The sequence below is a fragment of the Pygocentrus nattereri genome, chromosome 6 (assembly GCF_015220715.1).
Source record: "Pygocentrus nattereri isolate fPygNat1 chromosome 6, fPygNat1.pri, whole genome shotgun sequence".
Taxonomy (NCBI): Eukaryota; Metazoa; Chordata; class Actinopteri; order Characiformes; family Serrasalmidae; genus Pygocentrus; species Pygocentrus nattereri.
In genome coordinates, this window is record NC_051216.1 from 35,161,217 (window position 1) to 35,305,395 (window position 144,179).

At 39.8% G+C, this 144,179-nt stretch overlaps 3 protein-coding genes across 3 annotated transcripts; 1 reads left to right on the top strand and 2 right to left on the bottom strand.

Moving 5' to 3' along the window:
• Positions 1-2,281: 2,281 nt before the first annotated feature.
• vangl1 (VANGL planar cell polarity protein 1) lies at positions 2,282-78,851 on the top strand. The gene is made up of 9 exons (XM_017706556.2): positions 2,282-2,437; positions 35,388-35,574; positions 43,453-43,585; positions 63,259-63,693; positions 66,764-66,939; positions 68,310-68,443; positions 74,756-74,891; positions 75,441-75,675; positions 76,692-78,851. The coding sequence occupies exons 2-9, from the start codon at positions 35,513-35,515 to the stop codon at positions 76,950-76,952; spliced, it is 1,572 nt and encodes a 523-aa protein (XP_017562045.1). The 5' UTR covers positions 2,282-2,437; positions 35,388-35,512; the 3' UTR covers positions 76,953-78,851.
• Positions 78,852-88,637: 9,786 nt separating this feature from the next.
• Positions 88,638-96,487, bottom strand: casq2 (calsequestrin 2). The gene is made up of 11 exons (XM_017706506.2): positions 95,930-96,487; positions 94,321-94,405; positions 93,962-94,062; positions 93,732-93,843; positions 92,015-92,088; positions 91,472-91,602; positions 91,290-91,335; positions 90,489-90,543; positions 90,306-90,406; positions 90,142-90,216; positions 88,638-89,142 (listed from the first exon to the last, which is right to left on the bottom strand). The coding sequence occupies exons 1-11, from the start codon at positions 96,164-96,166 to the stop codon at positions 88,903-88,905; spliced, it is 1,257 nt and encodes a 418-aa protein (XP_017561995.1). The 5' UTR covers positions 96,167-96,487; the 3' UTR covers positions 88,638-88,902.
• A 26,002-nt stretch (positions 96,488-122,489) lies between these two features.
• On the bottom strand, positions 122,490-122,864 carry LOC108432580 (potassium voltage-gated channel subfamily E member 2-like). Its single transcript, XM_017706513.1, has one exon. It carries the CDS (start codon positions 122,862-122,864, stop codon positions 122,490-122,492), a length of 375 nt encoding a protein of 124 aa, XP_017562002.1.
• Between the last annotated feature and the right edge of the window lie 21,315 nt (positions 122,865-144,179).

The following is a 144,179-nucleotide window of genomic DNA, read 5'->3' on the forward strand; positions in this document are numbered from 1 at the left end:
TTAACTCGGAAATATGAGAATTACTACAATATTTGCAGAGGTTACAATGTTTTTTTAAAGAAATCATTCAGCTTCCTCTGAAAACCTGCAAGGTCACCAGAGTTCCTCACTGGGTCATATAAAACTGAATGTATATGCATTTTGATATTTATCTACTTAGTACATCCATGCAAAACTGTACAACTGATATGTATGACTGGTTTATTAATGGTTGAATGGGAGAGTTCACTGCATGTTCAGGAAGCCTTTCCTGTATACAGCAGTACTTAGTGCTCCCCAACATAGTACTGTGCTAACAGTTCATTTCATTCAGGCAATTCAGCCAAGCCACAGAATTATCTCACCCTGCCATTAACCTTTTCTGCAACCTCATAAAATAGATAGATAGATAGAGACAGAGAGAGAGAGAGAGAGAGAGAGAGAGAGAGGAATTACAGATGTTACAGACTATGAAGAGAATGAGTAGAGCTACAATAACAACTGCATTTGCAAAATATGAACAGTTAGTCAAAAAATGTATACAATTTCTACTTGTTTGTTTCACATATTGTAAAAATAAAATACAAAATGTAGCATAACGTGTTTTTCTCTTATGTTAAAAGCAGTAAAACACAAAGTAAATTAAAATGCAAAGAAGGGTGTTCTCTATAGAAGATGTGTAACTTATTTTCAGTCAGAAAATCAAGAAAACATGATCAGCTGACTAGGGATGGCAAAAATTTGCATAGGACTGTAGTAACTAGTGGTGTAATTGTGCCACTGTGACATTGTGATACAAAAGTGACAAAGTGCACTACTGACTACTGTTTCAATAGGTACAGTGATGCAAGTGACATCTGCTTTAAACGTATAAAAGACTTTAGTATATAAGGTTAGAAACTGGTCAAAGTGCACATTCACTGACAGTAATGCTTGTGCATTAGTACAATATATAAGGAAGAACAGAAGAGAACATGTTTTTCTGGTGACTGAGAATGTCAGAGCAGGGCGTGATCAGACTATCAGCAAAGAGTGGTCAATCAACAGATATATAAAAAGGAACATTATAGTATGGTTGCACATTTGAGAGTTCCGTGGTGTAAAAACTTTAGCCAGTGGTCTACAGAGATGTGGAAAAGATCTGGTAAGATGAGTCATCCTTCACCATATTCTCCACAAATGCGTGTGTGGTGTACACCAAGAGAACAGTATAAGCCTTACTGCTTGGCCCCTACAGAGAGAATGCAGTGTTTCTGTTAGGCTGGGGCTGAGGGGCATTTTGGGCATGGTTTAGGTCCACTTGATACACTGATGTTACTCTTACTGTTCACTTACATTCTGTGATGAAACATTTCTATCATGAAGTGCGTGATCTCCTCGAGAATGACTGTGCTTCATTCAGAGGGCATAAGGGGTCACTGAATAGTTCAATGAGTACAAAAAAGACGTATATGTTATGGCCTTCGCAGTCACCAGTTTGATAATAAAGCGTAAAACATCTTTATTAGACTTTGGATCATGTTAGACAGCACTCTCCACAACACCAGTCTTTGGGAAGAACTGTGGTCCACTTGTCCAGTACCAACACCATATTTTTGTTCTTTGAATTTGTCACCCATTTGTTTATACAACTCCATATCCAGACACTGCATAAAAATAAGTATGTGTATGTTTTCACTTTTTTAACACACCAAATATATCCTATCAGATAAGCATTACAACGTTTAATGAGTTTGATGTGGTGATAAACCTCAAAAATGTGCAGGACCCACATGGAAATCTGTTATACGGCGATATATAGATTTCAAATAAATGACGTATAATAGTATAGATATATTTTCTTATATTATTGTCATTTATGGATATGTATGTGAGGTATTTGCCAACTTATTTGAAATGAGGCGTTTTAAAATATATATATATATACACATACAGATTTATGACATATGGCCATGTTTCAGTTTTCACATTTCCGTATGGGTTCTCTTCTCTAGAACTCCAGATTTAGCCGACCAGCATTACACCCTTTAATGAGTCTTATCTGGCCTTTCAGGGGAGACAACCCTCAAAGATGTGCAGTAGTGGAGAATCACTGGTCTGCTCGATGCTTGTGGCAGTATTTCAGTGTTTGGCAAAAAGAGAAAACTGCAAAACGAGACAAAGGATTATACCTGATCCGGTCTATCGACCCTCCAATGCTGGCAGCTAAATGAGAATATCCATTTCAGCTGTCATTAGCTGCGGTTATTAGTTATTAGCTCCCCCTGGCGGAGGATACGGTAATTACACCGCCCATTGATCAGGCATGAGTCCAGCAGCCACTGCTGCCTGGAAAAGGTGAAAGGATAAGGGTGTTATCTCTGAAGCTGGCTGACTGTGTGTGTGTGTTAGCGCAGGATTTCAGACCGCCAAACACATTTTAGACACATTCTCATGGAGATGTTCTCGAGGTGATCAGGTACGTTTGTCTTGCTATAACGTTTCTGTCCTATTGTGCGTTGTAGCTTCGGGGTTGGTGAGGAGAAAAGGCTGTAATCACTGTAATCACCTCTGGCATAGGGAGGCAGTGGGGCGCTTAGTGTTCCTGCTGTTCATGGGCACTTTTACTGGCTAATGCTGCTAATAAAGTTCGTAGGCGTGTTGCTGATAGCTGTCTGTAATATGAAGCACCGGCATCCCTCAACGTGTTCTAGCTTTAGCTTTTCAGTGGCTTGTAGAGCACCTGTGTCGGTCTGAATAGCAATTTGAAGCCACGAAGCTGCAAATTACAGTTCGCTTTTGGTGTCTTTCAGCTAGTAGCAGCGTTTTTCTAAAGCTAATCTTGTTGTTTCTTCGTTTCTCTGGTTTCTCACAACCGGAGCAGAAAGCGGGGTGCAGCAGGAGCTCGCCGCCTCCCCGCGCTGTATCCTGAGCTTCATGGATTTAGACGTGAGAAATGGATATGCATGAGGGTTGTAGTAGCAATATGCCTCCAGAGAGCCACATGCTTAGCATTCCTGTATTGGGCTGTCTCTGCCGTCTCTCAGTGAAGCTATGCGGATCCATAGCTGCTCCTGCTGTTCCTTTGAACCTCTTCTGCAGGGCGCATGCCTCTCAGCAGATGTTCATTTCATGTCCAGCCAGAAAGGAAGTTTTTCACGCCTAACTTAACACCGGGTTCATCTCGCTGTGATTCAGAAGGCAGCGGTGTGCAGGTGAGATGAATGAGGGCACCAGTACAGAGTGTGAACGTTATTATAATGTTGTAAGAAAGAAAATTAGGCAAAGAACTAAGCTAAAAAATGACCAGACCTTAGTAGTATTATCACGGTCACTATCTACTAATATACACTCAGAGCAGATGGGGAGCCGTCTTTACACTGTGTGAAGCTTTCATGATGAATGGACCAAATGCTCCAGAATTACTTGGAATAAAATTTCTTTACTTTAACTTATGTTAGAAGTTAAGACAGTTTGTAATATGAGCACAAATAAATATTTTCCGCTGTTTTGATAGCAATATCATATGACAGTATCCAAAAATATTAAATAATGATAATACTACTAATAATAATAATACCTTGCTAGCAAAACAACATAGTTGGTCACCAGCAAAAACTGATTATATGCTTTTTTGGGGTTGTTTTTCATTTTTTCAACATTATTTGAAAATACTAGCTACACTTTACAAAGTCTGAAAATTTCATGGTGACTGGACCAACAAAAATGGTCAAAACCTTCTTAGATTAAAAATTGTTCACATTAATTTACCCTGACATTCCGAAATATTTTTCCTTCTCTTGTAAAGTTACCATTTTACAGATAGGATATTTGGTTCCAACAGCGACAGTATGCTGTGTTTTGGATGTTGGTGTGCTGGTCAGTGGCAGTGAAAGCTAAAATGCTGGTCACCACAGCATATGTTGTGTTTTATGTGCTGATATGCTGATCATGCAGGGTGAACAGCTAAACCAGCACAAGATCACCATAATCAAGCATAAACCAGCTTAGACCAGCATGGAATTCCTGCTGGTATGAGCTGTTTTTTTTTGAGCAGGACACTAAGAATGCTAATAATTATTATTACCATTATTGTCTTCCTTATTCATAGTTTTATTATTATGTACATTTTATAAGCAATATTCATTGAATAAATGATACAAGGTTCCTAAACACAGTGAAACTATTTGAAACCAAAAAGCATTTCTTTATTGTTTAGATGCAGCACACAAGCCACAAGCCTCCTCAGCCTTTATGGAACCAATTACTAGTATAGGCATTCTCTTCTGCAGTTTCTTTTTTGTTTTTACCTCTTGCTCTGTACTACTGATGGGTGATGGCTGAGTGACGGTTTGTCAGAAAGTAATATTAACAAGTGATACTTGTTTTGTCTAATAAAGTGCAACCAAAGTGCATAATAACGAATTGTGGCAGAGTGAAAAGATCCATCAGTGTGGTGTGTGTTGCCAGTATAAAAGGCCTCACTGGTGATGGAAAGAGAGCACTGAAAGTGGCACTCTTTGGTGCACTCTGTGGTGCAGTTACCTCTTCTTGTCTAAAATAGCTCTCTCCCCGGCATCCTCGCCGAGGTTCGTCATCGCTGAGTGTTCAGGGCCTGGGGGTCGGGTGCATGCCACATACCCCAACACACAACTCAGGCCGGGAGCCCAGCCTGAGCTGCCGCACCCCACAGGGGAAAGCCCCAGCACCGGGTGGGAGGGCAGGAGACCCAAGCCGTCCCATGGGTAGGGACTCCCTCAGTGGCCGGTGGCGAGTCTGAGAGGCTGGCATGTCAGAAAAGACTGCTGCGGCCAGGGTCCCACTGACGTCTTCAGCGGCAGACGGGGCCTCGACGATGTCTTCGGCGGCAGGCGGGGCCTCGGCGATGTCTTCGGCGGCAGGCGGGGCCTCGGCGATGTCTTTGGTGGCAGGCGGGGCCTCGACCACATCTTCGGTGGTAGGCTGGGTGAGGGGAGGGGGAAAGAAATGAACTCCAAGCCTTCTCGGAGTGGGGATGGGAGGAGTGGCGCGCCGAACCTCCTCGGAGCGGGGATTGTAGGGGAGAGAAGGGGCGCTCCAAACCTCCTCGGAGCAGGGACAGGAAGGGAAGGGTGGCGTGCTTTGAGTGTCCTTGGAGCAGGGATGGGAAGGGAAGGGTGCCGTGCTCCGAGCGTCCTCGGAGCAGGAAGAGGAGGGGACATAAGAAGGGATCCAGTCCTCCTGGGAACTGGGACTGGATGCTTGAGGAGTGGTGAGAAGGGTGTTCCTGCCTCCACGCACACCGAGGGTTGCTGCTCTGCCAGCAGGCTCCTGACCTGACCATCTGATGGGTTGCCACCTGCTGCTCCTCAAGCTGCTTCCAGTGCTTTTCAGCATCCTGGAAGACAGCCTGCAGCTCCCGCCAGCTGGCCAGGTACGGGTGAACCAAGGTGTTGATGGCCTCTCTTTCTGTGGTGGAGAATCCCTCGATGTACTGGTGTGCTCCTCCCGGGTTTCGGCACCACTGTAGCATGGCATGTGCTATTCCGGGCTCAAGGAGGACGCTGGAGGCAGGGTTCAGGGTTGCAGCAGCCATTACTTTACTTTCATACAAATAATGACTCAAAACTCAACCAACACTAAGCTGGCCACTTTTCAGTGGCTCAAGACTTTTCAGTCTCTTCCTTGAGCTTTTCAGCTCTTCACTCTCTTTTTTGCTGTTGCTCATTCCTGTCTCTCTCTGTTCCCTCTCAGTTCTTTTTAAAGGCGTACCGGAGCAGAGAGGGAACGAGAGCTCACCGTTCCGCCTCCTTGTTCTCGTCCCCAGCTGGCAGCTCGGCTGCCTGGGTTGAACGTATAGGCCTCGCTGCATAACAGAGCGTGGCCCGGCGATGGAGCTCGGGACTCGCTCCTTCCTCTGGCGCCTCTCATAGCCAGCACCAGTGTAGTCCTCCTCCTCCCGCTCATCGGGAGTGCTCGGGCTTGGTGCTCCACCCCCTCCACAATCATGGCTCTCTCCTCTGCGTCGTTGCCAAGGTTTGCCGCCGCTGAGTGTTCGGGCCCCACCTTCCTGCCGGCTCTCTCAGCCGTCATCATCGGGACCCAGGGGGTGGGCGCATGCCACATAGTCTTTTTTTTCCTGAGTGTAAAAGAATTATTTGGGCTGTTGAAACTTATATTTATGTTGCCTCAGGGGTGGGGGTGTTTGTGGTTCGCTGTTTGTGGGCTTATCAATAAATCCAAGGTGTGGCAAAATCTATATTGTGAGATGTCATAACGGTGTTCTTTTTATCAGCTCAGTGTTGAGAAAAGACTTTCCATATGGTTTGGAACAAAAGGCAAATTTGATCAGTGTCACTGTGCAGCTGTAACAATGGAACATACAAGCCTGCAGAATGATTTTTAAATCTGTCTGAACTAAATGAGCCTTGAACTTGAAAGATTGCCAAGCCATCATTTGCTATTAATGCAGTTTTGTTAATAATTTAGCCTTAAGCAGAGAGAGAGAGAGGGAGAGAGGGAGAGATTAAGTTGCTGCCAGTTGTTGATTGTCGTGTTGAGGGTCGTAGCAGTTCCAGCAGCTCTGCAGTCACGTCTAGCTTCAGCGCAAGTTCACCTTCAAATAAAGTGGCATGTAATCTGATTGCTTCCACTCTCAGCTTACCAATGAAAAATGTCTGGTGGCTCTAGTCTCCCATCTCAAGTCACACCTGAGGAGTTATATGGTTTGTTGGAAGCAAATAACCCTTCCATTTGAAATGGTTTCTCACTGGTGGTGCACTTAAGTTAAGACAGTATTGTCTCGCTGGAGTTGAGTCTGTGGAGGGTATTTGGAGGACAGCTGACCTTATGTCACCACAGCACTAGACTAATCACTTTCTTCTAAACACACACACAGCTGTGCATATCCGTATGCCTGCTAGTTGAATGAACGGTGATGATGAGTTTAACCCTTAATCTTTTCTGTCATTACCTGATGTGCTGATGTTTTTTGACAGGATTTAAGATGTAGAGTATCTATAGGGGCCCTTCCAAATATACTGGCACCTTAATTTGTATTTGAGAGTTCACTCCACGCCTTCAACATGGTGGTAGCATGGCGGAAGGCTGATCGAGAGGGGGGGACTCTGAGAACAGAATAGCTGTAGGATGATTGAGGAAGAGGGAGGAGATTTGGGTGTTGATGGGGTTAGTGAATCTTTCATCACAGGAACAAAAAGAGAGAATGTGAATTTGTAGGGCATTAGATTGGAAAAAGGAGGGGTTTCAGGCAAACTTCAGTTATAACATACCTACATAATGAAAGACATTGAATTTCATCATTTATTTTCCACTTGAAAACAAATATTATGGCAACACACTTATCACCAAAAGTGAACATACTGAAAGACAAAATATATGTGAGTCATGTATTCTTGTGTGGGGTGGTCTTGGGATAACCATGAAGTTTTGGGCTAAGTGTGAGTGGGAGTGTAGATTTGCTGGGAGCAAAATTCCTGAACTAATTCAGCAGCTTGTGAAACTGGAGCTGAGCTCAAGCAGAGGACGATGGTGATTCAGACAACAAGTCAGTTGTTAGCCCATGGATGTAACATAAGTTAGCATGTGTGGAGGACATATTGCATGTAGTAAAAAAAATGTTGTATATAAAAAAAATTCCATACATATTTTATAAATAAATTACTTCCACACTAGGAAAAAACACAGTTACATTTGCTAATCGTTACAAGATCTACCCTGTAGGATTAATGGAAATGACATACACATTTGAATCAAGTAAAATCAGTAGATTCCTTTTTCAATGCATTTTTTTTCTATCCAAGTGCAGGTCAGTCTTTAATCTTGTGCATCAAGACTTCAGAAGTGGGTTCTTATTTTATTAGAAGACATATCACAACTGCAATATGCAAACTAAAAAGAAAAACTGCATTTACATTAATGGTATCTGCATAGTTCTTACAACAGAGGTAAAATGAAAGAAAGCAACTTCAGTGATGTTCCAATGTGCAACCAGTTTTATGTGTTTGAATAATGTAATCCTGTAAAAATTTGTCCACATCCTGTAGGTTTAATATTGACTTCACATTAATGCTGGGCAATATGATAGTATTTATCATTATCATGATAATTACAGGTCAATTACATCAAAATATGTCACAGTATCCTTTTTTTAGCACACCGTGGATATCGTCAATACATAGAAGACAATGAACTGCATGTTTCATTACAAAGAGAACATAATTAATCTTAAGTTTAATTTGATTAAATTTGGCACCAATGGTACTTTTTTGTCTGGTCCAACTCATTAGAGGTCAGAAAAAGTCAATATTGTGAACATTTCTTGAAATATTGTGTTATTATATTTTTTCCTTATCACCCACCACTATTTCACATATTTCCTGAGTTGTTGCTGCCGACTTTCTCCTTCACTGACCTGTACACTGTATGGAGATGATGAGCCTTCATGTAGCACGGCCTTCACGGTGAATGGTCTCTGTCCTGAGCATGATGGTGAAATAAACTAATTGGCAGTAATGCGTCATGCACTCTCAGGGAGAATAGCACAGAATGTCACACAGTGACCCAAATAATCATCCCCAGGGAGTGGGCATTTTCTGCAGCATCTCTGGAGCTCTGAATGAGGCTGCTGGACTCTCCCCTCCGACTGGGGACTGACCATGCTGTAATGTGGGCCGTTGAGCACAGGATTCCCTCAGCCGTCTGAGAGTCACCATTGGGGCTTCTGAGGAAGTCAGAATTGTTGATGTGAAGGAGAACAAGAGAGGAGGAAGCACAGAACAAAGTACTGGTGATCTTTATACAGACATACGTGCCTTATTCTTAGCTCCTAGTCCTAACTGTGCAGATTGTGCAGAATCAGACTCGCCTCAAACTATTGCTGCAATCTTACAAAGATGTCAAATAGGAGAGATTTCATAAAAGAATCACTTGTAATTTTCCTGAATATCCTTTCGATTAATGGTACTTTAGAGAACTAAATAAGATGTGAATCTTTAGAAAGTTTAAATGTCCATGTAATGTAAAAGTCCCAGAACCAAGGCTTTGCAAGCTATTTAGAGGTTGAGTTATCATTTTTCACTGATATTGATATTTTTATTTATTGCATGGACATTTTTAAAAACTATATTATTGAGAACTGTGTTGGTTGCTTATATTTGAAAAGAATATAAACCGCAAGGACAGTTATTTAGATGAAAAAAAATATACAAGGCATCTTTTACTTTTACTTATTCAGCACATATTTACTATATTACTATGCAAGGCTGTTGCAACCACAGGGAAAGCTGGCATTTGGAGGGATTTCCCCAGCAGTTCAGACTGGCTTTAATTCTTCACTCTTCCTCACCACATGGACCACTGACAACCCAGTGGGTGCAACCCATTGGCAGAAGCTTAAAAGGGGATTATCATGTTTTTTCTAAATTTCGACTTAATTAAATGGCTACATTAAACAGAGTTGTTCAGAATAATTTCATATGAGATGCTCCGTTCTAGAGAAGCTTACCAGGGAGCGAGAGAGAGAGATATGTGCATATATATATATATATATATATATATATATATATATATATATATATCCATAATCATCTGTCTTATGCTGAAGTGCCAATGTCATCTTTAGTTCATCTACATTCTCTACTTTTTGCTTTGTAGGACTGCTAATCACATGCTAATATATTTGTTCAGTTTGCCTCAACAGGATATGATCTTATCTGTAACGTTTAAGTTTGTTTGTTGAGCATCTGAATGACAGTAAAAGGTGGGTTGCTTGCTTATATGAGGGAAAGAGTGCATTTCAGACCTGTCAAATAACGGGGGTATGTGTTTGACTACTGGACTAACAATGCGATTTGCTTTGTTCTACAATAATAAGCAGAGCAGAGTAGAGCACACCCACAACTGAGCATGAAGCTGTCATACACACACTCTGTAGCTCCTCACTGTCAGAAAGCATGAATAATTTATTGGTGTTTTCTTCCTGTACTGACATAACACTTATCATTACTTCAAAAACCCAGAGAACTGTTATCTAATGACATGAAACATTCCTCACTGCTTTTCTCTGCTCCACACACACACTCTGCAAAAGTCAGAAACCATCCCCTGTTCGTTTTATATGCAGTCAAACTGGCCATTAATTTCTTTCTTGAAAATTGCACATCTATGATGTAATGTCATTTTTTTTTACTAACTTGGCTTTATTACAACTTCCATTCTTTTCAGAAGACTTGCTGCCAGTTTTTCAAAGAAATCAGCATTTTCCTCTTTTTCATCTTTTTTACACACCTCCAGTCTTAGAAGTTGGCTGCATTTTATGTTTCCCATGATCCATGCAATTCCAGTCACATTCAGTGGTGTTGAGGTCTGGATTCTGGGGTGGTCAGCAGCTTCTTTGTTTTGATTTGCATTTTTCTTCTTTTTTTGATCAATTCTCTTTGACCCATAGTGCTGAGGTGTCTTCTCACAGTGGAAGGATGGAAGGATGGACCTGTGCATTCTTCCAGACCTGAAGCAAGAGAGGAGCTTGATTTTCTCTCAAATGATGAAAGTACTGTTCATCTAATGGTGACCGTTTTGATGGTCTACGAGGTCTTGCATGGCTGTTAGGATTTTGTGAACTTAAGTTTTTGAAAGTCTGTTTTTTTAACCTATTTTCATGTGACTTTCCCTGTTCCTTATTCAGGTGGATTATCTTGTATTTATTAAATTAATGATGTGTGGGCTTTGACCTTTACAGTTTATACAGCTAGTGTGACCTGTTCTGCCTTGAATATTTGTATAAATGTTTATAGCTACCACAGCTGTCCTTTGTGTGTGTTACATAACACTGACAGACGCCAACCACATGAAAGCCAAGCGCTGTACTTCACTCAGCCACGCCCTCACTCAAAACGGTGTTCACATCTGTTTTGTTGGTCTTAAATTTTGTGAACAGATGAGAATCCTGAGCAAATTGTATGTGTGCTGGCTCTGTTTAATGTAATAGCAACTTTACTAGGTACTTACAGCATTTTAAGTGTTATGTTATTACCATATAGCTGAACAGGTAAATGCCAGTTTCAGCATTTGTGTCCTCAGTTATTAGAAATGCTTGCAAGACTTCTTGCTGCAAGCCAGCATATTCTTTTAGTTCATAATGATGGAAAGCAACAGTTGTAGAAGTAGTCATCATCTGTGACCTTCAGTCTTGCTCCATTAGAGCTATGGAGTGGCCAGAAATCAAAATTACAGTTTTCCCCTTTTCCCAAACAGAATCGATCAGTCAATGATTCAAAAGGTCTTTTTGATAAGATAAGACTGAGGTGTTTATATGCTCACTCTACTTAACAATCTGATGAAAACCTCCATTTACATGGGCACTAAAGTAATGTGATCCAAAATTAAGCCTGTGTATGGAGTACTACTTAGTATAGATGTTACCATGACAACGAGCAGTATTTGAGTCCAGTCTGCGTGAGGAGAGCAGCAGTGAGCAGTGATTTTAATTACTTTAAAATGATGTCAGACCCAGGAAAACGTACTTCACATGTACTTATTAAAGAAGGCGAGAGGAAGACGTCATGTTTTGAGACACATAAGCCGGACACCTGTCCCATCGCCTTCTTTTACAGTTCAAAGCATAAACTTCGTCTCCTCTGCAGACCTGTTTCTACTCCCGCTATGTTGAATGTAATAAACCTTTGCTATGATGTGAACATACATGCCGGGATGTACTTAAACTTTCCGACTGGGAATGTAATCTGATACAGGTGTTTACACGAATATTATTCTTCTATTTAACTGATTATTTACAGGATTACTCACCTCATTCAATCAGATAGAAATTACATTCAGAATGGCCTCTGTCAGACTAGTATCCGGTTGAGGTGAATACATTGATGTATTCTATTCTGATTGAGCTGTTAGTCAGATTATCAACGGATTATTAGGCTGCTTGTAAACATGGCTAATGCCTCGTAGTTCCAGCACTAAATTAAACAGAAATCAAACGTGTCTTGGGCAAATTTAGAGTAACGTAGATAGCCGTTAACTTTGATTTTTGACTGCCCACCACTTTAATATCCAAAACGTTTCTTAGTTACACAGTATGTAACCTGCAGTAGAACCAACCCAGTTCCGATCCTAATCTCTCTAAGATTTAGAGAAGAAACTGCAAAGAACAGTCTGTACAAACACAAAATGGCAGTGGTTTGAGGTTTTGCTCCAAACTCTGGGATGCCTGATGGAAACTTTTATGAGATCAAGCACATGGAATTGTCATGGATTTGCACCGCAGAATTGAGCACAGCAAAAGACCAAAAACAAATAAAATTTACTAGCAAGACTTCAAAGATGTTATTTTCACAATAAAAACAAACAAAAAAGAGCATTTATAGATAAATCCGTAACGTGCCAGGTCCTAAAGTGGTCATGTCATGGAAAACTGCATTTTCTTTGCTTTTTTAAAACAAAGTTACTTTAGTTTTTCAGTCTCAAAGGCGAATTTACGAAACAGCCTGCTGATTTAAAGATATAGATTTCGAGCATGGCCCCTTTGAAGCTGTATACCAACAGAAAAGCCCCTAGACCTAAGGAGAGAAATTGTGATTGTCTCTGTTATAGAGACAATCATGTGAGACTGGCATGGAATTCTAATACCTCCTCATAGTTCAGTTCAGTGTCTGCCGCAGATTCTGAGAGTATAAAGAGTGAAAATCGTTAAAGACCGTTATGTTGAAGTATTTGGGGCCTTGAGAACGGAGTATCAGCCCCCTAATGTGAAGTGCTTTGATCTTTGTGGAAGGTGTGCTTCTCACCTTCACTGATACTTATATTAGTTGAGGTGTGCTAGTTAATGCTGTGTGTCATGTGGCTGAGAAAGACTGTCATTAGAAAGCTCTAAATCTCAAAGGCAGGAGAAGAAAACAATAAAGGTACCATGCAGGTACATGATTCGTTCATCAAGGTACAAACAATGTAAGTGTACTTTCAAAGGTGCAAGAGCTAATTTAAGGTCCAACTGTGTACCTTAAATATATTTTTCCTAGTGGAAAAGTAGATATTTGTATCATTTTATAAACTAATGTTTTAAAACGGAACCATTTAATAAAAAGCCTAGAGATGAGACAGGATGTGTGGAGTCAGTACAACTTAAAATATCATTTCAGTGGATTATGGTACAGTTATGTTCCCTGACTAAAGGTAGAGAGATGTACCCCTGAGGGTACCACCACAGTAACAAAAAGGGTACTGCCCCAGTGACAGTGTTGTACCTATTTTTCTGAGAGTGTGTAAGGTGGAAATGATGTCCACATTTGAGTCAAGTAGATTGAGTGCATCACTCTTTTACAGATCCTGATGACAATGAATATTGATTTTAATGGAAGATCTGAGTATTTTGGTCTGGTCTGAGTCTGGGAATGCAGGTCTTTTCAGCGTCCGTTCCTGCTGGTGAGACAAGTTTATATAAAGCATGAGTGAAAGTGTTTATAGGCTGAAGTGCAGCATTTGGCCATGATATGTGTGGGTATAAATAGTTCTGCTACTGTTTCACTCATAATCGTTTAATTTCCTACAGACTCAAACAGTTTCCTCACTCCCTCTTTTCATAGATCTCTCTCTCTCTCTCTCTCTCTCTCTCTCTCTCTCACACACAGAGTTTCTCTGTCCATCTCTCTCTTTCTCCATTCTCTGTTTCTATTTCTATCTCTCTTTCTTTCTCTGTCGCTCCCCTTCTCTCTCTCTTTCTCACTGTGTCTCTCTCTGTATTTCTCTTTTTGTCTTCCTATTAACTGTCAATATGAACCTCATTTGACTGTATCCATGATTTAGTTTCAAAATAAAGATTTGGTTGAAAAGCTTTGAACTATTGGCAAGCCAGCATGGTCTACAATCCAGTCACTGACCTGGACCAACCTTGCTTAGCTTCGTAGATCCATCCAGCCCAATGGTTCTCAGGCCCATAGAGCCACTGGCTGAAGCTGGCTTCCAATGATGGCCATTTAAAGTATCCTATCACAGTGTTAGGACTTAATATAGGCTGACTTTGTATTTCTCTCTCTTTTTGTCTTGCTTTTTCTGTCCTCCACTTACTCTCTGTCTCTCTCTCTGTCTCTCTCTCTCTCTCTCTCTCTCTCTCTCTCTCTGTCTCTTTCTGTTTCAAATCAAATCAAATATGCTTGACAGTACATGAGACATATGTTGCCAAAGCTGTAAAATATATGTTGAATTAATATTAAATATAAATGAATACAAACAAAGAATTAATTAATAATTAAAAATAGTGCATATGTATAAATGATTACACCAAAGCTAATTAATTAATTAATTAATTTGAAATATAAATATGTTAATACATATAATCATACAACCCCAAATCCAGTGAAGTTGGGATGTTGTGTAAAACATAAATAAAAACAGAATACGATGATTTGCAAATCCTTTTTCGACCTATTTTCAATTGAATACACTACAAAGACAAGATATTTAATGTTCAAATGGATAAACTTTATTGTTTTTTGCAAATATTCACTCATTTTGAAATTGATGCCTGCAACACATTCCAAAGAAGTTGGGACAGGGGCATGTTTACCACTGTGTTACATCACCTTTCCTTTTAACAACACTCAATAAGCTTTTGGGAACTGAGGACACTAATTGTTGAAGCTTTGTAGGTGGAATTCTTTCCCATTCTTGCTTAATGTACAACTTCACTTGCTCAACAGTCCGGGGTCTCCGTTGTCGTATTTTGTGCTTCATAATGCACCACACATTTTCAATGGGAGACAGGTCTGGACTGCAGGCAGGCCAGTCTAGTACCTGCACTCTTTTACTACGAAGCCATGCTGTTGTAACACGTGCAGAATGTGGTTTGGCATTGTCTTGCTGAAATAAGCAGGGACATCCCTGAAAAAGACGTTGCTTGGATGGCAGCATATATTGCTCCAAAACCTGTATGTACCTTTCAGCATTAATGGTGCCTTCACAGATGTGCAAGTTACCCATGCCATGGGCACTAACACACCCCCACACCATCAGAGATGCTGGCTTTTGAACTTAGCGCTGATAACAAACTGGGCAGTCCTTTTCCTCTTTGGCCCGATGGACACAACGTCCATGATTTCCAAAAACAATTTGAAATGTGGACTCGTCAGACCACAGGACACTTTTCCGCTTTGCGTCAGTCCATCTCAGATGAGCTCGGGCCCAGAGAAGCCGGCGGCGTTTCTGGGTGTTGTTGATATGTGGCTTTCGCTTTTTCGAGTTTTAACTTGCACTTGTAGATGGAGCGACGAACTGTGTTCACTGACAGTGGTTTTCTGAAGTGTTCCTGAGCCCATGTGGTAATATCCTTTACAGAATGATGTCGGTTTTTAATGCAGTGCCGTCTGAGGGATCGAAGATCACGGGCATTCAGTGTTGGTTTTCTGCCTTGCCATTTACTTGCAGAGATTTCTCCAAATTCTCAGAATCTTTTGATGATATTATGGACTGTAGATGATGAAATCCCTAAATTCCTTGCAATTGTACGTTGAGAAACTTTGTTCTTAAACTGTTGGACTATTTGCTCACGCAGTTGTTCACAAAGTGGTGAACCTCACCCCATCCTTGCTTGTGAACGACTGGGCCCTTTATACCCAATCAACCTGTTTCCAATTAACCTGTTCACCTGTGGAATGTTCCAAACAGGTGTTTTTGAGCATTCCTCAACTTTCCCAGTCTTTTGTTGCCCCGTCCCAACTTCTTTGGAACGTGTTGCAGGCATCAAATTCAAAATGAGTGAATATTTGCAAAAACCAATAAGGTTTATCTGTTTGAACATTAAATATCTTGTCTTTGTAGTGTATTCAATTGAATATAGGTTGAACAGGATTTGCAAATCATCGTGTTCTGTTTTTATTTATGTTTTACACAACGTCCCAACTTCATTGGAAGTGGGGTTGTAAAATTAATAAGGACATGCCAAAGGTAAAAATACTACTATCAGCAATAATAATTATATGAAAATTAAATAAAACTAACAATAAGGTACATATGGAAAATGAAGTAATACATCTGAACATCGGTCTCACTTTTTCTCTCCTCCGCTCGCTAACTTCTGCTTCCTCATTCTTTTTTTGTCTTTCTGTCTTTGTCTCTGTCTCTCTCTTTCAATTCAATTCAGTGTTGCTTTATTGGCATGACAAATATTAACACTTGTATTGCCAAAGCTTTTGTAGGGAGGTTAAGAACAAAGTTTATTATAATAATAATAAGCAGAATGTATGTGTTTATAGGTGTGCATCTCTAAAATGGTGTGGTCACTCACTGTCCCTCAGAGTGTGGCAGGTGTGAACGTACTGCGCTGCCAGTGTGCAGCACTCTTTACGTTCTTCTAGAACGTACAGCAGCTTCTCTGTGGGAAGATTCTCAAACACAGGACATGTTTTGGTGATTTTGGTAAAGAATTCTGTTCTGTGAGTAAATTTGGTGCATTCAGCCAGAAAGTGCAGCTCTGTCTCTGGCTTATTCTGCTGGCACAGTCTTTGATCCTTGGGTAGCCAAGGTTTCCTGTGTCTGCCTATCTTTTGGGGTCAGTCAGTGTGCTCAGGTAATTTGCTATGCTGTACTGACGTTTTAGGGCCAAATAACACTGCATTTTGCTCTGTATTTGACTCAGTTTCCCAATAGCTGAGATAATTCAGTTTGAGCTGTTTTGTAATTTGGTTCACTCTAATTAGGTTTCCTGGTGTGTTCTGGTCCTGAGCCTATGGAGTGTTAGTGTGTGTTGGTGTGTGTTAGTGAGGTGCTAGTGTGTGTTAGTGGGGTGTTAGTATGTGTGTCTTAGTGTGTGTTTGTGTTGAACTGTGCTTCAGGACCAGCTGAGTGAGGGGACTGTTGTCCTTTGCTCAACTCTTGGTACTGCAGGGCTTTATAATGATATGAGTGGGGGTTTGATTGCCCTTTTTTGTATTTTTATAAAAGTTTGTGGCATTTCTGTGCACCTTTTAACATAATTTTACACAGCTCTGCATGCGGGATGTTTCGGATGTTTGTCCCATTTGTGAAATTCCTGATGAGTAAGTGGGCCCCACACGTCCATAAAGGGCAATTGGTTCGATTACTGATTCAAATATTTTAAGGCCAAATTCTGATGGGAATTTATGCAGGAATTTGTGAGAGCTTTGCCGCTCAGTTCATTCACTGCCAAGTTAAAATTTCCAGAAGAACTAATGTTTACACCTAAATAATTGTAACTTTTTGAATATTCAATATTATTAATACCTAACCTTTTTCAGGTTTACTGCCAGGGCCCAGGTCTGGTGCTGCAGGTCCAGGTTCTGCTGTAGGCCCTACTCTGTGGGGGACAGCAGAACCAGGTCATCTACATAGAGCAGGAATTTAATCTCTGTGATTAAATTCTGTGGACTCCTCTAATATCTTCGCCAATTCATTAATGTAAATATTAAATAGTGCTGGGCTTGAACAGCAGCAATGTCTCACTCCACGCTCCTAGGATATGGAATTTGTTTGTTTATTGCCAATTTCTATGATGCTATTTCCTGTATATATTGATTTAATTAGATCATATGTTTTATCCCCTACACCACTTTCTATAAGTTTGTAGAAAAAGCCTTTTTGAAATCAATAAAACATGCAAAAATGTTGGTTTTATTTTGGACAATGTTTTTATCAGCTAGGGTGTGCAGGGTATAAATGTGATCAGTGGAGCAGTAATTTGGGAAAAATCCAATTTGACTTGAGGAAGTTTAGAAATCAATTTAAAATGCTGCACAGTAACTTCCCAGGATTACTGTTCACACAGATACCTCTGTAATTATTAGGGGCCAATTTATCTCAGTTTTTAAAGATTGGGGTTATTAGTCCATGATTCCAGATTTCAGAGAAGCAACCTACACTCAGAACCAGATTAAATCATTTTTGAATAGCCAGTTAAAATTTAGTTGTTGAGTGTTTTTTATAGAAGTGGAATATACAGTATTCCATCAGGCCCACAAGCTTTCTTTGGTCTTAGTTTGTTCATTTTCTCCTTCGGTTCCTGCTCAGTAATTGAGGAGTCTAAAGGGTTCTGATTATCCTTTATAGACAATTCTAGTTCTTCAGGCTTTTTCTTTTTTTGGTAAACTCTCTCTTCCTCGATCTCTGTTTCTCTTTTTCTCTCTGTATTTCTCTCTTTCTCTTTATCCCTCTCTCTCTCTGTCTGTCTCTCTCTCTTTCTCTGTCTGTTTCTCTTTGTCTCTTTGTATTTCTCTCTTCCTCTCTCTCTCTCTTTGTCGGTCTCTCTCTCTCTCTCTTTCCTTCTGTCTTTTTTCTCTCTCTCTGAGTTAACCCCTGGAGGCAAGCCACACATACACAGGTGGGTGTGTGTGTGTGTGTGTGTGTGTGTGTGTGTGTGTGTGTGTGTGTGTGTGTGTGTGTGATGTGATGCGATGAGATCCTTTTATCTAAGTTTTGATCAGCGTGCTGCACCAAATGGAACATAATCTCTCACCACTACAACTGCTGTACCACACACACACACACACACACATTGTATTTATCTCTCTTTAGTGCTTTAATGGTTATAGTTAAACTCTCATGAAAACTTAGCGAACTAGTGTCATTGTATGTCTCCACATACATTCTTAAAAACTTAATAAAAAGCGTTCTTTGGAGTGACACCATAGAGGAACCACTTGTGTTTCTGTAAAGAACCTTTCAGTGGATGTTTTTTTTTAAAGAGGCTTTTCTGTAAATTAGATGTGTCAGTGTGAAGACCCTTTTTAAAGTTTAGCCCTTTAAAATTACAACTCGCCACGCCACATGGAGAACATTGTTCCAGTTAAGGCGTTTTGATATGCATCCAAAAAAAGCTTTGTTGCAGCTACTGGTTTGTTGTGGCTGTTTTTGTGAGTGGAGTTTCATGCGAGCAGGAAACATGAACGCTCGTAATTAAAAACTGATGGCAGTTGATGTGAGTTTTAATCTAACCAGTCGAAGCTCTGCTACACATTTAGCGCCAGATTGTACAGCTCTGCTTGTGAGCTGACAGCAGTGGTCAGTTTCTCCATTTCATCAGAAAACTGACCCACCCCTTGCTGAGAGTGTGCTGTATCAACAGTCTGGAGAACCAGGCTTTGTTCTTCAGACTAGCTTTCACGATATCAATTTTTAATTGATTAACTTTTTTCAATTAACTTTTTTTGGAACAAAATATATTTTTTCTTGTTTTTTATTGTATTTTATAAGCAAAAAACACACGCATTGCTCAGATAAATGGCTTCAAATAATGTACTTACCTAAAACATTTGAACATTATATTATATTTGGTGGCCTGTTAGTCATGTCTGCTCGTACTCACCACGCTATAGTGTCTTTGTCTCTGCATTTCTCTCTGCTTCTGTCATTCTGTCTTGTGTCCTTCTGTCTTGCGTTTCGCCAGTGGGTGATGAGATATCATTGTTTTTTGTCTTTGATCATTCTCCTTCGCCTTGGGTAAGCATGCCAACCTCAAGAGAATGTAGGTGCATGTGCAGAGGAGATTTAATACACCATTCATTTTTTTGAACATGCGTCCAAATTTTTTTTGAATATGCGTCCAAATTTCTCATGCTCAGGAGCACATTTCAGCCCAGTAGGCTGTTTGTGTGTGTGTGTGTGTGTGAGAGAGAGAGAGAGAGAGAGAGACTCTGTAGGTGTAATGGCTATATAAAGCTGAGTTTTGAAAGCTAAATGTAAATGCCTGCAGGCTCTCTTCTCCTGCTCCAGTTCCCACTATACTACTCTATTGTAATGTAGTCATTATTCCAATACCATAAACTGCTTGCCGTGACCTCCTTAGCTTATCGTCGTATTGGCTTTACCCAGTGATCCAAGATTTACTTTACTATAATTTATTGCTGGGCATGTTGTGTATGTTAAAAACACATTGATGGACCAGATAAAAGTGAATGTTGATCAGCTTTCTTGGAGCAGACATGTGAACATAAGAAAAAGTGAAAACTGAAAAAGCCAATCATGCATTTTTCTGGGTTAAAGTGTCTTTTAAAGAGAGATTTTAAAAAAAAATTCCTCCAGAATTATTGGCACTCTTGGTAATGCTGAAGAAGAATAAAGGACTTTACTTCACTGAAAGTCTATATTTCTCTGAACATTTTAATACACAAGTTAGTGCTTAAAAATAAGTGTAGCAAAATGGTTCTTTTGAATGATAGAAGAACCAATTTTATTTCTGTGAAGAACCTTTTATTGAATGACTGTTCTAGGAAGAGTGGGTTTTCAACCTAATCACATATGTAGCCTAGAGTTATGGCATTTCTTTGTGTTATGGTTATTCACATAATACATAATATGGACAGAAGTATGTGGACACCAGACCATTACATCTACATAAGCTTGTTGGACACCCCATTCCAAAACCACTGCAGCTGTAACAGTGTTCACTCTTCTGGGAAGGCTTTCTCCAAACTGTTGCCGCAAAGTTGGAAGCATATAATTGTGGTTAATGTATGCTGTAGCATTAACATTACTCTTCACTCTAACTGAGAGACTAAAAAATAATAGCCCCAGACCATTATCCCTCCTCCACTGAACTTTGATGTATAAGCTTTCTGGTAGGTAGTTTTCTCCTGGCATCTGCAAACCCTGATTCATCCATCAGATTGCCTGATAGTGAAGCGTGATACATCACTCCAAAAAGCATTTTTCCACTGTGTAACGCTGGACCAGAGGGAGACGAACGTGGAAGAAGCTACCTAGATACAGGGATAAACCGAATTCGAAAGTCACAAAACCAGTTCCAAGTTCAAACACGAGAAAACCAAAACTGCCAGTGAAAGTACAAAAGGGTAAATCCAAAAGACTAAGTCGGTAACAACGATAGAACAGGGTCATAACAGGAGATCATAGAAGATGAAGAAATCGCTCAGTACGTTCTTGAGAAATAGAAGCAATACCTCGCACCGAAGCCTACTTTGAACTAGTCTTAAATAGTGTCTCAGTAGGTTAACCTGTACAGGTGCGTATGATCAGTAATCAGGAGACTGCGAGCGTTGGTAGTGACGCGGGCGCTCGTCCCCAGTCATGTGATCTCCTGATGCTGTCTGAGAGATGGAGTTTGAGATGAAATCTGAGTCCGCCTGAGGCGTGACACACTGCTTCCGAGTCCAGTGATGGCTCTGTGAGTTTGTTTCTTTTGGTTGAGCTGGTATTGCTGCTTTTAGACATTTCCATTTCCTAGTATTATCACTTACAGTGGACTGGGGCAGATCAAGCAGAGAAGAAATTTCATGTTTCACAAACTGACTTGTGGCAATGATGGCATCCTATGAGAGCGCCACAGTGAAGTCATTGACTACTTCAGTATGACCCATTCTACTGCCCATGTATTTCTTTGGAGATTGGAACAATAGGTGAAATACCTGAACTATTATATATTACCTGAATTATTAGGAGTGATGTCCACACACTTTTGGTCTTTGGTTCGTTAGGGGACTAAAGGTAGTTCGTCTGTGGTACCACTTCAGAGAAACCTCGGCAATATCAAGCTGGAGAGTAAAGATCTTTCATAGCCATTTTGCTCATATTTACCAAGTCTGCCAGTAATACTGGAGGGCACTGTATTTTTCCACAAAGACTGTTAATAAAAAGCTTTGTAACTATATCGGCAGTGCAAGCTGGGCTTCTCCTCAGAGTTTAGAGCTTAGATCTAGGGGAAATTTAACCATTCACTACCCAGACCATATGACCATGTATGGAAACTAAGCTGCAAAAACAGATAATTTTGTATGTGATGTCACAAAAATCAATTCTTTTTTTTATTTTTTATAAATCCACCTATTCTGCCTTCAGCAGTTTAGCCCCACTCACTTATATTGAAGTTCTAGAGTGTTTCTGCACTGAATGCTTTTTGAATGAGGTGCAATACAGGGCAGCTAATCAGAACAGAGCCCATTTATCTTATATCAGTCTTAAAACTACAGAAACAAAAAGCTTTAATTCTAAAGGATAAAGAGAGGTTGAAAATTGACATTTTAAAATGAAGTATGACAATTTTTGGTAAATAAAACCACACATATTATAAGTTATGAAATATATGATATATAAAATATGAACATTGGACACTGTAAAATATCTGTAGAATAAATAATTGAATTAATTAGAAATTCAACAGTTTAATTAGCTCAACTAGTTGTTCTGATGTACAATATTTTACCATAATCATAACAGTAATAACCAAAAAAAAGCAAATGCCTCTGAAATAAAAGAAATCATTTGTATTTTAAAAATGGACTTTGACCCTTGAATTTTACAGTACTTCGACACTTTTTTTACAGTGTACTACTATATGTGCCATCTAAGCCAAAAACAAAGATTATCCAACAGAAATCTCACAGGGCTCTTCTTGTATTTGGCAGCTTTGACCTTAACTTATCTGACTAAATGACAGATTTTGCTGTGATATACCCTCCTGCTTATTTCTAAGACCATCAGTGGGCGGCCCCATCCTACCCCTAATGCTACTGCAGTGCTCTCGTGTTTGTCTTATCTGTTGTTCCTCTAGCTTTTCATAATTTCTACTTTGTGGTCAGGTAACGGTTCTTTGCCTCACCCATCTGAAGTCCACACAGTCTTGCATGGCCTTTGGCATAGAACAAGAGATTTATAGGGTCATTTCAACCCTACAAGCACTTACCAACAGCTAAGCTTTCTCATAAAGAGCAATGAAAAGACATATTACTGAAAAACAGCTAGGAAAGATAGAAGAGGAGAAATTGGAAGGGTACTTGTGACATGCTGTGTATAGCTCCACTGTGTTTGTGAAGTAATCCCACAGGAATTCTTTGTGTATATAAATGTGTGTGTTTTACTGTAGCGTGAGGTAAGCCCAGAGGAATGCTGTGTGTGTGTGTGTGTGTGTGTGTGTGTGTGTGTGTGTGTGTGTGTGTGTGTGTGTGTGTGTGTGTGTGTGTGTGTGTGTGTGCTCAGCTCAGATTTCTCATATTGATGACTGACTGTAGGCGCTATCAGTAGAGAATGAGCAGTGCATGGAGAACAGACAGATACACAGACAAGCAAACAGACATGTTTTTGTATGAGGGAGGGGACCTAATCAGGATTGAAGGTTTCAGGGTTAGATATTACTAGAAATAACTTTAGGTTAGTGATCTTACTCTGAAACGGTGAGATTGTCTGCAGTATTAAGCCACGCATCATTACTTTTTGGAACAAAACCTGGTTCATCTCCAAAAAAGTAACTTTACAGTACAGGACAGGGAAAAAACCTTTTTTAACCCATTAATATCCCAGGCTTATTACATATTAAGGCTTATTATTCAGGAACTACAGCAACTTCAATGCAAACCGTCTGAGCTGTTCTTTGGATATAGAAGTGTATAATAAAATTTGGGCAGGCTCTGGCCATTTGAGTAGTTCATGCAAGTTAATGAAGAAATTATTTATTCCAAGTAATTTTGGATAACTTCTATTGGTACATTACCAATACATCATTACATTTACACACAGTATAAAGGGTAGCTGGCAATTATGTCAGAATATGCAACATGACAAAATGGAGACTGGTTAAGTCACCCTTATTGCTGGTGGTAACAAAGGCACTAAAAATGATGTAACTACTCTTCCTTGATTGCTTATTGAAGCAAATGGAGAAATTCTGTCAAAGAGACTTTATTATAATTAGATTATATTTAATGAAAAATCCACATGCTTCTTATTTGTTTATATTGAAACCAAATACTTTTTTGAGTGCAGTTTGCTTCTGTTTTCTTTTCCAAATGATTGTTAAAGCACACATTGGAATTTTACTGAAGCTGCCCCTTGCTTCTTTACTCCTGTGCACTGTGGCTTTTGTGCACTTTGGTTTATGCATATGCGTGGCTGAAATTGCCATAGTTTCATATTCTGCACATAGCCAAATGGTTATGCTTATCATCATATAAGTCAATCATACAGTTTTCAAATAACCTGTGAAACTAGACAGGGATTTTACAATATCACACATTATCCAAATGCAGTTGGTACAGTTCACCAGCTGAAAATGAGCAATATAGAAAAAGCATATGAGCTGAACATGTGGTTATATTGTACTGGTTATATGTTAACTACAAAGTTGCATCTGTGTTCTTCTGTGTGGAAGTTCTAGGTAGATCATCTGCTATAAACTGGCAGTAGTTAGTGCCTCTCTTAGTAAATCTGTCCATCAGTATGCTAGCCATTGAAGAAGGTAACCACAGCACAGTACGCTGTGTTTGCAGTGATGACACAAAGACATGTTTTGAGACATGATTAGACTCATGAATGCTGCATAGGCCGACTGTATGCTAGAATTGTCCCGTGTTCTGGTCTGTAGGAGTTAGGCAGGATATATTGCTGCATTTTCCTCAAAGCCCCACAAAATTTAAAATGAGGGGGTAGTGGATGCTTTTGCACCTCCATAGAACTGTGCCTGAATTGTTCCTTTAGGCTTGACCCAGCACTCACGCTGCGTATTGTTTGTAGAAATGTCACCGTAGAAACGTGTACAATCCTCTTAATTGTGCAGGACTCAGAGTAGCTGCTTAGAGTAGGTGTTTTGGAATGGGCCTGGGGAAATCTGTGTGTGTGTGTGTGTGTGTGTGTGTGTGTGTGTGTGTGTGTGTGTGTGTGTGTGTGTGTGTGTGTGTGTGTGTGTGGTCAGATAGCTGCATTGATCTGGCGAAGTCCAGATTAAGAGCTGTTTTTAAACACACTTGATGAGGACGCAGAACATCTTGATTTTTTGGGAAGCTGTCTTGGATGACAGCCCTGAAAACTGGACCTTAGGCCTGAAAATGTGTGTAATTAGAATGCGTTTGATAAATCCCTACCGGATTACTATGGGTCAGTGTACAGTTAAGCCTTGGCCAAACTAAACAGGAATCAGAGTTGCCATTCTGTGACTGGAGAGAACAGGAGATACATTTCTTCCAGTGAATAAAAAGCCATAGAGCTGCTGGAGCTGATATCCAGATTTTTTGTGACCTTCAGTGAACCAAACCAATTCTCAGCTTTCAGCTCTTCTGTGAAATGCAGACATCCTTTAGAAGTCAAGGCGGCTGAAATCAAGCGTATATAATGTGAAACGTGGGCATGCAGTGGGAGAGAGACAGAAAAAGAAAGAGAGAGAGAGAGAGAGAGAGAGTTTAACCCAGAAATGTATTGCAAGATTTTCAAAGTCCTTAATTAGTAGGATTTTTGAAAGGGTGCTGGAGCCTGTCCCAATGGTCATCAGGTGGAAGGCAGGATACAGCCTGGACAGGTCACCAGTCCATCGCAGGGCTGTAATATTTATATCTGTAATATATACACATGGGATAAGAGGTCATATTTTAATTTACAGAGATGGGAGCGGCTACTCAGAGTACACATTGCTTTCATGCCAAAATGTTCAAACATGTCCAAACATTTAATTTATTCAAGCTCTTGTTTAATTTTTCCCATCTATCTACATTCGTGTAAAAATAGGACACCCATCTAAACCTTTGTCTTTTTTAACACATTTAAACTTTTGGCCATTTGACCTTCATTTTACCAATATTGAGAGATGGAGATTATATAGCTTAACAAAACTAATGGGAAAATAATGGGCAGACTTTATTTTGAGTGGTCCTTTGTACATGAGTAATACATTTTTAACTTAGTATCTCTGTCAGTGAAGTAGCATTAGCACAGCATCTAAATATATTGAGCTAAAATCTTGAAGATGTACTGTTGATGCATTATTTATATTAAGTATTTGATATGTTATATGAAGTAGACTTTATATGGTACTTCCATACTCAACCTTACACAAAACCTAACCCTCTCCCTGGCCCTAATACCAATCCTAACTTTAACCTTAACCTCAACCCAAAAGCTGATCCTAGCCCTAACTTTAACCTCAACACAAAACCTAATCCTAAACCTCACTCTGACCCTAGTTCTAACCCTGATCTTAACCATCCAGTTAAACTGTAGTTACAGAATGATGTCAGCAGCATGTCAGTAACCACTTGTTGAGAATGTTGAGATGGTCAGTTTTATGCCTGTTATGTGTTCGGTGACCTCTCAGGTTACCTTCTCCAGATATGAACTTGGACACTCAAAGTGGAAAACAACTGAATTCAGCAAACTATTCATCAACAACTTTTATTTATGCAGTTACTTAAAAGTCTCTTGTTAATCTACTGAATGTATTCACTGCTGCTATATCATTGATATGTTGTTGATATGTTATGTTGAGTATCTGTTGAGTGTTTATTTCATCTAAAAAGGACCACTCAGATTGAAGTGTCATCAAAATAATTTGTGCAATGTAATTAATAGAAATGCAAATTTTTTCTTGAGGACAACTTAAAATGTCCAAAATTAGAATGAGGTGCATCACATCAGCTGCAAATGATAGAACATGTTTAGAGAGGATACTGTTTTATTTAAATGTTTAGTTTAAATAAAACAGTTTGCTGTTTTAAATGTTTGCACTTGATTGTTGTTGAGTGTATCACCATGGCAAAATCCAAAGAGCTCTCTGAGACCTTCAGAAAGAAGGTTGTAGATGCATATGAGTCTAGGAAGTGATTTCAAAACAATTAGAAATCAGCCATTCCACCATCCAGAAAATAATTTACAAGTGAAGAACATTTACAATAAATGCCAGCATGACCAGATCAGGCTGTTAAGTCACTAACAATCCTAAAGATTGCTCTTTGCCAAGTTGATATCAAAGTGCATGCAGCTGCCATCAGAAAGAGACTGACCAAGTTTGATTTTCATAGGACATGTGCAAGGTGGAAACACTTCAGGGCAAGACTAAAGTTTGCCAGAGAACATTTAGACAAAAAGCAGGATTTCTGGAACAATGTGCTTTCGACAGACATGTTTGGTGCTAAACAAATGCATTATTTGAGCACAAAAAACCTCATATTAAGTGACCCTTATTAAGATACGATAAGATAAGATAAGATGAGAAAAGATAATCCTTTTTTAGTCCCACAGCGGGGAAATTCACAGTATTACAGAAGCAGTAGAGTAATAGAAGTAAGGCACTCAGTAATAGAAACAGGAAACAGTATACACATTATAAATAATAAAAATGAAAGTTAAATCTCTAGACTATTTACAACAAAATAATAATAATAATAAAATAAGAATTGCATAAGATCTGTATTGCACTTATGAACATATTGCACAGTTAAAAATATTTGCATTCTGAATGTGTGTATATTGTGTGTGTGTGTGTGTGTGTGTGTGTGTGTATATTGTATGTTTGTATGGTCTACTGGGAGCAGTGCTGGTTGAACAGTCTCACAGCAGCAGGAAGGAAGGACCGGCGATACCGCTCCTTCACACACTTGGGGTGAAGGAGCTGGTCACTAAAGGAACTGCCAAGTGCTGCCAGAGTATCACGCATGGGGTGGGAGTCGTTCTAACTTGTTTAGCATCCCCCTTTCTCCCACCGCCTGCACTGGGTCTAGAGGAGTTCCCAGGACCGAGCCGGCCCTCCTGATCAGTTTGTCCAGTTTCTTCCTGTCTGCAGTGGAGATGCTGCCGCCCGAGCAGACCACTCCATAGAACATGGCTGATGCCAACACTGTGTCAAAAAAGGTCCTCAGGAGTGGCCCCTGCACTCCAAACGACCTCAATCTCCTGAGCAGGTAGAGTCTGCTCTGGCCTTTCCTGTAAAGTGCAGCAGTGTTGTCTGACCAGTACAGTTTATAGTTAAGGTGCACACCCAGGTACCTATAAGAGTCCACTCTTTCAATGTCGGTTCCCTGGATGTTCACTGTCGGAGGGGGATGTGTGCGCCTGCGGAAATCCACCAGTTCTTTGGTGTTCCCCACATTGATCTGTAGGTGATTCCACAGACACCAGTCCACAAAGTCCTGTATCAGTTCTCTGTGCTCTAAGTTGTCCTCATTTGTGATGCGGCCGACGATGAGTTGTACATGAAGTCTGCAGTGTACAGGGTGAAGAGGAACGGTGCTAACACCATTCCCTGTGTTACAGACCACCATGTCGGGGACACAGTCCCTTGTCCTCACATACTGTGGACAGTGGGTTGTGTGTGGTTAGTCCCACAACGGGGAAATTTCACCTCCACATTTAACCCATCTGGACAGTGAAACACCACATACACACTAGGGGGCAGTGAGCACACTTGCCCAGAGCAGTGGGCAGCCCTATCCACAGCGCCCAGGGAGCAATTGGGGTTTAGGTGTCTTGCTCAAGGACACCTCAGTCATGTACCGTTGGCGCTGGGGATCGAACCGGCAACCTTCCGGTCACAGGGCCGGTTCCATAACCACCAGCTCACAACTGCCCCAAACAATGAAGCATGGAGGTGGAAATGACATGGCTTTGGGGCTACCTTTCTGCACCAGGGCCTGACAAGCTCTCCGTCACAGAATCCACCATGAATCAACCTCTTTGTTTTAGAGGGTGCTTGACGAAAAGGTGAGACCATCTGTCCAAAAACTGAAGCCAAAGCGGAGATGGACCATGCAACATGACAATGACCCAAAACATTCCAGTTAATCCACCAAGGAATGGCTCAAAAGAAAGAAATGGAGAGGAATGTCAAATCCTAGATCTTACTCCTATTGAGATGCTGTGGAGTGATTTGAAACCAGCTGTGCATGCAACACAACTCCTGAAACATCAGACAGCTGAAAGAATTCTGCATGAAGGACTGGGAAAAAGTTCTTCCCAGTCGATATCAGAGACTTGTAGACGGTTATAAGAAACGTCCATTTGAGGTTATTTCAGCCAAAGGGAGAAATATCAGCCATTAGGGCATAGAGTATTAGAACTTTTTCCAAATGACAAAGTCAAATTTCCATTGTTTTTGCAAAGGTGATGCAAATTTATCTATAGATACACTATACTGCCAAAAGCATTCGCTCGTCTGCCTTGACGCACATATAAACTTGAGTGACATCTCATTCTTTAGGGTTTCAGGGTTTTAAATCAGGGTTTAATATGATGTTGGCCCACCCTCTGCAGCTATAACAGCTACAACTCCTCTGGGAAGGCTTTCAACAAGGGTTAGGAGTGTGTTTATGGGAATTTTTGACTATTCTTCTGGAAGCACATTTGTGAGGTCAGACACTGATGTTGGATGAGAAGGCCTGGCTTGTAGTCTCCCCTCTAATTCATCCCAGAGGTGTTTAATCGGGTTGAGGTCAGGACTCTGTGAAGGCCAGTCAAGTTCTTCTACACCAAACTCACTTATCCATGTCTTTATGGACCTTACTTTGTGCACTGGTACACAATTATGTTGATACAGGAAAGGACCATTCCCAAACTGTTCCCACAAAGTTGGGAGCAAGATATTGTCCAAAATCTCTTGGTCTGCTGAAGAGTTCCTTTCAATGGAACTAAGGGGCCAAGCCCCTCCTGAAGAACAACCCCACACAATAAACCCCCCATCACCAAATTTTACACTTGGCAGAATGCAGTCAGACAAGTACCTTTCTCCTGGCAACCACCAAACCCAGACTCGTCCATCGGATTGCCAGATAGAGAAGCGTGATTCGTCACTCCAGAGAACACATCTCCACTGCTCTAGAGTCCAGTGGCGGCGCTTTACAACACTGCGTTCGATGCTTTGCATTGTGCTTGGTGATGTAAGGCTTAGATGCTTTGCTCGGCCGTAGAAACCCATTCTATGAAGCTCTCTATGCAGTGTTCTTGAGCTAATCTGAAGGCCAGGGGAGGTCTGTAGTGATTGACACTGCAGAAAGTTGGCGACCTCTGCGCACTATGCACCTCAGCATCCACTGACCCCGCTCTGTCATTTTACGTGGCCTACCATTTCGTGGCTGAGTTGCTGTTGTTCCCAATCACTTCCACATTGTTATAATACCACTGACAGGTGATTGTAGAATATTTAGAAGGGAGGAAATTTCTCGACTGGACTTGTTGCACAGGTGGTGTCCTATCATGGTACCACGCTGGAATTCACTGAGCTCCTGAGAGCCCCATTCTTTCACAAATGTTTGTAGAAGCAGTCTGCATGCCTAGGTGCTTGGTTTTATACACCTGTGGCCATGGAAGTGATTGGAACACCTAAATTCAATGATTTGGATGAGTGACTTAGTACTTTTGGCAATATAGTGTATTCTTTGAAAAATGCCAAATATCAAATATTGATTTGTCCATATTTCTTAATAAAAAAGTGTTTAAAAAAAGTTTAGTGGGGTGTCGTAATTTTTTCACATGACTGTAACTTTCTTAAGTTAATGCAGTGTGTCATTTGGAAATTTGGAAACAGTCGACATTCATAAATTCGAACTTTCTGTTATTTGTTGTATGCTTGAGGTAGAACTGTACATATTAGCTTTATCTGCCATAGAGATAGATGGATACAACATACAGTCATATGCAAAAGTTTCAACATTCCTGGCCAAGTGATTTAATTATTATTTCAAAAATATTAATTATTATTTAATTATTTTTGACATGTTTTGTTGATTTTTTTTTTTTTTTTTGTAAAAACAACATCCTTTACAGAGCATAAAATTAAATTTGCTGAATGTTTCCTATTGGGAAAAACAAAACATTAAATATTAAATGTGGCAAATTTTGTACAGGTCACATTTTATGTTTATTATTATTTATTTCAATATATTAAATGCAACGAATAAACATTAACTGAGCATTAAAATATGCAAAAGTGTGTTTTTTAGAGGATGTTTATTTAATTTCACTTGCATTCAACTACAGTTTCCATCCAGTTCTATTGGTACAGTGTATTACACAAGCATAATGATTTATACAGGCTGTTTGTATTTGGCCTCTCCATGGATCACCACCTTATCGTGGTGGAGGGGTTTGCGTGCTTGAATGATCCTAGGAGCTATGTTGTCTGGAGCAAAATCTCCTGGTAGGGTCTCCCACGGCAAACTGGTCCTAGGTGACAGGTCAGACAATGTGATCCATAATAACCCCTATGAAAACACAAAAACAGGACTTGTGTACCCTGCCCGGAACAGGGTTACCGGGGCCCCACCCTGGAGCCAGGCCTGGGGGAGGGGCTCGCCAGCGAGCGTCTGGTGGCAAACTCTGCCCGGCCGGGCCCAGCCCGAAGGAGTTACATGAGTCCCCCCTCCCATCGACCCACCACCAATGGGAGGGGCAGTAGTAGGGGTTCGGTGCGGGTTCCGCCCTGGTCGTGGAACACTGGACCAACTCTTTACCCTCTCCAGGATTCTGGAGGGTTCATGGGAGTTTGCCCAACCAGTCCACATGTGCTTTGTGGATCTGGAGAAGGCATTCGACTGTGTTCCCTGGGGTATTCTGTGGGAGGTGCTTTGGGAGTACGGGGTACATGGCTCTTTGCTACGAGCCATTCAGGCCCTGTACAAACAAAGCTGGAGTTTGGTTCACATAGCCGGCAGTAAGTCAGACTCGTGAGAGTTGGACTCCGTCAGGGCTGCCCTTTGTCACCGATTCTATTCATAATTTTTATTTAGGATAGAATTTCTAGGCGCAGTCAGGGGATGGAGGGTGTCCGGTTTGGTGACCTCAGGGTCACATCGCTGCTGTTTGCAGATGATGTGGTCCTATTGGGGACATCAGGCCGCGAACTTCAGCTTTCGCTGGATCGGTTTGCAGCCGAGTGTGAAGCGGCCGGGATGAGAATCAGTACCTCTAAATCCGAGACCATGGTTCTCAGGCGGAAAAGGGTGGGTCGGGGATAGGCTGTTGCCTCAAGTGGAGGAGTTCAAGTATCTCTGGGTCTTGTTCACGAGTGATCGTACAAGGGAGTGGGAGATTGACAGGCGGATTGGTGCTGGGTCAGCAGTGATGCGGGCTCTTTACCGGTCTGTTGTGGTAAAGAAAGAACTGAGCCACAAGGCAAGGCTCTCGATTTACCGGTCGATCTACGTTCCCACCCTCACCTATGGTCATGAGCTTTGGGTAATGACCGAAAGAATAAGATCGCGAATACAAGCGGCCGAAATGAGTTTCCTCCGCAGGGTGTCTGGACTCTCCCTTAGAGATAGGGTGAGAAGTTCAGCCATCCGGGAGGGACTCGGAGTAGAGCCGCTGCTTCTTCACGTCGAGAGGAGCCAGCTGAGGTGGTTCGGGCATCTGGTTAGGATGCCTCCTGGACGCATCCCTCGGGAGTTGTCACAGGCAAGTCCACCCGGGAGGAGACCCCGGGGAAGACGCAGGACACGCTGACGTGACTATATCACCCAGCTGGCCTGGGAGCGCCTCGGAATCCCCCTTGGAGAGCTGGTGGAAGTGGCTGGGGAAAGGGAGGTCTGGGCTTCATTGCTTAGGATGCTGCCCCCGCGACCCGAACCCCGGAGAAGCGGAAGATAATGGATGGATGAATGGATGGATGTTTGTATTTGGTGTATTGTTAGTAAGTGTTCAGTACTTACTAATTACATTAGCTTTGTAGTAAAATTCACCAAACAATCTGATCAGGGAAATCTGTAGATTTTCCACCAAACTTTCAGTAATATTTTTTGTCTTGTGCTTATGTTTTGAGGTTTTGTACTTAATTATTAACAATTAAATGACTTAACCATTAAAGCATCTTTTGAACATAAGCTATGATGTGGCAGAGGTCAGTCATGTTTGCATTGCTTTGGTCTGGGTTATGACCCCTAGTTTCAGTCCTGGTTTAATGCACCCTGGTTTAATACATTTAATAATATAGTAACAGGTATTGAATGTAAGCTGTATTGAAGCTGTATTAAAGGCAGTGGAAGAAATTGTGCAGGCTGTGTGTGTGTGCGCGCTTATTAACATACTTGTTATCTTTAGCTAGTGGTTTCATGTGAGCTTTGTCTGGCTTTGTGGAATGACGAACTCTCCTGTGGTGTGGTCTTGTTTTTAGGCCTTTTGTGCACATTCGTGAATGTATATTTGTTTCCTGTGTGATGTCAGGCGGGAGTAGAGCATCTTCATAAATCACTGTGGCCTAAATTCTCTTTCCTCTTCCACTCAGCTGTCATATGATCTTTCATCAACTTTATTTATCCCGGAATATGTCAACATATGTTTTTTTCTCTTTTATGCCATTAATGCTGTCTTTTCAAGACCCACTTTCCTTTCCTAAGGGACACAGTCTAAAAAACTGTGACCAGCACACACCTTCCTGCTTTAAACATGGAGAGATGTTTGCTCGCCTAATATAGCTTATTAAGAATTACAATGTGTCCAAAAGTTTGTGGACACCGGCTCATCCAAATTTTGCTCAGAAGTCAGGGGTAGTAATGTGGAATTTGTTCCTCTTTGCTGCAGTAACATCGTGTTCTGTTCTGAGAATGCTTCACACTAGACATTGGAGCATTGCTGTGAGGATTTAATTCCATTCAGTCTCAAGAGCAATAGTGAGCTACTGCGATTGGATGATTAAATCTGCATCAATAACTCATCCTTAAGGTATTGGATGGAAAGCAGTTCCATTGCTCCACAGCCTAATACTGGGGGGCTTTATACCCCTCTAGACAATGCTTGGCATTGGGCATGGTGATCTTAAGCCCATGTATGGCTACTTCAGAGCATCTCATTTTATTGGCAGTGCTTTTCTACGGAGAGTGGTTTGTGTGCAACTGATCATCTGTGTCAGCAATAGGTACATCATAAAATAGCTGAATTTGGACAGTGACACTAAATTGACCTATCCAGGCTCTGTCCACCAATTTGTTTTTTGTAGCTGTATTTGTGAGGATGGAAAAGCTTTGCAGAATGTTGTCACAAATCACATTCAACCTAATGAACATTTATAGCACAAAGCTCAGTTGGTGTGAAAATACGGCAATACATATAGAATTGAACAGTACTTACGTATTTGTTTTTATTTTAAGTCGCATTGTTAGTGTGTGTGTGTGTGTGTGTGTGTGTGTGATAGTGTTTTTTTTGTTTAATACAGGTTTTTAGGAATAAATATCTAATATATAGGCTAAACAAAATGTTTACAGCTGATATACAGCTGATTTAAAGTGGTGGGTGGGGGTAGGGGAAGGGAAAACATGATATTATTCACATTGGTTGAAGATGATGTTATCAAATATCAGAAGATGCTTTAGAAGTTTGAAGATCGAAGATCACAGGAAATCTGGAAGTTCTTTTAAATGATGATATGATGTATTGTGGTTACAGATTTTAACTGCTGTTAAAAAGCACTGTCAGTACTGAGTTCTCTTTATTAAAACTCTGCACACAGTTAGCACATCAACCCTCTGTTTGGACCAAACCATGACCAATGCTTTACTGTTTGAGTGCAGTTTGCATTCAGTTTAATTTACTTCTACCTCAGTCTCAGCCTTCAACAAAACTGCATATTTCTGTAGCTTAATTTGCAAAAGCTTGAATCCACTGTTATATTGAGCTCCAGAACATGAAAATAAACTGCACATCCATTTACTCAATCAGAAATATTATATTTCTGGGATGGCTCTCCACAAGATTTGTGTGTCTATGGGAGTTTGAGACAATTGTTTGTCAGGTCAGGCACTAATATTTGGACAAACCATGTTTAAAATGTCTGTAGCATTTACATTACCATTCTTTGGAACTAAGAGGCTGAGCCCAAACCCTGAAAAATAGCCTCAGACGATTATCCCTCCTCCACCAAACTTTACTTTTGACACTATGCATCCATAAATTAATGGCCTCGGTTTTGACTTCATTTGGACTTGTCTTGTCTTGCACGGAAATTATTCTCGCGACCAGCCAAGTGTGATGCATCCATCTGAGGTAATTAGAAAGAAAACTTTTTTTCTGTCATTACTGAATATCAAAAAAGCCTTTAACATCTTCAGTGCAAACAAGTTGAGCTATTCTTAGGTGACAGAAGTGTGTAATAAACCTTTGGCCCATCCAGTGGGCCCTGGCCATTTAAGGGGTTAAACAGATTTAAACAGTCCTTTCTCTACACCAGGGGTCTCAAAGTACCTGATGCATTCATGGCACACCACTAGATACATACACACACACACACACACACACACACGTTTTCTAAGCCGCTTCTCCCTCAGCGTCACGGGGGGTGCTGGAGCCAATCCCAGCGGTCATCAGGCGGAAGTCCTGCTAGATACACTGTGTCAGAATTAAGAAATGAACAGAATTATCAAACGAATCCACTGAGAATGCAGATACTGCTGTCCATTCCCAAGACTTCACTTGCAAAATGACAATGCTGTCATAAAAAGAGTCCTATTCAGTTTTGTTATAGCTGTACTGTTGAAACTGTTAAATGTAAGTTTATTTAATTCCAAGAGAAGGGTAATGTTATTGCTACAGACATATGAAACGTGACATAATAATAAATAATAATTCGATATTCTAATGTTTTGTTTTTTTTTTTACAAATCAAATATTTGTTCATGAACTCTTTCGAATACCTGAATATCAAAATTAGTCTGAGTGCACTTCCATAATACTAGGTTTATTTAAATCTCTCTCTTTCTCTCTCCCTCTTTCATTCTCAGGTTCATATTTGATAGCTGATTGACGTCACTCTTTGTAGCCTGATCGACAGCCTGTGGCCTAAACTGTTCTCTGGCCACCCCCCACCAAATCTCTTCACCAATCATAGGGCAGACCTGCTATCGCCATGGACACAGACTCCGTCCACTCAAGCCACTCCCACCACTCACGAGGATCAAACAGACACAGGTAAAATATGTTGAAGGATCTTTAAACACACAGATTTGACTTTCTTTTTACAGAAACTGCAGTGAGTTAAATCCATTTAACATTTATGCTGGAATCTCCCATTCACTCTTCATAATGTACTCACCCGAGGGGAAAATGAGCTTATTTCATTTATAATGATTTTTTAATTTCAATTATTTATTGCAGTTAAATCTAATTAGGAGTCTTAGCATTTAATGAGGAATTAATTTTATCAGTGGACTTAATGAGCTAAACCATGAATGTAGATATATTAAGGGGGAGAGGGATTTTAGGGAGTTTACTCTATTAAATGTTATTCTGAATACTGAGGGTCATGTCATGACCTGAAAATTGCAAGAAGCTGGTCATATGACATTGATATTGATCTCATTTGATGATTAAAAAAAAAGCTGAAATGAGAGCTCAAAAGATTTTCCACAGTTAGTGTGAGCTCTGTCGTAAGGAGTAGATGTAACCTTGCACTGTTACTCAAATGATCTGCTTCTGATTGCCCCCTCTCTGAGTTATGTATGTGTGTTTATACAGTATGTGTCTGTGGATGTGAGTTCATACGATGTTAGGTCAAAAATCTCCTGACCAGAGAAATATCAAGACCAGCAAAATGGTCTCAATGGTCCATGTCCCACTTTTTAAAACTGAAAGAGAAAAATCATTTCTCTTTGGCTAATGCTCTGTAAAAAAAGATTCAGCATTTTAACTTACAATGTAAACGGTTTTTAAGCTAATTGTCTTAAAATGTTTTATTTATTGGACTTCAAATAGGAAGGAAGCACTGAACAATAATCTGTGATTTATATATACTAAACAGAAAAATTTAAGACACCCAGGGAGACACACTGATTTTTTTATAGGTTAATATATTCTTATTATTTGTAGGTACTTACATATCGCTCCTCTTCAAAGAAAAATCTATATTTTTGTTTTTGAGCTAGCTTTTACTCTGTGTGACCTTTTTTGTGATAAACAGACTAATAGAATAGGTCCAGAATGATTGGAATTGAAACTGAGTTACATTAACTTCCACTGAAATTTAAGAATATTTTTCCCTTCTCTTGTAAAGTTAAGTTTTTAGAGACTGGGGTTTTGTTCAAACCATATTATTTCATTACTAATCAAAATGGCCACTAAATAGAGGTTGTTCATTTTCAGATGTTTGTGAGGACATTAGATATAAAATATTCCACTTGCATAAGGAAGGATAACATCAAAGCAGAAAAACTGGAGTTTACAAAACTGGAGATTGGATTTAAATGATTGAAGGATACAGAGAAAATAGGGCTCCTAGCAACCATGCAAAACCTGCTAGACTAGCGAAAATCTCACTATCAGATAAACAGCACTCAAAGCTTTTGTAACGTGTGGGAGTGATAATGAGGCGAACGTATATGCAAAGAGAAGCGAGATTTATTAGGGGCAAATCCATAATCAGGCTCAAGACAGTCCAGGGTCAAAGAGCCAACACGGAGAGATCGAGGGACAGATATGCAGAAGGAACACAGGATAAACACACAACAGAGTACCAGAAGAATGACGCTAAACAATACAATACCAACAATACAATACAATGACCAAACACTACACGAGAATACAAAGACCAGCCACAAACCAGGATAAACACAGGGCTTAAATACAACAGGGATAACAAGGATTAACAAGACACAGGTGGTAAACACAGGTGGTTACAGGGTCTGAAAACAAGGGGGCAGGACCGGGAGGAAACAAAACAAAAGCACATGGACAGGACTAAAAGGTAAACACAAGCACATGGACAGGACTGGGAGGAGCCAAACGTGACACCTTTCATCTTTGAGAGAAAGCTCAACTCTTGCTTCAGATCTGAAGAAATCCACATTGTTTCTATCCATCCTTCCACTGTAAGATGACAACTCAATGCTAATAGCCTGAATGGAGGCTGTCAAGAAATCAATACTGAGAAAAGTAGACAAAACAAGTGCAAATCAATTAAAGAACCTCATGCTTTTTTTTGCAGTGAACTGCCCATCCCAGAGACCTCAACATCACTGAATGTATTTTCTTTTATTGTGAGAAGCAGTAAATGCAACCGACTTCTAAGATTAAACTTTGGATCTGTAGAAAAATATGATTTCAGATTTTCTGATTTCTTTGAAATATTGAAAACATGGGAGCTGTAATAAAGGCAAACACTGGACACTAAAATAAAAAAATAAAATTAGATTCATTTGTTGAAACTTCTGTGTAATTTTCTAATGCAAAAAAACATACACCTTGGACTTTGGCTGTTTAAAAAGTAAAGGGTGGTCTCCATCGTTTGCATGTAGTTACATATTTATAACATGTGGGATGTGTGTATGGCCCCTGATATTGTATGTAAACGTGTGTGTGTTTATATGTGTGTACTGTGATATGAGTCTTTTCTCTTGTATGACTCTCTATATTGCTTGCTTATCAGTAACTCAGGGTGAGACTGGTAACCATAGTGATGTGAAACCTTCACACACATTCTCTCTCTCTCTCTCTCTCTCTCTCTCTCTCTCTCTCTACACTGCTGGTGTTGACCCACTCTGCCTGAGCACTGTTGGCACTACCTGACCCACTGCAGGCAGACAGCTATTTTTTGTCCTCTATTGTTGCTGGCCTTCCTGTCACCACTCCACCAAAAATGTCCCAGTAGAGGTCTGGAATTTAGGCACAGCAGCAGTTTAACCCTTCTAGTCCTTAAAACAATTCTGTTTACACTGTATCCCTCACTGGGAGCTCTTTGAAACAAACAGAGAAATTCTGTTGAAAATGTAGATGTGTAGTGTAGCAGAGTTTCTTTATGATTTGAATTTGATGAAAGGTTATTGCCGCATGTCTTGTTTTGTAAAAAAAAAAAAAGGGAAGGAAACCCATCCTTTACATTTTATAAACATTGATGTAAATCAAATGTAAGGCAAACAGCATTAATAACTGTAGGCTTCTGTGGGTTAAACACTATAAGAATTATGCCATTAACACCCTTCCTCTCTTTCTGTTTTTCTGTCCTCTTCTTCCTCTGGAAACATTGTGTGTGTCTTGCTTTTGCTGTTTTTACTACTGTGCTGTTGATTTGTTTCTGTTTGTTCCCGTGTGAATGTGAGCAAGAAAGTTATCTATGTAGTATGCAGTCATGCATGTGAAAGTAGTTTGCATGTTCTCTCTGTGTCTACATGGGTTTCATCCAGGTACTCCAGTTTCCAGTCCTAAGACTGGTAAATTGGGCATGCTAAATTGCCCCTGTGCGTGTTTGTGTGACCGTGTGGGTGTGTGTCTATCCTGCTATGGACTGGCAACCTGGCCAGGGTGTTTTCTGCCTTCTGCCCAGTGACTGTTGGGATAGGCTCCAGCTCCCCATGTAACCCAGAAGGATAAGTGGCTTAGGGTGTGTGTGTGTGTGTGTGTGTGTGTGTGTGTGTGTGTGTGTGTGTGTGTGTGTGTTTGTGTGCTTTCTGTTTCAAACAGCAGAATCCAGGCTTTGCCGATGCGTCTTCACAGTCAGTATTGCAGTAACCCGCTTAGGCCCACGGCGAATATCTAGTAGAGGCAGTGCTTGAAAAGAGATGGATGAATTGCAATTGACATAGTGATTAAAAAGAAATTGAAGATCTTTCAGCAGATGTGGATGTTTAATGACTTGCCAACTTTTGCAAATTAACCAAAATGAAGATGGCTTGGACCCCTAAGACGAAAACTGCAAGCAGCCTGTGGAGGAAAAATGAACTGTGCTTAAATTTTCTCAGACGTTCATTTTGTCTGCCATTCTTGATATTGAAACAAACAATAGAAATGGAGTGCAAATATAGTTCTGCAGGAAACTAACTGTGTAATTATTCTTGCAGTTGTGTAATTATATTTAAATATTATAAGTACAATAACTGCAGACTTCTAAGGTAAATATAGTGCTGGGCAATGTATTGTCTGTACTGATTTACCATGAACCACAATGGGCCATGAATGACTGGTGTTCTGGTTGCCATGCAATGTTTATTTTATTTTTTTAATGAAATTTAAACTGTGGTTCATCTGGGAGCACCTGAAGACCACTGATGAATTAATTTGGACTTTACACTTTGCTGTGAGTGACCCTATACCTTAGTTACATGTGTTTTATTAAAACAATATATTGGACATTCCATTTTATCACTAACAAAACAGTCGTGACACTCCTGAAACTACCAAGTGCTTCAGCATAACTCAAAAACACTAGCCAGTACATGACTAGCAACCACAGCTTTGAACAATTGTACACACATAAAATCATAATATGTTACATCAAAACAGCATTTTTTCTTAATGGGAGAAAATATGTTTTTCAGTAGTGACTTCTTAATGTTACAGACATTGGGACTGTAATGAGGCAGAATGTGAGAACAGTGAGGCTTTAATGTTAGAATCGCGATCCAAAAACATGGTGAGTGTACAGGCAAAGGACAAATCCAGAAATGACAAAAGGCACAAAATATAAACATAACCAGGCAACCAGAGTCTAAAGGGCAAAGGCAAAAATGGCAAAAGTCAAAATACCAAAAAAACAGTCAGAAAACAGATGAAGAATGTTTAGTAGCTCTTGGGACAAGAAGCAATACCTCACAACTAACTAACTAACCTAGAACATTTATACTAACACGAATCATAAAATAACAGGTGTGACAAGTCAATACTTCAGAGACAGAGAGCGCTGATTGGAGTGAAAGACTGTGAAAGTGAGAGACTGAAGGTCAGGTGATCCCCCTAGGGATTCTGGGAATTAGAGTCCCTACAGACCTCTGAGCCCACGGGATGCATGACAGGGACACATTTACTTCAAAACAATGGGATGTAACTGCTCACCATGTGGCTATGAGGGACAGGGATGCAGTCTCACTTCCTGCTCTAAAATGCTGGGGTGTGGCTAAAATAAGACTCCGCCTGTGTACTAAAGCAATGTGTGGTTTGGTAGTGACATGAAAATGTGGGACAGCATTTTTCAAATTTTTTAATCTAAATATTTTAGCTTCACTTTAAAAGAATTAAAAAGGTCTTTTAATAACAACAAAATTGTAATATAGAGGTCAAAGTTTGATACAGCCGCTTACACAAAAGAAAGTACCTTGTAAATGATGATTTTGTATGTAGCTTATAGCTGTCACGATTAATGCCTAGAGTTAAATGGATCATAAAACAATCCTTGTAAATATCTAAGATCTGAATACTTAACTACTTTATTAAATAGTTTTTTTTACTGTGCACTGCGGTTTGAGCTAATTTGATATAAAGTGATATTAAGTGAAATTATTAGAAATTTACTGATCCAACCTTTTTTAGATCAACATCTTCCATTCCTGATACCTGCTATTGATCCAATACCAGTGCTGTTCACTCATGTTTCTGTTTTGAAAGAACAATTTAAAACCTATAAAATCCAAATAAATTTCCCTTTTTGAAACGTCTGTATGAAGAAAACAGAACCAAGCAGTTTGATCAAAACCAGCTTGCTGAGGTCTGTTAGACGTTTTCTAGGGTAGCAGAGCAGTTCTCAGGAAGCATGGCTTCATTAACTTTATTAACACAAAAATAAGAATGCGTTTAGAAAACTTTGATGTTGAATTTTTCCAGTCCCACCCAGCACTAGTTAAATGTATTCCCGCTTTGAGTCTGCATGTGTGTCTGAAGACTCAATAAACCACACAGAGCTGTTTAAACCACAGAAGAAAAGTTTGTGCCAGCGTTCTTGTTCTAACAGCTTCACCAAAGACAGTGCCACAGGACACATGCTGCTCCATTTACTGAGATCGTAGCGGGCAGAAGTGGGTTACAGAACTTCTGCTGCATTTTCCTTCATTTCAGTGACTGTGGTAGATTTCAAACACATCTAACATGACAAACTGTCTTGTTTTCTGCTTTTTTTGCTGCATCTTGTGCATCCGTGGATTATATTTTTGGAAACCACAGCTGAAAGCTTTGCGTGCAGTCCTGCATTCCTGATGGATTACTGTGCTTTGAAAAATGGCTGCTGTTAAACTAGTTTAATCTGTATGTTATACAGAGAAGAGGCAGTGACCCAGAGAATTACCCTCAGCCAGATATCAGGGGACATGCTCTCAGTCTGCTGCCCACTGATACTGCATACACACGTGTGTGTATGTGTGTGTGTGTGTGTGTGTGTGTGTGTGTGTGTGTGTGTGTGTGTTTATTTGTTTATGTCTGTCCAATGTTTTGTTTTGTTTGTTGTGTTTTGTGTTGAAATGCAGATAAATGGGAACTGTTGGGAAAATAAAGCAACAACACAGGACAGCAGCAGATAGAGAGAGATACAAAGAGAGGGAGAGACCGAGAGACAGAGACAAAGTGCGAGAGCGAGGACATCAAAAAAACATCACAGAAATAATGAAAGAAGGAGAAAAGAGAGAGATGCAAAGAAAGAGAAAAAACATGCAGAAATAAAGACCGAGAGAAAGAGAAAGGAAAAGAGAGATAAAGAGTAGAGCCATAGAGAGGACAGATGAGAGAGCAAGAGAGCAAGATGGCGAAAGAGTTAGACAAAGAGAAAGAAATGGAGAGTGAAGAAAGCAGAGAGAGAAAGAGAAAGGGAGGAAGGAGGGAAGAATAAGAAAGGAAGACAGAGAGAATGAGATGTAAGAGAAGGTGAGAAAAGAGAATGAGAGTGAAAGAGAAACAAATAGAGAAAAATAGAGACAGAGAAAGAAATACGGATTTTTCATTATTGCCATTTTTAACATTTAGCACTTGTTTCATTGCTTTGGCAGTAGTTGTTAATTGCAGTTAATGCCACCAAAGCACCTTGAACTGAATTGAGAGAAAGAGAGAGAGAGAGAGAGAGAGAGAAGTAGACCTCATTTACACCTGGTCATTTCATATGACTGGTATCTGGATTGTATCTTGATAAGATTTTAGCTACATGCATTTGCGCTTGGTAGTCGGACTGAAATCCAATTGCTGTGGGCGGGATGGAATATGCAAATCCACTCGTTACCTGGCAAACAATTACCAGTTGTTTATCCGTTTAGAGTCTTCCTGTACTATGTTGTAGATGGCTCCTGTTTCATGAGAAACACTGTATTATTGTTTCTTCTGTTCATCAGATTGCTGTTAAGTATTTCAATTTGTCTGGTCTTCAACCTTGTGTGTCCTCCATGATTATCTTCCTCACAGACCCAGATCAGGTGCCCATGGAGAAGAGTTCAATTGTTGAATGTCTTTGAGAGACAGATGTGTTTACACTGCTGTAACATCACTCAGACCACCTCCTGACATAGTTTGAGTGATCTTATTTGTGTCTGTGTCTTGGGTGCATTTACACTGCCATTTTTATGTGGCTCATCCAGATATAGTCTTGATAACTAAGACACATGAAGTGACCGGGTCTAAATGGGGTCAAAGAAAGCCAAAGACAAAGAGTAAGAGAAAGGAAGAGGGAAAAAAGGAAGTTAGAAAGAAAGAAAGATGAGTGAGAGGTAAAGAAAAAAGGAGAGAGACAGAGCAATAGAGAGAGAGTGAGAAAGAGAGAAAGTGAGTAATAGAGTGAGTGAGAGAGAGAGAGAGCATGTGGGGGTAAATAAGCCCTGTAAGGATTAGGGCCGTCACAGCTGACTGCATCTAACCCAGTTTACACCAGCTGCTTCATTGCAGAGAGAGAGGCAGAGAGAAAGAGAGAGAGTAAAGATCAAGTGTGCGTCCAAGAGGCCGAGGCAAAGGAGGAGGAGGAGTAAAAGGAGGGGATAAAGGTGGAAGAAGGAGGAATGGCAGCTCTGACTGTGTGTTAACACTGTGTGTGTGTGTGTGTGTGTGTGTGTGTGTGTGTGTGATGGCGGCGGCATTTCCCTCTCCTCCGTCTCTGTGTGTGTCTCTGTCCTGCAGTGAGCGCAGTAGGGAACGCCACAAACCACGCAGCCGTGACGGCAGCAATCGCTCCGACAAAAACGTCACCATCAGCACCACGTCCGCACACTCAGCAGGAGCAGAGCAGACCCCCCCCACCACAGAGCCACAGGTCAGTACACACTGCACACACTACTGTAGCACACACACACACACTGTCATTACTGAGGTATAGGCACACTTTGAGGTGTGTATTGTGTTTGTGAGAAGGAGAGCGATTGGGAGGAAAGCACGGCTGTTTAAAAGTTGTCTTATTATTAAGGGACCTGTATCCTAAATGTTTATTGAATTTTATTTCTTCCCAAATGTACCAAAACATAAATTTTTTCATAAATTTCATAAATTGTTTCTTTATCCCTTAGAATTCAACAGGCTGTTTTTTACTATATCTTTAAGACTGATATATTTAAATAACCTGTGTTCTGAATGACTGTCCTGTATTGTGCCTCATTCAAAAAATAGGTCAGGTTTAAACACTCCTTATAACCTCCTTGGGAATGGGCAGGGCTAGATTGACGAGATAGATATCTGTCAATGTGTTGGTTTACGTGACATTATGGAAATGTTCAATTCAAAACCACAAGGTTTTTTTAGGTACTTTATTACATACCTTAAAAGGGGGATGGGACAACTTTACCTCACATATTCCATAAATGTATCATTATTATGATAAGTTGTGTAGCAGATTGCTTTTTACCCGCTCAGACCATGGCTTCTACAAATCATTACTGTCAGAATGAGCTGCCGTTTACATTGTGCAAAAATATAAATCTCTTTGCATTAAAAATACAATCTCTTTACATTATCATACATTACATTTATTTTTTATTCTTCTGTAACGTTACGGAATGTTTCATGATACAGTATGCTTTTTACCTGTTTGGACCATGTCTTCAACATACCTAAAATAAGTGTGGGTAATTCATCCCATATATATCCCATGTATTTATCATAATGTCAGCAATAAGGGGTGTTAATAGTTTGTTACGTTTTCATTATTGCAAAACAGGGATTTATATGAGACTCTGGGAAGCTCTACAATAGAGCTGTGACTCACTATGTATACTATATAGCATATATACAATATAGCTGTATACTATATAACGATTAAATAGTAGTGAGTAATGCCACTGCTCTGTATACTGGCAACTGGTGTTCAAATCCCGATATAGATACTAACGTCAGTGCTTTTGAGTGCCTTTACAAAGACTCTTAACACTAAGTTTGTTTTTTTATATGAAGTGTGAATACACTGTCTTTCTTAATAAGCATAATTGCAATATATAGTAAATTAAATGAAGTTTAAATAAAGTTCATTTTATGCTTTTTTTACCCCAGTATGTCAGTGCATGGGTCTATCTGCATGTGTATGTTGGAATTGAGTATTGTGAATTTTGCATGTGCTGTAAAATTGAGTGAAATCCACTTAGCTGTAGAGTCTGGTCAGATTGAGGCTGAGGCCTGCTCTGTCCATGCCGAGACCGAGCGAGAAGGAAGACTGAGAGAGAGGAAGAGAATACAGATAGATAGATTCACAGAAAGGTGAAAAAATACTATACAGTACACTAAATGTGTAGAAAAATAATAGACATGAATATTTTTTCAAAATTTGTATTATAGTATTTTATAATATATAAAAGTTTGAACAATAAATTAATAAAACAATAAGCCACAAGAAGCAGTGGGTTACTGTGATTGTATCATGGACAGGATGTTGTCACAACACGAAGCAGAAGCTAAAACTCCCTTCCTGTGATAAAATCACATAAAATATGCAGCCTTAAGTGGCCTATTGCCTTTATAAAAAATAATCAACATAAACAAGTATTCCACCAATAAATGTAGTTCCTTTAAAGAATGGTATTATTGCCAAACTGCTGAATGATCAATCACCCACCTCTATATACTGCAGTCAATTGAACTTTTTAAGATTTTGTCATATAAGAATGAACATATGATAACTCAGCACAGTTTAATGCAAAAACTTTTAGCTTTGTAAGTACTTTTTGTTCACCAAATTACCTCCATGAGTCTTATTAAGTGGTAATCCAGCAGTGCCCCTCTTCTTGTACTGGGGCTGAATCTCAAATGACCACCCCCCCCGCTCCCTACAAAGTGCACTTCGTAGGAATTTAAATACTGGATCCTGCAGCTCAATGGTGAAAAATATAGCTAAGAAATATGTATTTGGGACTAAGATATTTTAGCATGTAATATTTGCTAAGAATTTTGAGAGCAGGGAAAGTGTGCAGGGCACTGTGCCTCCAGGTCTAGAATTGGGGAAACACTGTATTAGATTAACCATTTCTAATGCTCTCCTGGAAGTAGTCCAGTATTTACGGTTAGCATCCAGTCCTTAATTTACCTAATCAGTCCTTCTTTAAAATAAATGACATGTTCTCCTGATAACATTGAACAAATCCATGAAGTGGCTGGAGTGGAGTGAGAAATCAGGAACCAAACCTGTGGTCTTCTAACTGTATTCCTCTAACAAAGATACGCATAATATATAAAAATAAATCTTTTTACTTTTAACTATGTATGTTAATTTGTTTTCTTGTTATTTAGTTTTTCCAAGCAGAAAAACAATTACATGCAAAAATAAACCATTTTAAACAGGTTTCTTGGTTGCCTAATACTGTATATTGTCACTGTCAGAACAAAACTTCAAAGGGTTAACTTAAGAAAAAAAAGGAAAGATCTTAAGTTTTAGTGAAAGTTAATGGAGAAATAATTTATTACAAAGAGTTTTAGTACATTCATCACAAAATTTTGACAGTGTAAAGGGCAGCTACTTTATGAAATTATGTGAAAAAATGAAAAATGGAGTAGCGGGTTTTGTCCCGACAGTGACAGAATGAACTTGTAGCCTTTTATGTTTAATACTGTCATTTGACAACAGACATGAAAAATTAAGAGCAGTGAAAAAGTGTCAAGTTCAGAAACCAGTCCACTATAGTGGGGTCTGACGACATCGTTCAAGGGAGAATATTGTTATGATTTTATGAAAATTCTGGTGCACTAAAATATTAGGGTAATTGCTGTGGAATCAACTATGTGGATTTGCAACTATGCAAATACAGATTATATCCAAAAACTATTCTGTCACCAGTCAGGAAATGTGACTTTTCACTAAGTAACTTTATTATGATTTAAATGTGATTAATGTTATTGTTGTATGTACAGTCTTATTTTATAAAAGGAAGTTCCGCTTTGTGGAAACTTCTTCATGAGCACTGAAGCATCTCTGTGTATTATTTGCTTATAGTGTGTCACTGTCGCTCCGCTTACCTTCTGTATTAGTTGTGAAGAATGTTAAAGATCAGTGTTTTCTGCCTTCACTTGTTGAAGTTTGAACCTTTTAAAAGACATTGAGCATTTTAACAAGCTCTCAAATCTTTTCTATCAGTGTTTTAATTACCTTAGTTCTTACTGACCAAAAAATTAAATATTGTATCTGTAGGTTGGCTGAGTAATGACTCTGAGCTGCTGCTGTGTTGCGTTTGATGGGAGGAGCAGATTTTCTCTCGCAGACTCTCACCTTTGAAACGCCTCCTACAACCCCCATCCATCAAATGTCCATGATGCGTGTTAATGGCAGAGCTATCATTAAAAACTGTGAATTACACTGAAAGGTAACGAGTTTGCATGTACAGAAAAACACTGCAGTTATAAACAAAATCATAGTTGTGCCTTTATTAAACAGTAATGGAGATATTACAGCAAAAGAGAGCAGGCAAGGAGAGGAATACATTACAGTGGCAGTAAAAATGGGAATGACACTTCATGGTGAGAGAGAGAAAGAGAAAAAGTGTGAGAGAGAGAGAGAGAGAGAGAGAGAGAGAGAGAGAAGGGGGGGGGGGGGTGCTGCCCTAGGCCTCATACCAGACCTCAGTCGTTCTGACCTACTTGGCTTTTTCTCAGTGGGAGATGACATACAGTTTTTACAGTTCCTCATGTCTCTCACAATTCATTAGTGCAAGTGCACAGTGTGTGTTACATTCCACTGGTCAGTGCAGAAGTACAGCTATAATACATAATGTAGTAAAGCCCTTATTTTGTGATGTATAGGCTACATTGCAGCATAGTCAAATGTGTGCATTGAAGGAAGTTGCTTCTTTTATCCAGTCATAAGCTGCAGAAGCAGCAGAACAGAATAAGACTGACAAATGGAAAATATGTTTTTTCTCTTGGTAGTGATAGTTTGATGTCAGGTTTCACATTTATAATCACCTCTGTTTTAAAGCCAGAGATAAATCATTTACTTTTTAGTATTTTCTTTTTTTTTGTTCTCATGCATAGTGTTGAAGTCCAAACCAAGAGAGATGATACCTAACATACTCTAAAGATAGATCAGTCCTGAATAAAACTAATAGCCAAGATTAAGATCAGTTACGATAAACAGCACTTTACTCGCTTTGGATAATCGTTGTTTTCCGAACTATTATTCGTCTACTCATTCTTAATACTACCCTTGAAAACAATAGCATTTATATTTTATAATTTACCATATTTAATTAGCTCATTCAAAAATGCTATATATTTTAATCAATTTAGTTTCACCAGTTCAGTTTTTCAGATTGTAGTAAACAATTTTATACATGCATACATCCCTTTTTACAATGGATGTCAAAGAGATGTCAAGTGACTGATGTGCTATAGTGTTGCAATGTTGTTTGCTATTTTTTTTAGTGCACAGTTTTAATTTTTTTTTTTTACCCACTATGTTACATTTAGCAAATAAAGCATCAGATGAGAGAGATGAGTCTGTCTGCATATCTGGATAGGAGTAGTGACAGAAATACATTCAAGGCACAAATCTTTTGGAATATTTGTTGCAATGTGTTTTCATAGCCATTTGTAACTGATTTATTGAATTCATATTGCACTGCCAGCTTAAGGGTGCATAAGTTCCATTCCATCGCAAATGAAATAACTTTGAATTTGTACATCTTGTTTAGCATTGATGCTTCAGAATGCCATTTCAATGTCTTATACTAAATTCATTAAGATTCAGCCAAATTGATTGGCCATCTTGCTGTCTCTATTTATCTCCATATCTTAGCTCCACGGCAGATAAATGAGTGACTGAGGATGCTCAGTTTCCCCCCTGAATGTCATTCAATTGTTAAAACTACAGCCAAACAAATGAATGGGCACTTGGCTGTTTCTTATTGTTTAAATGTTGTTTACCATTTTTATAACCAAATGTCAGTGCCATGTTCTCCTGGTTGTATGATTAAATGTTTTGTTGAATATGGTGAGATTGTCAGGAATCTACAAGGGTGTTGTATAATTCTGGAGTCTGCTAAATAAACAAAAGACAAATAAGGAACTAAGGGAACAAATACCAGCATAACAAACAAATACTTGAGTATTGGAATAATTCAGGCCAGCCCGAGTGTAAGAGCTTCAGTGGATGAGCCTGTGTGCACACATACACTCACGTGCTCTTAAAGCGGCTCAGTTTGGGTGTCTCGTTTATGTGTTAGACACATGAACAAAGGAAAGCCCCTGGCAGTGCTAGCAGGCTAATGCTAATCCCTGACTGGTTGTCATGTTTGCTTGGAGACCTATTCTTCAGCATGTAATGCAGCTATGTTGGCTGAGGTGCCCTGTATTATGGCTGCCATACAGTGTGACTGTGTGTGAAATGTGATCTACTGTGAGGAAACTGTAGACTTAGATTGGAATGCTTTTAAACAGCTTGTACATTGTTCAGCAGCTAGCATACTTAACATTCTGAAATGAATGTAGATGTATGTGGTGAAAGACATAACGGTGTGCACACTTAGGAGCTAAATAAGTAATACATGTAATGACTGTGAAATATTGCAATTACAGAAAATATCTATTTAATTTTAATTTCATTATTATTTTATTATTTCATTTTATTATTATTATTAAGGTTTATTATTTTAAAACACTAGTGCAGTTGCATGTTAGACTGGGCTTTTGTTAACAACAATTCTATAAGAATTGTGAAACATAAATTCCTGAAGCCTGTGTTGAATACAGCCAATGCTTAAAAATGATTAGATATCATAATTAGCTGTACTGCTGTCTCTGTTTATCTCCATCTCATAGAACATGTTGGACTGTAATGATTTTTTATGTTAATTAGTCTTGACAGTTTTGACTGACTGAATTTTAAATAAAGTGGAGTGATTTAGACTGGCTGAGACGTGCATTAAGAAAATGACTGATCTTTATCTGAAGTACATTTCCTCTAAATGGCAGTGCAGGTGTTGTGGTTTCTTGGATATGCAGGCTACAAACTGTGTAATTCCTTAGATCATGTTAAGTCCTATTTGAGCTGTATTAGCTTTACCTGGGGAGGTCTGATAATGTAATCTGTGCATGAGTTGACTGGTCAATTAATACAGGATGAAGGAACTGTATAACTTTGCCCATTTACCCCAAATAGCCCTGGTCGTAATGTTATTTTGCAGGCATTCACATCGGCGTTATATGTGACATGCAGTGTTCTTATAAACAATAATGTTCTGTGGCTAAATTGCAAAGATGCCACAAAAAAAAACAGAACACAACACTGGATGACAGAGGAAATGTTACATGTAAATTTAGTGTGGGGTGACACCTGTTATCATGAACTAGAGAATTAAAGAATGAAAGTTCAATTTTTTCAATTACCCTTGTCTTCAGTTTGCATTTACTATTGCCTATATTTTTTATTATGTAAATGTGATGTTGATTCAAACTTATTATTTACCAGACTTGTAAACACAGCAGACATTGAAAATATACCAGCTTTACTGAGTGCAGTTTTATCAGGTAATTAGCTGCCATTAACAGAATATGTTACCTTCTCATATTGTTTGAAACAAAAGGCTCAATGTACTAAGCCTTTTGAATTAGTTTGAGTTGCAAATCATGCATTCTGCACACTTGTTATGTAGGAAAGTGACACACAGGAATCAATAGGTATTTTATGGGCTGTGTGCATTGTAAAACATAAAATGGACTTTTCTTCTTTATGCATATTGCATATCACTGTTGTTGGAAGAAAAGTTGTATCTCCAAAATGATAACTTTACTGAAGATGGAAAAAATAAAAACATGAAGGTTTTCTTCCAACAGCAACGATATAGAGTTGAGGAAGGATCATAAAAAGCGGGTGCAACTGATACTTCTTGCTGGGAGCCTAAAGGAGCACAATGGGTCTCACACTCTCTTAGTGGGTAGGATGATCCCTTGGCTCCCCTATCACTCAGCTCGATGCTAGCCAATGCAGGCATCTGTTTGCTGACCTAATGGAACAGGCAATTAGCATTTTCCTCCAAGCATGTTGAACTGTCTAATGATGTTGGTTGGGAGTTGTGAGTTGGCAGGGGTTGGGAGGAAGCATGTACCAGCCTTCACTCCCCCAGCTTGGTAGCATCATGTGGTAGAGGGAGACCTAGCTAGTGGGTGGAACCAATTAGGGAGAAAATTGGGTTAAAAAGAAATGCTGTTGAAAGACTTCCTATAACAATGACAGCAGACAGAGTGGATCGATGGAGGCAGTTGTACATAAATACATTTGGGAAAGAGATATATTACCACATTTTGACATTGTTTGACCACAAACCATGCAAAACACTGAGACTGATGTATAGGATGAGGATGTGAATTGGCTGATGGTTCCTGAGGACAAGATTTTAAACCTGTTGGAAGTCACATCTTTGCTTCTATTTAAAACACTGCTGTCACTGTACTCTTACATACACAGTGAACTGTGTGTGTTTCCAAAGCTTACCCTCTCCACACGGATCACTCTTCAGAGTTGAGTGTGTAGGATGACTCTAAGCTGGAAGATGATCTGTCTAATTCTTCAGTGCAACCACACACTCCTGCTGCCGAAGAGGGGCGAGAGCACGTCAAAGTCTAATTCCATGTGTATTATTGCAGTAGAACAGCAGAAAAAGAACCAAAGTGAAAGAGCAAATTTGCCGTCATATATTTTCTGTTCTGTAGCATCACTCAGCATGGTCAAAAACCAGCTAAATTGACAGGAAGGGACCGTTTAACTGATGCAGAACAAACAACTACAGATGGTGCTACAATAGAAACAGATCTGTGTAAAGCAAGTTGGTTCACAGTGGCTCTAGCTGCTGGAAAACGTTGCATCAGTTTCATACAAAACTTTTCATAGAATGCCATGAACTTTGTAAACTTTTGTTTTCAGGCTAGCTGTATTCTGCTGGTGACTAGCATTTAACCTCCTATTCTCCATCGTATATTAGTTTTTTCCATCTGAATTTACATGACCAAATCGTAATGCAAATTATTTAGTAACAGTATGAAATAAATGTAATTTTTTAATGAATTCATTTATTTATTTATTGTAAAAGCTCCCCTCAACAGAAAATGTGTTTTATGATCACACATATTGCTATACGCTTACAGTTTACTGCAGAAAGCCAAAAATCTTAGACGCTCTTTGTATTTTTTTATAAAAATCATTTTTACAGAGCAGATCACTGCAGAGACACCATCTGATTATAGTTAATAGCCCAGATTTGTGGAAAAATGGGTCGACTTTCAATAGAAAAAAAAATGTCAGTTCAGCTTCTTCTATTATAAGGGTTTAAAATTACATTACCCATCTCTTTGGCTGGAAAGAAGACCTTTACAGCTCTCATATGACACCCACCTTTTGAATGAGACTTATGAAATATGAAAGTTATGAAGAATATGACATTTTGGAACCACTGTTGGTCTCAAGGAATTGAAGCGGTTAACTTGATAAATTGCAGGTATTATTATTTAAGCTACTTGTCTGTTTTTTATGCAGCCTCCAAATTAGCCCTATTACAAAGAAAAGGATGTTCAGCTTTTTATCTGAAATATAATTGTTACCAAAATTGCAATATAAATCACAATATAAATATTTTGTGTCAGAGTGTACATTTAAATTTTCCAATAATTAGTTTTTTTTTTACTTAATCATAAAGTTACTCAAATGTCATTTCCTAGAATTCAGTGTGGAATGTGCTGTTTTGGTTTGTCTCTTTGCTGTTTTTGCATGTGTGTACACATCAGAGAGACACATTTAGACAAATCTTTTGGAATAAAGTTTTCTGATTGTATGGAACTAATTAAAACCCTTTGGCAGTAATTTAGTTTGTCATGTTTGGAGAAAGAAGGATTGTGCATATGATCCTAAGAACACCATACCCACAGTGAAGTAAGGTGAGAGCATCATTATATGGGGCTGCTTCATTACAAACAGGCAAGAAACAACATCTAAAGAGAAGACAGTGACCCAAAACATACAGCCAAAATAACTGGTTTCAAAAAAAAGAAGGTGAAAGTCCTTCTAGCTGGTCTTCTGGCTTGAATCCCATTGGAAATTCATGTAGGATTTTGGAATTGCGACTCCATCAGATGGCCAAAAGACACAATATGTGTAAATATGACGTGGACGTAAACTTTAATAAATGAACTTTAATAAATAACAGAAACAAAAGTGTCTGAATACTTGTTCCCACTCAATGTAAATCCATGGAGGGCGGCATCAATTCTGTCCTCTATATTCTTTGTTCATGCCCAGTATAAGTAGATTATGGGTCTGTGGGTGCAGCTAAGCCTGTTCTCCATGTTTGCTTTGTACTTTGTGCCAGTGTAATGATTCAGACTGAAAGTAATCTTTTTGTGGCATTGCCAAACCCTGATGCCTTTTTACAGACCATGCTCTAATATGGGTGACTTTCATTTAGTCTTATTACACAGTTGACCTTGAATTATGTCATTATGTTCCTCGAAGTTGTAAGTCTGTAAGGCCAGCATTCTGTGAAAAGGCAATAGAAGCAAGTCACATGCCAGTTTGAATTCTTCTTATGGTATTTCTTTCAGCAGTATACCACAATTAAACCAGGTAACAACATAAACACAGTGTAAGACACGCTAACAGGGGCCCCTTACTTGAATTATTGATCCTCTTCTTTCAGTAATCTTTCATTTTCCTCAGTTACAGTATGCAGTTATAGTCTAAGTTAATGCTAGTTCAGGTTGATATTGAGGGACCCAGCATGGAAGGGGCATATGGGAGGAATTAACCAACCATTTCAGGTTGTTTCACCTCTTTAAGCACCACGTTTACTATGTTTAGCCAGAGACATAATGAAATAGAAGACTGATCACTGGTTGAAAAATTGAATGGGAAAGCTCATAATGCCCAACCTGCCATCTCTTTACAGGGAAAGTCCCACCTTTCGGTAAAAAGAGCCGCCTGGCTTGCTGTTTAAGCCACAAGGCAGAAAAGTGCCCCCTCATTGTGGAAATATGTGCATGTGCAATAGCCAGAACAAGCTGAAAAAACACTTATGCTATGTTGAAAATTAATTTGGCTTATAGTTTGTGGTTTATAGGTCTCTCCCTATTCATGTATGTCAGCAAATAACTGCACAGGGGCAGTGAAAGCTCTGGACAGTGGACAGACTTTCCTATAAGGGCTTTATTGCAAAATGATTAGCCTTTTTTTAATGACCTACATCAAACAGAAGGATACATAACTTGCTATCATGAAGCGAGAGACAACTGTATACCAATGACACACACCCTCTCTCTGCTCCCGTGTTCTGGATGAACTAGCAAAATAGGTAAGTGGCAGACAATCAGATGTTGTGTCCACAGTCATTTTCTGAGATTTAAACCTGGAATGCAAATAGAGTGGGAGATGATGATTCATAAACATATTGAAGTTTAAAAAGTAATGTTAGGCTTCTGAGCTGAGAACTGACCTATAGCTCAATTTCCCTCTTTGCTTCTTCTCTGCTTGTGTTCTAGCGCTATGCCCAAAGCAGATGATTCAGTTCTGTGTAATAAAAATACAGCATTAACAGTGCAGCACCCTTTTTGCAGATTTTGACAATATAAAAATAAAATCTAAAAATTTTAACTCCCAACTTTTTACCAAATTTCAAATTATTAGAAAGTTAAAAACATTTTATTATTATTGTTATTATTATTATTATTATTATTCATAATAATCAGCTACTTCCCACATCCCTGAGCTACTGTATTTTCTATCTCTGTGTGCTGGAAGTGCACAGGTACATTTTGAGTGGTATTTGGATCAGTAGGTGCTTATTATTTTTATTAGTTTAATCAGAGTAATAAAAAATTCTTTCCAAAGTGTCTTTCTGCTCAAGAAGTAGTTTGTAAGTAGTTCTTAGATGAAAAATAAATATGATCACAACATTGATACGTCATGTTATTAATGGAGAAGAGCACATTTAGCATCAGAAATGGTCACTTTTTGCTTTGACCATAAAGGGTTAAAGGCGTAATGCAGAGATTTGGATAAAGTGAGTTAGATGGATTGTTTAGCTGCTGTAGCGTAAGCTCCTGTGTAAATATTTACACTGCTATCTCATGAATCATGAATTATATTCAATTATTCAAGACTCAGGCCATGCGCTTGTGCTGTCACACTGAGCCGTGTGTGTGTGTGTGTGTGTGTGTGTGTGTGTGTGTGTGTGTGTGTGTGTGTGTGTGTGTGTGCGCTTGAGGTAGGAAAATGATATTATAAACATAGTCTCTCTAGAGAGTGAGTGAGAACATGCTGTTGCTCTCAAGTCTAGAACTACACATCCCATAAGACTTTGCAGCACATCTGCTCAGTGCTCCCAGCAGGACTCTTTTCTTTTATACTTAGTGTTTGAGAGAGAGAGAGAGAGAGAGAGAGAGAGAGAGAGAGAGAGATTCATTCTCCGTTATATAGTTCTACTAGGCAGAAGTCCTATTAGACCTATGCAGAGGAGCTGGAAGGTGTTTTACACATAAAAACACAAACTCACACACATTCTCTCTCTTTCACACACAAACACACGCGGAGTGATAAACTATATGGACAAAAGTATTCGGACACCTACATATTTTGACTACAGGAGCTTTTATGAAATCCCATTCTAAATCCATAGCATTAGTATGGAGCTTGTCCCCATTTGCAGCTATAACATTTTCCACTCTTCTGGGAAGCTTTGTACCCAGATTTTGAAGTGTGTCTGTTGAATTGTTTTGCCAGTTCATCCAGAAGAGAATTTGTGAGGTCAGACATTGATGTTGGATGAGAGGGCCTGGCTCACAATTTCTGTTTTAGTTAATACCAGAGGTGTTCGATGGGGTTGTAGTCAGTGCTCTGTGCAGGTCAGACAAGTTCTTCCACACCAAACTCCCCTAGCCATGCTTTTATGGACCTTGCTTTGTGCACTGGGGCTCAGTCATGCTGGAACAGAAAAGAGCCTTCACCAAACTGCTGCCACATAGTTTGATGCATTCAATTTTCCAAAGTCTCTTGGTCTGCTGAAGCATTAAGATTTACCCTCACTGAATTGGCCTTCAAGCCCTAAAAAAACAAAACAAAACAAAAAAAAAAAACCCCATAGCATTATCCCTCCTCTGCTAAACTTTACAGTAGGCACAAAGAAGTCAGACAGGTAATGTTCTCCTGGCATTTGCCAAACCCAGACTCATCCATCAGACTGGCAGATAGAGAATCGTGCTTTGTCACTCCACAGAATGCCTTTCCACTACTCCAAAGTCCAGTTTCATTATGCTGTACACCATACCCCCACTTCGCTTGGCATTGTGTGTTTTGATCTTAGGCTTGTGTGTAGCTGCTTGGTCATGGAAACCCATCTTAGGCTTGAGTGTAAATGCTTGGTCATGGAAACCCATTTCGTGAAGCTCCTAACGCACAGGTCTTTTGCTGATGTTGCTTCCAGAGGCAGTGCTCAAAGCATTCTGTTAACTCTGCTCCAGGTTTTCCATTTCCCACTCCTCGCTCACATATCAGATAAAACCTGCTTCTTGTCTGTTCTGTGATTAATTTTTGTGCTATATATTGTATGTCTGTATGCATAGACATGACACTGGACACTTTGTTTCATTTCCATTATTAAACTAAAAGCTAGTTAAACATTCTGAGCTACACAGGCTTTTTCAGTAGGTGTAGGTTTGAAATGATGGCACAGTCACAAGCAAGAAAACTGCCAAGGTTAAACAAAAGCATCAGCTTTTAACATGATCTTTGCACAGGAGAATAATACTTGTAAACTTCGTTCAGTGATAATTTCCAGTGAAAGGCTGCTGAAAGCCTCTGCAGAACGGTGTATGAATGGCTGTCATGGGCGAGCTGTAGCAGTTACACTGCAGCATCACTCAGTCTCTCACAGGTAGTCATTGTGGAAACAAAAAGACTGGATTATGAGATGGAGTGTTATTGGAGTTTGTAGAACACCAGCACTACCATATTTCAACATCATCAAATTTTGTTCATCTGATTAAAGGCTGAATGTTTAGGTTTATGAGCTCCTGCTCTACTAGAGATGTAATATTATACATTTAAAATAAAAAATACTGTATTTCATTTCCTCAGTATAGCAACAAAATGGGGAAGTGATCCATATTTACCTTTTTATTTTGTAAAAAAATGCGTTTTTATGTATTTTTCTCATCATCCCTGCGCACACGGGCGGCACGGTGGCGTGGTGGGTAGCGCTGTCGCCTCACAGCGAGGAGGGCCTGGGTTCGATTCCCTGGCCGGGCGACCGGGGTCCTCTCTGTGTGGAGTTTGCATGTTCTCCCCGTGTCTGCGTGGGTTTCCTCCGGGTTCTCCGGTTTCCTCCCACAGTCCAAAGACATGCAGTCAGGCCAATTGGATGTGCTAAATTGCCCCTAGGTGTGAGTGTGTGAGTGACTGTCTGTGTCTGTCTGTCTGCCCTGCGATGGACTGGCGACCCATCCAGGGTGTATCCTGCCTTCCGCCCGAAGACTGCTGGGATAGGCTCCAGCACCCCCCCGCGACCCTGACGGAGAAGCGGCTTAGAAAATGGATGGATGGATGGATCCCTGCGCACACACACACACACACACACAAACACACACACACATACATACACTCACATACACAGAAGAGATTAGTGTTCATCTGTTGGATTTAGGCATTGGAGTAACTGAAAACAAGTGGACAGAGCTCACATTGCAGTTTGAATGTGTCACAGTAACACTATCATAAACACATACGTATTCTGTGTAAAGTAGAATCACATGGTCAGTCTGATCTAGATTCAGTATCCTCACTGAAAGGTGAACACCCAGCCACAGTGTATTATTTTGGAAAGAATGAGAGGAAGAGGGACAGAGGGTGGAAAGTGGAGAGGCATGGGCTCCCTCGCTCACTCTCTTCCTGCTTTTCTCTCTCCACAGGAGCCCACTGTCACCTCAACAAATGAGGAGGAAATGAACAGCTCTCTGAGTCAAACAAGACACACATAGCTTATGCACACACACACACACGCACACACACACACACACACACACATCTTCTCTTTCACTTACCGAAACCTCAGAGTGTTGTTCTATAAAACTCACAAATGACATCATTTCTTTTACCACCCCACTGTATCAATGTGTGTGTGTGTGTGTGTGTGTGTGCGTGTGTGTGTGCGTGTGTGTGTGTGTGTGTGTGTGTGTGTGTTTGTGTGTGTTAAAATTTGACCTAGTTACTGATCCAGTCAAAGCAGCAGTGATCACCATAGCCAGTAGAAAAGTTTCGGTCAGTCATCTGTGTCATTAAGCAGTGGTCAGTGGCATGTTTTTTAAATGTGTGTGAGCTCTCTAAGGCTTATGAGTGACAGACTGATATACAAGACAAACAGACAGCAAGTAGAGTGAGTAGAAAAAAAACAGTTTTGTTGTTGGATTGATGTACTTTCAGTGCATATATCCACAACAAATTTACCAACTACTAACAACACTTAATAAAGGTTTGCAGACTGAAGACACAAATTTAGTTTTTAAGTGTACTGTATTTTTTTTTCCCTTTTCCCTTGTTGTGCAAGAGTTTACTAGGGTAACAATCTAGTTAATCCTTTTTTTCATTATTTGTTATTCCCATAAAATTTGAAATTGTGGATGCAGCGACAACTTTGATTGATTGTGATTTGTAAGTGTTCCCGAGTCCCATGTGTTGATGATTACACAAGGTTACTCTGTTGTAATACTGTGTCATCTGAGGGGCTAAAGGTCATGGGCATTCACTTTTCGGCCTTGCCCTTTGCACACAGAGATTTTTCCAGATTCCCTGAATCTATTGATGTTATTATGCACTATAGAGGGTGAAATAGCTGAAAATCCTTGCAGAGGGCTTTAGGATCTCATTGAGGAACGCTATTTTTAAACTTTTGAATTTTTTGCTGATGCATTTTTGGCATAGTGACATGCCTTGCTCCATCCTCACTCTTTCCTGGATGGTCCTTTTATACCCGAACATTGCATCACCTATTTAAGATGACTTATGAACATTTTACAATGTTCCTAGTCATAATTTGCACTTGTCCCAACTTTTTTGGAATGTGCTGCTGACATCAATATCAGAATGAATGTATATTTACCTAAAGAAAAATTATGTTAATAAAGTAAAATATTACAGATGTTTTCGATGCACAGTTTTGGTTCAAATACAGGTCAAAGTACATTTATATATCACTGCATTGTTTTAGTTTCTTTTTACTGACGGTCCCAACTTTTTTGGAATTGGGTTTGTATGTTTTTTAAAAAGCAGTTTCAGACAACAGGGTTTCAGAGCCCTTATTACAGTGTTGGTAGTGACAAAATGCAGTGTTCATTTATTTGTTTTAATTAAATAAACATTGATAAGGTATAAGCTCAGTCAAGTCCAAGTCTGTCAAAAGTCAGAAATGAACTTTCAGCTCTGTTATTTAAACAGGTTGGTAGAATGATCCATATCGTTTGATTGACAGTGAATGTTTAATGTGTGAGCTGTTACCCAAAGTCTGTCTTCAAAGAGATTTTAGAATCCTGTTGCTACTCAGTGAATCTATTTCTTCTTTGTCTTTGTCTTCTTCTCATGCTCACAAAGTGTTTGAAAAAAAAGGTTGGACTTTGTGAATCTTTTGGAACATGATTTTTTTGACCATCTGTAAAAATTCACTCAATTCTGAAAAGAACTCACAACTACACATTTAACTAAAGTTTGAACAGAAAAGTGCTACTTTTGATGCTGTTTCTCTTTGTGGTGGTCAGTACGCCAGTGTGTCATTCACTCACACCATCAAAATGACCTCACACTGAAATGAAAATCTCCTGTGTTGTAGTAATATTGTGAAGGCTTTGATACCGATACTCTGATATGACAGAACTATGCATGTTTTCTGTGCCCATTAAGTAAAGTGAGTTTCATATTTATGCTTATAAGCTCTTTATGAAGCCCTAAGGCAGGGGTCGGCAACATGGCTCTGGAGCTGCATGTGGCTCTTTTACTGTCTTGTTGTGTCTCCCTAGCAAGATTTTTAGATACAAATTAAATCATGCTCCTTTGCAGTACAATAAAGCTCTGCTGATGGTTCTAACACAGTTTTCAAACTTAATGGTTTTAACCCCTTGATTTAATATAGGCTGTATCTGCTAATTCAGCAAACTTTACCACTGAGGGTTGGCATGCAGACTGCTGGTCACCATAGCAAGGACAACAGTCTCGCATAGCTAGTAGCTAACGAAATGGCAAAGAGACAAATTTAAGACAAAACATTGATAAATTAGAGACTAAAGGACTTATTTGCATTTATAAGCACTCCAGCTGTTTTCCTGATACATTTACACTGCAACAAGAAACTATCAAACAGTAAAAAGTCGCAAAGCTGAAGTCAGTTATTCGTTTGAATTTACCCATTCTACCTTAAATGGTGCAGCAGTTACATTATGGTGCCTTAGGCACTGCTTAAGGTGGAACAGGAAAATTCAAACTAGAAGCTGGTGAATGAGAAGCTGAAATGCTTAAAGCATAGTGTCTTAGTTTGTGTTTTCATTTATGTTTATGTTTATATTTTTTGTTTGTTTATATTTTTTAATCTATACTAGTACATTAGCACATATTGACACAAATTTACAACCAAGATGGTAAAATGCACAAAAAAATGTTGTGGTCATGTAACTGTGAAGTCAAAGACAATAGCTCATCTATTGCTGCACAGTGTTAGTCTGCTGTCATACTCACCCCAGAAAGTGTTATAACACAACCTAAAATCAACAAAAACATTTTACGAAAGTGTTTTGGCAACTTGACATTAAATGACTTTAGCCTAGTAATACTTAGTAATACTTAGTAATAAAAAAAATACCATGGAAATAGTATTCTTTAATGTATAGGTCACCTACAGGCCCCCCGCCTAAGACTTCTGCCACAGAGACTCTGGATACCTTCGTTTGCATCTCTCTCTCTCTCTCTCTCTCTCTCTCTCACCCTCTCTCTCACTCTCCAATAAACTGATGAATATAAATATCCAGTGTTTTGCTTCTTTTCTAGCAGCATAGAGATTAGAATAAATTTTTCCTTTTCATTTTCTCCACTGCTTTAATACACAGCGATGTAGAGCCCAAGGCTGAGTGAGCAGGATTAAACTCCTCATTTTTCCAAGTTTTCACTTTCATCTGTGCTTCCATTATTCCCGTCATCACCTACTTTTCCACTTCTACTGCTCTCTCCCGCTCTCTCTCTCTCTCTCTCTCTCCGTCTCTCTCATGTCCGGAAGCTTCTTCTCCACAACATCTTATTGTTAGGATTGTATTATGTCTGCTATTTGTGTGGAACGAGAGCTGTTTTCTTCATTCCAGATGAAAAAAAGACTAAACTGTAGCCCTGAAACAGCAGCAAACAAATAAATAAGTAAAATAGCTGAAGATAAAGAGGGGAAAATCCATTTCCTTGGTTGGTGCAATCCAAGCGCACGGTTTTCTGCGAATGTTCTGCCGTGGTATTAGCATGTCTCTGATTGGCTGTGAGGAAGTTTCTCAGCCTCATTTGTATGCAGATTTATGCACGTGTGAGCGCTATCATTAGTATATGCTGATGAGGGTGTCTTTTGCATCCTGTGTGCATCAGAGCTGGAGGCACCTTAGAGGATACTTCAGTGTACTTAGAGAGAGAGAGAGAGAGAGAGAAATCATCAAAAGCTATGACTAAAACTGTTTTTCTTCAAAATGTTGTTCTCTATCTAAACTCTCTCACTCTCTTTTTCCCTCTCTCTCACTCTCTCAGCTTTGTATATACACTCATGCATATATATATATATATATATATATATATATATATATATATATAAACACTACATAAATACTAGAAAATAAGTAGAGATAAATCTAAATGGATTTCTAAAAATTATTCCTAAAATTATGTAGAACTGAGACATATTTGGCTGCTAGAGTCGGCGTCTCGGCACCTTCTTATGAGGAAGGGAACGCATTATTTATTTTCAAACTGTTTAAAATGCTGATTGCTGTTAAAATGAGAAAATGCATGCAATTCATGTACATTTATTATCATTCTTTATACAAAATGTCACATCTCCCGCCAACTCAGCAGAGCATCACCCCTCGCTTCATCCGAATCAAATCATCAAATCAAATTTATTTGTATAGCACTTTTTATAACGGATGTTGTCACAAAGCAGCTTTACAGAATTTCGGAAAAGACAAAGTTTCAGCAGGACTGTAAGAATGTACAGAAACCCCCCCGGTGAACAAGCCAGGGGCAATCCAGATCTCCAACTCCCAGAATCCTTTGGGAGATCACATAACCACAGATTCTCAGCCATCTACTCTGATACTGAGTGCTTATGTCTACTTATTAGGTTGTTGTCACCTGTTTATTTGCCCATATAACTTGGTTGTTTCTATAGTCTCCTTGTATTATGAAGTATTACTTCTTGAAGTATTGTATCAGTCTCCTGTGCATTACGAAGCCTTTTGATCTAATGTTTGACTTCCTGGTTTGTTTATCTTGCTCGATTTACTCGTTTATAATACTAGCCTGACCCCTTTCGTGTTGTGACCATTTTCTTATGTCTTGCACTCTGATTTCGCTTGTGTTGAGCCATTTACCTGTATATGACCCTTTGCCTGTTCTTGTTTTTGAATAACCCTTTCTAGGGCCTAAAAATCTTATTATATAGACATATAATGATATAGAGCCTAAAATCATACTATTATATTATTGCCTTAGTCCAACTTTGTGTTTATTCTTCTTGTCTGAAACATTCAAAATCATCACCTGACGTCAACTGAATATAAACCAAACAACAACAACAGCCATCCAATTTTAGTATTACACAATTATTAAACTTTCCGATCTGCATAGTTAAGCCATCATGGAACAGATCGATTAGATTCTCAACCTGCAGTGAACAGATTTTAAATGAGCATGTAGAGCAGGGGTCTCAAAATCAGATAACTTGGAGATCACAAGTCAGGTCATCTTCTCTAAGAAAATAAATGTAGGGAAGAAGTGTCCTGTATTTTTTCCATGTATGAATTTTAACTTCATATATGCACTTATTTTACCACTGCAAGATAATTTACAGTCTCAAGATCAAGACCAAACTGGTCACTACAACATTAGTATGTGTCCTGTCTCTGCATTAAGAAGATTAGAAGATTAGGCTGCAGTATATCAGGTTCTCTTATCTCCACCTTCAGGCTGTGTTCACCTTTTCAATATTTTGTTAGGATTTTCATTTCATTTCATATGTTTGATTTTTAGAAAGTGCCATTTTGGTGGTGTAATTTAATTAATTTGTCCAAATCTCACTCTAATCGAGATTATGAATTTTACCTATTAATTTGATGCTAAGTGGAGGAGGAAAATGTGGCGCTCCCTGTGGAGCTGAAGCGCAGGGAGCTCTTGGCTGGGCAGGCAGAGTGCATGAGGTCAGGTGTTTGGTTTCACTATCACTCTCTATTTCTCTCTTTCTCTCTCTCCAGGATGATAACTGGGCTGAGACCACCACAGCAGTCACAGGCACTTCTGACCACAGCCTGTCTCAGGAGGACCTAGCGGGTTTTGGTAAAGACTCTGAAGCTCCTGTGCTGAAGCAAAGCTGGCTAGCCTTCCTGCCACTGGCTCTCACTCTGTTTCTGGGTGTCCTGGTGCTGGTCACTCCACTGGCCTTCCTGCTGCTGCCCCAGCTACTGTGGGCTGAGCGCCTGCAAGCGTGTGGGACAGCTTGTGAGGGCCTTTTTCTCTCTCTGGCCTTTAAACTGCTGATCCTGCTGCTGGCAGGCTGGGCAGTGTTTCTGCGGCGGCCACGAGCTGCATTGCCCAGACTCGCCATCTTTAAAGCCCTGCTGGCCCTCCTTACGCTGTTGCTGCTGTTGTCCTATTGGCTCTTCTTCGGAGTGCGCATCCTCGACTCACAGGTACGTGTAACAAGCACGCTCAAAATTAATGTTAATTAAATTTTTTGTTTTTTCAAAAACCACAAATCTTTTAACAAACTTTTTTACAATGTTCACGTGTCTGGTCATATTGAGAATGTCACTAATCATTTAATAGACAAACTACTTGTTTCTCTGCGATCATCCATTATAATGTGTTAATTTTTGGCTGCATCTGAAACATCTTTTGATTTTTATTACTTGACAGCGAAACTTGGATCTAAAAGCTTAATAAATCTTAATATTTAATGATAAGCATAGAGTTTATGAAATTCAGTAAAAGAGTTTTATGTAATATGCAAACATTAAAGGATCTGTCAGTTTGATTGCAAATATTAAACGTATTTAAGTCAGATTTGAAAAATAAAACATTTCTGACAGTATTTCAAGTTAAGTTAAAAGCTACAAAAACTTTGTGCTTGATCAGGACTGCATGGGCATTTCAGACCACACAGTGGGTCTCCACAGCTTCATAAACAACACAGACAACAAATAATTTACATGACATGAGCATTTAGCGGAGTTATGCAGAAAGAAGTTAATTAATTAACTTGCACACTCTTCCCAGCTCAGACATCCAGTGAGAGTGGAAAGAAAAAGAGAATGAGAGACAGAGTGAAAAGGAGAGAGCGAGATCTATGAACAAACTGCTCCCTAAAGCCCAGTGAATAGTGTGTATATTGTATTCAGAAATCTTTTTAGGAGAAACACAGATGTGAACATTTCAGTGTAGAGTGTAAACCAATGTATTCGACTAGACTCATTGTTGCAGTCCTAGTTTCAATCAAAGGGCATTTGCTATACAAAGATGATTAAAATGCTGCACAATTGTTTTTGCATTGATTTGTGTAATTGTCAGGTTCCATGGCAATGATGTTGCAGTCAACTCTCGCCTTGTATCTACTAGCATGAAAGTTTCATTTTGTAAAGCCAGCCTTAGGAGCAGCGGTCTCCAAGTAGCTTGTTCACTCTGATTAGCTAAGATTTAAGGGCTGCGTTTCAGTGATCCTCTGTGCTCCTTTGAATCGGGATACTATTTATGACGTCAAAGCAAACAAATATGGCCTTTAAGGTTTACAGCTTGTAAATGAGACAAAGCCTGTGGCTTGTTTTTAACACATCTGTTTTTTGAGTGAAGAGATGCTTGATGCAGGATGTAAGCATGAGTATTTATTATCTTAAGGGCCTGTCCATAAATCATTTTCACAGCCGCACGGCAGGGGTCAGAGAGCATGCTGACAAGATAGTCCAGGGCAAATCCATAAGCATAATACAAACAAAGAGACAGGATGAAGTCAGAAACCAGAGCAAAACACAAACTCCTAAGATCTAGAGCTGAGTATCAGGAAAATAGAAACTACAATGAACTGAGGAGAAGGAAATAATGCCAGAAAATTTGAGAAAAACTAGAAAAAGCACCTAGAGAAAGCTACTTCATTCAAAACTGTAAAAGTGTTTCATTTTGCAAAATATCAGAGGTGTTTGCTGCTTGTGTATGTGGCTGTGTGAATAGTGTATAGTGTTTAGACAAAATGAGATCTGAAAAACCATGATAGAAAGGAAAAATGTGGCATACTTTTGCCCAAGTTTGAAGATAACAGTTAAACCACGTAAGCAAGTACACTGCTCAAAAAAATAAAGGGAACACTCAAATAACACATCCTAGATTTGAATGAATGAAAAATTATCATTGAATACTTTGTTCTGTACAAAGTTGAATGTGCTGACAACAAAATCACACAAAAATCATCAATGGAAATCAAATTTATTAAACAATGGAGGCCTGGATTTGGAGTCACACAATTAAAGTGGAAAAACACACTACAGGCTGATCCAACTTTGATGCGATGTCCTTAAAACAAGTCAAAATGAGGCTCAGTATTGTGTGTGGCCTCCACGTGCCTGTATGACCTCCCTACAACACCTGGGCATGCTCCTGATGAGGTGGCGGATGGTCTCCTGAGGGATCTCCTGCCAGACCTGGACTAAAGCATCCGCCAACTTCTGGACAGTCTGTGGTGCAGCGTGACGTTGGTGGATGGAGCGAGACATGATGTCCCAGATGTGCTCAATCGTATTCAGGTCTGGGGAACGGGCCAGTCCATAGCTTCAATGCCTTCATCTTGCAGGAACTGCTGACACACTCCAGCCACATGACGTCTAGCATTGTCCTGCATTAGGAGGAGCCCAGCGCCAACCGCACCAGCATGTTCTTACAAGGGGTCTGAGGATCTCATCTCGGTACCTAATAGCAGTCAGGCTACCTCTGGCGAGCACATGGAGGGCTGTGTGGCCCTCCAAAGAAATACCACACCATTACTGACCCACTGCCAAACCGGTCATGCTGAAGGAAGTTGCAGGCAGCAGATCGCTCTCCATGGCGTCTCCAGAATCTGTCATGTCTGTCACATGTGCTCAATCCTGGTGTTCTCTGGCAAATGCCAAGCGTCCTGCACAGTGTTGGGCTGTGAGCACAACCCCCATCTGTGGACTTCGGGCCCTCATACCATCCTCATGGAGTCGGTTTCTAACCGTTTGTGCACACACATGCACATTTGTGGCCTGCTGTCATTTTGCAGGGCTCTGGCAGTGCTCTTCCTGGTCCCTACCTGCAGAACCACTCCTTTATTGAGTGTGTCTTGCTAATTGCCAATAATTTCCACCTGTTGTCTATTCCATTTGCACAACAGCATGTGAAATTGATTGTCAATCAGTGTTGCATCCTAAGTGGACAGTTTGATTTCACAGAAGTTTGATTTACTTGGAGTTATATTGTGTTGTTTAAGTGTTCCCTTTAATTTTGTGAGCATATTAATTCAAATGAAAATGCACTGTTTTTCGTGAATAATTTAATGTTCAAAAAGTCATTCAGAGTGGTCTGATGTGAAATGGTCAAAGAAAGACTAAATGAAAAGGAAAGAAAGACTAAATGAAAAGGATAGAAAGACTAAATGACAGATCTTTGTATTTTGATTTTGTGTGTGTGTGTGTGTGTGTGTGTGTGTGTGTGTGTGTGTGTGTGTGTGTGTGTGTGTGTGTGTGTGTGAGACAGGACGAGAATTATCAGGGTATAGTTCAGTTTGCCGTGTCGCTGGTCGATGCTCTGCTGTTCACACACTATCTGGCTGTGGTTCTGCTGGAGGTTCGACAGCTGCAGCCGTGTTTCAGCCTGTGTGTGATTCGCTCTACTGATGGAGAGACAAGACACTACAACCTGGGACAGCTCAGGTACATCATAATTTCTGTCTGATCAAACAGTGTCTTACAAGGAAGTAAAGACTAAATGACAGATCTTTGTATTTTGCTTTTTGTTGTATGTGTGTGTGTGTGTGTGTGTGTGTGTGTGTAGTGGGAAAACAGAGCCATGGTTTGCTAATATTGTCTTATTTTAAAAAAAATAAATGTCTAATTAAACTGTTTTTTTACTATTCATGATGTTCTGAGGTAATTACTGTTCATCAGTTAGTCGGACTGCACTGCTGTTTTATTCTATTTTGTGTTTTATTTATTGTGTTTTTAGCTAATACTGTTTTTCAGTGTCGCAGAGGCTATTGTTTTGTCTTGAGCTTCTAGAGGTGTGTGTGTGTGTGTGTGTGTGTGTGTGTGTGTGCATGTGTGTGTGTGTGTGTGTGTGTGTGTGTTTATTGGTTCATGCATAAATCATGTTCTGGGTTCAGGCCAAGAGGGAAGTGGACAATTAATCACTAATTTTCTCTCTATTTCTCTCTCTCTGGGTCTCTTTCTGCCTCACTGCCTTTTAATGTCTCTCTTTGCATTTCCCTACATCTCTTTCACTCAATTCAATTTCAATTCAAGGTGTTTTACTAATATGACAAATTTGTATTATGCTACATTTGTATTACCAAAGCGTATCGTACACAGTTTGAGAGTTTGAAAGTTGACATTTTAAATAAATAATAAATAACTTTTAAGTCATGCCCATAAGTATTTGGACAGTATCACTGTTTTTGTGATTTCGCTTACGTACATCACCACAAAGCATTTGAAATGAAGCAATCAAGATATAATTGAAGTGTGGACTTTCACCTTTAACTTAAGGGTTTAACAAAAATACTACCTCAGCCGTTTAGAGATTACAGCAGACTGTAATTGTAGAACTGCAATGTGCACCTATATGGAAAATGGAGCTGATAAAATAGACAATGAGCATAGATACAAGGAAGTGTACTTGATGAAGTAGCTGGTCAAGTATATATCTCACTCCTTTTCTCTTTACATCTCACTTGCTCTTTCGTCATATTTCAGCAGTCCGTGCTAGGGATGGGTTGGTACAATATGATCATTTTCTCTTAAGAACTTTCACTAATACACTCTGAAATCATTTTCCAACATAAACCGCTACTCTTTACTGATTACTGTGTGGATAACTATACTGTACAACTATAGTATGTAAAGATGTGCTGTAGCAGTAGGCAATCTACTTTTACAGCACTAATACACACACACACTTATCTGAATGTATTGGAAATGATGTATGATCCTCATTGGGGTTTCCATGGTATATCATTAAAATCGGTAATCGTCTTGCCCCTAGTCCACACTTACAGGAACGTTATTCACTCTTTGTCTCTCTGTAGTATTCAACGGGCAGCTCTGGTGGTCCTGGAGCACTATTATAAGGATTTCTCTGTCCATAACGCTGCTCTGCTAACTGCTGCGAAGTCCAGAACAGCCAAACATCTGGCAGCTCTAAAGGTTTACAGTGTGGACGGTGAGTTGGGCCCTTTTCTCTGTATTATGAAAGAGTCTTCAATGGTTGAGGCTCACAGCTCAAGTCATCTTATTTACAGAGGATCTGTTTTGCTTATTACACCTATTCACAGACAGCCTGTAGGAAAATATTATATGGCTTTTATGTCCCTGCATTTGCCTGAGATTTGATAGATATATGTGCCATTTGTGTATATTTGTTGACATTAACTGGAAGAAAAAAAAATTCTAAACTGTTGAGTACGTTTATCTACACATTCAAGTAGTATTCGTTAAGTCACACTAAATGTCCAAAAGTTTGTAGACACTTGCACATACAAAATTTCACCTGAAATCAAAGGGGTGTTTGTCCCCACCTTGCTGCAGTGACAGCCTCTACTCTTGTGAGAAAGCTTTAATTGTTGAAACTAAATGTTAAAACATTGCTGTGTGGATTTGATTGCATTCAGCCACTAGTAATGTGTACTAGTGAAGTCAGATGCTGATGTTGGATGATTAGTTCTGGATCACAAATGTCACTCCAAGAGAGAAGCTTGCTCAAAGAGTGTATTTAGTTAGTCAGCAACTATGGGAGGTGGAGCAAAAACTGTCCCCCTGTATGTTCTGAAAATATTAAAAATGGACAAATGGTTTTGCAAAGATTCTTCAAAGGACATGATCAGAAGGATACACCTTTGTTATGTTTTTATTGTTTTTTTAAGGATTTTAAAGAAGGTGAGTTGATTGTGAAGAGTTTCTAGAGGTGTACTGTAAAAAGCATTTTAGCCTATTCTATGACAGTCTGGTATGGGAGTCTGAACTGTTCAGGCAAGACAACACTGAGGGAGTTGTGGTTGCAGAACAGAAGATTATTGGAAGTTTGTTCATAAATAATAAACACCTTGAAGAATCTGAATCACCCCGCAAATGAGATTTTCGTTCTGTTATGTTGCAGGAGATTAAATATATCTATTAAGTTGTTTAACAGCCATGTTTTCTAGTGATCTGCACATTTTAAATGGATTTATGAATGATTAGAAGCTGTATGCATGTGTATAAATGTGATTTATACACGTTTTTAAAGGTTTCTGAGTGGGTTCCACACTTAAATTTCAATTTTGTAACTACAAGTAGTAGTAACTACAAATGGCAAAGAAGCAGAACAGAAAAGGTTTGCTTGTTTTCCAGTGTGAAGTTTATTGACTTCTGATTACACAACTAAAGTTGTCAGATTAGAATTCCCTGCTTTGAATTGCAAAGCTAGTAAGTTCTCAACAGTTCAGTTCTTACCTAGAGTGTAAGAAGCAGTGTGTGAATAATACTAATGGGGTTTATTTTTTGGACTGTGTTTAAAGTTTTTCCTTTCGGTTTTGGTTTTCCTGCGAAAAAATGTCTATGTTGTTATAACACAGATACAATAACAGTTCTTTATCCTGCACAATATTTTGAATAATTTCTCAAAAATCTTAATTCTGGACTTTTAGTTTCGAATGGTCATTATTATTAATGACCACTTCTTAATCATTATTATTACTTGATTTATATCACCATTCACACTATTGACACTGTAATACTGACAAAAAATGCTTTTCTTGTACTGTATTACAACAACAGAAGCACACACATACAATGTGTACATGCTCTCCATTCCTGCGCTTTAAATATTACTGAATGCGCAGACTGTTATCCAGTCATTTGATATCTTGTGGATGTAATTTTCTCTCTCGTTTTTTCTCTCTGCAGCGTTTAAAGTTAAACTGTAAACCTATCTGTTTGACTGTAAGTTAAAACCATGGAATGCAGTGAGCACCCACTGACCCCTCATCACCCTGAGGGAAATTTCAGCAAGCAAGAGTTTTCAGTTAGTGAGCTTAAGCCACAAAAGCATTTACAATGATTAAAGCTGGATCTTAAACGTGTAGCATGGATACTTTATTAGTAAATAGTAGCCTGCAATTATCTCAGCATATTTTCAGTTCCCTATAGTGCTGTCTGTCTAAAATGCTGTTTATGTATAATATTAATTTTTCTGCATATTTTTGAAATTCCCACAAATCACTACATCAAGTTATATTACACAGAATTACAGATTCAAGATATTCATTTTTCAGTCACAGGAAACAAACATTTAACAGAAAATTATACAGAAGCCTCCAACATGAAGTACAATAGCAAATCTATGAGTATTTTTTTATTTATTTTTTTTGCACCTGCTGACACTTTAAATCTTCCATTCTTCCAGTCTAAAAACCAATAAATTACAGTTGTTCTCCCACCAAAACTCCCCACTGACATTATGTTCCCCTGCAAAGAGACACTAACATTCACCCAAGCAACTACCCAAACACACCTTAACTGCCCTGTACGTTTTTCTTCATCTATGGAAAATGGGATTCCTAACAACCGAAACTGTCACTATCAGATAAACTGTTAAATCAAGTTTATCTTACTTCAGATCTGAAAAAACTGTTTCTGTCCATCCCTCCACTGTGAGAACACAGCTCAACACAATGGGTCTGAAAGGATGTGTAGCTGTCAAGAAACCCTTATCGAGAAAACGAAATAAACAAAATAGAACATTTGCAAATCAAACAAAAAGCCACTGATGTTCTTAGAACAGTGTACTGCACTGGATATTTTTGGGATTATTTGGATTGGGAGAAGCAGAAGCCTTTCTGCTGATGCTAAAAAATGAACATTGTGTACTTACACTCTCTGTTCATCTAAAGAATAGTAAAGGAATAATCTTATTGGACAAACTTCACTGAGCCTGTGTTATCCTGCTGAAAAGTTTTGTGAAGCACTCCACTGTGCCTGTTACACACACAACTGCACACACACACACACATACACACACTGAATCTCACAACACAAATACACAGGATTGGTCAGTTAAAAGCACATTCCTGCCTACTCAGTCTGCACTTACTGTACCCTGGGACACCAGTGCACCCCCCGGCACCAGTACTAACTGTATTTATTCACTCACTGACACACTTCTCTATGCTTTGTCATCACTGTGATGCACTCTTGGCCTGAGAGTGTGTACACTCAGCATGACCCAGTGATACACATCAGGGACCAGACAACACCTAGAGTACTGCAGCATTCCCGTCCGTCTCAGCATACCACCCCACACCAACAACGAGTGTGTGAGTGTGTCTGGAGAGAGGAATTTTATATGATCAATAAGTCATCATCTGTAAACAGATACTCTGAAATAGTCTTTGTTTTTTTCTCTCTCTTTCTCTCTCACTCACACACACACACACGCACTCACAAAGACATGCACTATATTCATGTGTTCTCACTATACTCATCAGGTTTCACACTGAAACGTAACTCTTCCTGCTAGAAGGAGCAGTGTGTGTGTTTCTGTATGTGTACTGCATGTATTTAAGAAATGTAATGAAAAAAAGCAAAAAAAAAGGTGTGTATAATTGATCATAGTTGTCTTGTCTGTATTTCAGACAATCACAACCATACATACACCTACAATCTCACACTTATTCAACGTTTACAGGCCAGACCCCCTAAATGTGTACATCTCAGATTTTCACAGTGAAACAAATTTTTCCTCTTATAATGAGACATGAGAAAATTCTTATTTTGGATTTTAACTTGATCTCAAAATCGAACTGGACCACTGCTTCATGTCACATTGAAGCTGCTTATAGACTCAGCTTATGCAATATGTCTAGGCTGCCATCTGTTGTGGGGACCATTTTACCGTCACATTTCATGCATTTTCTGCTCAGATCTGTGGCTCCAACCAGAACTTTAACTTTAAAGGCCTGTGGTGCCCTCATGTGTTTGTCTAATTGAACACCGTTGGCCTCAAAATGTACTACAGCAAAGCTAAACTTTATGTTTACTCAAAAATCAACCTCTTTATGCACCATGGAGAAATTAATTTGTTCTTTCTGACAATGGTGTGGTTAAATTTCCAAAACTGACAAAATTGATCATATTACAGCCATAAACTTGATTATTTATGCATTTATAAATTGCATTATTTTATTGTTTTATTTTTACTGTTTTTATGGCAATAGTCTAAAGCTAAAGCTATTGTGAAAAATAGAATTACAAAAAAGCTTAGCTAAAGATCTTAAACTGGTGAATCATTAATGGCAGTTTATTGAACTAAGTATACTGTTTACATCTTTGAAGCTGATCATTTATGACCAGACAAAAGGAGCCAAAAATATGTGAACATCCGAACATGATGTGACATTGTGCATGGTAATTTTAGGCTTGTGTGCAGCTTCTCAGCCAAGGAAACCTATGAAACTTGGAAGTGAGTGTTGAAACAAAGTACAGACGATTTTTATGTACTTCAGCAGCTGTGGCTTACAATTTCCTGGCAGAGATGTAGTTGCTCCAAGATGTTTCCACTGCACAATAACAGCACTTACGTTGTCCAGGGCAGTCCTAGCAGGGCAGAACTTTGACAAGGTGGCATTGAGTGTCACTGGGCTCCTCATTCTGACCCATTCTACTAAAAAAAAGAATGGATGTTTGATTTTAACCATGATTTTAATCACCAACTGAAAGACGTATCTACATACTTTACTCATGTATTATATTGACTCACCTTAACAAGACGAAAACATCTAGCCCTGGTGTCACTTTTGCGCTGGACAAACAAGACACTGACGATAATTCTGTCGGCATTGGTGGTAAACTAAGGCAAAAGCCAACCAACACTAGGGCAATTGTATGATTTGTTTGGTCCAACTGCAACAGAGTTGATCTCACTTAACCCAGCTTTCAGTGGTTGCAGCACAAGCTTGGTTAGCCCTGTCCTTCTATAAAGAACCAACCCTTCCTCACCATAAACATGCATTATTAACCATATCTGTCACCTAAACATGAATAAATATGCATGACACATTCCATTCCCTACGGCCCCAGAGCCTAAATATGCATAAAGAGCTAATATGCATCCTATTACACATGAATATATTGACCTGTGGGGGCATAATGATGAGTGCAACACTTTTGAACTCAGTAAAGGTGCTTAATGCTGTAGACATGCCTGCCTTTGCCTGCAGGGTTGTACACCAGGGGAGGGTGAGTGAGTGCTGATTTAAAAGACCATAGCTAAATTTCCTAGATGTTGTACAGTACAGTGCAAGCAATCTTTATGTTTTTCATTACGTTTTTCAGGAGAGATTTCTGATGATGAAAAAAGGAAAAAGTGAAGGTAAAAAAAATCTGAAAGTGAAATGGTAGGCTTAATAATCATTCAGGACCTGGTAGACCACCAAAACAGTCACTGTAAGATAAACAATATCTAGAGTTTTCATATTTGAGAGAAAATCAAGTTCCATTCTTGTTCAAGGATATAGACAAAAAAATCTGCTAGTTGCTGGTGGCTGCTGGTGTCCTCAGAACAATGAACTTACCTCCCCAGAGCCCAGACCTACACATTATAGAATAGGATAGGATAACTGAATTGAATAGGATAACTTGGATTGTGAGAAGCAGAACATGCAACTAATGTCTAAGACTGAAAGGTTGGAGGTGTGGAAAAATATCACTGCAGATTTCTTTGAACAACTGAAAGCAAGTCTCCCAAAAAGAATGGAAGACAAACTACATATTTAAAAGATGATATCACATTAAATTGCTGACGCATCTGTGTAATTTTTTGATTAATATGTTTTTTGCCTGTTTTCGTGATGCATGAAATTCCTAGGCTGTACAGATTTTGGTGTTTTCTCTGCTCTAACACATATAATTCAACTAATTATCAAGCTCTTCCTGAGTTAAAATGGGGGTGCTCACATAAACCAACATGTTCCTCAACAATTATAGACAAAAAAAGGGATATCGTCCTGTCTACCTCGCAGGAAATGATAATGTACACATGTTTACATTTTTGACTGGCATTCAAAAGCTTCTGCAGAAAGAAATCATGTAAAAATGAAACCAATTTTACAGCTCTCAAAACTTTTTTACATGTCACTATTATATGTGTATATAAATGAGCATGATGTGCTACTGGGAAAGGTGATTCGTCTTCAGAATTCTCTTTGTTGACAGGTGGGTTCAATGTTAAAAAAATTCTAATCTACTGTTAATGTGAGTGGCATGTTCAGCATTCAAATTTTGAATTTGGTGAGAAGTTCGTCTGTCAATCAGTGACGTGCTTGTACATGGTGAGTGACAGAAGAGAGGCACTTGGGTGCACTTAATCAGGTTTTTAGGGCCAGCGCTCCTGTGGCTCCACACCTGTATCCATTCATGAGGAAACACATTTATATGTACTGCCTCAGTTAGGATTTCTGTAGGTGGTCCACCCTGATCTGTCCAATTTTCTTGCTGCCAGGTCCCAGCAGTGACGGTGCAGCAAGTCAGTCTCGAGCTAAAATGGCAGCAGCTGCTCGACACAAAGACACTAGCCACAGCGAGCTTTACTACGAGGAGGCTGACCATGAGAGGAGAGTCCGCAAACGCAGAGCACGGTATGACATCAATATAGAGAGAAGTGGAGTGACAGTCTACACTGTTAAAATCACACACACTGTACCTTAGATTAATGATTAATGACGATTAATGAGTGATTGATCTCTGTAACTTAATGGAGAAGCAATGGTTTAGTCAAAACTCAGTTTACTTCATTTTTCACTAGCCTTAATGTAGGTGATCAGCCAAGACATGTTTGGTGTCTGAAGTTTGCTTCTTTATTTATGCTTTGAAGCCACATGGCGAAAGTAGCTAAGAAGTGATGGAAACTTGTACCCCACCAGTTAGCATCATGCAAATTGGAAAAGTACTATTTCAGGCTTCAAGATGCTCATTATTACTGATTTTAACTTTGTGCCGTACTTTTACTCTTACCTAGTGCTAATTGGTAGGCTAAAAACTTCCACTTTGTGTTAGCTACTTTAGCCTCATAGCTCCAGTGCAAAACTGAAGAAACACTCTTCAGACACCAAACACATCTTGGCCTATTGAGTAGAAAACAATGTAATTTTGATTTATCACTTTAAGCCTGTCATTCCTGCTCCCAGGCTGGTGGTGGCTGTGGAGGAGGCGTTCACACATGTGCGGCGGCTGCAAGAGGAAGAAAAGAAGAAGCCTCCGGGTGATGTAATGGACCCTCGTGAAGCAGCACAGGCTATTTTCCCCTCGATGGCCCGTGCGCTGCAGAAGTACCTGCGCACCACCCGCCAGCAACACTGCCATAGCATGGACAGCATCCAGAGCCACCTGGCCTTCTGCATCACCAACAACATGACCCCCAAGGTCCACATGACATAAACACACAAACACTCCTTGCTCCTTTAAACTCAAAAGCCTGTATATCAGCCACTTCAACACTTCAGTTGCTACCTCTCACGGCTGCATAACTTACGCATTAGCTTCATAGTAAAATTAATAATGAGACAATAAGCAAGCAGTTTAAGGGGTTTTTGGTTTGTTGGACTTTGTACCAATAGAGACTTGACAAAGTTGAGAGGTTTTCTGGATTTTAATAGTATCAGAGGGGAACCCTTGTGACTTTCTTGATCTTCAGAGAAGTCCTAAAGATTTCTGTAAAATAAAACAATACATCTCTGTACTTTTTTGTTCATTTTCAATTAATGGTTTAATTTAACCCCCATGCTTGTTGTATTTAAACTCAGTATAGTTCTACTCTTATTGATTTGTTAAGTTTTGTTTGGAAAATTTTGTTTCGTCTTGTAACACAGAAGAGGAAATTAACAGGATTTAATCCAGATTTAATCAGAAGAAAATTTCAGGTTGTGTCTACAGCCAAGCTAAAGCTCTCATATATTAAGCGTTCAGGAGCACAACAGAAGACCTTAAATGTTGGATAATTAGGAACTGACACTGAAATTAACCTGTCACATTGTCCTCTCATTTTGATTTATATTAAGTGGGACTAATATTGAGCAGATTTGAGAGGTAGCCTAACCTGGTTTGAGGTCTTAAAAATGGAAAACAGTTTTGTGCCAGGGCTCTGCCACTGTTAAATCACATATACAACATAGAATAAAATAAAATGTCCATGCTTCAGATGTCAGTGTTTAATCTTAAAAATAATAAAGCAAAGTGTAGTTAGCTTGGTCCTACCATAGTTCTATGGCCTGAATTAAAGGCCTGTATCTAGTTATAGTTATACACAGTGTAGTATATCAGTACATTACATGAAAAAAACATATCTGATCTATCCCACCATGTGACCCTGTGACCTTTAAATGCCATTAATTTGACCCTGTGAGTGCACTTTTGTGAGTTGTACTATTTTTCTGTCTCAGGCATTTCTGGAGAGTTATCTGACCCCAGGACCCACCCTGCAGTATGGGAAGGAGTGCTGGCAGGTCCTGCAGTGGACGCTGGTCAGTGAGGCTGCAGTCACTAGCCCTCTGCGGGATGGCACTGAGTTCCAACTGAAAAACCCTGACTTCAGTCTGGTGGTCAGCAGCAAGGCCATCCCTCACCTCAAAATTAGCGAGGAGTATGTCCACCCCAAATCACACAAGTTCGTCCTGCTGCTGCAGTCGGAGACGTCCGTCTGACTCTCTGCTCCATCCGTTTACATTTCTACACAATAAACTTTGGAACAGGGATTTTTTTGTTTTTAATAAGTTCCCCCTATTTTTTTTCACTTTTTACAAATCACATTTTACATATCAGACATATTTTGATACACAACAGTGTCTTTTTTGTGAAACTGGATTGTGAAAAACGGTTAATGTATAGGAAAGACATGCCTAGTATTTGCAAGTGGGAGGTTGTGTATGTGCGTAAGTGTCAGTGTGTGAGTGTTTGTGAGAGTTGCGCAATGTATAAGAAAAAAACAACATGCTTACTGTATATTAAGAGTGAGGGGTCAAACTAGTGTTAAGATGATATTATATATAGGAAGTGTTGTGTTACATGCCACTTAAAATGCCTGCCGATCAAAGAAAAATACATTTTAGACACATATTAAAGGAATATTACTGAATTTTCTAACCTAATCTGTCTGATATCATATCATCAGTTACCAAAGACAGTCATTTTAAAGGGTTGTCTTGTTCATATAAAAGTTTGGAAAAAATCTCGTTTTGAAATTCACTTACAATTGGGCACTTGCTCATTTCTGTGAAAAGATTGAACTCCGGAGCAACACTGTCTTTTTCCCTAACGTTTTCTGGTGTAATTGCTCAATCAAGCACAGCCTTTGGAAACTCCACCCACAAGTATTTCCTTGTGGAAAATTTGTCATCTTCCTAAAAGAACCAACTCTACAGATTTATAGCTGAATTTATACAACAGTGTTTATTATTTCACATAAACATTTCCTGATGGTATTCCACGAGGGCAGTGGCCTCTTTCAGAACGATAATGTGCCGTGCCACACTGCACACATTGTTCAGGAATGGTTTGAGGAACATGACCAAGAGCTCAAGGTGTCTGACCATCACTTGTGGGAAGTGTTGGATCTGCAGCATCTTGGTGCTAGAGATGGTGCCAGATACTACACGGCACCTTCAGAGGTATTGCAGAGTCCATGCCTTGGCAGATCGGAGCTGTTTCGGCAGCCCATCAACAGCCTATTAGACATGTCATAATGTTTTGGCTCGTTGTAGAAATGTTTTGTGCATTCTATGGGATTCATTTCTTTTTATAGAGTTTATTTGAATAGCTTTCTAGATTTGAATAGATTTCTGCTCACTGTGTGCTGTCTTACATTGCTTTCATTGTGCACCACATCCTCATTTCTGTGATATAATCACTGTAGGAAAACAACAAAGTATGAAAATAGAAGCCCAGGTATGCTGCCTAAACCTTTCTGATAAACTGTGTCCTTCAGCAGTTTTTGCTATTTACAGGGCTGAAAATGTTCACCAAAAGTGTTCATGAACATAATCATATTCAAGAAACTAATCACACTTACCATACTTTTTACTCATTGCTCCCAAAGACTGTTTTGGCTGTGGCATTTGATTTTATTTTGTCCTGCTCGTTTTGCTTTTACTGTGTGCTCTGCTGCTGCCCTTTAGTCTCTTTACATTTGTGGTTAAATTGAATCGCTTTTTCTGTGAACATGCTGGCCATCAACTCCTTGCATTTTTTATAACAATAGTGCATTTTTTTTGTAAATTAGAGGTGTGTCAAGCCACTAAACAGTGATGTTATGTTTTGTATTTTTTTTACATTGATATTTGGATGTATATATACGTTTGTGTATATATTTAATTTATGAGTTCATGTACAAACATTTTGTATACCTCTTTTATATTTTGTGTGTATATATTTATATGATAGTATTAATTAGTTTTTTCTATGTTAATGTAGGCCTCTTTCTTGTATTTTTCCTTTGAAGTCATTAATATGAAGTCCCCTGCAATGAAATCTCCTGTCTGTATATGCATTTACTGAAAAGTTCTGAAAAGATTTCAGTTCTAATAAATTGTATATAAAACACTTAATCAAACTTGTGGTTTTAGACATTATTGTCTTCTCTCAAGTGTGTATTTACTAAGGGAACTGTTACCAAAGACATTTATCAGTTTCTGGACTCTGAAGTTTAGTTGCTTTTATATGTGTCTGCTTTTCATGACTTTTCTGTTGCTGAGCAGGTGCACATAAGCCTAAGATTACCACGCGCAATGCTTAGCATTGGCTGGAGTGCTGAATAACACGCCACCACTGGACTGGAACAGTAGAAACGTTTCCTGGAGTGAATAATAACGCTTTACTGTCTGGCAGTTTGATGGACAAATCTGGGGATGTCAAGAGAATGTTACCTACTGAATGCAAAGTGTCTGAGGTAAAGTTTTGTGGACAAAGGATAATGGTCTGGGGCTTTTTTTCAGGGTTTGGGCTCAGCCTCTTAGTTCTAGTGAAGAGTAATGATAATGCTACAACATACATTTTAGACAATTATACGTTCCTTTGTGGCAACAGTTTGGCCTTATTTTCCAGCATGAGTGTGTCCCTGTGAACAAAACAGTGTCCATGATGATGTCCGTGAATGTAAAAAGTCAAACAAAATGGAAATACTTAAGTACAGATACATGAAAAAACAACTTAAGTACAGTAATAAATTACATTTACTTAGTTACTGTCCACCACTGCTGAATGGGCACAAATTCTCAAAAACACTTAAAAAAATGTGTAGAAAGCATTCCCAGAAGAATGGAGGCTGTTATAGCTGTGAAGTGGGTGTAATTATAAATACCCTTAGTTTTGGAATAGAATGTCCAACAAGCTCTTTTAGGTGTGACTGTGCACAAACATATGTAAAAACTTGCATTTGCATTTTGATATCAAGTTGACATAATTTCTCTTTCTGGCGGGTCGAGCCGAGCTGTACTCGAAGCTCGAAGGGCTCGTGGTACAGTTCGAGATTTCACCATTGCCATCAAGTAGGTAGGGGCTGGTCCATTTTTGGCTTTGTAGGCAAGCATTAGGGTTTTAAATCTGATGTGTGCAGCTACAGGAAGCCAGTGAAGGGAGCGCAGCAGTGGGGTGACGTGGCTGAACTTGGGGAGATTGAAGACGAGTCGTGCTGCCGCATTCTGGTGGTCTGATGGTCTGCATGGGAAGAGCAGCCAAGAGTGAGTTGCAGTAGTCAAGCCTTGAGATAACAAGAGACTAGCACCTGGGCGGCCTCTCGGGTGAGGAAGGGTCGGATCCTTTGGATGTTGTACAGGAGATACCTGCATGACCGAGTTAGGTTCGCAATGTGAGTCGAAAACGATAACTGGCCATCCAGAGTCACACCAAGACTTCTTGCCTCTACAGATGGAACAATCAGGGAGTTCTCAAATGAGATGGCAAGATCATGATGAGGACCTGTAGTCGCAGGGATGAATATGAGCTCAGTCTTGCTGGGATTGAGCTTCAGGTGGTGGGCTGCCATCCATGTAGAGATGTCAGACAGGCATGGCGAGATGCGACTGGAAACCTGTGTGTCAGAGGGAGAGAAAGAAAACATTAGTTGAGTGTCATCAGCATAACAGTGATAAGAGAAGCCATGAGAAGATATTACATCACCAAGAGAGCTAGTGTAAAGAGAAAAGAGAAGAGGACCCAGGACCGAGCCTTGGGGGACACCAGTGGAGAGCCTGCATGGAGAGGATGTGAACCCTCTCCATGTTACCTGATAAAAGCGATCCTCCAGATAGGACTTGAAACACTTCCATGCATAACCAGTGATTCCGAGGTTGGTGAGGATGTCCAGAAGGATCGTATGGTTGACTGTGTCAAAAGCTGCTGAGAGATCAAGAAGGATCAGGACAGAAGACAGTTTGGCTGATCTTGCAGATTGGAGGTTCTCCGTCACTGCGATGAGGGCCGTTTCTGTAGAGTGTGCTGGTTTGAAGCCAGACTGGTTGGGGTCTTGGAGCTGGTTCTGTGTGAGAAAGAAAGAAAGTTGATTATAGACTGCACGTTCAAGAACTTTTGAAAGGAAAGAAAGAAGTGATACCGGTCTGTAGTTGTTGACATCAGAGCTGTCAAGCATGGATTTCTTCAAGATGGGGAGTACTCTTGCAGTCTTGAAAGTTGATGGAACTTCACCTGATGCCAAGGACTTGTTTTGCCAAATGTATTATAGCATTACTGATAATGAGGTCTGCAATGCATAAGATTGCCTAATCACTATGAACACAACAATGGCCATAATACATCTTAAGTATTGAAAACATAGCAGATACATCAAATACCACATGGACTCTTCTTTCAGTTCCAGAAGAATTTTGAACTGCTGACTGGCTTACAAAAACATCCCGAAACAAAATAAGCAGACAAAGGCGATGATGAAAGCGATGAGTCAGTGAATTCTCCCGGAGATGGAAGCTTTCCCTTGTCCGCGGACATCATGGCAGCCATACAGCAACTAGGATTGCCACCTGTCCTGGTTTTCCCGGGACTGTCCTTCTTTTTAATATTCGGTCCCGGAAAAAAAATCTCATTTAATGTCCCGGTTTTCACTAGGTAATTTTAACTGACTATTTAGACTTTTTCTGTTGGTCTTATTACTCACTGACGTGCACTATTGTGCCTATTTGGTGCCGTGGGATCATGTGACTACACTATTCAATCATTACAGGCGGCTCCTACGGGTAGTGAATAAGTGTTCCTGCTATAGCAATTTCATCATTTATGATAAAGAAAGACTCGCTGTCGCCGAACTAACCTCTACTTATCACAGTGTGCGACATGGCCACAGCTACCTCTCCACTGACTGTGGGAACAAGGTCAGTGCGAAAATATTCAGTGATTCTAATATTGTGACCAAGATGTCATGTGGCAGAACTAAGAGCGAGGCCTTAGTTGAGAATGTGTTAGCACCATTTAGTCAGGAGAGAGTTGCAGAAAGCGCACTATTTTGCAGTGTGTTCTGATGCATCCAATTCTGGCCACAGAAAACTGTTCCCATACATACAGATTTTTATGAAGACCCAGATGAATCCAGTGAAGCCATATTTAAACAGATAGTGTCCATCACTGAAAACAGCGGACTTTCAGTCAACCAGATTAGTGCATATGGTGCAGATAACGCATCAGTTAATTATGGTCAGCACAACTCGGCTTTTCAGAAACTCAGAGAAGTTAATCCACACATTTTGAAGGGCAACTGCAAGTGTCACATGATAAATGATACTGTGAAAACAGCAAATCGTTGTTCGTGCTTAAGGTGTATAGTGAATTTAGCTGTTCTGCTAAAAAGGTAGAAGTGCTTAAGGAGTTCTGCGAATTCACTTCTACAAAATACAGGGAGATTCTGAGGCCCCACACGTTGGCTATCTTTGCTGCCTGCGATCCAAAGAATTTTAAAGTTTTAGAGGATGACTGTCCGAGTATTGTCTGGACATTTGTGGGCGATGCTTCTGACACAGAACATGTGGACCATACTATGAGTGAATGCATCCTGGCATTTATGCACAATGTAATGCAGGAATTTGATTCCTCTATCAGGAAGCTAGAGAGTGACAGTGCTACTGTCATAGACGTTTACTCAGTGATGAAGATGCGCAACCAGCTGAATGCAAGGCGCACCGACAGATTCTATGTAAGTAAAGCAAAACAAATAATGAGAAGTCTTTCACCCCAGCAACAAGATCACTTCAGAAGCCTGGTAGACAGATTCTTTGAGAAAGCAGTACTGTAAATCGAGGATAAATTTGACTTCAATGACCAGCTTCTTGCACTTGCTGGCTGTCTCAGCCTTGGTGAAGGTCAGTCACTCCAGTGGTCTGAGCTGAATCATTTACTGGACAAATTAGCCCTGGATGTTGATGAAGACAAGCTGTATGGTGATGTGGTCATCCTGAATGAAGTATCAGACACCATTCCAAAAGACCTTACCCTAGACAAAAAGTGGGCCTATTTTTTCAGCAAGGCAACTGAATCCAGTGAACTGATGAAAGTAGTTGCTTTTGTTTTTTCCATACCAGTCAGCAATGCCTACACAGAACGAGTGTTCAGTCACATGGAGGATATTTGGTCTGACAAAAGAAACAGACTGTTGATTTCAATGGTTAAGTCTGAGCTTCAAGTCCGTCCGAATTTTAACTTGTCATGCACCGAGTTTGTCATTTATTGAAGAACAGAAACTACTGGTAGCTGCAGCAAAGGGAAATGCCAAATATAAATGGAAAACTAGGTAAGGAGAGGCCTGTGATGTGTGTTTCAGGCTTATGTGTGTTTTCTTATCTTCACTTCATTATCTAAAGATTATACACAGTAAATGTCTATAGAGTTGGTCTAAATGTGGTGGTCAAATCTGATGTGCTCTCCCTCCTTAACCTTTTAGCCAAGAGGGTGCAAAAGCAAGCACAGGCAAAGTTCACACCAGTACTTAGATAAGCAGGTAAGCAGCACTTCCTTCTCATACATAATGTATTTAAAATATGAATTGCTTTGAACAACCCTACTTCTCAAAGCTGTCTCTGATTCTGTTACATCAGTCGTATATTTGTGGGCAGCCGTCAGTATGACAGTGTCCTGGTTTTTTGTCAGACATAGGTGGCAACCCTAACAGCAATTAAGTGAGAAAGTTGATCATGAATTTGCCTTAATGTCAAGCTCTGTCTCTAATCTTCAAAAGATAATGGCGAATGTGAACACTAGAGTACTGGAAACTGAGCAAGCTGCTGACGACCATGTCAAATGCATTCATGTATTGGAACTTCAATGTTCCTCACTTGCCGCAGACAAAAAGTACTTTGGCTCTCAACGAAAGGTGGTCGCACTTTCTCCCTCTCCTCTCCCTTATCTCTCCTGCCTCACCCAATGTATTCTGTTTCTCTATAGTTTCCATTATTCCTGTCTTCCTGTCCTGTCTCCCCCCTTGTCATATTGTATGTGCTCGGATGGGTTGATCGCAATTTCGCTGGTTACTCTGGTGACTATGTGACAATAAAGGCTTCATTCAACAATAAACACCTGTTGGCTAAAATGGAGGACCTGGAGGCGTCGCTCGAGAAGGCAAAACATCCACATCATAGGTATCCGGGAGAACGAAGAGCAAGGGCGACCCACAGAATTTGTTTCCAAGCTCATTCCCAAAGTGCTAGGAGAGGATAACTTTACGTCAACAGTCAAGGTGGACTGGGCGCCCATGTCGCTGAGACCAGCCACGGCTTCAAACCCTAGACCATTGATCGCCAGGTTGATTCTCCCACTGGAATACAACGGCGGCAGAGTGTTCATCTTTCCAGATTTCTCTCCAGACATCATCAAGAAACGGCAGGCCCTTGATGCAATTAAAAAGAAATGCAAGGAATCTGGATACAGTTAAGGATTTCGTAACACATCAGGCATCTTCGACTCGCCTAACGAGGCTGAATCTTTTCTACAGGAGAATTCACCCAACAGATCTGGTGAGAACTAATCCACTGAGCTGTTAGGCAATGCAGCCAGCTACCACAAAGGTGCTGAACTTTTTCAGTTGCGAGTTTTACAAGAATTAAACTTTAAGTGCACCAATCTTTTAGGTGTACATTGCAGCACCATATATGTGTCGAGAAACTACTGTTCAAGCCTCTTGTTGACTTGCCATGGTTCCTTATTCTACATCGCAGCGACTTAACAGCCAGACATTTAAAGTGGGTGGTTATGCCATATTGTGACAGAAAGTTATCTGCACCTAGTGGGGGGTTACGCATTATCTCGTGGAATGTTCGTGGAATGTCCAACCATCTTAAGAGAGGTAAAGTTTTTGCACATCTCAAACACTTATCTGCGGATATAATGTTTCTGCAAGAGACTCACATTAGACACTCAGAAAAATCTAGATTGTGAACACACTGGATTGGTGCGATGTATCAGTCTACATTTCAGGGAAAATCTAGAGGAGTAGCAATTTTGGTTAAAAAATCGATACCTTTTAACTGTGTCTCTCAAATCACAGACCCTGGTGGAAGATATGTCATTGTCTCAGGATCAATTAATTCAATTCTGATTACTTTAGTTAATGTCAATGGCCCCAATGTTGACAATCCTTTATTTTTCAAAAATGTCCTTAACACAATACCTCATATAGATCAGACAAATCTAATAATTGGAGGAGATTTTAATTGTGTGCTGGATCCTGTAGTGGATCATCAATCATCTCACCCTGCTGTTGTGACAAACTCCAGCATTTTCTTAAATAACGCTTTGAAAAATTTTAACCTTGTCGACATATGGAGGCTTACTTTTCCCACAGGAAAAGGCTACTCCTTTTACTCTTCTGTGCATAAATCCTTCTCTCGCATTGATTATTTCCTCTTAGATTCTAAAATTGTATCATTAGTAACTGTAGTAGAGTATAATCCTATCTTAATTTCAGACCATGCATCTGTATCATTTACATTCAATATTTCATTGAATAGAGGGAATCGCAGATGAACCCTAAACAATGCACTACTAAAAGACAAGAATTTCTGTAATTATCTGGACCAAAACATTTCATTTGTAGTAGACACAAATGATATAGGTGAGGTGGATGATTCAACTCTATGGGAAGCCAATAAAACTGTCATTTGTGGGTATATTATATCGTATGAAATTTCTACCAGGAGAGATGACACTGTACAATTAAAAAATACAGAAAACGTGATTATAAAACTTGAGAAAGAGTACAAAGAAGCCCCTAAAACAGAAACAGTAAATAAAACACTTTCACTCAAACATGAGTACAACACTATTAGCTCAAAATGGATATCTAGCCTCATGTTCAAAATTAAGCAGAAACATTTTGAACTGGGCGACAAACCGCATACATTGCTGACAAGGTAGTTGCATCACCTGCAAGCATCTCGAGCTATACATAAAATGAATTCTAACAATGGCAGTCTTATTACAGATCCAGCAAAAATTAATCAACATTTTGCAGATTATTATGCGGACCTATATTCTTCCAAATGCAGAGTTGAACCTCAAGTAATTGATAGTTTTTTGAATTACCTGAGCCTGCCCAAACTCAGCAGCGAGGCGACAGAAGTTCTTGAGGCAGAAATTACATTAGAAGTGCTTAATGAAACCATAAAGGAATTTCCAAATAACAAAGCCCCTGGTCCGGATGGATTTACCATAGAATTCTACAAAAAATACCACTTAAAACTTTGTCCTCTTCTTCTACGTATGATTAATCATTCAGGGTCAAATTTTAAACTTCCCTCATCTTTGTACAATGCCTACATCACCTTAGTCAGGAAGAAGTATCGTAACGAAAAGGAGGCCTCATCATACCGACTAATCTCATTACTTCCGATTGACACTAAGCTCATTAGCAAAATTCTGGCCAACAGATTAAAGAAATATATTTCAACTATTATTCATCCAGACCAGACTGGCTTTATGCCAGGGCGATATATACATTTTAACCTACGGCGCCTGTTTAATGTCCTATATTCTGAACATTTAGAAGATTCAGTGATACTATCATTAGATGCTGAGAAAGCTTTCAACCAAGTGGAGAGACAGTATATGATGCGAGTTCTACGCGAATTTGGTTTTGGCTCTATATTTATGAGATGGATTAAGATTCTTTATTTCCAACCTACAGCATCAGTAATAACCAATAATATCTCCCTTCTTTTTTTTCTCCACAGAGGAACTAGACAGGGTTGTGGTCTTTCTCCATTTTTGTTCTCTCTTTGTATTGAGCCTTTAGCTATGGCCGTCAGAAAATGTTCAGACATTGCGCCCATAAAAATCAATAACACTGTACATAAAATTTCCCTGTACGCAGATGATGTGGTATTATTCATATCTAATCCGAGGACCTCAGTGACTCCCTTGCTTGACTTAATTAATCCATTTGGTTCCTTCTCTGGCTAAAAAATAAACTGGGACAAAAGCAAATTGATGCCCCTTGGTAAAAAGATCGATATGGAGTTCTTTTCTAATGTTCCATTCAAACTTGCGCCTTAAAATCTCACATATTTGGGCATTGAGGTAACAAAAACAGCAGAAAACCTGATTAAGGTGAACTGGCAGAACAAAATTAAACAGCTGAAGGAGAACATAGAGGCTTGGAAAACTCTCCCTTTATCAATGGTGGGCAGAATCAATGCCATTAAAATGGTCACCCTTCCTCGATTTCTTTATTTGTTTCAATCCGCAGGTGTGTTCATCCCACATAGCTACTTCAAACAATTAAACAGTGTCATTCCTTCATTTACATGGAATTATAAAACCGCCAGAATCTCACAGAAGCAGTTATGCAAACCAAAATCAGCAGGTGGTTCCGGTCTACCTGATTTTAGACTTTATTATTGGGCAGCCACATCCTCTCTTTTTGGCGAATGTTTCAAGAATGTGAAATTCCATCTTGGCTGTCCATTGAATATTCTATGTGCCAAAATACCTCTCTATTATGTTCACTTAACAGTCCGATTCAAACGCAGAAATCTTTATACAGCAACAATTTCATGATCCATAACACCCTGGAAATTTGGAGACAAATTAAAACATACTTAAAAGCTCCCGATATGTACATAGATAATCCAATATGTAACAACCACGCCTTTCCAGCAGCACTGAAGGGTGCTGTCTTCTTGCAATGGAAAAACAGATCTAAAAACTATTGGAGATCTTTATGTTGACAACTGTTTTGCTTCTTTCCAGCAACTGCAAACTACATACAAATTTCCCTCTTCACATTTTTTCACGTATTTACAAATTCGGCATTTCACCAGAACACATATAGCTGAAATTGAAACCAAACCGCATCATTCACCTTTGGAGAAGATTCTTTCTATCTGACCTAATACAAAAGGAACAATTTCTACTTTTTATAACATCTTATGTGATCACATTACCATCCAGTCCAATTCTTTCAAACAAGCATGGAAGAACCTGGTATAGAGATTACCCATGAACAATGGAAAGATGCCCTAAGGGATATCAAATGTTCAATAAATACAAAACACATTGATACAGTTTAAAATAGTTCATAGATTTAACTATTCAAAGTCCAAATTACATAAGATTTTTCCTGAGATTTCCCCCATATACAGTAAATGTAATACTGAAGAAGGAACACTGCTCCATCCTTTTTGGATGTGCTCTAGACTTAACAAGTTTTGGAAGTCTGTTTTTGACTTCTTTTCTGTAGCATTCAGTAGAACCTGTGTGCCAGACCCCTTAGTTGCAATATTGGGAATAAGAGACTCTAATTTATGTCTCAATAAATTTCAGAAACAAGCAATTTCTTTTGCTTTTGGCAAATAGATTAACATTACAACAGTGGAAATCGGAAGCTGCACCATTTTTGAAGCATGGATCAGAGATTTTGCTAATGTGCTCCACTTGGAGCAGCTACGATACAGTCTAACCGATAGACCAGAGGTTTTTGCCAAAATATGGCAACCAATATTGGGTCATATAGAGGAAAGATAACTGTGATGTCCCCACCCACTGTGCAGCTTTTCTTTCTGTTTTGTGTAACTCTAACCAAACAATGCAATTTTAAGTGCTGTGTATACTGTCATCGTATGTAAAGAACGTTGCTGTGCAGGAGTCAGTTTTTAGTTGAAGGCTTTATCTTATTAATGTACTTATTTGTTGCCTGTTCTTTTTTTTTCTTTATTATTTCTTTTTTTTACATTTTCCCCCCTTTGATATTTGCCTGTTTTTCTTTTTATATGCATCATAACCTGAGCTTAATTACAACATAAACATAATTCAAGTTGTACTTGAAAACCAAATAAAAATATTTCTGAAAAAAAAACTACATGAAGTGGCATATCTCATGAAAAAAGAAATTCTGAAAAGAATTCTGAAATATACTGTTTAATTTGAAGTACTTTCCACAATGTTCATACAGTTTGACAGAGTGTAAAAATAGGGCTGTCCGTGGTTCTATCAGTTCTGTAGCATAGTGTGTTCATCGAAGTTCATCATTTGTCAGAGATGATGTACAAAAAAAAAGTCCAAAGTGATTTTAGCATGAAAAAGCTCTTTCGGAAACCTAGATGTTCACGAGCCTTTGAGAGCCAGTAAACTTCTTTGAAGGTTTAGATAGATGCCAAAGACTCTGCATTACTCATCATCGTCATCGTCATCATCGTCATCATCATCATCATCATCGTCATCATCGTCGTCATCATCATCATCGGCGTCATCATCGTCGTCGTCATTGTCATCATTATCATCATCGTCGTCGTCATCATCATCCTCAGTGTTGACCTTTCCTGAAAGCACATCCTCTATCCAGTCCTCCAGCTCCTCAGCAGAGGGCAAATCCTCATCATCATCCATCTCCAGCCACACGCTGTCCGCCTACCAAAAGATCAGTGAGAGGTTAAAGTCAAAGATCACATCCTACCACAGTCAATTTATGGACACTGGTCACTTTCCATTCCTCCAGTTATACCAACATCATGTACTGTAAATACACTACAGAGTGAGTCCTCAATTAATGGGGGGTATGGAACTAACCAGCTAAAAACAAAACGTTAAACAAAACTCGGTTAATCGAGTCTCTTCCTTTAATTTGGGGAAGTAAAAGACAGTATTTCTTTTAGAAATGAAAGAAAACTTACCAGTATCTTTCTGTTTTTCTACAGCAAATCAATTTTTTTGCAAGTGATGATAGCTATACTGCTACTGAGTGCTGATGTGGTTGTTGAGCTGATCAGCTCATTGGCCAAATAAAACATTTGACACTAATTGACATCATGAATACAGATACACATTGGACAACTGTTTTAAAAAGCTCAAAAACATGACAGCAATATGCCTGCAGTGAGAGATTTGGACTTGCTCAGCAGTGCCATCCAGCATCAAAAGACGTTGTTGAGTGGCAATTCTCACTAGAAATTCTGATTGTGATTGGCCAAACTACATCACTTTAAAGGCAATACAGATCCATGCAAAAATAAACAAGTAGCAAGTGATTTTCAGTGAGTCTATCCCAGTTAATGTTAATCATATGGAAAGCGATGATTACAAATTGAGTTAGCACCTTTGCAAAATATTTAACATTCCTCAATATTATTCATATACAAAGCCACTATAGACAAGCTCTATCCTACAGCATCATTTCTAATTCTGTACATTTTAATTCTGTTCACAAGTGCTGTGGTCCATGATGCTAAACACCTGCCAAATACTTTGGCAGATTAAAATGCAAACTGACATGTTAGAGACCATTAGACTAACACTCAATGCTAAATAGCCTTTTGACAGACAAGACTGAGGATGTGTCTGTTGTAAAGTTATAGTGCAGACTTTGTTAGTTGATATATTAGATGTCTATAGCGTTAGATGGGCACTTACATCTGTGACGTTAACTATTCCGATCTGAGGCCTGAAGAGGTCAACCTTAAAGGTCTTCTCCCAGTAAGGAATTAGCTGAGAGAAGAAAAGAGAAATGAAACAAAATAGGAACAGAATAGCACTGGTTAATGAGTAAGCAGTCATGCTGCTACTCAGGTACTCACCAGAGGGAAGTCATCAGGATCAATCCAGACAATACTCAGCTCAGGGTTCTCAGTGTTGTCCCTGGCAACTTCTTTCAGAATCTCTAAAAACTCAAAGCCATCTGAAAGCAACAGTGAAAATTTAGGCTTTAAAAAGACCTCAAACCTGAAGTGAAGTTACTAAAAATGAAAGCTTTATTGTACCTGGATCCTCCTCTTCAGCAAAAGCCACAATGTGAATCCCATTCATGTCATCCTCCTGGAGAACACAAGGTAACAGTAATTTTACTGAGCATCAGTCTGTTATGAAACATGAGTCTGAGTGTTTACACTGTATAAGTTAATGTGAAATTTAATGGTCAAAACCCAATTACTATTGCTATTTACTTAACTTGTATTCATAGCCAGATCTGCCATCAGGGTGAGCACCCTGGGGCCTGCATGCCAAAAAGCATTTTTTTTGTGAATTTACACTCCTAGCCTATAATAAAAAAATAACTATTAAATTTTACAGTAATTGACAATGAAAAAAAATGTTTTTAAACACAATGCCATGTCTACGTTATACCTGTGCATGGACTTTTTGTGGGCTTTTTGACAGGCTGCATGTGGGTGCCAGTTGGGTTAATGTTGTGGGCCCCAGTTAGGCTGCAGATGTGGACCCAGCTGTATTACAGTTGTGGGCCCCAATCAGGTTGCTCATTCATGTGTGAGTCCTAGGAGTTGTTTTTTAATCATTGCTTGCATTTATTTTCATGAATATACAGATGTGTCGGCCTCTGTCAGCCAATTATTTGAGACTGCTGCAGGAAATTACTCTTCTTTTATCAAAGATACATGTCTCCTCGTGGCATTTGTTAGAATGAACAACACTGAGTGTTAGAAGGAGTGGACACTGAGGGAGTTTCATTTATTTATGAACTTGTACCTGAAATATAAATTGCTAATAATAATTAATAAATTAATAAATAATAATAATTGGAGGAACATTTCGATCATTCTTACCCAAGTTTCAAACATGTCCTCAGCTCTCAGTTTTCTCAGTGTTGATCTATAGTGATAAAACATAATACAAGAGAAGATCAGTATCTGTATCTGGATTTTCTGGCATGCTCATACTTCTTTATTTATCATGAATTTAGACAATCAATTCTTTGTATATCCACCCATGCACTTATAAAAGTTACCTCCTATGTTCAGTGATAAAAGCCACAAGCTCCTCCTCAGTATGGGGCTTGTCTGGAATAGTGACTGGTTCCTCCATGAAGGGCTCGTAGAAGTCTACCTCATTCATCTTCAGAGTTAGCTCCTTAGCAACCTGAAACATCACACAGCAAGATATTAAGAACATAAGAACTGACACAGCACCTCTTCATATGTTGGACGCAGGTTTTTATTTCTTTTCCACAGTCAGAACTGCTGTCATCCAGAGCTGATGTCATCCTATACAAATGTTGCTATCGCTAGATCTGAATTTCTCAAAACCAACAGTTTTTCATATAACTGTATTAGAAATGTCAACCGTCATTATATTACACAATTGGTCCACTAATCTGGAATTGCTTCTATACCCTTAACTTTCGCAAACATCAAATCTAGACTTCTAAGCCTCAGTCCTGTAACTTAATGATGGCCAAATATCAATAAGATGTAGACAAAGAAGCTTAAGGGTTTATCCAGGGTGCAAACAGCATTGGTTCTACACCTTCACTGTATGATTCATCACTTACAGATTTATCAAAGGTGGCGAAAAATTTGATGAAAGGCTGAAACTGCTCAGCTGCTTCCTGGAAAGCCAGAAAATCTGAGAAGAGTTGAGAAGAGAAGAGATTCAGTTGAATATCCAATACATTTAAGATCCACTCAAGTTCTAAGAAAAGAATTTGAATAGAAATTCACTATATCATTGTTGCAAAATCCTTATTTTCCCATTTTTGTTGTTTTTTGCTTTTTACACTTTGCCTTGTATGAAGATTTCATGATGAATGGACCAATAGGAATTATCCTAAATTAACTAAATGTCTATTAGAAATTAAGAACCTCCTGCTCTAAAGTTGATATTTTGGAGATACAAGATTATTGTAACAATATATTGTCTACAGTCTTCAACCATGTTTTTTCATAAACTGGTGAATAAAGCTAGGCAGGTGTTACTTTTATCCATCCATCCATCCATTTTCTAAGCCGCTTCTCCGCCAGGGTCGCGGGGGGATGCTGGAGCCTATCCCAGCAGTCTTCAGGCGGAAGGCAGGATACACCCTGGACAGGTTGCCGGTGTTACTTTTAGAAGGTTGCAAATCTTCAGCTGTTTACACTGAGGATTTCTCAAAGGTTGTATGATGTCTTTGCATGTTTTGCATATTTGCACGATGAATGCTGGGTATAGCAGTGAGAGACCACTGATGAAAGAAAACGTAAACCTGTGAATTCGGTCAAAGAGATAAGACTGAGGGATGTAATGCTGTGCCACAGAAAACTGACACAACAAATAACACATGAAACATGTTAAAAGAGTTTTAGGCCAGAATGTCCTTACTCTTTACCTTCTTTGGGATTTGTGAGGAAGCCTGATACTGCATATGTAAGAACAAGAATGAGCTTAGATGTAACATATCGCTGTTGTCGGAAGAACACCCTGTATCTCCATTTTTCAGTTTCTGACATAATTTGAAAATGCTTATTGCTCTTTACATTGTGTGCAAATTTCATGATGAATGGATGAAAAGAAACAGCCCAAAATGACCTGAAAATGCCTGGTTCCATTGACTTACATTAAAAGTAGAGTATGTTTTTTTCCTTTTCCTGTAAAGTTGTCATTTTGGAGATGTAAGGTTTTATCCAACAACAGTGATATCCTACTTTTTTCTATTCTGAAAGGCCTGTAATGTGCCTCATTCAAAAAGCAATCCAGACTGAAACACGCCTTATAACTTCAGTATGAGTGGGCAGCGCAAAACTACTATAATCTAAACAAACAAATTTATGTAAATATGTTGTTTTTTGTGACAATATGAAAACAATGAATTCTAAACAGGCAGCTTCATTTTCACTTTACGGACCGGGAAGTGAATGGTGCAGCATAAAACATAAATGTTTACACACTACATGAAAATCTTAATTGAAAAATAGGTGCAGGGTAGTTCTGTTTACCACGATGTGCCCTACAATGTAAAGGTTGGCAGTTCAACACAGAGTAGATTTAAATAGTTGACCTCTGAACCATGCTCCTTTACTCATTTGTTCAAACATGTCAAATGGAAACAGCAGTATTTTTTTATATCTCCTACTTTCTAAAATTTATAAAAAAATATTTTTGCCTTTAAGCAATATGGAATAATTTCTGCGTACTTTCACCACCACTGCCTGAAACCTCTATCACATTATACGCTTATAGCCTAGTTCACTTGTTCTAATGGCTACTACAAAAACCCGCTTGCACACACTCACATTCTGATTCTTGACTCTTGAAGTAGCCAACGAGTCTGATGTCCTCTTCCATGCGGTCAAAGGCTTGAAGCTCCAGAGCATTATCAAGTACCTCAACTGGATCCTCCAACAGCTACAAAGAAAATCAATCAAACTATAGATTATTTTCACTCCAGATAGAACACTGGCATACTAATAAAACTGCACAGTATATGGGGAAAAAAACAATAACTAGGAAAGTAAATCCTTACATCCAGCAGGAACTCCACAAGCGTGTCTGCAGAAAGTAGCCCATCAAACTCAATCACACGCTCATCCTTAAAAACATACACACTGCCTTCCTCATGTAGACCTGGAAAAAAGTTACTATTAGCTGGCACTGCCACTTCATACACAACATGGCAGAGTTTATAAGCAGCAGAAGGAACTTGCTGGTATTTTATTAAGCTCAGAAAAACACACTGAATGTACTTTGTGTGGTAATCAACCAAACAGTAAAGAAGAGTAGTAAAGAGAATTGCTTTAAATGAGACTTCTTAACCACTGTAATGCTTACAAACATTTCATCCATAAATTACAGTGCTTGATGCTGTGACTTAAAGGTTCTTACCAAGTTTCTTTGCAACTTTGGCATCCTTCTCAGAGTCTACCATCCCAAAGCCAATGTCCTTCTCCTCCAGAACTTGAGCAGCCAACTACAAATGAACATATCAGGAAAATCCAAGGCTTATTACATACTAAGGCTTATTATTTAGTAACAACAGGGATTTTGATGCAAACTGGCTTAGCTCTTCTTATTCTAGCAGACATCAAATACATCAAATCATAGATTACAAATGTCAAATGATTCATATTAGATGAAGAACTTACGAAGTCCAGTAAAAAAACAAGACACAGGGGAAGCTCATTTACCCTATAAACACTTTTACAGTCATTTGTTTGCAAGTACTTTAAAAAAAACCCTATGCAGTAAACACACACTTTCTATCTTCTATGTGCTTAAAAACTAAAATATGACAAAATATATCACAGAGAAGAATTTTTAGAAATAAGAATTTTGTCTTTGTAAAATGTCTAAACAAACCAATCACTCCCACAGTCTATATACAGAAACTAAGCTGATTCTTATCCAATAAGAAACTCTTTTTGTACCATCAAAAAACCAATGCATTTATATGAATCCACCTATTTAGCCTACAGCAGTTTAGCCCCACCCATTCTTGTTGAAGTTATAAGGAGTGTTGCAGTCAAGAGTATGACACAATGGAGGGCAGCCAGTCAGAACAGAGGTCATTTACATGTATATCTTGAAATCACAGTAAGTAACAAAAACAGCTCAATTAGGGAATAGAACAATAGAATAAAGAAATAATAGGTACAGTCTCTACCGTCAGAAACATCTTTAGATGTTTAGCTATGCAGAGGGTCCTAAGAATATAACCAAGTGTCCATTACAGTGTCTGAGTGAAATTCCAATTAAGAATAGAAGAGAACCATGTATGGACACCATTCTGTAGGTCGAAGACAAATGACTTTGAAAGGTTATAGACTGACTGATGGACGTAACTGGCAACTAGAGTTATCTTGTAGGCTCAGCAGAACTGTATCTCACTGTACTTAGCTCCCACATGCAGTTCAAACACAGTTGTCCCCAAGAAGTTACCTGGTGGGTAACATTAAGGCCACGTGAAATGAAATCTCATTTGCAAAACAAAGCATTTTTAGAGTTGTCAGAGTGTAAAGAATTTTTTAATGTCCACATAATGTAAAGGATCTACACCAATATGGCTCCAAGCAGGTGCATGGTAGAACAGGCACAGCGGTGTTCCTATAGACTTTACCCTATGTGGCGGCGCTTTAATCTTTAAGAAGTTCTTTACATATACATGTCTTATTTATAAAACCACTCTGACAACATTTAATTTAGTTTTAGAGAACCTTTTTATGAGATGGGCGAGTGTTAAGAACATTTGAAAGAACCTTCACATATATACATACATACCTATTTAAGGGTTCTTTCTGTAAACCTTTACACTTTGTGGAGGTTCTTCAACCTTTAAAACAGGTTCTTTATTTTACAAAAATGATCGAAAGGTAAAATGATTCTAAAAGATATGACAAAACAATTTATATGCCTAATTATTTCTGTAATTATGGTAATTACTGATGATGAGAATATAGTGCTGATTCAAGCTGCTCTCTCTCTCTCTCTCTCTCACCTCCAGCACCAGCTCAGTCATTTGGAATTGTTTCTCCAGCTCTTTACTGGTTGGTGCAGGTGCGTGGTAAAGCAGGCACAGCATGCGGTGGCTCTTCAGCGCTTTGCGGTAGTTCTTGCCGTCAATGTCCAGCACGCGATCCTTCCCATCATAGCGGGGGAACTCCAGGCCTTTCTCTGCGCACGCCAGGGCCGCCAAACCCACACAAACCAGTGCAAAGAACCAAGAGGTCTTCATGGCTCCCAACAGTCACACAAACACACTGCCAAAGCTTACACACAGCCACCCTTTTTGCAGCCCTGGCCAAAATCGTCCAAAAATGTAAGCAAAGTGATCAAAAGAATATAATTCAGGAAGACAAATGATTGGGTCGGGCGGTTTCCATGCACTTTGCCAGTGGAAAGATCTCTCTCTCTATCTCTTTTCCCCAGTCTCTCGTCCCTTTTCTCTTTCTACTTGTTGGAGACAAAGCCCAGGGCTAGTGGAGGGTTAGGATGAGGGAGAGAGGGGGGATACCTTACATAGCAGTGGCCTTCTGTCTGTCTCTGTGGGCCTTTTTTAGGATCCCAGTTGTTTCAGCGCTAAAAATACTCTAGTTGAACAGCAAGTGTGCAGGAACACTGTAGAGGACTGAACAAATGCCTGTACAAATTATATTTTATCATTAGGGGACAAGAGGTAGTTTGATATGGTGACATTCACAGTGTTCCAGGTTTGAATGTTACATATAGTATTACTGAAAGTGCACACAGTTCTAGGAGGAAGTTGTTAAAAATTGCATAGGTGTGTAAAAAATGAGACAAGAACAGAAGTAACTGACTTTGTCTGGACCAACAAAAGCCTTTCCAAAACACTACACATACCAGGTTTGGTTTTAAAACTGAAAAAGTAAAGCCATTTCATTTTTGTTAATGACATTAAAGTCTTAAAATTCATAGTTTAAATCCTAAATATGAAGCTGTTCACAACCTGTGTACAACTTAAAACTATCCCTGGAGGGCAGACACAGTCTAACTGCATCCATAATTTTACATACTTGCATAGTTTTCTGTTTTTGCATGCTACTAATACTACTACAACCACCACTACTACTACTACTACTACTACTACTAATAATAATAATAATAATAATAATAATAATAATAAAAATACTTTTACAGATGAGCTACAGTTGATCATTGGATAAACAAAGCTTTTGAATTTGTGTAATTATTGGGCCATGTATTAGGTCTGTTCTTGGTGCAACAAGAAAAAGGAACTTGAGTATTTGTATAATTACAATTTGCATGCAGAATAATGCAATACTATAATAATTTTGTGATGGTATTTCCATATGATTAAAAAATCCTGATACGTACTGTTCCAAAAGTGCCTGCACAAAATGCCCTTCTGAAACACTTCAGCCCCTGCCCTCACCAAAGTCCTTGCACACCACTGTGCATGCACACATACATATTTGTTTTAATACAATGTCAGGACCTGGAATCAAACACAGGCCCCAATTCAAAGAGTGTTATACATATGTACTTCTCAACTACATCAAGTCGGCATGAGAAGATCTGGATAAGGTTTGAGAAAAGTCTTGGGGACACATTTAAAGAAAATATTTGGGTAACTTTTGACTTGTAGTGTTTGTTAACATAGCCTCATAGCTTGATAGTTTGGTCATTAAACAGGCATCAGCAAACTGACTATATCTGGGGTAAGTGGAAAATTGTAGGATTGCTTTTTAATCAAATTTTTAGATTTAGATTTTGTCTTAGAAAACACTGACATTGCGTTAAAACAAACCTGTGTGTGTGTGTGTGTCCCATTATGTACGCAAGCATACTGTACTGTAACCAGATACTTATGTACTGGAAGGGGGCAAGGAGGGCTTAACATTATTTTAACAGAATCATGTATACAGGAAAACATCCATATTTTACATATTTAAACTCTCACTGCCGAAGCTGAAAAATCATTAGCAGTTTGTCATTTCTAGCAGGGGATTCCTTCAAAGGCGCGTGTTATGTAGTCCTGAGTAGAATATCACAATCAGTCCAGTGTCATTCATGCATGTGTGTCTGTGTAGACAGACAAATCAATCCTGTGAGCTCTCTATAAATAGCCATTTCCACAAGACAACTGGCCAATTAGCTCCTTAAATAGGAGGCATAAATGGAGAAGGCACAGATACACTTATTCCACCAGCAGCTCTGACCCCGGCCTATGACCTTCTGAGCCAAGAGAAACCTGGAGCCCTGTGTAACTGAGATTAGCTTCTTGCAGGCAGACAGCTGCTACTTAATAAATAAAGTATTATTGTACTAGCATAGAGACTCTGTAGTTAACAACAGTACAGAGACAACATATCAAGTGCTAAAACTGAGAAATTACACAGCAACACAATTCTGAGCCAGTGCAGTGTTTTCCTCTACAGAATCATGTCCTGTTTTAAAGCAGTGCTGCCTGTCGGCCTGAAGATCACGGCCAGCAAATACTGGTTTTCAGCTTTGTCCTTTGTATACAATGATTTCTCCAAATTCTCTGAACCTTTTAATGTTATTATGTACCAAAGATAATGAAAAGCAAAGGTTCTTTGCTATTTCATATTGAGAAACATTATTCTTGAATTGTTGCTCTATCACAGAATGGCCAACTCCTCCCCATCTCTACTTCTGAAAGACTTAGCCTCTCTAGGATGCTCTCTTTATACCCAATCATGTTACTGACCTGTTGTCAATCAGCCACCAAGTGTTTTTTTAGCATTGCACAATTTTACCAGCTTTTTGTTGCCCCCGTCCCAACTTTTTTGGAACGTGTTGTTGACATCAAATTCAAAATGGGCAAATATTTTAAAAAAGAACCCGTAAACTTTCTCAGTTTAAAAATGTTATATACTATTTTCAAATAAATATAGGGTTTATATCATGATCAATATAGAGATTTGCATATCATTGCATTTTGTTTTATTTACATTTTGCACAGCATCCCAACTTTTTTGGAAATGGGGTTGTACTTCAAATGAAACAATACAAAGTGAAGCTTCTTACTGATTCACATTAGGGCTGGGCAATATGGCAAAAAAAGAACCTGTATTGCTACACTTAAAAAATACAATTATAAACTACAAGTGGAGTGACTGATATTCAGTGTATGGTACTACACTAAATCAGATTAAACAGGACTAATTATGTTCCTTTATGTACAGTGATATGTGCAGTGGTTCTGTGTGCTGAAAGTACAAACAATATCTGCAATACACTCAATAAGAATATTGTGGATTTTAAAAGCCACCACAGGTTTAAACATGGCTTAAGTTTAAACTTGTTTTATTTTTGCCAATTATGTTAACTTCAGCAAATAAACAGTAATTGTGTATTAAAATGTGCAGAAATGTGTTCTCTGTAAAGGATGAGTTCATTTATCTTCACTTAGAAAATCAACAAAATATGTAATGCAACCTGGGGTGTCCAAACTTTTGCATATAGCTGTATCCTCATAAAGCTGGCCCCTAGTTCACAACCAAAAATGACATTTCCATCTGAATTACATGGACTCACATGGATCAATGATATGCTTTACAGTTATTGCTTTTAGCTTTTTAACTCTTCAGTTAAATAAACATAAACAGTAGTCCTGACAAATACCTCTGGAGTTACATGTAGCTTAACACAGAAGAAACATGATACCCAACACCTCTCATTGCTGCCTGACTACTAGCCCTGTGTCTTTTTGAAAGAATTGCTTTGGTGGAAACACTGAACTGATTCACCACCTCAAAAAATGTGTTCTCTTCAATCTCTGTTTGTTGGTTGTTATTTAAATTATGAGGACCAAAATCAGAGAGAACAAAGCTAAAAACATCACCCATAAAATCTCAGATAATATATTTATTTGCCAGATAATAGTTTGCGCTACAATAGTATAATAGTATAGTATATTATAAAATCATATTGCACACCACAATGATTTTTTTTCCCTTTTCTTTCACCTACAGTGATAAAAAGATTCAAGATATATTTGCTTACCTGAATGTTTCAACAATTAAAAAAAATATTGGTTATAAATACTAATTTATAATATTCAAATATTCTTGTGTTACAATTTAATAAGTTAATCATATATATTTGTGCTTGACCTAAAATAATGTCTTATATTCTGTAAAGTAAACTTATTATCAGTGTTCAATGAAGTATTTTAAGTCTGTTTAAAGTTTAAAGTAACAAATCTATTTTCTCTGTATATTTATATATAAGTAGTTTACCTAATTGACCCATTTGCCTTTTTCAATAGTTCATTTTGGAATGAAAATCAAATGAACTGAAGGTACAAGGACCAAAAAAATCTCTGTTATGAGAGTGAGAATATTATTTAGATTCATTCTCTGTTAAGATAGTGAGAATATTTAGATTCATTCTCTGTTATGATAGTGAGAATATTTAGATTCATTCTCTGTTATGATAGTGAGAATATTGTTTAGATTTATTCTCTGTTATGATAGTGAGAATATTGTTTAGATTTATTCTCTGTTATGATAGTGAGAATATTATTTAGATTCATTCTCTGTTATGATAGTGAGAATATTTAGATTCATTCTCTGTTATGATAGTGAGAATATTGTTTAGATTTATTCTCTGTTATGATAGTGAGAATATTGTTTAGATTCATTCTCTGTTATGATAGTGAGAATATTATTTAGATTCATTCTCTGTTATGATAGTGAGAATATTATTTAGATTCATTCTTTGTTATGATAGTGAGAATATTTAGATTCATTCTCTGTTATGATAGTGAGAATATTATTTAGATTCATTCTCTGTTATGATAGTGAGAATATTATTTAGATTCATTCTTTGTTATGATAGTGAGAATATTTAGATTCATTCTGTGTTATGATAGTGAGAATATTATTTAGATTCATTCTCTGTTATGAGAGTGAGAATATTATTTAGATTCATTCTTTGTTATGATAGTGAGAATATTTAGATTCATTCTCTGTTATGATAGTGAGAATATTATTTAGATTCATTCTCTGTTATGATAGTGAGAATATCGTTTAGATTTATTCTCTGTTATGATAGTGAGAATATTGTTTAGATTCATTCTGTGTTATGATAGTGAGAATATTATTTAGATTCATTCTCTGTTATGATAGTGAGAATATTATTTAGATTTATTCTCTGTTATGATAGTGAGAATATTATTTAGATTCATTCTCTGTTATGATAGTGAGAATATTATTTAGATTCATTCTCTGTTATCATAGTGAGAATATTATTTAGATTTATTCTCTGTTATGATAGTGAGAATATTATTTAGATTTATTCTCTGTTATGATAGTGAGAATATTATGATCCAAATTCACATGGAAAACAATCCATTCAGTTTACTTTGCATGAAAGAGAACATTTTTCCTGTCCTGTAAGGTGAGCATTTTAAAGATATTCATTGTTTTGGACAGTGTTGTGATTCTCCATATTTACTTTGGAAAGCACAAATATAAAAAACACACAAATGTATAATGTCATTAATTCATCATGCACTCAGTCAGATGCAGAAAATACATTAATCAGAAATTTATATAAAGACAGGAGCTCTAATCTGTGCACATGTTACTTGTCCCATTTCTGAACACAAAAGCTAATCTCCAAAATATTAGCTTCAAATATTAAAGCTCTCACCTGTTGTAATGGTGAAAAAAGGAGCACATGGTGGAAGAGCTAGCAGTGATTCCTGGTTTCTTTGGAGGCACACAGACAGGAACACACTCCATGTGGGGTAGACGACATATTTAATGACAAGTCACCATCGCATCTCACCATCACTCTCCAGATAGTTCAGGGTATAGACAAACAGACTGGAGGCTGTGCTTACAGCAGCTCACCGTCTCGCTTGGAGTGCAACAACTCCTCTGTGCATGCGCAGTAGTTCAAAGCATGTAGGCAATTACATTAGTTACACTGTTCTGTTTCAAATCAAAAAGACTGTGATACTAATGACTTTTTTCTTTCTGTGTCTTTTTTTATCCCATTATTTTGTCTCAAACTAGCTCACCTGTGGACCCATCTGATCTGATATGCATGATTGTTGAGGAGTTCAGTCTGCAAGGTTGCCAAGGACTGGAAGAAAACATGCAGTGATGTGGGATAAAAAATCCCTCGAGATACCCAGCAGCCTCACCAATGAGACACATCTGGATTAGAGGCAATGGCTAAGACAGGCTTCCCATCTGCTTCAAAGTCATCTAGATGCCACATCTAGGGAAATCATAGACATAATTTCAGGAAACATGGAAATGTTGTCAGTAGCAAGTTCATCTTCTGGAAAGAGGAAAGCTCACTATGATTTAAGAAGTGATGCAGCTAAGGTCTCTGAAGGGACTGAAGGACTATCATTAGGTCATTTGATTTCCACTTGTCTCATCTATAAAAGTGGGGGATCTTTCAGCTGTGGGGTCTTGTTCAGCCTCTAACTTGTTTGAAAGGGTGTGTGGTTAACTCCAGACTCTATTCATTACCTGTTGTCAGAGTTAGACAGTTTTTTCAACACAGTTGAAAAACACAGTTGAACATCATCAGTGAGATTGTACAGCTTAATCACTCAGATACACTGCCTCAGTGTCAAGCACCAGTGGGACACACAGATTCACTGGAAATACATGATATATTCCAGGGTTTGGGAAAACTAGTCAGAACATCAACTAGACCAATTTCAAAACAAAAAAAGTACCCTCTTCTCCTCACCGCATATATAGAGGTGCACATGAGAAAGTCTTTGGATTTATACTTGGACTCCAAATGTCATTTTCAGAAAAAAGGATTGTTTCCCCACAAATTCAGCCTACAACAACAGCAGAGCTGCAAATTGACAATGTTTAATCATTTAGTTCACCTCCCCTTATAATCTCTTATAATATCAAATTTTTGGACTCTTGTATGGATGAGGTGATTCACAAGGTAGTGGTGTTGTATAAGAATGAGCTACTTCTGTCTGGCTCCTCTAAAGTGTCTCAGCACATCTCCAAATCCCTTCCTGAGCAGCCCTTGGTCAATCTGAAGACCACCAAGCCTAAACTCTTCCTGACTGAGGCTGCTCGGCTTGTGAGCGATGTTTTAATGAAAAGGTCCTCACAGATGTCAAGTGATGAATCTGGACACTTTTTGGATTCTTCTAGAGAAATCTCCTCTTTACCTCTTTCCTTTACCAGCTCAGCAGATGTACAAGATGCTACTGTTACTAATGCTGAAACAGCTGTTGGTGCCTTAGACAGATGTGTTGGGTCTAAGCATTCAGCAATGAACACTATGAACAGCAGTTCTAATATGCTGAGCTGTCTTGATGACATCTCACACATTTCTGTTACCAGCATCCCTTAAGCACCAGACAAGTCTGAGAGGACGTCTCAGTCAAATCCTTTCATTATGTTTAGAAAGATAAAATATCTTATTTTATATTTATTTTATACTGTACAGTCTAAATAACATCTTATTACACCGGGTATAAGCCTGTATGAACTTTTAAATAGCTATATACACACATAACACTTTATAAAGCAAGAGTCTATGATTTCTACCAGAACATTTCAGGATTTAAGTGATGGAAAACCTTTAAATGCCTTTTACACAATTTTCTGCAAATGCAGGAATTGTTTAAGGTTTGAATTAGCAAATCTAGCTCAAGGCCGTTGCTAAAGTTTCCTATATTGCTAAAAAAAAGCCAGATGTCATTTATTGAATGACTCCATTGTCAGTTATCTGAGCTGCTACTGATTTAGCCTTGGTTGCTAAATGCTAACAGTCTAGCACCAGCTAGCTTGACATTACAGTTTCCTGATAGATGAAAAAAAATAATTCTATCAGATTCAAATTATGTATAAAAATGATGATGTCTAAAAAATATATTCCTTGTAAAATCAATTTGGCGTAGTGCCAGATCCACGAAAACTCAGCCCCCATTCTCCATACAGAATGTTTTAATGTCCTCTATATCCAATATGTTTTTAGTTGGATGAAGGCCTGGCTCTGCAGGACATATACAAGAACCTTGTAATAATATGATGTAATGTAAAACAACATTCATGTTTACAATATTCTAATGAACAGATACTATGATGTGTTAAGAATCCTGACATTATAAAGTTGTAAACTCTTAGTAATGTATTATGTGTGTAACTATTAATGGAGATATGAAGTAACTGAAATTTGGGAGGAGGACTGTGCCTGAAACCCTCCTCCTTCTAGTTTGACCCCCTATAAATTTCCATCCCTCCCTTCTGTTTCTGTTGACAAAGCATGTTCACACAGAGCACGTTCAACGCTTTTCTCACACGATTTTAGAGGATAAACACAGAAATCTAAGGGGGAGATGTCGAATGACTGGTACAGTTAAAGCCTTAGTTTAATACGGTCAACTGAGCTTCTATTTGGCAACAAGCTGCCAAGTGATTTTACATGCTAGTAATCCTATATTACACAAAAGTTTGTGAAATCCGTTCTTTCTTCTCCTCATGTCCCTTTTTCAGGCTTAACCAGATCTTTTCTTCTTGCAGTTACCTACATGCTTCCTACATCTACCACCAGCATTTCCCAGGTATGGAAAATGCAACTTTTATTTACCTCTCTTTCTCCAGCATGTTGCTGGTTTGTTTATGCTCATGTTTCTACATTTGTAATGGTCTGAGATTAAAATATCTGTCTTTAATTGAAGTCAGTGTTTTAAACTTAATAGTTATGAGTATATCTGTGTTTCTCATGACTGATTGTTGACTGACTGTAATAACCTTTGACAAAGAACAGTTTTTGATGTTTTTAAATGTTTTCTCATGGAGGGTGCATATTGACTGAAGTACAGATGTTGACCGAATGCCTTTTCATCAGTAATGTTTAACCAGGAGTATTTGAGCTTATGTTTTGTCTTTTACAGCCATCCACTGCTGCTTCTGGTTCTCAGCTGATCAGGAATTATCCCAGGTACTTTCATTAAAGCATCTTAATGGTATTGCTATTTGTAATATTATTACATATTACTCTAAATATTTTATTACGTCTTTTAGCACAGGACATTGTCAATATTATGCATTTTAACAAGTATTTGACTCACCTGCTTTACTTTTTTTTTTACTTTGCTGCACGGTTGTATAAAAACAATAGAACTTTAAAGTTTGTGTGATACTGTAAAAGACAACACAATGTTATTCACAGTAACCTGCTCTTTCTTGTATTGCTTTGCATATACCTTTGTTTTTCTTGTCACTTTGTAGATTTATTTTTGATACTGGTTACTGTTTGTTCAGGATTCTTTATCCTTGTGTTTTGTATGGTGAGTATTTATCACTAAGTTTGTTCACTTATTTCTTCATTTTACATGCACTCATGAGGAATCCATCTTCACAAACTGCAAGTGACAAAAAAGTTGACCAGAGATTGACCAGAGACCTCCACATCTGTCAAGAGCTCAGTATTTTTAACAGGTTGGATTCAGATGTTCATTCACTTGCTGTCTCTCTCTCCCAAACATACTCTACATATATGCTCACTGGCTATTTTACAGTACTCCTGACTTACAGACTGGAGTCCATCCATTTCTTTGTATACAGTGCCCTGCCTTACCTTTTTACAGGACCACCACAGAGCAGATATTCATTTTGAAACATTATCAGCACTGCAGGAACAATGACATGGTGGTGGTGTGTTAGTGTGTGTTGTGCTGGTACAAGTGGTTCAGATGCAGCAGTGCTGCTGGAGTTTTTAAACACTGTGTCCACGCACTGTCACCTCTATTAGACACTCCTACCTTGTCAGTCCACCTTGTAGATGTAAAGTCAGAGACAACAGCTCATCTGCTGCTGCACAGTTTGTGCTCTAGTCCTTCATCAGTGCACTATTCTCTGTCCAGCAGTGACACTGAGGTGATTAAAGCATTGCTGTATCTGATACACTAGTACCACACTGCAGCTGTTGCAGCTGTTACCTGCTATTCCACTCAGTATGTCTGAATTGTGTGTACATTGTGTATATTTTGCTTAGGCAGTTAATGCAGTTGTTTCCAAAGGATTTCTGGTGTAATCAGTTCATTTATGTTTACCTGTGAAAATGTGAGTTTTAAGAATTGTGAACTTTTCAAGATATGATACAGTTTGCAGTGCTTTAAAATATGATAATGCATATATTACTTTCTTAGAACAGTAGCAGATTATTAATTGATCTACTGTGTTAACCTGTGTTGTACTTCTTCTCCTTATTGCTTGAGACTAGCTGTACTTAGTACAACAAATATTCTAATGTTACCTCTACTAAATATTTTAGTGCTGACAGATATCAATCAGTAAAACCAGTCATTTATGGAAGTTGATCGGACAAGACAAAGCCAGGGGAAATTGGTATTAGAATTTTTTATTGTACAAAAAAATTGTTTTACAGTGTAGGTGCACAAGGTGGCTGCTTGGCTGTTATGCTTGATAAGGTGAACTACATGGTTGCTAAGATGCATTAGGTGGTTTCTAAGGTCTTTGTTGGCAGTCTGTAGATGACTGCAATGGTGTACTTGATGGCTGCTAAGATGTTTAATGGTGTATACTAGGATGTAACAATTGGCTGCTGGGGTGTTTTTAAGTTGTTGCTAAGGATTGACTGGAGGCATCTGCGCATTTAGGCTGCTAGTCAACAGAGGTGAGGCAAATGCTGATTACTTCGTAGTGTTGAAGTGTCTCCTTGTTTACTTTTCACTCCTGAACTCTATCAGTTATCAAAGTGACCTGCAGAACTGTACTACTGAATGCTGGTTTCTCCTATATTTACTACATTGCAGCTCAGTTTAAAAGCAGAAGGCCTTACGTTTATTTTTGTGTAGGCATCATGCTCAAGCAAAGCATCAATCTAACTTTTACTTTGTTTCTGTTTTCTGGCTACAGAGAGGGTCGTGCAGGTCCCAAGTGAACACCTGATGGACAATATGTGAGTTCTCAAGCAGAACTGGTGGCAGTGCACACTCTTAAGTTACACAGTACACAGTACACAGTAATCATCCAACATCATGTCCGTGTGAGACTCTATCCCATGTTGAGCACCTTCTTCAGTTAAGTCTAGACTCAGTGACTCATTAATCTTGATCAGCCAGGGCAAGTGGCTAATTCTTTTCATGATCTTTATTCATTCCACCATGGATTATCCCTTATATATGTACTTGTGCTGTTTTTTCATCATCTCAACATAGCTTTGTATGCATCCTGGACATTTTATTGAATCATCAATACGTTCATCAATATAGTCCATACATTGGATTGTAACGGGTGTTATTTGTTGTTTCCTTTGTAATTTATCATAAGCAGTTGTTGACTGTTAAATCTATGCTACCTCATTGTAATTCCTTATGGGGTTTACTGTATTTTTTGCAATGAAATTTTGGCAACTACAGCTGCTGGTAATTTACTGTAAAGTTCCATCCATCCATTTACATTCACATTTACATCTCCTGAGCCTCTTTCCAGTTGGTGAGACTCCACTCATCCTACTTGGTGACTTCAATTTGCCGTTAGACAAGTTACAGTCATCCTGCCTCCTTCCTTTGCTGTCTTCCTTCGACCTGACCCTCAACCAGTCACCTCCCACACATAGAGCTGGCAATGTCCTTAACTTGGTCTTCACCAGACCCACGTCTGCAAAGGACCTTGTGGTAACTCCACAACCTGTTCGGATCACTACTTTCTCTCATTCTCCCTCTCTCTCCCTTCTCTCCCAACTTTCCCTACTTCATCACACACCACCACAACACGTCGCAACCTGCATTCCATCTCTCCCTCAAACCTCGCCTCTTGTATCACCTCAACTCTGCCATCCCCTGACTCCTTCTCTTCCCTCTCAGTGGAATCGGCCACAGATACACTTCTGTCTTCCATATCATCTTCTTTTGATCATCTATGTCCTGTCTCTTCCAGACCGTTAAGATCATCTCCACCTGCTCCCTGGCTGACTGAGGCTCTACGTAGCAACCGACGGGCTCTCAGACTGGCTGAGAAACGATGGAAGAAGTCAAGACTCACTGCTGACCTTCTTTCCTATCAAACTCTTCTGTCCAAGTTTTCTAAAGAGGTGACTGCTGCTAAGTCTTCTTTCTACAGAGAGAAGCTTGAGGCATCTGCAGCAGATCCACGTAAACCTTTTAGCATCTTTTCTTCCCTCCTTAACCCTCCCCCTCTTCCTTCTCCCATCTCTCTTACTGCTAATGACTTTGCTTCTTTCTTTAAAGAAAAGGTGAATAAGATCTGTGACTCCTTTTCTCTGACTACAACCACTGTATGCCACCACTCACTCTCTCCTAAAACTCTTAGCTGCTTTTCTTCTCTTTCAAATGAGGAAGTACATAAACTACTAACATCTTGTAACCCTACCACCTGTCCTCTGGATCCCATCCCATCTACACTGCTCCAGTCTATCTCTCATGAACTTCTTCCCTTCATTTCCTCCATCATCAACAGCTCCCTGTCATCTGGAATGGTTCCATCTTCTTTCAAGGCAGCTAGGGTGGTCCCCATCCTAAAGAAGCCAAGTCTCGATGGCACCGACATCAACAATTACCGACCGGTATCTCTCCTTTCCTTCCTTTCTAAAATTCTCGAACGTGCTGTTTACAACCAACTATCTGTCTTTCTCTCTGAAAACCAGCTACAGGACCCCAACCAATCCGGGTTCAAACCAGCCCACTCTACTGAAACTGCACTCATCGCAGTTTCAGAGAAACTCCATGCAGCAAGGTCAGCTGGACTGTCATCAGTTCTGATTCTTCTCGACCTCTCTGCAGCCTTTGACACTGTCAATCACAAGATTCTTCTGTCTATCCTTTCTGGCCTTGGCATTTCAGGAACAGCATGGAAGTGGTTTGAGTCCTACCTAGAGGGGCGCTCCTACCAGGTAACATGGAGGGGCTCAACATCCACTCCATGCAACCTCTCCACTGGTGTTCCTCAAGGTCCAGTTCTGGGTCCTCTCCTATTTTCTCTCTATACCCGCTCACTCTGACATGTTATTTCTTCTTTATGGCTTTTCATATCACTGCTATGCTGATGACACACAACTCATCCTTTCTTTTCCTCCTAATGACACACAGGTCTCGACTCGGATCGCAGCATGTCTGGCAGACGTTGCATCATGGATGACAACCCACCACCTCAAGCTGAACCCAAGCAAGACGGAGATGCTTTACATCCCGGGATCTTCTGGTATTCGGTGTGATCTCTCAATTCCCTTTGAGAACACCCTGATTACTCCATCTACAGAAGCTCGTAGTCTTGGGGTAGTTGTAGATGACCAGCTCTCTTTCACGGCTCATGTTGCTAACCTGACTCGGTCATGCAGATTTCTCCTTTACAACATCTGGAGAATTCGACCTTTTCTCTCTAGAGAGTCCACACAGGTACTCGTTCAGTCTTTAGTCATCTCTAGACTAGATTACTGTAACTCCCTTCTGGCTGGTCTTCCAATGCGTACCATCAGGCCCCTGCAACTGATCCAGAATGCTGCAGCTCGACTTGTCTTCAACCTTCCTAAATTCAGCCATGTCACTCCACTGCTGCGTTCCCTTCATTGGCTTCCTGTAGCAGCTCGCATCAGATATAAAACCCTGATGTTGGCCTACAAAGCCAAAAATGGTCCAGCTCCTTCCTACTTGAGATCAATGGTGAAAGCTAGATCTGTACCCAGAGACCTCCGTGCTTCAAGTTGACCCACCATCTTGCAGATCACAAGGAAAACATGCCTACAGACTGTTCTCTGTCCTGGCACCAAGGTGGTGGAATGAACTTCCCCTAAGTGTCCGAACAGCAGAATCACTTGCTGTCTTTAAACGACGTCTGAAGACCCATCTCTTTACACTACACTTATCTAATCACTAACACTGTCTATTAAAGATCTTCACCTCTTTTATTGTTGACTGTATTTTATTACAAACTTTTTTTCAGCAGGTTTAGTGTTGTGTAGACTCTGTGTTCAGTTGTAGGTATTTTTCTACTTGTTCTACCATCCATCCATCCATCCATCCATCCATCCATCATCGTTGACCACTAGTCCAAACAGGGTCACGGTAGCAGTTGGTAGAGCAGAGAATCCCAGATGACCCTGTCCCACGCAACTTCCTCCAGCTCATTCCCGGGGGCCCCAAGCCACTCCCAGGCCAACTTGGAGACATAATCCCTCCAGCGGGTCCTAGGGTGACCCCGGGGTCTTGTCCCGGTAGGCCGTGCCTGGAACACCCCCACCGGGAGGCGTCCAGGGGGCATCCGGATCAGATGCCCGAACCACCTCAGCTGGCTCCTCTCAATGCGGAGGAGTAGTGGCTCTACTCTGAGCTCCTTCCGGATGACCGAGCTCCTCACTCTATCGCAGAGCGTGTAGCCTGCCACCCGACGAAGAAAGCTCATTTCCGCCACTTGTATTCGTGATCTCATTCTTTCGGTCATTACCCACAGCTCATGACCATAGGTGAAGGTTGGGATGTAGATCGATCAGTAAACAGAGAGCTTCGCCTTTTGGCTCAACTCCGTCTTCACCACTACAGTCCGGTACAGTGACCGCATTACTGCTGCCGCCTGTCCCAGCCTACGGCCGATCTCACGATCCGTCTTCCCGTCACTTGTGAACAAGACCCCAAGATACTTAAACTCCTCCACCTGGGGCAGGTCCTTTCCCCTTACCTGGAGTGGGCATGCCATCCTTTTCCGGGCCAAGACCATGGACTCAGACTTGGAGGTGCTGATCCGCATACCAACCGCTTCACACTCAGCTGCAAACCACTCCAGCGAGCGTTGGAGGCATCCATGTGATTCCGCCAAAAGAACAACATCATCTGCAAATAGCAGAGACGCCACCCTCCGGCCTCCACACATAATGCCCTCCTGACCCCGGCTACGCCCTGACACTCTGTCCATGAATATCACAAACAAGAGTGGAGACAGAGCACAACCCTGGCGGAGTCCAACGCTAACACTGAAAGAGTCTGACTTAATGCCGAGTATACGGACACAGCTCTCACTCCGGGAGTACAGAGATTGGATAGCCCGGAGTAGTAGCCCCGGCACTCCATACTCCCAGAGGACCTCCCACAAGATATATCGAGGAACACGGTCATAAGCCTTCTCCAAGTCCACAAAACACACGTAGACTGGGTTGGCAAACTCCCATGCCCCCTCAACAATCTGTAAGAGGGTGAAAAGCTGATCCATTGTTCCACGGCCGGGACGGAATCTCAATCTGAGGTTCAACTATCGGTCGGAGTCTCCTTTCCAGCACCTTTGCATACACTTTCCCAGGGAGGCTGAGCAGTGTGATACCTCGATAATTGGCACACAGCCTCCGGTCCCCCTTTTTAAAAATAGGGACCACCACCCCAGTCTGCCAGTCCAAGGGTACTGTTCCCGAGGTCCATGGAATATTGCAAAGGCGTGTTACCCATGACAGCCCCACAATATCCAGAGCCTTAAGCATTTCTGGACGAATCTCATCCCCCCCCCCCCGGTGCCTTACCACTGAGGAGCTTACCAACTACCTCAGTGACCTCCACCAGGGAAATGGAACTTGACACCCCAGAAGCCTCTGGCCCTGACTCCCGTGAGGGAGGCACGTCTCCCGGATTAAGAAGTTTCTCAAAGTGCTCCTTCCACCGACCGACAATATCCTCATTCGTAGTCAGAGTTTCTCCACCCTTGCCGAATATAGCTTGGGCACAGCCACCCCGACCCTTCCTGAGTTGCTGGACAGTTGTGCAGAACCTCTTTGAGGCCGAACGAAAGTCTTTTTCCAAGGCCTCACCAAACTCCTCCCATGCCCTGGATTTTGCTTCTGCCACCGTTGCAGCTGCCACCTTTTTTGCCTGTCGGTACCTATCTGCTGAATTGGGAGTCCTTCGGGCCAACCAGTCCCTAAAGGCCTCTTTCTTCAGCTTGACGGCCTCCCTCACCACTGGTGTCCACCAGGAGGTTCTTGGGTTACTGCCCCGACAGGCACCCACAAGCTTTTGGCGACAGCTACACCTGGCAGCTTCCACAATGGAGGTTTTGAACAGGGTCCATTCAGACCCTATGTCCCCTACCTCCTCCGGGACGTGAGAAAAGCTCTCCCGGAGGTGGGAGTTGAAATTATTCTGAACAGGGGCCTCTGAGCGTCATTCCCAGCACACCCTCACTATTCGCTTGGGCCTACCCGATCTGACTATCAGTCTTCCCTGCCATCTGATCCAACTCTGGTACCATGTACACTTATGAACATCCTTGTGTTCAAACTTGGTGTTTGTTATGGACAATCCATGCCTGGCACAGAAGTCCAATAACAATTCACCATTCGGGTTTAGATCGGGCAGGCCATTCTTCCCAATCACGCCTCTCCAGGTCTCCCAGTCATTGCCAATGTGAGCATTGAAGTCTCCCAGTAGGACTATGGAGTCTGTAGGCGGGACCCTTTCCAGAACCCCGCCCACTCGCTCCAGGAAGGCCGAATACTCTGACCTGTTGTTTGGTGCATACGCACAGACAACAGTCAAAGTTTTCCTCTTTGCGATTTTAATTCGCATTGAGGCGACCCTCTCATCCACCGGGACAAACTCCAACTACCTGGTCACCAGCCGGAGACTTGTGAGTATCCCCACACCTGCCCGGCGCCTCTCACCCTGTGCAACCCCTGAGTAGGAGAGAAACCAACCCCTATCCAGGAGTTTGGTTCCAGAGCCGACACTGTGGGTGGAGGTGAGCCCAACTATATCTAGTCTCAACCTCCTGCACAAGTTCCAGCTCCTTCCCCCCCAGTGAGGTTACATTCCATGTACCAAGAGCTAGTTTCTGCTGCAGGGGCCTAGGCCACCTAGGGCCTCCCCGCAATCTCCCACTGCCAATATTGCACTGCACCGCTCCCCCATGCTGGACCTTGCGGGTGGTGGGCCCACATGGCCTCCCCACGTTGATCTTGGGGCTGAGCCCGGCCGGATTACGTGGGCTGCCTGGCCACCAGGCGTTCGCCGTGGAACACTACCCCCAGGCCTGGCTCCAGGGGTAGGTCCCGTGATCCTTTCCCGGGCAGAGTACACGATTTTTTATGTACGATATGCATGGAGAATAAACTTTGGATCGTGTTACTCTGGGTCTTCACTCCAGACCTGTTCACCCTGGGAGACCCTACCAGGAGCATATTGCTCCCGACAACTTAGCTCTGAAGATCCCTAGACCACACAAGCCCTTCCGCCACGACAAGGCCCCGATCCAGGAACGATACTGTAAAGTTGAACTTTGCAATAAAATACTGTAATGTGTCATACGGTTGTACTGTGTTTATAACTGAAAGACTGTAATTATGACAACAGTATATATGTTGTTTTTAAAATGATGTACTTACACAGATTTACAATATACTATTTTTCACAGTAATTAACCGTAAACCAACAACAGTTCATAACAGAGAAATTTACAGTTCGCGAAAAGTTGGCCATTACAGTTGGCCATTTATCCGGGCTTGGGACTGGCACAAGAAGTACACAAAGTACACCCCTAATGGCTGGTTTAACTGTGATAGCATTAACCATGATTTTTAAATAAGAGTTTCTGTCATGATCATAAATCCAGCGATCATAAATCCAGTGATCTGCTGATTGCTGCTGCTGGAAGGGTCAGACAAATGTCCTCATCTTCAAACTCTGAGGAAAATCTCTCTGCACTTATCAAGTCATTAGAGGATCATCAGATAAAGGCCACCAAAGCTACGAAGGAAAAAAGAGCAAAGTACGTAAACAAAAAGCTAAACATTCACCACGGACTTCAGATATTTTGGTGACCAAGCCTGTCCACAGTGTTAAACAAAGGGAAATGACAGTCAACCATGTTTCCCAAATAGATGATCTCACCATGAGTTGCAAAAATGTCATTGGTGGGATTATACATCTTTACCACCTAACAACTTCACCATGCAGTTTGCATCAAACCTACACAACGCAAAACTTCAGAACAGCTTGTAGTACATGGACTGATGTGGGAACTGGAAAAAAGAATGAGTTCTAGCTGAAGTTTTTCCAAAAGTGGGTCGCATGCAAACAGTCATTTTCAGAAAACTGTCAGATTTTCCTTCAAGACCACCTGGAAAAAAGGAGCAGAGCTGAAAACTGGGAGCATCTTATCAACCAGGTAACCATAATACTGTATTTTTATATTATACTCCTGTATTATACTAAAACTCCTGTATAATTATACTAAACTAACATTATTGTCCCTGACTCTCCATCAATGTAGCATCATCTATATCTATGTTCTTCATTTAAATCTAAATGTTTTCATTTTTATTTTAATGCTTTATAACTTCCTGTACATTATGTTCAACATCTGTAGTTACAACACATTAGAATATCAGAATAATTTTGTATATATTTACTGGCTGAATAAAATTACACTGGCTTGTGTTTTTATTCTTGAAAACACTGTTGTCATAATTAATGATTCCAGTGTTTTGAATGTTTCAACATTAGAGTGTTTCAGAACTGAAGGCAACACTGCGTGACTGGGTGACGGTTTCCTGTGGTCTTCAACAATCTGAGTGGGGAGCTGGCCCAGTCTGTCCTCTGGGCAAAAGGCTGACATTTGACCTTAAAACCACGCTTGAGGAGAGCAAACGCCTAAATAATGAATACTTTGACTGCCTGAACCCAGAACCTGGGTTCACAGTAAGAATCAACTCTCACTGCAGACTGCTGGGGAGGATTTCACAAAGGAGGATTTCTCCATAAGCTGCACAGCCTATGAAGTTTATCCAGGAGGAGTGTCCCTTACCTCCCTTCACTTTGGGCAGCCCTCACTCTTGACTTCACTGATCTGGCTGACTGCGATACCCTGCTTTGTGAAATAACCCTTATCTGATGTTGCTCCACACACTCATCGGATTTCTACTACTTTGCAGCTGGAAACCTGATTAATCAATTAGCCAAGCTGATTGATTCTTCATAAGAGTTTCCCACATTGTAAAACTAGTGCATTAAACATCTCTCTCTCTATCTGTAGTTTTTTTACCCCTTCTTTCTTACTGAGGATACTGTCTTAGGAGAGTCTGACAGGTTCCTTGACAGGTAAACACCAGATTTCATCTGTTATTCTACAGCTTTTATGTGTTATAAGGGTGTAAAATGCACTGTAATGCATATACTTTGGAACATTTGTTAACTTAACTAATAGTTTTTATTTTCTGCATTCCACTGTGGTGTATATAGTTTCTCTTGTCACATTTGTGTTTTTACTGTGTTTAAAGAAGATTCCTTCTGATGTTCAATCATTGTGTGCATGTTTGTTTACTCAATAGTTACACCTTTAAAGTAGTCATTGCAGTCAAGAGGAGATACTGAAGTTTAATAGCCTCAATGACAGGTACTGACATCAGATGGACTTAATGTGACGCTTCAGATCGCTGTGTTGCTCCTGTAACTATTTACAGAAGATTGAATTTAAGGAAAAAGAAACATTACTGTCTATCTCTATATTGCTGTTTCCTTTTAAATCAATGTTTAAAATTACTGTCATGTGTTTTGGTAAAACTATGCAAATATAAGAGTAAATAAGTAGGTATGTGTATAAAAATATGAAGGTTTATTATTGTGAAATAATGCGGCAAAGAACAATGAACAGTTAATGTTGCTGTGTTTAATATGAAGTTGATGGTTGTCCTCTCCTGTGTGTCAGTGAGAGCTCTCAGCAGACTCTTGTGTGGATGTTTGAAGACATTCCAGACTCTTTCCCTCTGACTAAAGAGGGCTTCATAGTCATGAGCGGCACCTCCAACAGGGTCAGGTGTGTATAGTGTGAATGAGAGAAGGAGATGAAGTGCCTCACAGTGTTTTCAGCTTTGTGTATGAAAGCTCCCTCTGCTGTTTCTATTAGAAATAATGTCAGAGCAACTCTCCCTGTGGTGATTCAACAGCTAGACATCTGCTTGATCCAGATTTTTTTTCATTATTGAGGTCTTTAACAAGTAAGTCCACGTATTTGTGAATGTAAATTTACTGGGGGTTTTTTCCTTTAGGAATAAATTAAGACCGATATTGTGTTTTGCTTAAATTTTGAAATAATTCCTTAAACAGCCTGTCTAAGTAATGTAGCCTTCCCTGTAGAGCTCTTACAGGACCTGGAGAGAGTCATTAGCATTAGTACCTGTTCATTTGAGTGAGATTTGCTCATTGTACACCTGGAAGGATGCATGTCCTGTAAGCGGCTGACTGGAGTCACCAACTCTGAATATGACCCTGTGTTTCTAATGTGGTCACTTGTGTGAAGTTTATCTTTCATGTTATTGAACCTATTTTCCTTTCAAAGTCTGAATCGTGGACGATTATGTTTATTAGTCTTGTGTGCTCATCTGTCTGAACTGCATGTACATTCATAGATAAGACTAAGACCTGAAAGTAATGTTCACACTTTTGCTAAAACATGTAAACATGTCCACATACGCAAACATCAGGAAATAGAGTTGGAATTTATGGTAGGAAATGTACATTCTTTGGCTGTGATATTGCTTTAGTGATTTTTTTTCTTAATACACTTTTAAAGTTCTTTCTTCCGTGACAAGTGTCACCTGTTCAGTTTTAGTACAGAGTTTGTCCCCCTTGGCTGTAGTAAAAGCCTCTACTCTTCTGGAAAGGCTTTACACTGGATGTTTGAACATTGCTGTGAGAATTGAATTACATTCAGCTACAAGAGCACTAGTGATGTTCGATGATTAGTTCTGGATCACAAATGGCACAAATCTCCATCACTCCAGAGAGCTCGGTTCCACTGCTCCACAACCCAATGTTGGGGGGCTTTATGCCCTTCAAGCTAACTCTTGACATTGGGCATGGTGAACTCATATATGTGTGTGTTTGTGTGTGTGTGTGTGTGTGTGTCAAATCAAATCAAATTTATTTGTATAGCGCTTTTTACAACAGATGTTGTCACAAAGCAGCTTTACAGAATTTCGGAAAAGACAAAGTTTCAACAAGACTGTAAACCCGCCGGTGGGCAAGCCAGGGGCAACAGTGGCAAGGAAAAACTCCCTCAGAACTGAGGAAGAAACCTTGGGAGGAACCAGTCTCACCAGGGGGGACCCATCCTCCTCTGGTCAAACTACCTACAAGTGATTATATGACTAATATTAATAGCAGTAATATTGGTATTTGGAATAGCTAGGAGTCTATGAGAACATCAGTGTAGAGTGGGCAGCTAGTTCAAGGCAGGTGGTGGCAGCTGGGGCATGGGCAGCTGGTCTGAAGTGGGTAGCAGGAGAGCTCGGCAGTCGGTGGTCCTTCAGTGTCCAGCCGGACATGTGTGTGTGTGTGTGTGTGTGTGTGTGTGTGTGTGTGTGTGTGTTTCTCAAATTTTAATCTGTATTTGTTGTGAAGACGTCAATTGCAATGCATGAAGTGACCACCAGATGGCTACCTAGTGTGACTACCTAGGTCTCCTGTGCCCTCCTCCGTTTAACCTTCAAACTCAGAGTCACTGTTCCACTCCTTATTCAATTTTAAAGCACAATTTTCTCAAACTCACACAATCACATATGTTGTGTTTATCGTCAAGACAGCTCAACCCACGTTCCCTGAATCCTCACTGACTCTCTACCAGCAGGTTTACCAGCGTGCACCTGCATATTCCAGACTCAGCTGGAAGCATTTATAGTTATGAGAATGAAGTCCTTGTAGCATTAACCCGAGCCAAATGAGGATATAGTGCCAGAATTCCACATGTGACGTATCTGTGTGAGTACGTGTGTGTGTGTGTGAGAGAGAGAGAGAGAGAGAGAGAGAGTGAGAGAGAGAGAGAGCATTGAATAATCTAAACATTTAATTTCCTGTGGTTTGATTTGACTAGAAACAACTCTTTAATTTCAGTGAAATCCACTTTAATTTCAGTGAAACTAGATGAAGATGAAGAAACCATATTTATGATAAATGTGTTTGATCTAATCAAATCAGTTTGATTAGAAAACAACCAAAGAGTAAAGTGAGGCTCTGACTTCTCTCAGTTGCTTAGTCAATTAGCAGTTTTGCTCAAATGAGTTCATGATATGAGGAAATGGTGGTTTCAACAGGTAATATATGACCCAGATAAATTCAACTGCAGATTCAGGGCATTCATTGACGGTTCAGTTTCTTATAAGGAAAACATGCTAATATTAAGTGTTGGTGCACAAAAAAAAAAAAAAACACCACTGCAATCCACCTTGATGGCGAGGCAGATCTCTCTCCCCAGTGCTCCCAAGTTTCATTACCCATCATCCAGAGCTTACAGAGGGCTATATAACAGCTTATTAGCTACTGAAACAGGAATAGCTTTTTCAGCTTGGTGACTAACATTTAGCTAGAATAGTAAAAATATATCATCTTGCATCATCTGACTAGATAGCACAGCTGGATAAACAAAAATGCTGTTCCAACTAATCATGTTATTCAAACATCTGCAGGAGTTATTGAATGGATATCCCATTAACTGTGGCAATGGAGGGCCACAATCCCAATTTATAAAACTGACAGTTCCGGTCCTAAAATCTGATTGGCTGAGCCGCATTCGAAGCTGCTGTAAAATCCACAATAAATGAGTAAGAGGATACATTTTTGTGTCAGTACGAATGTGCTGTGATGATTAGTCACACTGAGCCCAAGACAATCAAGTTTATTTAGTTCAATGTTAAAAAACATATTTGTAATGTGTTACTCAAACATTATTTTCTATACTTGTACAGGATTGGTCTGTTTCCTCTTGTCTCTGATCAAAATTATAACTACAACCATAACCTTTGCTCTTTGAATCTCCCTCCTGAGCGCTTGTAGTGTGAGTCTGAAGTTGGCTCAGGTAAGTCTAGTTTTATGAAGAGCTTATGTTGTTTTCAGAGGAATATTTCAGCATTTAGAAATAAACTCATTACTAACTACACCTACAAAAGCACCTCTTGATTTTCAAACAAACCTGAAATCAGGGTGTGGTTATTTTCACAGAGCTGGGAGAGAAAGTGGGAGCACTCTGACTGGTTAAAGAAAACTGCTTTGACCTCTTTCTCAGATAAGGATCTCTCCAGTCCTGTGTTCTGCTCTGCACTCACAGTGTGTGTAAAGTCTGTCTACAGAAGTTCTGGGAGATCGAAGGATACAAACAATGTCCAGTTTGTAGAAGAAAATCTTCAATAAAATGTCCTCCATTAAACTTAGCTTTAAAGAAACATGTGTGAGAGTTTGTTACAGAAGAGAAGTCAGAGAGCATCAGCAGGGTCTGACACACTCTGCAGTCTGCACTTTGAGAAACTCAAACTCTTCTGTCTGGACGATGAGCAGCCTGTGTGTGGTGTGTCAGACTTCAAGAAAACACACCAACCACAAGTTCTGGCCCATTATTGAGGCTCTTACAGACTGCAAGGTAAATATAAGTACAGCTGACAGGTTCAACTCATTGTTAAGCAATGAGTATACAGTTCTGTGAAGTTCACTGGTAGTATTTTAACTCTGCAATATTTCAGACAGAAGTACTCAGCAGATTATTTAAAACCCAAGTTGGCGTAGTTGGCAAAAACATCAGCTTTTCAGTTTCTGCAGGGAAATGCTTCATAATTCGGAAAGTGCTCTTTGTACTTCATGAGCCTTATTTACAAAATGGCATATCAAGATTTTCTCTTCCCCACATTAAAAAGTGCTCCATAGAAGAGGACCATTTAGGGCAGTTTCACCAACCATTCTTTTAAGCAAATGCTCACAGATGGATTTCTCTGTTGAAACACATACACTCTTGATCCTAAACACCATTCAAAGACATATTTAAAAATACCCTACTTGTTAAAAAATATCCTTCTTGTACTTTATAAGAGTTCACTTTGTGGAGTTTGTGTGGGTCAATGCACCAGAAACAGTGAGAGTTGTAATTGCTTTGTTACTGTGATTATATGTATAAAACATTTATGAGTAAATGTTACAGTACATCACCTCTAATAAAATGTTTTCTGAACATTAAAGAACATTCCCCATAAATGTTCTGTGGTTTAAGAACACGTCCTGAATCTAACATGAACATTTCTGAAGAATATATTTAAGAAAATCTTACGAATATATTGGTGAATAAGGCCCAAAGTTCTTCAGTGTGTGTTTATAAAGATTTTAGGTATTTCATAATGTATAATATTATCAAAAGATTCAGGTAATTCAGAAAAATCTTTGTACATAAAAAGCAAGGTCAGTAATCACAACTCAATAGCTGTGACCTTTTATCCCTCAGGTTGCACTTCAGTAAAAACTGCCATGCTTCTGTGATGTGGATATTAACCTTTGGGCTTGGAAATACTTTAACAATTTATTGTCAATAAACACAGCCCAGAAATGCGAGTTCAGACTTTACTATGTACAGTGGAAGCCATATATCAACAATGTCCATAAACACTTCTGACTTCTTTCTGAGTTCACCTAAACAGACTAATGCATAGTGGGAACAGCTTGGCTTAACCACAGTAGCTTGAACCACCTTTGTTTGAGCTGCAGTGGTTTGACCTGTGTCTTTAATAACCTGCCAAAATGCCTATGAACAGCAGCCTAACTCATACAGACAAAGGGGAACTTACTATATCATGATCTAGCATGACAATTAAGCTTTAATGAAACATGTGAAAAGTAATATTACCTAAAATAAGCATGCCAGTCTAGGCTGAAGCATTGAGATGGGGTTACATCTAAACTTTAATTCTTGGTTTAATAACTAAAAATATGTTTACTTTGCATACAGATGTATTACATCATAAACATTTTGCTTCAAATTTAAATCATGTCATTTTTATTGTTTAAAAAAGATTTTATATCCAAATATGGGTGGGGTGGTTCCTTGTTCAAATCCAACCAGCAGATTTGTATTTTTCAGTGTTTCCTCTCTGCAACCATAACACAAAATACATTGCAAGTCCTTGAGATGTTTTTATGAATAAATGTTAGGTATATATACATATGTTGTTCATATTTTCACTTATGGAACCGCATGCTAAGTATAGAAAACTGTTTCAATGGTAACTATGTTTAGCTTAGATAAAATGAGTAAGATAAGGCCTAATTTTCCTAAGGTAAACAAACAAAAGTTAGCACCCCTAGGCCCTGAGCTGATGGTCCCTCCCTTAACTTTTTGTCTTTACTCATGTATTGCTGCTGTCAGTTTGTCCTCACTGAGACATAGGTCATGGAGTCATAACATTTCCCAAACCACATTCAAGCAAGACCCATATAACCACAAGTTGTTTGGGAGAGAACCCACAAACTAAAGGTCTTATAGTTTGCAAGACGTTACTGGAACTTTCAGAAGAACCGTGTTCCATGGTGAGATGAGACCGAAAAAGAGGTTTTTGGCCAAAAAAATAAAAAACAAACAACACCAGTGGTGGCTTGGACACAAAGATAGCCATGCAGAAATTACCCTATCCCAACTGTGAAGTAAGGTGGTGAATCTGTGATACTTCAGAGCTATTTTGCTTCCAAAAGCCCTGGGCATTTTATATGGATACATGGTTGCACAGACTCCATCAAGTACCAAGAGAAACACAGTCAAAGCCTGATTGCCTCTGCCAGGAAGCTTAAACTGGGCTGTAGTTTGGATCTTGTTCCACAGCACACTTAAAATCAACACAAAAATGGTTCATTGACCACAGAATTAAGGCTCTGTCATGGCAACAACACCCACAGGTTCTGGAGAGATTCTATATTTTCCTTTTAGTACAGGTCATACAGAATTTTCTGACCACTGTCTTCTGTTTTCTATTGGCATTTCACATACTGTCCAAATGTTTTGGGAATTAGATTTGTCTTAATTAGAGATTCTGTTAGAGATAATACAATGAAAAACTAAATGGCAAAGCATATCTTGTTAGCATTTCACTATTACTTTCACAGTTCTTTCACTTTTAATAGATGAGGAGCTAAATAATTAAGTTGGCTTGACAAACAGTTTTACTTGATCTATTTATTCTACCATATTATCTGATAACCATATATTCAGTCTAGCTGCTACTGCTTTCAACCCTGAAACTTTGTAGGATTGTACAGTTTGTGCTCAAATAATGTGCTTGCTAAAATTAAATGTTAAAGTAAGTTGAGACCCACCTCATTACAGCTGGAGTCAGTAACAAAACATAATGAAATTGAGCACTTAGAAGAAATAAAAGTAGAGTATAGCATAGTAATTATAGTAAAAGTAGCTTTTGTAAAACTAACAATCACAGCACAGGCTTCATGGCTGACTATGTGCATGTATATTGTGATTTGGATCATTTTTGATGGCTTTTAGTCTAGATGACTTCATGCATGTGCTCCAGATATTGCTCACTAATTATCAGTTTGAGTTTAATGTTGGAGTTCAGTGCTTCCTGCCAAACACAGGTTAGCACTATTAAAACCACAGAGGGTAAGTATGAACAGCAGTTCTTTATTGCAATAGATTTAGACCTTGTATGTGTTTTGCACTTTTCATTTGTTTAACACAAAATCAAATGACATTTCAGTTTACTCAATATTGAATGAAATGGACAAAGCTGATATGTCACTTAAAGCATGCCTTACATCCAGAGAGCAGGGCAGCTCAGGGTGAGCCAGGGCCATCAAAGGTCCTGGCGTTGTTATTGGAAATGACATAGCTCTGGTTGTATGATTGAATCTGAGGTTGAGTGCTCCAGTCACCCTCTATGTATTTATGGTATGGGTCATTGGAGTGCTCTCTCCGCTTCGACTTCACTGTGCTCACTAGAATGGCCACTACAATGAAGGCAAACATGCCGATCATCACCACAAGGTACCAGATGACATCGCGGAAGTTTTCCTCAGCCAACCGGGCATTCAGAGTGCGTTCGGCCTGCGTGACATTCCATTGCCACTGCTCCAGAAAGTGACCTACAGCACTCGTTAATGAATCCTGCAGGTGCAAGGTCAGGTTGGCCCAATCAGATGGCACTATCATCTTGTTGCTGGGGAAGATACAGGATTACTATGGAGTAAACAGTAATTACATATTGTAAGCACTAATACTTTAAAATACTTTGACACTTGATGATGATTGATGATTTAGGCATGCATTTTGCATGATGAATGCTATTTTATGGCTATAATCTACTATTATTTGTTAGCTACAGTAGCTCTGTAGCACTGGTGCAACACTACAGACACCACATGTGTCTTGGCTGATGGGCTACATTTGGACTGTCACCCGAACCATTGCTTTAAGAGCATAATCTATTCTAGTCAGTGTTCTAGCTTTCATATAGGCTATTACACAAAGCATTAGCATGGGAGAACTGGCTGAGATGACCCATTTGGTAATTCGACTACTAATTCTAATTCCAGGGATTTGTGCATAATTTCTGCCTTGCAACCATATTTTCAGACAGCATTTGTCATTTCTATTAGGCAGGGATGGAGCTGAGTCAAATGTGGTAAGCTGAGCTAATGAATCATCATAATCTAGCATGTCACATCTCTAGTGTACAAACTAACATTTAAATATAATAATGCAACTGACATTGTTTCTTATATTGCAAAGGTTATAGATGTGCTGTCACGCCACAAAACTATGCCAGAAAATCAGTCTGGGTTCAGCACTACTTGAGGAATTAGAAAGGATCATTTGGAAAGACAGTGTAGAAAAATCCAATAGAACAGTGGTTCACTGTGTGTACATTTTAATAAAATACAACATGAAAACCTCACAAATAATTGTGTTCCTACTGTTTTTCCATGGCTAAACAATGGAAATTTCATTTCCGACTTAGGTAAGACTTCAGCTTGTTCATGTAATATTTTTCAATATTCAATATGTCAGAGTGTCTAGGAAATATGAAGCATTGCAAGGAAATGTGATGTGTTTATTTTTCTCACAGAGAAACACTGAAATCTTTGTTTTATGTTATGCCACTAAAAATCAGCCAAAAGTTATGTGATTAAACGGGAGATTTGGCCCTACTGGAAAGCTGTGATTACTTAGATCTCATTTAACAATTTATTCTTCATATTCACCTTTCCAACTCTTAAGCATGTGGCACAGGAAACATTGCAGAAATAAATAGAAAAATAGATTTAAGTTAATCAAGCATAAAACTTTGTGTGAAGTTAGACTCAATTAATTAAATGAAGATTATTTCTGCAATTAATATAACTGCCTCACCCAGGAAACTGTGCTGTGTTATTATAATGCAAACACAACATTAAACATCATCAAATACAACATCAAAACCTCCTCATCATCATTCAGCCAAACAGTCGAGAGCCATAATTAAACAATAAAATGCTCCAGGTTTGGCCGCCATGATGTAGATTATATTAATAAATAACTGCTATCTGAAATTCAATTTTGAAATTTCCATAAAACACTGATATTTTCATTTTTTCCAGTTTCATTCTATCTTGCATTAAGGCAATTGAAGCTGCCTTTTTTCATTAAAATCAACTGAAATGCAAGCAGATGTCTTTAAGAGAGCTGTACAATGTTCAACCATCAGATTAATAAGGCATATGGGATGCTTAATAGTAAGATTACAAATTATGTATTTTGTCTATATTTTCTTGACTGTACACTGTCAGAAAAAAACAGTACTGCACAGGTACATTTTAATCTACACAGTGTAAATGTACCCTCAAAGATATGACATTATTATCAAAGTCCATTTGTGGGCTTCAAAGTTACACTACAGTCACTTTCCCAAGGGAAAGGGCATATTTGTACCTTTTCATACATTATAAAAGCATTAACTTCGGAGTTCATGAAGGCGATGTAAAAACAGGGCTATAACAAAAAAATCTCAATATGTACTCTTGAGAGTTCAAGTGACACAGTTTGTACCCAGAAAGGTACTGTTTGGTACTTTTTCTGAGAGAGTACTGAAGATTAATACTACTCTTAGGAAGGACATTCTCAACTATGGTCTCATTTCAGTAGTGCTACAGACATTGAAGCATTTTCTCTAATAATAGCAAAGAACATGAATGCAATTATGAAGAAAGTGGTGTTAAACTTACTTTAATTTCAGTTCCAATGAAGTTCATGTGATGAAGAGAGTTTAAAACCAAGCGATTGACACAATGAACACCAAGCACTAATTCTCTCCTCTAACACTATTTATCTAAATTGTGTGTGTGTGTGCTACTCCCACTCTCCATATCAACTTCTGCTCTAGTGTAACTAATCTCTTTCTTCAAGGACATCAGTGTTTTTCTCTCAGAACACTTCAGACCCAACTCACTGTTATTAATTCAAAAGGACGCAATATTCTTTAGTCTAAATAAGCAAATGTCCAAATCCAAATATTGTAGTGAAGGGCAATCCAGCTCTATTTAGTGAGTAAGTCACCAAGAAGAGCCGGCTCCTTTCGGCTCCCAAAAGCTTTTCATTCAGTAGCACTGTCAGATTGTAAGCCAAGATTAGCCAAGTTAGCAAAATCATTTGCTGGTGTACCTTTTAATTCACAAATTAATAAAAATGCATTGTTTGTTCTTTTAAAAACTCAAATGTAAAGTCAGATGCAAAGCAATGCAAATCTATTAACCAGTCATTAACAAAGAAAGATAGGTAGAAGTAAAAAATCAGAAGAGCCAGTGAGGCACACATGAAAACCACCTGGAACAAACCCAGAGACCAACACAAGCAGCAGATTTGTGGATAATGGGGGCTCTTCAGTGTGAGTCGGATCCCAACGTTCATCCAGAAGAAGCCTGTAGACTTGTTGATGACACATCACTAAAAACTGGAGAGTCTTTACTGTTATGTTCCCTACAAACTTGTCAGTGGATTTTGGTTAATGTAGCTGCAGGTGACAAATACCTTTACTGGTTCTGCAGCTTTATAATCAGACAAGCATCTTCAAGATACCTGCATTGACTGATGGGTAAACTTTCCCACAGCTTCCTGTGAAATGATAAACCATTGTTCACTACTCCCCGTGAAGTTTGAAATTCCCTTCCAAAAGGACTGTGGTCTGGAATCACCCTTAAAATGTCTGAATACTTTGCAGGGACCTATAAGGGTGATTGAAATTCATCTTTGGTTTTAAGTCAGACAAATGGTAAAAATGTTGTCAGTGGTATTTCCACCAGCAGGTGGCAGTCTCCTCTTACAAATACCCTGCATCCACAGACGCCACTAGAGAGAAAACATTTGTGTGACATTAAATCAAATACATAAGCTGCATCCAAAACCACATACTGCTACACTACAATAATAAATAGACTTCTACTGGTGGTGTACTATTTTTGAAATACTATTTAGCATTGTAGAATGCAGTTTTAGATGCATTAATTTACAGTCACAGAAAGAAGTAACAGATGTTTCACACAGAGTTGCACATGCTTTAATACCCATATCTGAACTTTTGAATCTCTTTTGTTCTATGTTCTCTGTTTCTCTCAAAAATCTGTTTAATTTGAGTTTAAATTTAATTTTTATTACTTATCATTTTAACACAAGATTTGGCCACAAAACTATAGAAAGTACTTATTTGGCTGTGTTGCTGTGTTCAAGTTTGTCTGCAAAGGCCAGTGTGGAATGAACACTGCCTTCTCTGCAAATAAGATTGGACACACATGCTTTAGCCCAATCAGAAGTTCTAGTTATTGTTTCTTATCATACTAAATGTAGTTATTGGACATGAAGGAGTTTAAACTTAACTTTCCATAACTTTTATACACCAATGAGCCAAAGCAGCTCTTACTCACAGACTCTAGAGGACTCTACAAGACACCTGTAGTATAGTACACCAAGATGTTAGCAACAGGTCCCATGTAACTTATGAGGTGGAGCTACTGCAGATCAGACTTCCAACACATCCATCAGACATTTGATCTGATTGAGATCTGGGGAATTTTGAGGTCAGGCAACACCTTGAACTCTTTGTCATGTTCCTCAAACTATTCCTGAACAATGTATGCAGTGTGGCAGTGCACACTATCCTACTGAAAGAGGCCACTGTGATCAGGGCATACCATTGACTCTACCTGGTCTGCAGTGATGTTTAGATAGGTGGCATGTATAAACCTACTGCATAAATGCCTGAACCCAGGGATCTCCAGCAGCATATTGCCCACCTTCTTTATAATGCATCATGTAGCCATCACTTCACCAGGAAAGCAATGCACACATACCTGGCCACCCATGTGATGTGAAAGAAAATGGTACTGACTGGACCAGCTGACCTTTTTTCCATTCTCTGTGGTCTAGTTACCATGCTCACGTGCCAATGATAGGTGCTTTCAGGGCTGAACAAGGGTTAGCATGGGTACTATGTCCTGGCGACAGTTACACAGCCCCATACGAGGCAAAATGTGATGTGCTGCATTGTGACACATTCCTCCTTTAACAGTATGTAACATTCCTGTCAATTGTGCAACAATAGCCTTTCTGTTGGTTAAGACCAGCCAGTAAAGCCTTCATCTTTGGAGATACTCACCACTGCTCACAAGGAGCATCCCACAAGCTTCATTGTTTTGGAGGTGCTCTGACCCAATCTTCTAGCCATAATCATTTGGCCCTTGTTGCTCAAGTCTTCACGCCTGCCCATTTTGCCCACATCCAACATGTCAAATACGATTATTAACTTCATCTGTTAGTGGTCGTAATGTTTTCACTTATCAGTGTAAACTGTGGGTGTATGCAGTGACAATTTAATGTGTTGACTTACCTCGTCTGAAGCCCAGGGATCCCTGAGTAATTCAGGGCCTCTGATAGGATTTTTTATTACCCCTACCCAGATTGATATCAGACCTACTGAATCAAATGGGGAAAGATTATGTCAGCTTTTTAGCATAATGAAATTTGGTTTACTTTGAGCACCGCCACTGTACAAGAACTGTTGGTATCTGCCTTTGCCTCAAGCTCAGTTTTTTATTATTGGACTAGTGTTTGAATCTGAAGCTCCAGCTTTGGCTAAAAGATGTAACTGAGTGTGTGTAAATGTGAGATTGCATTCTGTAGAGAATGTCAGCTTCTACTATCATCTATTATATCTACTATTCATCACCAGTTTCTATGAATTTATTAATTAAAACTCTCTTTTAGAACAGCCAAAAAAAAAAAAAAAGTTCAAGTGTCACAGCAAACATCTAATGTTACTTGAGTGCAAAGAGGTGAATAGATCATGAATATTTTTCATGCCTGCCATAGTTTTACCTATGATGCTTAGGATTAGGTGTTTCATGGCATGTCATGGACCTCAGCTGTCTTGGTAGTTGAAACTACACCCCACACCACTGGAGAAGCATCAAGTGACAGATTGGATGGTGCACAGCGAGCACACGTGACTTCAATATGAAGTTTACCTACAGTTCAGTGCAAATTTCAGGACTTGGCCGACTTTAATTGAGTGGTTCTGGGGCTAAGAGCAAAACTGATGCCCTATTTGCCAACTTTTTATTCAGATTTTCCATTCCACCGTAAATGGTGGCACCATCACATGTACCAGAATTAGGGTGGAAAATTTCAAAAAAGAAACTGTCAGAATAGAAACTAATTTTAGCTTTGTGCAGTAATGGAGAGATGAATGGCAGTACTGTAAGTTGCTAAATGGTGGTGGTGGTGTGAGCACCAGTACAGGGCCCATGTGCAGGTTATGTGTGATATCCAGTTTATATACAAACTAAAATAATGCATTACAACACAATGCCTAACAGCAAAACCTGGGCAAGATTTCTTTATTAAAAAAGAATGAAGAAGCAGATAATTCAAATGTTAAAATGAAAAAAGTTTTTACAAAATAAGAAACCAGAAAGTTAAAAGCAATTGAAAAAGGTGAGCCAGATTAACAGGAAAGACTAATAAGAATCTACTAAAGAAGCATGAATTGAAATGCTGTACAAATATCTGGTGCCTTTTACACTTCTAAAGAAAATAAATTCCATATTTTAGATTGTGAAACCAGAATGCTGCATCCATTCCTATATTATCAATAACTTGTGTACCATTTAGTAAGTGTTGAGTTGTTGGTCTTGTTTTGGAATTCAGCCATTTAGCTTTGCAAAAAGCTGCTAGACCACATAGAGCTTTAAAACAGAACAGAAGAATTTTTTTATCAACTGCAAAGATCTGCTACAGTAATAAAACAAGAAGTACAAGTCACCTTATCTTTTGGCATCTGGAAGGCATGTTAGCCTTACACAGTGCTGAGATGAAATAAAGCTTTAGTGAAACCTTAGAGACATTATCTTAGAGAGAATGAGTAACAGATCAAGTTCAACATGTGCCCACTCAGTACAAAAATCATTTGTGAGATCAGGCATTGATGTTGGATGACAAGGCCTGGCTCACAAACAACATTCCAATTCATCCCAAAGGTGCCTAGTAGGGTTGAGGTCAGGGGTCTGTGCAGGCCACTGGAATTCCTCCACACTAAAATCATCAAACCATATCTTTATGTATCTGTCTTTGTGCACAATTGTATGGTAATGACATACTGGAACAGGAAAAGGCTTTCCCCAAACTGTTGCCACAAGGTTGGAAGCATACGATTGTGTGAAATGTGTTTGTTTGCTGTAGCATTAACCTTACCATTTACCATTTACTGGTGGAGCCCAAACCCTGAATTACAGCTCTTCAGTAAGACACATTCTAATGCCAGTGCTTGTCTATAGAGGTTGCAAGGCTATGTACTTGGCAATAGGTGTGGCTGAAACACCTGAACCCGAATCCTGCAAGATGTCAGGATGACGGCCCATGCAGGTTGCTGATCGTAGCTCCAAATGGGTGTTTATGGGTGTATGTTGTTCATAAGTTAAGTTGACAGGAGCCAAAAACTTTTTATAAATCCAAAGATGTGCCACACTTGTCTTTACTGTGGATTTTTTTCTGCACTAGTCGACCTCCTGTATGCTTGCTGCAGTATTACTCCCATTTTTACATTGCTCTGCTATCTCATAAAAGAGAAGAAAAGAAGTGAAGATGGGCCAAATAATGTCTAACATCGATTCCTGAAAAGCCACCTACATTCATAAATCATTTTAATTATACGTTCACTTGACTGGTGAGTCATGTTTAGTGTTCTTCCAGCTTTATTCACAGGTGTAAAAAAAGTTTTCCTGAAGCTTCTCCTCCCACGCATTTGCATTGTGAGATGCTTATGACTTTGTTACAGTTTACTGGTCTCCTGAATTTACGGGTGTGATATAAAAAGCTTTTACTCATATGAGATGATTGCATTGACCCATGTAAGTGAGCTTTAAACCTCAGAAACACAAGCATTGATTTCACAGCTGCATTTTCCTTTTCATGTTTTTTAAAGAGTCAAGTCAAGAGGGAAGTCAAGAGGCTTTTTATTGTCATTCCATCTATGTACAAGTACACAGTGGAGAGAAATTATGTTCCTCCAGGAACAAGGAGCAAACAGTACAAACTGCAAATGTGCAGATATAGTGTGCAAACAAAAAAATTAAGCTAAAAACAATACAATAATACGATAAATTAGACAGACACAGTAAACAGACAGGACAGTGCTACACTGACACAGCACACATTTCTGGACATGAGGTAGTGAGAATAAGTTGCAAAGATATTAAACATGCTGTGATCTGTGAGTTTATGCAGTCAGATAACATACATAAACACAGCAGTTGCTGAGGTATTAAAACTTACTGTAAACAGAGTAAACACAGTGTTAGCAGCAATGTTTCAGATAGTGCAAGTTACAGCATCAAAAGAAGTGTATGTGTTAGTGTAGAGTAGGGGTGCAGGAAAAACTCGATTCTTAGATGCATTGTGATGCAGACGTGATTCTGAATCGATTCAGAAATGTCAAAAATCGATTTTCTAAACATTTAATTTATACCGTAATATTGATGGAATGTAAAAAGCAGAACTTGGAAGTCCGAACAGTCTGTGGCGGCACATAACAAAAACACAACTGGATCCAACCAAAAGCCAGGTTAGATCAGGAGTCACAACCCAAAAGTTAAGAAGAGACATTTTGTCCTTTCAACAAAAATCAGACCACCTTGGGAGCCACAACATTTAATGTCCAGTATGTGTTAATTCCCTAGTATAGGCTAAAAAATATAAACAAAAACACAGACTTACTTTGCTCTGCTTTAAGCTTATAGCTATAGTTGTTAACTTTTCCTCAGAAGTAGAGCAACTTATTGCAAAAAGTCTCTCAACATTTGACTGTTTTATGAGGTTGAAGTCGCTTCTCATTTGACAGCTTCTTGTTCAAATTTTCCCATTCCACCTTAACCTTAAACGGGTGAAACAGGGTAATTCAAAAGAGAAGCGACTTCATCTTCACAACTTTATGGTTTCGCAGTCCCTCGTTGCAGATTCAAAGTTCCAGGAAACCAACTGCACTGCTTGTAAATGCAAACAAGTCCATTCATCTTCAAATGTTCGTCTTAAATCTCTTTGCCTTTTCGTAGCTACTAGAAAGGTGAAACTTCACTACTATGTATCTGTAGTCTACACACAATTTCTCAGTTGTTGAGAACCAGGGCCTTTGCGCTACACTTTGGAGCACACTTTGGAGCCAAGATTCAGCATTCAGTCTCAAAGATATTTTACTGATATGGTGACCCCTGACTCTATACAATGAGACCAAAACCGAGGTTATAAAATCACTGAATTAAACGGGTAGGACGGCTGTAACTTGTGCAGCGTGGACATCCATTACCACTGGATCTTATGTCACCCTAACAACGCATTTTTTCTCAGATAAGTGGCAGCAGCATCTCAAATGGGCAGTGAATGAGAACCTCCAGTTCACTTCCATTTGATTTATTAATAAAAGATATTGGAAGTAAATTCATTATGGATCATTACAAATAGTTTGCTTTAAAACTGAGTCCTCATACAGTGAGACAACACAAATCCTGTATAGAAAAAAAAAAAAAAGATGCATCGAGATGCATCGATAATCGTTTTATAATAGCATTGCAGCCTTCTGAATTGTAATTGAATCGAATCGAATCCTTGTGAGCTTAAATCCTGATCACTTGCAGAACAAAGCTGTTGCAGAGTCTGGCAGTGATGGCACAGATGCTCCAGTCCACTCTAGATGGCAACAGGGAAAAAAGTCTGTGTGAGGGATGGATGGGGTTGTCCACAATGCTGGTGACTTTGCAGATGTGGTGTAGATGTCCTTGATGGAGGGGAGAGAGACCCCAATGATCTTCTCAGCCATCCTTTCTATATGCTGTAGGGTCTTGCGGTTACAGGCCGTGCAATTCCCAAACCGGGCGATGATGCAGCTGCTCAGGATGCTCTCCACAGTTCCCCTGTAGAACATGGTGAGGATGGGAGGGGGTAGATAAGCCTTCTTCAGTCTCCGCAGGAAGTAGAGGCGCTGCTTGGCTCTCTTGGCTATGGAGTTGGTGTTGAGGGACCAGGTGAGGTTCTCTGATGTGGACACCAAGGAACTTGGTGTTTCTGATGATTTCCACACCAGAGCCAGTGATGTTAAGTGGGGGTGGTCACCTCGCACTCTTCAGAAGTCAACAACATCTCCTTAGTTTTGTCCACATTCAGTGACAAGTTGTTGGTTCGGCACCAGTCTGTTAGCCCCTGCATCCCCTCTCTGTATGCTGACTCATCATACTTGCTGATCAGACCCACCACAGTTGTGTCATCAGCAAACTTGATGATGTTTGAGCGGACTAAGCACACAGTCCTGAGGGGCACCAGTGCTCAGTATGGTGGTGCTGGAGCCGTTATTACATATCCTGACTAACTGAGGCCTTTCAGTCAGGAAATCTAGGACCCAGTGACAGAGGATAGGCATTCAGGCCCTGTTGAGAGATATTGAATATGTCCATGACAACATCAGCCAGATGTTCGCCGCATTCTCTGAGCATTCTGCCCAGTATGCTGTCGGATCCTGGTGCTTTTCCTCGGTTGACTCTGTGTAGAGTTCTCCGCACATCAGCTGTGGACAGACACAGTACCTGTTCACTTGGAGGAGGTGTGGTTTTCCTCACCGTTCTGAGCTTCAAACCGAGCACAGAAGTTATTAAGCATGTCTGTAAGAGAGGCATCACTGTCACAAGCTGGAGGAGGTAACTTGTAGTTGGTGATGGCCTGGATGCCTTGCCACATGTGCCATGTATCAGCAGTGTTTTGAAAATGATTGTGGGTTTTCTGTGAGTAGGCACGCATAGCCTCTTTCATGGCCTGGGAAAACTTGGCTATTGCTATCCTGAGGCTTGCTTTGTCCCTTGCTTTGGGTGTGTAGTGATGAATTTGGTGACAGTAACATCATCAATGCACTTGCTGATGTCTGGTTTGTTTGTATGCTGGAATGAGCACCACAGAGATGTGGTCTGAGTAGCCATAGTGGGGGCAGTTCTCAGTGTAAACAAGATCCAGCACATTAGCCCCCTGGGTTGCAAAGTCCACATACTGGTGAAATCTGGATAGTACTGACTTCAGATTAGCATGGCTGAAATCTCCAGCAACAATAAACAGTCCATCTGAGTGCGTGTTTTGCAGATCGCTGATAGCGCTGTACAGCTCTTTCAGTGGGGTTTTAGCACTATTACTGGGAGCTATATACACGCTACTATGTACAGCTTAGTTAGCTCTCTTGGCAAATAAAATGGCCTGGCTCTGACAATTGCAAACTCCATCAGTGGTGAGCAGTGACTAGAGACTAGTGCTGTGTTTTTACACCATTCAGTGTTGCTGTAAACACACTGTCCCCCACCTCAAGTCTTACTGCACAGCTCAGCGTCTCTGTCCGCACAGAAGCACAACAGGCCATCAAGCTGAATAGCTAAGTCTGGAGTGGAGCTCATCATCCATGTCTCCATAAAAACGAAAAGATAGCAGTCTCTTAACTCACACTGGGTAGCCGTTGAATCCGGAGGTAGCCCGGTTTATTCTCCAAGGAACAAATATTTCAGAGAAGAAGCAATGGAACAGCTGGTCATCTGGGGTTAGCCATTAGCCTAGCACTCACCCCAGCTCACTTACCTCACTTCTGCCTTCTTGTGCATCACTTTCAGCCAGCGGGCTCACGAAGCGCCAAAGTTTGTAGCAGGCCTAGCTCGTGCAGCTCTTCCCGCAGTTCATTTGGAAGCAGAGACTGTGGCTGATTTCTCAACTGTTGGAGGCTCTGGCGATGGTAGATGCTGGTGCTGGTTGAAGTCATGATATTTAGTTTGGTCAGGTTACATGACAAATAGTAAAAAAAATAACAGCAAAAAAGCTGCTTAAAAAAGTGGAGCATAAAATGTGGCCTATACAAAATTGTGACAATTTATATTTTATGTATTATTATGGCACAGTTGATATTTTATGTTTTCTCCGCAGTATGTTAAACTCAGTAAATAAATAGAAACTGTGCACTACAATTTGTGGACAAATACCAACTTTAAGTTTGTTCCACGTTGAAGATGTATCTTATGTTTTACATAGAAAATCAACAAAATGTGAAATGTGGTGTTCAAACTTTTTCGTACAGACTGTAGTCCATCTGTTTCTCTGCATATTTGTTCACCCCCTTTTACTCTGTTCTTCAACTATCAGTACCCCCACAGGATCACCACAGAGCAGGTATTATTTGGGTGGTGGATCATTCTCAGCACTGACACTGATGTGGTGGAAGTAGTAGTGTGTGTTGCACCGGTAAAAGTGGATCAGAGTTTTTGGATTGTGATGTAACTTTTTGTGGATTATACTAGTTTGGATTGTAATTTAACTTTTAAACCACACATTAATAACATTACCTAAAATTGAATTATATTATTGGAAGGATATAGCAGGTGTTGAGAACCTACCTCTGGTTGCAGGATGCTGTAAAGAGCCAGAAATAGTTAGATGCTTGTGATTAAAAAGAACAAAAGAGGCTTTACTGTTGGAATCGCAATACAGGTTCAAATCCAGAAAATACAGCCAGGGTGAAAACATAAGCATAATAGGCACCAGTCCAAAAAGGGTCAGGCAAAAAGACAAAGTCCAGAAAACAGGCAAAATGGTCATAAACAGTAGTCAAACAAATTATGGAACACTCAGTAGATTGGAAGCGATACAAGACCTCGCAAATTGTCTATGTTAAAGCCCGGGCTTTAAAACTAAACTAAGAGGATCATATGACATGTAAGACAGGTGAACCGCATTAGTATTCTGGTGAGTGAGAGCGCTGATTGGAGCGTGAGGGCAGGTCAGGAGTGACTGGAGTCAGGTGATCTCCCAAAGGATTCTGGGAGATGGAGTCTGAGTCTGTCTTAGAGCCTGAGGGATGCGTGACAGATGCAAAAACCTCAATTTTCTGACCTTGATTATTCTAAAGCTGTGCTCACATGACGTCCTACAACCCACAGCAAACTTCAGCTTGTACAAATGCAAGAGCAAGTATATTAACATATACTAGAAAACAAAATCATATTTCAGTAGTTTTAGTTCCACTAGCTACCTGTTTCTTTTAAAATTGACTGTAACATTTTATTTCTAAAAATGTTTAAATCTCTTATTAAAAATGTTGAAGAAGCCTTTTTTCATTCTTACTTACTTGCCACTATTTGCATATACCATGTAAAGCCAACCTGACAGTGTGCAAACAAACACACACACAAATATAGAAGGTGTGTCAGCAGGTTTGACAGGTTTGTATCCGACCTTCAAACTTCAACAGAAGTGTCCCATACACCTTTACAAATGTCCATGGTTAAACTGAGTAGAACATGAGTCAGTCTGAATGTATGCAAGAGACACTACATCATTACAGATAAAATGGGCTTAGTGATTTTAGGCCCTTCCAAACAATGGAAAAGTTGACAGGGCTGGTGTCTGCACAGGGGATTTGCTGTATTTATTAATAGAGATTTTAGGCTTCTCATTTCAGCAACCTAATTCTTTCATTAACAGATACTGCTCTGGGACATGTGTCATCTACCCTAAAGCCCATTATGTACATGTAAACATAGACATGAAAATACAACATAATCTTCAACATGAGGTACAGTTTACCAGCAAATCTTGAGAAGGTATTGTGAATGCTGTTGATTTGCATTTTAGTGATCAATGCAAAGAAACAATGAAAAAGCTGTCTTGTCATCCCTCATTAAATGAGATGTTTTATACATTTTATAGTGAACACATCATCTACAAAGAACACACTTCTGCACATCTTAATGCACAATTAGTGTTTTTGCTGAATTTAACAGGCTGGAAACAAATAAGATTAAAAATGTGGCCTGTGAAAGCATGACATATTTTGCACACCTTGTTGTTTTTTTCCCAGTATGTTCAACAAATAGAAAATATGATCTAAATGTACAGAAAAATACTATTTTGACGTTTGTTCCCTGTGGAGGATGTGTTAATTTGCATTAGTTTTTGTGACATCACAAAAGCAATTTGTTCCTAATGGGCTTTTTTTATACTGTAGTTTCCATATACAGACTATATCAACTAGGAATGCACTTTTTTAACAGTGTCTACATGAAACTCTTTATCTTAAAAAAAAGGCCCTATAAAACAATAGTAAAACTTAGATTAACCAAATTACTTTGCACTGTATGATCATTTCTGTACTGTATCAGGACTGCATACCTGTCATATTTCAGGCCTTCTTTGGTCATCACATCATACAGTACTAACACACACCCATAGATGTTACAAAACATTAGAGGAAAGTTGTGCTCTCAGATTAGAAACAGTAATAGTCCTCTGTTGAGGAAATGTTAACGTATCTGTCCAGAGTATATCCTGCCTTACACACAATGACTGCTGGGATAGGCTCCTGCACTTCCCCTGTGACCCAGAAAGATAAGCGTGTTTAAAAAATGTGTGTGTGTGTGTGTGTTGGTGTGTGTGTGTGTGTGTGTGTGTGTGTGTGTGTGTGTGTGTGTGTGTCTGTACTTAAGACCGAATCCAAGAGCTTTTTTTATTTATATATACAGCCATCGACGTCACAGGGTCAAATATTTCCTTAAAAACCTTTTGTTTCAGTAAAATACCGTAATGATTTGACTCAATTAAAATGAATCAAACCTAGACATGCAGCACTCTAAATAGAGCTGTTAATAGCTATTTCTGTCACAGTTTGTGAGCATGGGTCAAATAACATTACACTCTATTACATCATTCCATGGATTAGGGGACAGTCCAGTCACTATGTATGACTTTCAGCTGCACTAAGATGTTCATCTGCACCATGTGTGACATTCAGCTGTATCATGTATGAAGTTCAGCCTTAGCATTTAAGATGTTGAAGTGCACCATGTGTGAAGTTCAGTCGCACCATGCGGACACTCATATGCATCGTATACTATGTGCAGCTGTACTGTGTATAAAGTTCAGCTGTAGCATTTAAAGCAACATTATTTAAAAATTTTACCTTAAAATAACAAAGTGCACATGGCACCAGGACACCCTAGGCCGCAGTTCAATGATTGACTTTGTAGTCGTGTCAGCGGACTTGCGGCCATGTGTACTGGACACTCGGGTAAAGAGAGGAGCTGAGCTGTCAACTGATCACCACTTGGTGGTGAGTTGGATCAGGTGGTGGGGGAAGATGCCAGTCAGACCAGGCAAACTCAAACGTATAGTGAGGGTTTGCTGGGAACGTCTGGCAGAAGAACCTGTCAGATTGATCTTCAACTCACACCTCCGTCAGAACTTTGACCAGATATCGGGGGAGGTGGGGGACATTGACTGTAGCTGTGGTCGCAAGGTAGTTGGTGCCTGTCGGGGCGGTAATCCTCGAACCCGGTGGTGGACACCCCAGGTGAGAGATGCCGTCAAGCTGAAGAAGGAGTCCTACCGGACATGGTTGGCCTGTAGGACACCAGAGGCAGCTGGCAGGTATCGACAGGCCAAGCGATCTGCGGCTTCAGTCGTTGCCAAGGCAAAAACCCGGGTGTGGGAAGAGCCTCTCCATAAAAATTATGAATAGAATCGGTGACAAAGGGTAGCCCTGACGGAGTCCAACTCTCACTGGGAACGAGTCTGACTTACTGCCGGCTATGCGAACCAAACTCCAGCTTTGTTTGTACAGGGCCTGAATGGCTCATAGCAAAGAGCCATGTACCCTGTACTCCCGAAGCACCTCCCACAGAATACCCCGGGGAACACAGTCGAATGCCTTCTCCAGATCCACAAAGCACATGTGGACTGGTTGGGCAAACTCCCATGAACCCTCCAGAATTCTGGAGAGGGTGAAGAGTTGCTCCAGTGTTCCACGACCAGGGCGGAGCCCGCACTGCTCTTCCTGGATCTGAGGTTCGACTATAAGCTGGACTCTCTTCTCCAGTACCCCTGCATAGACCTTACCAGGGAGCCTGAGGAGTGTGATTTGGAACACACCCTCCGGTCCCCTTTTTTAAAAAGAGGCACCACCACCCCAGTCTGCCAATCCAGTGGCACCGCCCCCGATGTCCATGCAATGTTGAAAAGGCGTGTCAGCCAAGACAGCCCCACAACATCCAGAGCCTTGAGGAACTCAGGGCGGATCTCATCCACCCCTGGAGCCTTGCCACCAAGGAGCTTCTTAACTACCTTAGCGACTTCGGCCTCAGTAATGGATAAGCCTATTCCCATGTCCCCAGACTCAGCCTCCTCACTGGAGAACGTGTCGGTGGGATTGAGAAGGTCCTCAAAGTATTCCTTCCACCGCCCAATGACGTCTTCAGTCGAAGTCAGCAGCACACCATCTCCACTATATACAGTGCTAGTGGCACACTGCTTTCCCCTTCTGAGTCGCCTGACGGTTTGCCAGAATCTTTTCGGAGCCGACTTAAAGTCACTTTCCAAGGCCTCACCAAACTCCTCCCATACACAGGTTTTTGCCTTGGCGACAACTGAAGCCTGAAGTTCTGACGGAGTTGTGAGTTGAAGATCAATTTGACAGGTTCTTCTGCTAGACGTTCCCAGCAAACCCTCACTATACGTTTGGGCTTGCCTGGTCTGACCGGCATCTTCCCCCACCACCTGATCCAACTCACCACCAGGTGGTGATCAGTTAACAGCTCAGCACCTCTCTTTACCCGAGTGTCCAAAACACATGGCCGCAAGTCCGATGACACGACTACAAAGTCAATCACTGAACTGCGGCCTAGGGTGTCCTGGTGCCATGTGCACTTATGGACATCCTTGTGTTCAAACATGGTGTTCATGATGGACAAACTGTGGTTTGCACAGAAGTCCAAAAACTGAACACCACTCGGGTTCAGATCAGAGAGGCCATTCCTCCCAATCACACCCCTCCAGGTCTCACTGTCATTGCCCACATGAGTGTTGAAGTCCCCCAGTAGGACAATAGAGTCTCCAGGAGGAGCACTTTCAAGCACCCTTCCCAAGGACTCTAAGAAGGCTGGATACTCTGAACTGCTGTTCGGTGCATAAGCACAGACAGCAGTCAGGACCCGTTCCCCAACCCGAAGGCGTAAGGAAGCTACCCTCTCATCCACCGGAGAAAACCCCTACATACAGGCACCGAGTCGAGGGGCTATGAGAAAGCCCACACCTGCCCGCCGCCTCTCACCATGGGCAACTCCAGAAAAGAATAAAGTCCAGCCCCTCTCAAGGAGATTGGACCCTGAGCCCAAGCTGTGTGTTGAGGTGAGCCCGACTATATCTAGCTGGTATCTCTCAACCTCGCGCACCAACTCAGGCTCCTTCCCCGCCAGTGAGGTAAAGTTCCAAGTTCCAAAAGCCAGTTTCAGCAACCGAGGATCAGAACGCCAAGGCCCATGCCTTCGGACACTGCCCGATCCACAACGCACCGAACCCCTACTACTGCCCCTCCCATTGGTGGTGGGTCGATGGGAGGGGGGACTCATGTAACTCCTTCGGGCTGGGCCCGGCCGGGCACCATGAGTAAATGCCCGGCCACCAGACGCTCGCTGGCGAGCCCCTCCCCCAGGCCTGGCTCCAGGGTGGGGCCCCGGTAACCCTGTTCTGGGCAGGGTACACAAGTCCTGTTTTTGTGTTTTCACAGGGGTTATTATGGATCACACTTTGTCTGACCTGTCACCTAGGACCAGTTTGCCATGGGAGACCCTACCAGGAGCTTTTTCTCCAGACAACATAGCTCCTAGGATCATTCAAGCACGCAAACCCCTCCACCACGATAAGGTGGTGATCCATGGAGAGGAATATATGTCATATACAATAATAATAATAGTGTGCTGATGTCTGCAGTGTTTTGGCCCATGAAGGACTGGAGCCTTACATGTGATTTAAAACATTCCACTGTAGCATGTCACATTCAGCTGCACTGCATAAGATGTTCATCTGCATGTATGACATTTAGCAGTACGATTTATGAAGTTCAGCTTTATCATTTAAGACATTTAACCATGTATGAACACATATGTTAATGCACAATTACTGTTTATTTGCTTAATTTAACTACTGGGGGATAAAACATAGAATGTGGACTCTTTTCTCCATAGAGTGTGTGTTAAATTATTTTTACTTTTTCACAAAATCAACAAAATATATAACTTGACGAGGTTGTTTGCCTTGCATACAACTGTGTGTATTAATAAATGGTACTTTTTGAATTATTAACCATTCATATAGTGACACTGCAGAAACCTAATCATTAATCTTAATTTGTTAATGATTTAGTTATTTATTACTCATAGTTTATATATATATATATATATATATATATATACAGAATTTATTATTTTAATATATTATTATTAAGCATTTACATAGATGCATGAATACAATTATGAATTATGAATGAATTATTAAATGATTAGGTAGTTCTTTACAATCTTGATATCTTGTGATGCACGAAGGCTCCTGTAATACATAGTTAATGATAATCAAGTGGTGAATATATTACTGAAGCTGTGACTTTACACTGGTAGTAAATAACATATAATGAAATATAATATGTTTATGGAAAGCTTTCACAGTAATATCATTGCTGGTATGTCACTACGTATGTAGTTAATAACTGAAATGGTAGCACTTTGTAACAACTATATAATTATTAACAACCACTAACACATTGCTACAAGTTGCTCTTTATAGGTTTTTTAATATTTTTATGATATTACAAAGCATTATTATGAAAAAAAGCTTCAAGTGATTTCATCATGAATCCTCACAAATTGGGGTCAGAGTTCCTTCTGACATAAACATGTTTCCCCATAAACACTATGATATCATGGCTACAGAACGCCTGATGATTCCCCGGCGTGGTGTCTTTCCGTACAAAGTTCAGTCAGTGGCAATCAGCACTCATAACAAACCACAGCTATATATACACTGTGCTCTGTAACGGCTCTAGAGGATACAATCTTATGTTATGCACTATTGTAATTGGATCTGGTCTATGTTTTATACCATTCTGTAAATCGTATAAGCCATTGTTGGAACTTTTCATGAGTGACCTGGTTTTGACCAAAGGACAAGTGATAGCTGGATGTTTTAACATACATTTATAAGTAACCATCTATAAAAAAATATCTTAATCATAACCTGGATCTATTTTTCAGTATCTCCCATTTCCATAAAATACTACCAAGTCAGTAATTTTCCAATAACACTGTTGTCTCAGTGTATAGGCCTGTGCCTAAAGCTGACCATTTCAAGGGATCTAACATTGGTATATTTATTTCATTCCGATACCAACTTAATTTCTTGTTCATGTAGCTAACTGTTCTTATAAAGTATTTTTCTTTTGATTTCCCCCTTCCTTCTGTACTTGGTTTTATATTACATCTCATGTCCTTGGAAATATCATCTTGAGCCACGTCAGATGCACATGAGAAAGGAATGTGCAAGGTAGCCAAGGTATGTTTGTGAAATTTTGTATGAATGTTGAAGGGGATTATAATGTCAGTGATTTATTTAGCACCAGCTTTTGTTGCCACTTGAACTCCTCCAATCTTAAAACTTTATGCTTTTAAGATTGGAGGAGTTCAAGTGGCAGTAGGGTGCACAAAAGAAAAGAGTGGACAAATTAAATAATGATAGATTTGATATTATACTCAGCTAGGTTTTGTATGATTTTCTGTTAAATATGCTCACTCTGACACTGAAATATGAATATCTTTTGACTGGATAATAAATCGCTCCTCGGCAAGCGCCTGGTGGCTGGACCTTTACCCATGGGTCCCGGCCGGGCTCAGCCCAAAAGAGCTACATGGGACCACTCTCCCACGGACCCACCACCAATGGGAGATTCGCTTATGGGGGTCCGGTGCATTGTGGATCGGGTGGCGGCTGAAGGCAGGGGCTTTGGCATTCCGATCCTCGGCTACTGAAACTGGTTCTTGGAACATGGAACGTTACCTCTCTGGCAGGAAAAGAGCCCGAGCTAGTGTATGAGGCTGAGAGATACCAACTAGATATAGTTGGACTCACCTCAACACATGGCAGGGGCTCTGGAACAGACTCTCTCGAGAGGGGTTGGACCTTATTCCATTCTGGAGTTGTCCAGGGTGAGAGGTGTCGGGCAGGAGTGGGCTTACTCATAGCTCCCCAGCTCAGCGCCTGTACATTGGGGTTTTCTCCAGTGGACGAGAGGGTTATTTCCCTGCGCCTTTGGGTCGGGGAACGGGCTCTGACTGTTGTCTGTGCTTATGCACTGAACGGCAGTTCAGAGGATCCGGCCTTCTTGGAGACCCTGGAGGGAGTACTGGAAAGTGCCCCCTGCGAGGTCTCCATTGTCTTGCTGGGTGTCTTCAATGCTCATGTGGGCAATGATAGTGAGACCTGGAAGGGCGTGATTGGGAGGAATGGCCTCCCCGATCTGAACCCGAGCGGCTTAGGCCGCAGTTCGTTGATTGACTTCGTAGTTGTGTCATTGGATTTGCCACCATGTATTTTGGACATCCGGGTGAAGAGAGGAGCGGAGCTGTCAACCGATCACCACCTAGTGGTGAGTTGGATCAGATGGAAAAATACCAGAAAATACCAGACAGACGTGGCAGATCCAAACGAGTTGTGAGGGTTTGTTAGGAACATCTGGCAGAGGAACCTACCAGAAAGATCTTCAACTCCCACATCCGACAAAGCTTCGATCGCATACCGAGGGAGGCCAGTGACATTGAGTCTGAGTGGGCCCTGTTCCGTGCCTCCATTGTCGATGCAGCCGATCAGAGCTGTGGCTGCAAAGTCGTAGATGCCTGTTGTGGCCGCAATCCCCGAACCCGTTGGTGGACACCTCAGGTAAAGGACGCTGTCAAGCTGAAGAAAGAGTCTTATCGGGCGTGACTGGCTTGTGGGACTCTGGAGGTAAAAGATGGGTACTGAAGGGCCAAGCAGATCGCGTCTTTGGTGGTGGCTGAGGCAAAATTCGGGTGTGGGAGAAGTTTGGTGAGGCCATGGAGAAAGACTATCGACAGGCACCAAGAAGGTTCTGGCAAACCGTCAGGTGCCTCAGGAGAGGAAAGCGGTTCCCGACCAACCCTGCATAATGTGGGGCTGGGGGGCTGCTGACTTCGACTGGGGACGTCATTGGACGGTGGAAGGAATACTTCAAGGATCTTCTCAATCCCACCAACGATCCTTCCTTAGAGGAGGCAGATCTTGGAGATCCAAACGAGGGTCCGCCCATCACTCGGTGAGGTAGCCAAGGTGGTTGGAAAACTCCTTGATGGCAGAGCACCGGGGTGGATGAGATCCACCCGGAATTCCTGAGGGCTCTGGATGTTGTAGGGCTGTCCTGGCTGACACGCCTCTGCAACATAAGAAAGGGGACCGGAGAGTGTGTTCCAACTATTGGGGATCACACTTCCCAGCCTACCCGGTAAGGACTGTGCAGGTGTACTGGAGAAGAGAGTCCAACCGATAGTTGAATCTCAGATACAAGAGGAACAATGCGGGTTTCATCCAGGTCGTGGAACACTGGACCAGCTTTTTACCCTCACCAAGGTCCTGGAGGGTGCGTGGGAGTTTGCCCAACCAGTCTACATGTGTTTTGTGGATTTGGAGAAGGCATTCGACCGCGTCACACGGGGGATCCTGTGGGGAGTGCTCCAGGAGTACAGGTGAGGGGCTCGTTGTTATGGGCCATTCAGTCTCTGTACAAACAGAGCAGAATGGAGCGAGAGGTTGACAGGCGGATTGGTGCGGCGTCTGCAGTAATGCGGACCCTAAACCGGTCCGTCATGGTGAAGAGTATGCTGAGCCAGAAAGCGAAGCTGTCAATTTACCGGTCAATCTACGTTCCAACTCTCACCTATTGTCACGAGCTTTGGGTAGTGATCAAAAGAACGAGATCGCGGATACAAGCGGCTGAAATGAGCTTTCTCCGCAGGGTTGCCAGGCTCTCCCTTAGAGATAGGGTGAGAAGCTCGACGATTTGGGAGAGGCTCGGAGTAGAGCCGCTGCTCCTCCACGTTGAGA

Excerpts from the sequence above, each read along its gene's own strand:
- casq2 (XM_017706506.2), bottom strand. The coding sequence starts at position 96,166 with ATGAAGACCTCTTGGTTCTTTGCACTGGTTTGTGTGGGTTTGGCGGCC. Across the intron at positions 90,407-90,488 it reads TGCTGAAGAGGAGGATCCAG|ATGGCTTTGAGTTTTTAGAG; the intron begins GTACAATAAAGC and ends TGTTGCTTTCAG. Across the intron at positions 89,143-90,141 it reads GAATAGTTAACGTCACAGAT|GCGGACAGCGTGTGGCTGGA; the intron begins GTAAGTGCCCAT and ends ATCTTTTGGTAG.
- vangl1 (XM_017706556.2), top strand. The coding sequence starts at position 35,513 with ATGGACACAGACTCCGTCCACTCAAGCCACTCCCACCACTCACGAGGA. Across the intron at positions 35,575-43,452 it reads CGAGGATCAAACAGACACAG|TGAGCGCAGTAGGGAACGCC; the intron begins GTAAAATATGTT and ends TCTGTCCTGCAG. Across the intron at positions 63,694-66,763 it reads TGCGCATCCTCGACTCACAG|GACGAGAATTATCAGGGTAT; the intron begins GTACGTGTAACA and ends TGTGTGAGACAG.
- LOC108432580 (XM_017706513.1), bottom strand. The coding sequence starts at position 122,864 with ATGATAGTGCCATCTGATTGGGCCAACCTGACCTTGCACCTGCAGGAT.